The sequence below is a fragment of the Urocitellus parryii genome, chromosome 12 (genome assembly GCF_045843805.1).
Source record: "Urocitellus parryii isolate mUroPar1 chromosome 12, mUroPar1.hap1, whole genome shotgun sequence".
NCBI classification, from domain to species: Eukaryota; Metazoa; Chordata; class Mammalia; order Rodentia; family Sciuridae; genus Urocitellus; species Urocitellus parryii.
In genome coordinates, this window is record NC_135542.1 from 31,014,808 (window position 1) to 31,153,982 (window position 139,175).

The 139,175-nt window shown below is 48.6% G+C and overlaps 2 protein-coding genes across 2 annotated transcripts; one reads left to right on the forward strand and one right to left on the reverse strand.

Annotated features, from left to right (window-relative positions):
• The first annotated feature begins 29,828 nt into the window (after positions 1-29,828).
• Spmip9 (sperm microtubule inner protein 9) lies at positions 29,829-32,584 on the forward strand. The gene is made up of 3 exons (XM_026409494.2): positions 29,829-29,855; positions 30,496-30,588; positions 32,150-32,584. Exons 1-3 carry the CDS (start codon positions 29,829-29,831, stop codon positions 32,582-32,584), a joined length of 555 nt encoding a protein of 184 aa, XP_026265279.2.
• A 16,071-nt stretch (positions 32,585-48,655) lies between these two features.
• Positions 48,656-103,159, reverse strand: Eif2ak3 (eukaryotic translation initiation factor 2 alpha kinase 3). Its single transcript, XM_026409491.2, has 17 exons — positions 102,745-103,159; positions 90,927-91,056; positions 76,812-77,006; positions 75,897-76,030; positions 74,212-74,446; positions 73,854-74,016; positions 71,678-71,818; positions 70,784-70,906; positions 69,589-69,809; positions 67,253-67,365; positions 64,710-64,832; positions 62,529-62,678; positions 60,611-61,391; positions 57,395-57,562; positions 52,152-52,253; positions 50,905-50,967; positions 48,656-49,648 (listed from the first exon to the last, which is right to left on the reverse strand). The coding sequence occupies exons 1-17, from the start codon at positions 103,020-103,022 to the stop codon at positions 49,472-49,474; spliced, it is 3,297 nt and encodes a 1,098-aa protein (XP_026265276.1). The 5' UTR covers positions 103,023-103,159; the 3' UTR covers positions 48,656-49,471.
• Between the last annotated feature and the right edge of the window lie 36,016 nt (positions 103,160-139,175).

The following is a 139,175-nucleotide window of genomic DNA, read 5'->3' on the forward strand; positions in this document are numbered from 1 at the left end:
TTTTGATGTTATATTTTAATTTTCATTTAGTTCAAAACACTTCCCAATTTCCCTTTTGATTTCTTTAGACATACATTATTAAGTTTTCAAATATTTAGGAATTTTCTAGAGATATTTGCTTTTATTTCTAATTTAATTCCATGGAGATCAGAGAATGTGTTCGTATGATTTGAGACTTTTAAAATTTATGGAGATTCCTTTTATGGTCCAGAATGTGGTCTATGAGAATCGAAAAGAATGTATACCCTGCATTTGTTGAATAGAGTGGTCTACAGATGTCTGCTTGGTCAGGCGTCAATCCTGTTCCCAAGTCTTCCCCATCCTTGCTGGTTTCACTTGTTTTATTGAGTGGAGACAGAGGAATGCTGAGATACCTCTCTCTCTCTGTCTCTCTCTCTGCCAACTGAACCCCAGGCCTCCAGTGTGAGGATGAACCCTCCACCCAAGCTGCTCTCCTGACCGGAGTCTCCAGTCCTGACTGTAGGTTCGTCCGTTTCTTCCTGCAGTTCTCTCAGGTTTTGCTCCATGTATTTTGAAGTTTCAGTATTTGGTGCATAAATATTTAGTGTTGTTACTTCTCCCTGCTTTTGTGGTTATGAAGTGACCCTCTTCATCCCAGTGATGATCTTTCCTCTGAAACCTACTTTGATATTAATATAGCCATTCCAGCTTTTTTTAAAAGTTATCATGGTCTATTTATTTCTCCATATGCTTGCCCTAAATTTTTCGTATATTTGCAGCTAACGTGGGTCCTGGTAGATCTGTAGAGTTACTTCTTACTGACTCTGTTCATCTCTGAGATGTTTTCCATGTACTTACACATCAGACATTGAAGTAGCTTTCTTTCTTTTCCCTGAAAGAAAGACTACCAAGGTATATAAAGTAGAGGGTCTGAGACCATAGCAAATGCGATGTTTTCAAAAGCTGCATGTCCTTCCTGGTTTGTTATTTGTCTGCACTTGTTTCCAAACTTGAATGAGTATAGGTTTCAAACATTTAAGGTCCTGGCCCCAGCGTCAGAGAGTCTGGCTTCCTGGGTCTGCCCCGGGACCTGTCTTATGGCACCTCTCTGTTCCTCCACCTTCATTGGGAGCTTCTGCTGATACAGGGACCTCAGTTCACAGCTGGAGGACCACTAGATATTTCCCACCACCATTTAAAAAAAATTTTTTTAGGTTACCAACCCTAAAGAACAAGTATGTGGGGGTCTGCCTTTCTACTCTCAGCCGTGTGGACATGAGGCAATTCCATTAAGCCCAAGCCAAGATGCATTGGCAGAAGTGGGCCCTTTGAGGAGGCAAAATTATCTTTCAGAAACTTAGTGCGGCCCTAAGCAACTCAGTGAGACTCTGTCTAAAAATAAAAAATAAAAAGGTCTGGGATGTGGCTCAGTGGTCAAGCACCCCTGGATTCAATCCCCAGTACCAGGAAAAAAGAAGGAGGAGGAGGAGGAGGAGGAGGAGGAGGAGGAGGAGGAGGAGGAGGAGGAGGAGGAGATTCATGCACCTGCAACAATAAGAGCAAAGTAACTGTGGAAATGCTCTGTATTTGCCACTCATCTTAATTTTTTTCCCTTCTTTTTATGGTGGAGGAACTGGGGTGGTGGAAATTCAAGCAGAACAAAGTTCTTTTTCTTTCTTCCTTTTTGCTCACACTGGTTACTTCCTCGGAATGTCCCTGCTTTCTCCCTCTAGTGCTTCCCAGTTCCAGCCGTTCTTTGGGACCAGCCTAAATGCCCCCTGCCCCGAGCCTGCCGCTTCACACTTACTTCAGGAGCTGGAGGCAATGTACAGATGGTCATCTGTTGACTTGTGGGATGTGGGACCTTCCCACCGACCCCTTGGAAGCTGGAAGTCCAATGAGGAGCAGAAGTTATATCCTGAGCCCATCAAGGAAAAGCAATTCTCAAGTCTTGGTTCCCTGACTCCTAGGATGGATGGGAAACCAGACCTTCCAAAGTAGGCATGGGGGCTGCAGGATTGAGGAAAGGGCTCTACTCTTTGCAGAGACAATGAAGATTAGAAAAGAAAATGCTGGGGTTTGGCAAGGCTCCGTGTTAGCGCTATCCTAGCGTGAGCCCCTGGGTTCCATCGCAGCACTGCAGGACTGAAAATGGCAAGAGAAAATCCCCTGTGTTATTACTTATGTATGTAAATAATTCCAACAAATCTCATCCACCTTCTGGCAGCAAGGAACCGCTGGGCACCTCTCATGCCAGATGGTCTCTGAGTCGTCTCAGCCTGTTTGAGGAGGAGCAGGCACCAGACAGACTGGCAGTGAGAATCTGGGGCAACCAGGGGAGGCATCTGGAGGAGGTGGCATTGGAACTGGTGGCCACCATAGCATGATTTATTCAGATGATATCGGGTGCACTGAGGGTGGTATGGCCACAGAATCAAAGATTCGCTCAGACGAAAAGAACAGTATGGAGGTCCAAAGAGATGACAGTTGGGACAGGGAAAGACCTTTCGCAGAGAGAGAGAAAGAAATGGCTGCTGAGGCTGAAAGGTGGGAGGCTGGGAGAAGTCAGGTCCAACACTGGGAGGACATTGACTCATGGAGGTCTGACCAGAGCCGAGCAGGGATGAGGCTTGCTTTGCTGGACAGCTCAGACCAGGATTTGGTTGATCTTTCTGAAGCCTGTGGAGGCTTCTCAGCCTTTCCCCAAGGGCGGTGGTGATCCAGGGACAAATCAAGCAGCGTAAGGACAATGATCACCCCAAAGGGGCTATTCACCCCCAGCACTGGATGGCCGGCAGCAATGGAGGAGACCAGGTGAAATACAGGGAGGGGACAGTCACTGGTGATGCTCCTGGGCTCTGGCCCCATTGTTCTGTCTCTGCTCGTGTTTCTGCAGTTCTGTGACTGCTCTGCGTTCTGTGGGATGATACTAATCATGTGGGGGCATCTGTTTTGGCCGAGGTTTACACCCTACCAAGTATAACCCAGGCAGTTTTAAATCCAAGAAACACAGGGACAGAAAAACAGAGATATCAGAGCTTCTGATTTGGCCTCTGTGGAGGTCTGCCGGCTGTCAGGGGAAATCTCACCCAGGAGCCAGGGTGCGGTGGATGCTAGCCTGGCACACAAGAGGCTTTGGATTTGGTCCCCTCAAACCAAAACCCATGATGCTGTGCCCAAGTCCTTCTTTGTCCTCATAAACTCCAAACTTTACAAAGGGTATAGATATTGAATGTTCAGTGAAAACAGGCTTTTGGTGGGGCTGTTTGAATCTGTACCTGATGGGAAACCATACTCTTCACAGGAGCGTGAGTGCAAAGTTCCTGAACAATGGAGGCTTCATATTTTGTATATTTAACATTGACTGAGGTCATTGGTAAATTATTTCTTTTAAAATAAGACTTACAGGGCTGAGGGCTCTGACTCAGTGTGTTTAGTGAGTCTAATTCCCAGCATGAAAAAATGCTTATAAAATAATTGTGTTGTGCTGAGTATGATAGCCATGTCTGTGATCCCAGTAGCTCGGGAGGCCGAGGCAGGAGGATTGTGAGTTCAAAGTCAGCCTCAGAAATTTAGTGAGACCCTATGCAAATCAGTGAGATCCCATCTGTAAATAAAATACAAAAAAAGGGCTGGGGATGTGACTCAGTACCCAGTGCCCCTGAGTTCAATCCCTGGTACCAAAAACTAAACTAAACTAAATAAAGTGTTGTAAACTAGTGCCTCTGTCATATAGAAAGAATGTGTGCTATTTTATTCATTTTTGGTGATTTTCCTTCAGACTTTCTTTTTCCTACATTAGTTTTGAAATCTTTTTTTTTTTAAAGAGAGAGAGAGAGAGAGAGAGAGAGAGAGAGAGAAGAGAATTTTTAACTTTTTTTTATTTTTTAGTTTTCGGCAGACACAACATTTTGTTTGTATGTGGTGCTGAGGATCGAACCTGGGCCGCACGCATGCCAGGTGAGCGCACTACCGCTGAGCCACATCCCCAGCCCCTTGAAATCTTTTTTAAATAAGAAAAAAATAAATCCTGTCAAAATATGGGGAGCCCTGGAATCTCTGAGAATTACTTTCTTTTCTTTCCTTCCTTCCATCCTTCCTTCCATGTGTGGTGCAGGGGGTTCAACCCAGAGGGCTCCATGACAAAGTCACATCCCCAGCCTTTTAGTCTTTTTATTTTGAGACAGAATCTCACTAAGTTGCTTAGGGCCTTGCTAAATTGCTGAGGCTGGCCTCAAAATTTTAATACTTGCACCTCAGCCTCCTGAGATGCTGGGATTACAGGCATGCACCCAGCCTGAGAATTCCTCTTAAAATGACGGGAATGCCCCCCCTTCCCCAAATGCACGGAAACCCATGGGCCTGGCATCACCCAGCTTCTGGATGCTCCCGCGGGAGCACCTGACACCCAGGAGCCTGATTATGGAGACGAGTCCTGACTTCCTTCCTCAGCCTGCACTAAACCTCCCTCTGGGGTCTGCACAGTGCAGGCACAGGTCACTTAAAAGTCACCACCCGCTCTCGGTCACTGAATGTGAAAAGAAGTTTCCCTGAACTGAATGGTCAGTGCTAGAATCCCAGGAGTCCGTCAGTCAAAGCTACCAGTAGACAGAGACTTCGAGGGACAACAAGGTCTGTGCCTTTCGTGGAAGACCTACGGGAGCCATGGAGAGGAACAGCTGTTTTCTCAATTTCCAAAAAAGCATTGTGTGATTTCTGCTCCAAGATGTAACAGGGGACGCGTCATAGGGTGTTCAGCTTGTCCCAAGTGCCCCTGGGGTCAGCTCCCTCCAGCTTCCTGTGACAGTGAGCGTGGATGGTGGCCGCAGAGGCCCAGGGGGACCCCGATTTCCTCCTGAGGAATGTTGCCACCTTCCTCATTCCACATCTCCTGATGGGAACTGCTCATCTTCCTCTTTTTTTTTTTTTTTGTACCAGGGATTGAACTCAGGTGCTTTCAGCCACTGAGCTACATCCCCAGCTCCTTCCCCGCTTTTTAAAAAATATTTTTTTTAGTTGTAGGTGGACACATACCTTTACTTTATTTATGTCGTGCTGAGGATTGAACCCAGCGCCTCACACATGCTAGGTGAGCACTCTACTGCTGAGCCACAACCCCAGTGCCCCAGGCCTATTTTGCATTTTATTTAGAGTCAGGGCCTCACTAAGTTGCGGAGGCTGGCCTTGAACTTGGAAGCCTTCTTCCCCAGCCTCCTGAGCGGCTGGGATTACAGCCCTGTGCCATGGCCCTCAACCCTCCTTGCTTTAGTCGGTTAGATCTGAAAGGAACACTGACTGTGTGGATCAGCATCACCTTCAAACTGAAATGGCAGATGGCGTATTTCATGGTTGTGCAGCCGAGAAACCGAAGTCCTGCGTCCCAGAGAACTGAGGCTTCTGCATCTAGAAAGACCCTAGTGATGGGCTCTGCTAGGCTCCAGGATTTCTGATTCACTAGGGTAAAAGCGGAGTGAGCCAGAGTGGGCAGGGCTCATCTTTCTTCCACCTGATGGGCCTGGGGCCTTGCAGTTGGGGAAGCACAAAGAACACCCAGCTTGACTGCCCTGCTCAGGTACAGAGTCCTGGGAGGGACACAAAGGAAAGGACTGCCTCCTGGAAGTTGGCTCCCGGCAGAAGAGAAAAGCCCTCTTTCTGCAAGCATGTGATCCACAGGACCTTTTCCCCATTCTAGAGTAACAGACTTCCCGGACTCTTAATTAACACAGCCATGATTCTGGTGTTCAGAGGGTAGACAGAGCTGCTTGTATTCTGCACCAAAGACAACTTCGCTACCCCTGCTGGGTGTGGCTCAGTGGTCAGCACCGGCCTCACTGCGCCAGGCCCTGGGTTCCATCTCCAGCACCGCAAAAGCAAAATGAGACAAAACTACTGCATTAAAGAAAAAAAAGTCACAGGAGCCCAAGAAACCCAGGACGCACCCCAGAATCACAGCCTGCATGGTACTCAGCGCCTGAAGCCTCTCAGAAGCCAGGACTCGAGCTGAGATTCCTGAAGTCTGGGAAGCAGGCTGAGGAATGCTGGGGACCCTCATTAGGAAACAGAGGGTAGATTTTCACCAGAGAGGAAGCAAGACGAGAAGACGGAAACAAACACTTCTCACTCCTGGGTGCCCTGAAATTCCTCCCGCGCTGCCCCTCTTCTCCCATGACCCCAAGGTCCCCGCCGCACCTCAGCTGAGTGCAGATCAAAGGGAGAGGGGACTTCTGACAGCCCTGGTGTTTGATGGTCTGTGCGATGGCCTCCCTCTCTGCCTGTCTGTCAGTACAGGCGGGGCGTCCCCAGCAAGCCTTTGATTGTCCGCACAGGTCTCTGTTACCTACCAGAGCCAAATGGGCAACTCATACATACGTGCATCTAATCGTTCAGGTTGCAGTGACGCTTAGGGACAGAAACGTCCCAGCCCTATGGAATGTAGGCTAGCCAGTCTTGACTCAGAACCGGATGCTAACTGCATGCTCGGGTCTTACATTATTTTTTTCCTTTGCGTCTTTTAATAGCCAAATGCCTTCCCTCCGTATTCTAAAACAGATCACGTGGCCATGTTAGAAACGTCCGCTGAAACGCCCTCCACTGGTTTAGCGTGAGCGTCCTCTTTGTCAGCTTTGAGTTTAAAGGTCACAGTGAGTTGGCAAATGTGGCCCTGCTCAAGGGTGAAGTGAACTGCTCCACGGGCAGTGAGGACACTATAAATGCTGGCCTGAACCCAAATTGAGCCCAAGGCCAGGAAAGCAACACGATAGCTAAAAAAGTGTAGACTTCATAGCCAAACAAATCAGGAGCCTCTTCCTGGCTGTGTGACCTTGGGCAAGATAATGCGAGTCTCTGGTCCTTAGTTTCCTGTCTGTAAGACTGGTGTTCTGCCATTTGACAGAGGGCTGAGGATTATTGATAATGTTTGTGGAGTAAGCAGCACACAATTTTCATGAGGTGACTTGGGTGAAGCAGATTGATTCTGTACCTTGCTACCACTCACCCTTGAGCACCCTAGTCATGCCTGCAAGTCCAGTGAACTTAGGGATCAGGAGAAGTGTGCCTGCCCATCAACTGACCACAGACCAGTCCTAACACTGTACCTGAAGGGCATATCCAGCCTTTTAAATCCAAGTCCTCTGCCATTGGAGCCAGGAGAGGTGACTGTCCTATCAGCAGCATGTGTTTGTCCTAGGTGAACAAGTGGCTTCTGTAGCCAGGTGCAGCCTGTCCCACGGCACCCTTGTGTGGGCCTGGTGTGGCTCTGGGGCCACAGCAATGCTGAGAACATGCTGTGGGAAAGCCACCCCTCAGCTCAAAGCCAAGTTCGGGCTTGAAGATGAGAGGTCTGCACGCTCACTGCCCTGGCCGTGCCGCCAAAGGACGGAGCTGGATCGCTGCTTATGTTCTGCAAAAATGCGGGGTCTGTTGGTGAGATCTGTTTGAAACATGGGATGTAAGGGAAATGTGCCAGTGAGGGCAGTTCAGGGGAGGACTCACCTTGAAGTGCAGAGGAAGGGCAGAGAGAGTTATAAAATGCAAATCAGAGGAAGAATATTTCCTTCACAAAGGATCTCACCAATTGTAAATCCCTAGAACTTCTGACCACTGGGTCGATGGATGGGCCTCAGGGGCTGTGGGAATTCCTTCAGGGTGCAGGCATGATCACTTTTGTGAGTGTGTGCATACGCATAAATATTCGTGGTTTTATATGATTATATTTCTTTAGTGTGGGAGTGGGCAGTAAATTTTTCTTGAAATACTGGCATTTTTTGTGTGGTCCTGGAGATTGAGCCTAGGATCGTGCCCATGCTAGGCAAGAGCTCTACCACAGGAACGCACCCGTAATCCCAGCACCTCAAGGAGTTGAGGCAGGAGGATCACAAGTTGAAGGCCAGCCTGAGCCACTTAGCAAGACCCTTAGCAACTTAGGGAGATCTTGTCTCAAAATAAAAATAAAAAGGGATCATGCTTCTACCACGCGGCCTGCGCAGTGGTTTCATTAATGAGGTTCTAGGCATAAAGTTAGTTAGACGAGATCGAAATAAAAACACAAGACTCAATTACCTTAATTCTATTGCTAGGTCCGAGACGGCTCCCCTCTCTGGTTCGCTCCTCTAGCCGCCCAGCAGGGCAGCAAGGATTACTCAGGGCTAGCAGGAGAGAGAGAGCGAGCACGCCGGGGAGTAGCCTTTTATTAGGGAACCAGAGATTCAGGGGAGAATTCCATCCAATGAAGGTTGAGGGGGGGCTGCACTCCAAGGTCAGGGTCAGCGATTGGGTCCCCGGGGTCAGTGGTCAGGCACACCCCCACACGGATGGGCTCTCTCATCAGGAGAGGGACGGGAAAAACTTCGACATTTGCCAAAGTGCCTCAGACCCTCAACGGGAGGCACCCGATCACGTGTGAGAATGGCGTCCCACATATTCCCCCTTTTTTGTCTTAAAAATGAGGCGGCGGTTCATTCTCTGGAGTTCCTGGATTCTTGATTGGAAGACTCTCCATCCTATAGTTACAATACAAAAGATAATTAACAGCAAAGAGAATAATCCAATAATGTACCAAGCGGAGTGTTTAAGAATATTTCCAGGGTTGAATCCATTTAACTCCTTCAATATTTGGTTAGCCAAAGAAGAAGGATTTGAAAAATTAGCTTTATTATTTTGAATGTCTTGGATATGGTGATGAAGTTCCAGAATATCCAAGCTATTATTACTATTTTGCCAAATACCCAATAAATGGTTTTTAACCTTCTCCCAATCCCAGAGAGAAGCATTGTACTTGGCAGCTGTAACACATACATACTTATAATTAGCATGGCATTTAAGCCTTTCCTTAAATTTTAAGGTTGAAAGTTCATTACCTATGTCTATAACAGTCGCCTCTAAGGCATTTAATTTAGTTTCAATCCTTTTATCAATATTTACTTGATTACGCAGAGCCTTGGAAGTATTTTGAGCTAAATTATTAAGAAATTTTGCATGCTGAATATTTTGAGACAACGTTAGAGACGCAGAGACTGTTGAGGCAATAAATGAGACCAGTGCTAAGACACCAACAATTATGACTCCCATAGCACGTTTAGGTCTTGTTAGCTGAGCATGAATTTGCTGCAAGACTTGTAAACCAGCATCAGCATACCATGGCTCTGAAATATTAGCAGGTAATAAAACAAAAGAGGGCTGATGAAGTATCAGTACTTCTTTTCCTCCATTATACCTAGTAATACAGTTGGTTAGGTTGCACTTATTACAAGTAATAACATATCTGTCATCTATCTATTTAACTTTTACATTACCAATAATTAAAACATAAGGAGATTGGACACAAGCTCTTAAGCCATAGCAAGATCCCTCTTTACAGTTCTTGCCGACAAATTTTAGTAAAGGCTTATCTGTAAAATGTAAATACTCTGAGGCAGCAATTAAGCGCCAAATATCTTTTTTAATACCTCCTTCACTATAAGTCAAAATATTACTGACAAATCCTGCAGGTGTCATAGCAGAATTTCTTCGTAATTGTCTTTTATCAATCTTTGGAGACCAGTCTAAAATATACCCACTATCTTTATAGACACCTTATGTTGTACAGGAAAGGCATTTACATAATCCATCCATTTAGGAAAGGTGTCGATCTCAATTATAGAACTATTTGGATAGTGGGGTATCTGTGGAGGTTTTGCAGAAATGACTGGCTTGTTATGGGAAAGTCCCATTTTAATTACTGATCTAGTATTAGGTTTTAAGTCCCCATAAATAGAATTATTTGTCAATCTAGGTTTACCAATCGCTGTCTTTTCTTCAAATGATACTTTCAGACAGCCAGCATGTTTATCATATGACCAACACAAAGGTAATTGGGCACTGTAGCCAGAATAATTAAATCTAGTCACATGATTGGGAGTAATATGAGTATCTGTAAATCCTCCCATCATGAATGAGTCATTAGTAAATACTGGAATAGATTCTCCAGTCCACACAGCTGGGTGTACCAGGGGTGGATCTGGGAAATATGTCCAATAAGTGTCTATTTGATTCCCTTTTACCTGACAGCCCAGTAGGGTAATTACTGTCGCTACCATCAAGACTGGGGTCCTGTTCTTTCCTAGGCGTCGAAGTATTTGGGAAGCCTGGGTTGTTAGCTTCTTTATGTCTTTCCACGAAATCAGCTTTTCGACTGGTTCAATCTGGTCTTTCTTCATCCTTTTTCGAAATCTCCTCCTTCTGGGTAGGGACTCCTCTGGGTGGATCCTCAGTCTCTTGAATCTGGGTTCTATCTCCTCCATGTCTGATAGCACGTTTAGGCACCCAAATAGGATGGAAAGAGCCTTCTGGGAAGATACAAGCATGGCCTTTTCCCCACATTATTACCGGATCTGGACCCTTCCACTGACCAGTCTGTAAGTCTTTCCACAGAACTCTGTCTAAGGGGCCTGTTACTGAAGGAGACATTTGTCTCTCAGCAGCAGTGTGACCTTCTGTATCAGTTTAAAAAATTTAAAACAAACAAGGCATGATTAAGGCTATTTTGGGGAGTGACAATCCTATTCCCCCCTTTTAATTTTTGTAATTGAAGCTTAATAGATAAATGAGCTCGTTCCACAATGGTTTGACCTTGGGGGTTATAAGGAATTTTTGTTTTATGATTAATTTGAAACTCTTGGCAAAATTGTTGAAAAGAAGAGCTTACGTAAACTGGAGCATTATTTGTTTTAATTTGTATAGGGCACCCTAAAACGGAAAAAGCTGCTAAGCAATGAGAAATTACATGTTGAGCATTTTTCTTAGTATGTGTTGTGGCAAAAATAAATCTAGAATAAGTGTCCACTATGACATGTACATAACATTGCTTATCAAATTGAGGAATATGAGTTACATCTATCTGCCATATCTGATTTGGTTTTAATCCACGGGGATTTACCCCTGATGGTAGAGATGGAGTGTGAATAACACACTTTGGGCATTGGCTTACAATCTGACGAGCTTGTTTTCTGGTAATACTAAATTTTTTACGTAAGCTAGAAGCATTTTGATGGTGTAAGGAATGGGAAGCTAGTGCACAGTCATATGAAGACATCTGTTGACAAAAAGCTACTAACTTATCAATTTTGTCATTACCTGAAACTAGAGGTCCAGGAAGATTAGTATGGGCTCGAATGTGTCCTATGAAACATGGGTACTTTCGCATTAGCACTGTCTTTTGTAAATTATGAAATAATTTAAATAACTTTTGTGATGAAGTAAACCCAATCATTGAAGTCTTAATATTTTTGGTAACTCTGACTGTATATAAGTTGTCAGAATAAATATTAATAGGCTCATTTGAAAAGTAATCTAAGGCATAGATCAGAGCTTGAAGCTCTGCTCTTTGGGCAGAAGTATAAGAAGTTTGTATCACCTCTGTGTGAACATGACTGAAAAAACCTGCCTTACCGGAGTTAGAACCATCTGTGAACACCGATAAAGTTCCCTCTATTGGATGAGCTCGTATAATTTTTGGAAAAATGAGTGATGTTAATTGTGCAAATTGTACAATCTTATCACGAGGATAATGGCTATCTATTTGTCCAGGGAAATCAGCAAAAGCTATTTGTTAATAGTTAGAAGTTTGAAAAAGCCAGTTAGTTTGTTGAGCAGAAAATGGAATAATTATGATATCAGGCTCAGATCCAATTAATTGTGAAATCCTAGTTTTACCTTTAATTACTAATTGAGCTATAGAATTATGAAAAGGAATTAATGTTTTGAGGAGAGTGGGATAAATAAATCCACTCAATAACTCCTAATCTTTGTCATATGGTTCCTGTTGGGGTATGCTCAGTTGGAAATATTAATAAATACACTATTTCTTTAGGATTTATTTTAGTAAGCTGTGTATTTTTAATTGTAACTTTAACCTTTTTTAAGGCTGCCTTAGCTTCCAAAGTTAGCTGACGTGGAGAGGTTGGAGAAGGATTTCCTTGTAATATCTGAAATAAAGGACTTAACTCAGAAGTAGTTAGTTTTAAGGATGGCCTTAGCCAATTAATATCTCCCAATAATTTTTGAAAATCATTAAGGGTACGTAACTCCTTAACTCTTATCTGAAGATTTTGAGGACGGATTGTACGTCCTTGAATTATCTGGCCTAAATATTGAAAAGGAGACACCTTTTGAATTTTTTGAGGAGCTATACATAAACCCATTGTTGTAAGTGAAGCCTCTAACTGAGTAAAAATTTCTGAAAGTGTCTCTGGATTAGCATGAGCCAATAATATATCATCCATAAAATGAATAATATATGCATCAGGAAAGCTATTACTTATGGGATCTATTGCCTGATCAATGTATTTTTGACACAGTGTAGGACTATTATGCATTTCCTGAGGAAGAACCTTCCAGCAATATCTCTTAACAGGTTCCTTAAAATTAATTGCTGGGACAGTGAAAGCAAACCTTTCACAATCTTTAGGATGCAACCTTATAGAGAAAAAGCAGTCTTTTAAATCTATTACCATCAAGCTATAATCTAAGGGAATGGCTGTGGGGGAGGGAAGTCCTGGCTGTAATGATCCCATAGGCTGAATTGTATGATTTATTGCCCTTAAATCCTGTAGTAATCTCCAATTTCCTGACTTTTTTCTAATAACAAAAATAGGTGTGTTCCAAGGACTAAGCGTTGGTTCAATATGACCAGCCTGAAATTGTTCCTCAACTAATCTATGAATTATTTTAAGTTTTTCCCCTGAGATGGGCCACTGAGAAATCCATATAGGCTCCTCTGTGAGCCACGTGATTTTTTTAGCTGTCTTAGGGATTGGGGAAGTGCTTAGGGTCCCTAGTAAAAATTTTGGTTTGGAGCATTTACTAATCTTTGTCGTGGAGACTGGCTTGTAAACAGATACTCTTCCTGAAAGGTCTCCCTATCATCTCTAGGAAAATACCTCTGATTAACTTCCTCAACTGACCTTATAGAATTTGGAGTAACTAATAATAATCCCATTTTGGTTAAAATATCTCTTCCCCATAGGTTAGCTGGTAAAGACTCTAACACATAAGGCTTAAATACTCCACTGTTCCCATTAGAATCTTCCCAACGGAGATAGTTGGCACTTTGAGCAGGCTGTGAAACCTGTCCTATTCCCTCTAGGTTAGCTGGTGCTACATGCAAAGGCCAGTTTCTAGGCCAAAACCGACTAGACAATACCGAAATATCGGCTTTTGTGTCGATTATTCCTAGAAAATTTTTATTATTAATTCTAAGTTTTAATAAAGGGCGTTCTTGTCTTACTAACTGTGACCAATATACTCTGTCCGGCTGCTTAGAAACTGAATCTGCCGGCAGGTGCCTTTCAGAGACACAAGGCAATAATATTAATTGGGCAAAAGTATCCTTTGGGGTGAGTCTTAGGGGATAATTGGCTTTTACAGTAACATATAGCTGTTCTTTAAATCCTGAATCTATCACACCAGGTATTACCTTAATGGCTCCCTTCAAATTATTCCGTCCCAAAATTAAACCTACAGTATTATCAGGAAGCGGCCCGAAAATCCCAGTAGGAATTTGTTTTGGCCCCGTTTCAGGATTTAATTCAACTATCCTTGAAGGTCCTAAGAAAACTGTCTGTGATTTCTGTCCCTGTCCCGGTAAAAATTGCGGACTGCTCTGGTTGGCACCAGTGACGTCACACTGTGCGACCTTCCCCGGAATTCCCCATATTGTTGTTTGGCTCCCGCTAGGAGGAAAGGATGGCGGCGAGAAGGCGGGCTCATCCGCGCCATTTGAATCCTCCACATGGCGCTGCGAGTTTAAGTTCACATTTCTAACCTTTGGCTTGGCCCTTAGTGTCTTTGTTTTTAAATGGCTTAAGGGAAAGGGAATTAACTTAGCCTCAGGCTGATTCTCCATTTGAATAGACCTAACAGCTCCTTGAATGCCTTTTAAAAGGTCCTCAGGGGGCCACGAACTTTGGCCCATATATTCAAAAAGACAAACTTCTAGAGCTGTCCATGTTTTCTGTATATTTTCAATGCCTCCAGGTAATTCATTAGAAATACAAACTCTCTGTAACTTCCTTCCTAATTTCTCCCAAGTAAGTAAATTTGGAGATTCCTGTTCACAAAACCAAGGACAATATTCACCTACAATCTTTAAAAATTGTAATAACTGAGTTTTCTTTATCTGTTTCCCTTTCTGATTAATTATACTGTCTAAAATAGTCAGGTACATTTCCTTATCAGAAGAAGTTGAATTTCCCATTTTAATTAATTTAATGTTTCTTTCCTTCAATAACTCCAGGTACTTTTGTGACCCAATGTCACTTCTTCCTTTATCTTTATCTTTTTCCTTTATTTCTTTATTTCCTTTTTCCTTATCCTTATATCTTTTTTCCTTATCTTTATAGCGCGCTCCCACTCAATCTAACTAATCTAGAATGCCCCCTCGTGGGCGCCAAATCTACCACGCGGCCTGCGCAGTGGTTTCATTAATGAGGTTCTAGGCATAAAGTTAGTTAGACGAGATCGAAATAAAAACACAAGACTCAATTACCTTAATTCTATTGCTAGGTCCGAGACGGCTCCCCTCTCTGGTTCGCTCCTCTAGCCGCCCAGCAGGGCAGCAAGGATTACTCAGGGCTAGCAGGAGAGAGAGAGCGAGCACGCCGGGGAGTAGCCTTTTATTAGGGAACCAGAGATTCAGGGGAGAATTCCATCCAATGAAGGTTGAGGGGGGGCTGCACTCCAAGGTCAGGGTCAGCGATTGGGTCCCCGGGGTCAGTGGTCAGGCACACCCCCACACGGATGGGCTCTCTCATCAGGAGAGGGACGGGAAAAACTTCGACATTTGCCAAAGTACCTCAGACCCTCAACGGGAGGCACCCGATCACGTGTGAGAATGGCGTCCCACAATGCTAAGTGAAATAAGCCAGTCTCAGAAAACCAAAGGCTGAATGTTTTCTCTGATATGCAGATGCTGATTCATAATAAGAGGGGGCTAGGGAAAAACAGAGGTTCTTTGGATTAGGAAGAGGGGAGTGGAGGGAGGGGAGGGGCCTGGGGTACAAAGGACAGTAGTGGGTTGACATTACCACCCTGTGTGCATATGTGTCTACGAGAGCAGTGTGACTGTACATCACATGCAACCAGAAGCCTGGGAAGTCATGCTCATCCATGTATGATGTATCAGAGTGCCTTCTACTGTCGAGTGCAACTATGAGAACAAATTTTTAAGACTATTTAAATGGGCTTCTGTTACCTATCAGTGGGAAACGCTAAAGTCAGTCTTCATTACAGTTGTCCGGTAGCACCCTGATCTGGACTGGGAATCCGGTGAGTTCGGGGATCGTGAGAGTTGTGCCTTCAGGTCACGTTTCCATCCACCAGCTGCTACAGATTGCACTCACATCACTGCATGTGCAAAATGGACCCAGAGCAGTCTCAGGTCTGTCTGGCCTCTCCGCGTCAGGACACATAGCACTACCTGCATACGGTGTCCTGCACATGTCGTGGTTAACAGGCAGGAGAGAAGGTTCTTCAATTTGGGCATTTGGCTCTGGAGGGGCCTCTGGCCTCGGGCTCCTGCCTGCGGACGGAGTGTCGGGAAGGCTGGAGGCCACGGTGTAGTCTTAAGGAAGGAGTCCAGGTCACAGAGTGCCAGGAGCACACACAGGGCGCTTGGAGAGGCAGCTGGAGAGGAAGGACATGTTCCCCAGAAAGGTGGCCACGGGGCCAGACACGTGCTCTGCAGCCCCCTGATCTGCTCCTCCCAGAGGCTGAGGATTGCTGGAGGGGCCGTTTGAGAGGTTTCGCAGGAGGAGACTAAGATCTGCTGGACGTCCTGCATCCCCCTGCTGCCAGACCAGCTCTGCTTTTCCTCTCCAGCCCAGTCAGTGCCGTCTGAGTTAACAGTAGGGGACTTCACTTTTGTGACACCTCGAGCCCAAGGCCCCACGTCTGTAGATGTTGGTGGCAGTATGGTGCCTTCTCTAGGACAGTACTCCTTGGAGATGGAGGCCTTTGTTGGCAGCATGGACAGGCCTTGCCCCTCTAGGGAGACCAGAGCTGCCAGAGTTGGAGACTGCTCCTGCTCGGGCAGTGGGGGCAGGAGCCAAGCTGGGCCAGCTGTGCACACTGCTGTAGTCAGGGTGCCCAGGGGACCACCAATCTACCTGACTGTGATCAGAGTCAGACTTCAGGCACAGGATGCAGGGACGGGAATACCAAGGCAGCCGGGAAGCTTCCAGCAAGCCACAAGCCTGCCCCACAGGGCCCGCAATGGTGAGGTACAGGCAAGGCTGCCTCCTGTCCTCCTCTAGCCCGGAGGAGGCAGGGTCTGCAGGACCCCGGACGCCATGGCATCTGAACAAGGGAGGCCTGCAGCTCTGTGGAGCCAACACCCACCTGGACACCTCCTGGTGTCTCCTACTGAATGTGGCTCCCATACACCTCAGTGGTGGAACTAGAAAGAAAACCAAGGATGCAATCACCAAAAGTCAGGGCAGGGTTGGGGGAGCTCTGCAGGTGGGACGTTCGTGATGTAAGGAACCTTGGGGTGAGGAATCCCAGAGTTTTTTCTGAACCCGGGTAGAAGTTACACACATACAAAACCCTTCCTTCCTTCCTTCCTTCCTTCCTTCCTTCCTTCCTTCCTTCCTTCCTTCTTCTGGGGATTGAATGCAGGGGCGCTTTACCCCTGAGCCACATCCCAAGCCTATTTTATTTTTTATTTTGTGACGAGGTCTTGTTAAGTTGCTTAGGGCCTCACCAGTTGCCCAAGCTGACTTAGAACCTGTGATCTTCCTGCCTCGGGCTCTAGAGTCACTGGGATAACAGGTGTGCAACACTGTGCCCGGCAAGAAGTCCCAATTTATTAAGATTATGTGTAGCCAGGCACAGTGGCACCTGCTTATGATCCCAGCTGGGGAGGCTGGGGCAGGAGGCTTGTGAATTGCTGAATTCAGCCTCAGCAATTTAGCAAGGCCCTAGGCAACTTAGTGAAACCTTGTCTATAAATAAAATATTTAAAAAGAGTTGGGGATGTGGCTCAGAGGTCAAGCCCTTCATCTTTGGTGCCCCCCCCCAAAAAAATTTGTATATTTTGTCTTTTTTTTTAGATGGAGCTTTTCATAATGGACAACAATCGTGTCTGTGAGCCTCACCAGCCTGGCCCTGGCCTCCCCTTCCCCTCCTCCTCCGTGACCCACAGCGCTATTGTTGATCTGTTCTTCAGTGTTGGCGCCCTCCACCCGGAACCCCACCCCAGCCCCATCAGTCACTGAGATCTAGGCCTGGCTCCCGCCTGTCCCACCACCAGTCTGTCAGCGCCCTGAAGCCTCCATCCTTCCTGGCCTCCCTCCTGGCCTCCCGGCCCCTCTGGGGTTCCCTGTCCCCAGCTCCCACAGTCACTCTTTCACCCACAGACTGAACTTCTTAGAGAGTTTCTTGTTTCCAAAATGCGTCTAGATTCACAGGAAGCAGCAGGAACCATGCAGCGATCCCCCCTCCCGTCTACCCGCTCCCCACTGGGTGTCCAGGGACCCTCATGGTCAGTGGGGAAGTGGGCGCAGCACATCCTCGGGCCCATTCAGTCTCAGCCTACCTGCTCTCGTTCACACGTGGCGGTACGTGTGACTGCGATCTTGCCACAAGTGTGAGCCCACATGACCTCCAGTGCAGTGGAGAGGCAGAGCTGGCGACGGGCTCAGTGGCACACACCTGTGGTCCCAGGGGCGCGAGTCTGGGAAGGAGGATCACAAGTTTGAGGCCAGCCTCAGCAATTAGCAAGACTCTGACTCAAGGTGACAGCGGGCCAGGCATGGGGCTCAGAGGTAGATCCACTGCCCACCGACGTAAGGCCGTGAGGTCCATCTCTAGTACTGCACACACACACACCCACACACCGCACTGTGCCAACCCCAGACACTCTGTTTCTATGATTTGCCATTTAGAGAGCGAGGTATCAGCAGAAGTCTGCAGCCTGTGGCCTCTGGGTGGCCTTTCCTTCCTGACTTACTGCCACGTTGCTGTCCCTGCAGCGGCCCCTTCTCACTGTTGGGCGAGCTCCGTGATGTGACTGTAGAAGACACTTTCACATTCCGGGAAGTGGCTGTGCTGACTCTGCATCAGCCACGGTCCAGGTATAGCCAGAGACACCCCTTGCTCTCAGCCAGTCCGGTGGCCAGGGGAACACGGATTCTTGAGAGAAGGGCTTCTTTAGTGTGGAAACTTTGGCCCCCCCAAAGAGGACTTCCCTGGGAATATCTATTAAGATATCTGTGAACTTTAAAAATACTCTCAGTATAATCAATTTAACATTACCTGTGGCCTTTCGTCCACTCCTTGCCCGTGATGCGGAAAGGCATGTCCAGCACCTTCCATCAGTGGACTCTGTGGACCAGGACCATGTTTTTGGTGGCAAACAGCACAGTGCTGAATACAGCCGACCCATGGTGCGGTCCAACTGGGGCTGCGAGATGGGGATGGTGCTTGGGGAGATGACAAAAGGCGAGTGTCAGGGATGGCTTCCTAGAGGAAGAACCTGCTGCAGGAGAGTTCTTGGAGGAGTGAGGGGTCCCCCGGGAGGAGCAGGACCAGCCTGGGGCTCAAAGGAAGGCCCACCGGCTCCCTTCTCCAGCTGCTCACCTCCTCCGAGCTCTGCTGGGATCGGGCTGCAGGGGCCAGGGAGCCTCTGCCCACACCAGGTGCTGAGGGGGCAGGGAGCGTCCCCTCACCTCGGGGGTGAGGCCGGCTGCCACCTGGGTATCCGCTTCCAGAACTGCCAGTGGACACGAGTCCTGTTGCTCTAGGCCACGGGCCTGCAGGGGTCTGCCCCGGTAGCCAGAGGAAACTACAATGGAGCCCTCCTGCTCCAGGGCCTCCTTGCCGCTCTGGCCCTCCCAGCGTGCGGACAGTGACCAGGGTGTTGTGCTGAGGGTGCAGGGCCGCAGCACACGCCCAGCCACGGGGGTGGGGGGGTGGGGGGGAGATCAGGCAGCCCATCTTTCGAGAAAACCTTCAGTGGAAATCAGGTGCTAGAGTCTATTTTTTTGTTTGTTTGTTTTTGTTTTGTTACAGGGGATTGAATCCAGGGTGCTTGACCACTGAGCCCTTTTTATGTTTTATTTAGAGACAGGGCCTCAGTAAGTTGCTTAGGGCCTCACTAAGTTGCTGAGGCTGGCTTTGAACTCGTGATTCTCCTGCCCCAGCCTCCCGAGCTGCTGGGATTACAGGTGTGCACCACTGTGTCCAGCTACAACTGGAAGGGAATGCAGAGCATTTGCAAGCAGGTGACCTGAAAGGTGGCAGCTGGACCCATAAGGCCCCCTGTGGTGCCTGGGGCCTGAAACAAGCTGGCCATTTCAGCACAGGGGAGATGGGGGAGGGGAGCAGGACAGAGCCAGGCAAGCGGCAGAGCAGGCCAGTTCTGACTGCTCTTAGCCCCCTGTTAAGGCCACCCCTGGGTCTTGTGAGGGGAGACTGGATGTCCTTGACATAGAGCTATTGAGGATCTACTCTGAGCCAGCTCAGACCCAGCATGGACTATTGAGGGGGTAAATGTGGGCCTTACACTCACAGGAATGACTGGCATATTGGAATATTTTGGTTGCAAGTAACAGAAAATTCAACGTCAGCTGATCTAAACAATAAAAGAAGCGGTAACCTCAGTAACAACCATGGATCTGGGCTCCCCCTGTGAGCTAAGATTGGACTTCATTCTCTGTGACCTTCTCTTCTGAGTGTGGGCTCCACTGAGGCTGGCCTCTCCTTTGTTCCCACAGTGGCCACATCGGCCTGCTTCACGCTGGGGAGGGGGCATCCAGCAACCAGGATCTGGGAGCCCACCCCTGACTATGCATAAAGGAAAGGAACGAGAAGCCCTGTTTTGTCAAAGTACCGGCTCCAGTGCAGCACCTCTGGGAACTTTCTAGAAATGGGAGTTTTCACCCTGAGGGTGGGCTCAGCACTAGGCATCCAGGCAAGGTTGACGCCGCTCAGTTTACTCAGGGGCTGATCAGAGCCACCTGTGGAGCTGGTGTGGTGTTTCTGCTGCCCAGAGGCCTAACAGCCATGCCACAGCAGCAGGATGGACTGGATACTGGAGGGCCACCCTGATGGACACCACCTCAGTACTATCATGACAGACTGTGGCTATTCTGCACAGATCACTGTGCACTTTGGTGCCCTCACTTACTTGCTGGGGCTGACTTTGAACCTGCGACCCTCCTGCCTCGGCCTCCTCAGCACACGCGTTGTGTTTACACCACTGGTTTTCTCTGTCTTTTCCACAGGGGCATGCAGAGCTAAATGACCTGCATGGGAATCACACTGGTGAATGACAGAGCTCTGCCTTTAGACCTGTGTGGGGCTGGTGATGTGGTCCAAGGGTGGAGCACTTGCCTAGCACACGTGAGGCCCTGGGTTCAATCCCCAGCATGGCAGAACACAGAAGGAAAAACAACCTTAAGTCTGTCCCCAGGCCCCAGCCAACATTAGGAACAGCTATGGGTCACTATCTTCATGCATTACCTGTAGACCTTGATAGAGCTGCACTTATGTGATTGATTACCCAGATGCTCACACACACACACACACACACACACACACACACACACACACAGCCCATTAAACATCGTGGAGGTACAAGGAGTAGAAATATGTTTTTTGTTCACTTATGGGTGCATGGCATGTAGCAGTTGCTCAATAAACATTCATAGGAAGGAAGGAGTGGCGACAGCTCCCAGGTGCTGTCATACACGAGTAGTTAATAGGTTCTGATTAATGACAAAGCTACACTCAAGGTTCTAGGAAGAAGAATGGGGAATTTTTTTTTAACCTGTGTATATGACATGTCACAAATGAATTCAGATAGAGAGGACATCTCCAGGGACTGAAGACAGTTTTGTTTTGTTCTAGTTGTAGATGGACACAATACTTTCATTTTATTTTATTTTTATGTGGTGCTGAGGATAGAACCCAGTGCTTCACATGTGTGAGGCAAGCGCTCAACCTCTGAGCCACAACCCCAGCCCCTGAAGACAGGTGTTTATGAGAGCTATTTGATAAATGCTGTGAAACACAGGGATCAGTAAGGGCATATATTCACACAACTTATCTTGAGGTTTTCTTTTCTTTTTTTTTTTTTTCAAACATTATTGCTACTGCTTTTGGAGTTGTGTCACGGTTGCTGGAGTACACACAGAGGGACCCTTTTAAAATCAGCCTTTACCATTTCCAGTTGTTTTCTATGCCAGTGTAACAGAATAGAGGGCCTCTTGACAGCTTGTGACAATGCTCCACTCAGATAGAATCAGACAGGATGGGACCCCGAAAGACGATCGGGGGCAGGCTATCCCCAACCTTCCCTCAGTCGGGTCCAAACTTCAGGACACAGAAGACCTCATCAGCTCTTGTTTAAAATGCTGACTTCTGTCCCCACTGCTGCCTCCCAGTGAAATTCTGAGCTGGGAGATCTGGAGGGTACCTTGGATTCTCTTAGCTGTCACACCCAGAGGGACAAGGACAACACTTAGGACCCACCTACTCATCTTGAAAGTGCTGAGACCAGAAGAGTGGGTCCCTCAACCTTGCCCTGCCAGCTTGTGCCTGTGCATCACGGAGCCTACCCGCAATGACTGGCAGCCTGTCAGCTCGACCTGGTGGCAGGGTGCTGCCTGGGGGGAGATATGCTCACAGATTACACCTGCCGCATCAGTCAGGCAGGGTGAGGACTGGGAGGACTTACTGATGGCCAGGTGCTTTCAACATCCCGTGGCTGACCCAGCACTGACCCTGGACACAGGTCCCGAAAAGCATTTGAAAGAATTTAGGAAAGTTGACGGAGGGACAGCGAGACAGAATATGCTTGGCAGATGTTTCCGTAATTCTTAGGCAAAGAGGCTCTCTAACGGGCAACGGCCGGGATCCAGGTCTCTGGATCCATCTTCACTATCAGCAGTCGCGACCACAGCAGTGATTAGTAGTTAGTGAACACCCCCCCCCCCGGGGCTGGGGGAGGGGCACTAGATCTGCTTGGGAAAGAGCCCCCCCCCCTGCTGTGAGTCTCCCCTGCCTTTCCACACAGGACTGTAACCAGCCATCTCAGAGAACATCAGAGTTGTTTCGATGTTTTACATACGTACTTCTCCCGTACACGGGCACCTTTCAGTTCAGTTGGCCTGAAGAGCTATTTTCTCTAGAAATATTCTGCTGTTTCACAGTGTGCTTGCACTGTTTCTGCCGGTGTAGACGTAAGTTAATGCAAGTTTTTCCAATCTCAAGCCGTGTCTGTCCTTGGCACAGGGAGCGATCACGGTTGTGTGATCTAGAAAGGCAACCACAAGGTCAAAGGGATAGCACTGACCTCCTGGGGAAACCTCCAGTTGCCCTGAAAAGGCTGCTTGAGCTGGGCATTATCTTCTCCAATCCTTGGACACTGAGCTCCTGGTCCTCAGGTCTTCTGGGTCAGGCTGGAGGACACCTGACCTTTCTGCTTCTCCAGCTCACAGATGCAACTTGTAGGCGGCTCAGCCTCTATGATCATGTGAGCCAGTTTCTTTCCTTCTTTCTTTCTTTCTTTCTTTCTTTCTTTCTTTCTTTCTTTCTTTCTTTCTTTCTTTCTTTCTTTCTTTCTCTCTCTCTCTCTCTCTCTCTCTCTCTCTCTCTCTCTCTCTCTCTCTCTCTCTCTCTTTCTTTCTTTCTCTTTCCTCCCTCCTCCCTTTGTCCTTTTCTTTCTTTCTCTTTCTTTTTAGTACTGAGGATTGAACCGGACGCTTCACCCTGAGCCACATCCCCCAGCCCTTTTGATGTTTGATTTAGTGACAGGGTCTCAGTCAGTTGGTTAGGGCCTCACTAAGTTGCTGAGGCTGGCTCTGAACTCATGATCCTCCTGCCTCAGCCTCCTGAGGCGCTGGGATGACAGGTTGCCCCACTGCACCCAACGTATGGAGAGTAAATCTCTCCCCATCTCCTTTCTCTCCGCTCCTCTTCCTGTCCTCTACATCTCTGTCTCTACACACTACTGGCTCTGTTTCTCTGGGGAACTTTAGTATACTCATATTCTCTGTGCCTTGTTTTCCTGCTTACATAGTAGGCAGAATAAAAAGGACCTCTGCATGTGGTTAGGAGGAGGATTAAATGAAGTCTGTTCACATCCAGCTGTCAGAACCCTGCCCAGCATCAAGTCACCATCACACCGAGTCTCCGGCCAGTCATCAATGCACAGTGCTTGCAGGCACCTGGCCTCTGGCTGCTGTCCTTTCTCCTTCACTCTTTTCTTTCCTGGCTGTGCTGCTATCTTTCCCATACTGAAATTATTCACTTATTTATTTTTGTGCTGGGATTAAACCAAGGGTGCTCTACCCTGGCTCCATCCCCAGCCCTCTTTATTCTCTATTTCTTATTTTTTGCATTTTTTAAAAATGTGCGGTGCTAGGATTGAACCCAGGGCCTTGTGCATGCCAGGCAAGCACTCTACCAACTGAGCTACACCCCCAGCCCTATTCTCTATTTTTTTTTTAATTTTAGTTGTAGATGGACACAATATCTTTATTTTATTTATTTATCTTTATGTGGTGCTGAGGATCGAGCTCAGTTCCTCACACATGCCAGGCAAGTGCTGTCTACCACTGAGCCCCAGCCCCAGCCCATTTATTCTCTGTTTTGGGACAGGGTCTCCCTGAGTTGCCCAGGCTGGCCTGGAACTTGCGAGCCTCCTGCCTCAGTCTCCTGGTCACTGGGTCTACAGGTGTGTGCCACTGAGCCTGGTCCCACACTGATCTCTTAGAAGTCCCCATTTGTGCCGGGCAAGGTGGCACTCATCTGTAGGAGCAAATCAGGAGGCTGAGGCAGGAGGCAGCCTGGGCAATTTAGTGAGATTCTGTCTGAAAATAATAATAAAAGGGGGACTGGGGAGTACCTCAGTGGTAGAGCACTTGTTTAAGGCTCCCTTCACCCCAGGTGAATGAACTAGCGCACTCTAGTCTATCAAGCACGCACTACTGGCGGGAGTTGAGCTCAGGAGGACATTCCCAGGACCTTGCCCCATTCTCCTGCAAGGCTGACACTTTTATCTCCATTTTATCACTTCCAGTGGAAATGGAGAGGACAGCATGAGTCACTTACCCACTGACACACCGTGTATAAGCAGCAGCCCTGAGTTCTACTGCAAAACCAGCTTGCCCTAAAGCCTCCACTGTGATCATCCACATCCCCTGGGCCTGCACTGAATGTCCTTGGTGACCAGCCACAGCCTGACCTTTAAAAATCCCCAGCCACCAAAGACACAGTTACAGTTCTCATGGACAGGTCTAGTCTGGCAGGCTGGGCGGGAGCCAGGAGGGACCTTCCCTGGGGGGCAGGCAGCCAGAGTGGTTCTCTCCGTTGTCAAGAGTGCGCAGCCTGCAGGGTGGGCCAGATTTGAACAAGAGGACCGCAGCCTGGGGTCCTTGGGTCCTCGCTGTCCCTGCTCTAGCACCTGCCTCTGCCCTGCCCACCTGTGTCGCTCATGTCTCTCCCCAGCCTCTCCCAGCCTGCAAAGAGCTAGAGGCAGGATCTTGTGGTGGGCTCTTTAATCATCCCGGACACCACTCCCTGGGCAGCTAGCACCACCGTGCTCTCCCAGGGCCACTGAAGTCGATGCACTGCCCCTCCTTATGAGTGGTTACTTTCTCTGTGGTTGTGCAATCTGTAGGTCTTGAGGAACTTTTACTACAGTCCATGGAGTTACTGTTCAACAGTACATAGTATGTTCTTGTATTTTATTGCTAGTTATTGCCTTCAATCTCTTCCTGTGCCTAACTGTAAGTCACACTTGATCATAGATAATGTATGTCAGGGGAAATAGAGTCGGACATATTCTGCAGTGCCGGCAATCTGGGGGTCTTGGGCCTTGTCCCGGTGGATAAGGGGGCACCCCTGTACGTGTGTTGACCGAGGACGCTAACATCCCGAGGTCCTGTCTCTGCCTAATCACCTCGAAGGGTGCCCACCCTGCACACCCACCACCTGCTGGCGCTGATGGGCTGTCCGCCTCTGTCCCAGCCCTGGAAGGCTCTGTGTTACAGGGTGGGTCCCGGGATGAGAAGGTCCCCCAGGCCTTGGAGTGGAGGCCATTGAGTGGCCCAGGGGAGCCCAAATGAGTCTTCAGGCATGTCCACCTGAAAGCTAAGAGTGCCCAGCTGGCCTCCTGTCCTGCCTGCTGTGCGCTGGGGCTGCCCTTGGTTCGCCTGCCCTGGGCTCCCCTGGAGGCCGGTCCCTGCAGGCGGTGGCCCCTCAGGAGGGGGTGTTGCTTGGGCCTCCTGGGGCCTGGGCCTGAGGCCTACAGGGGTGGGGGCCGGGGCTCACCGCCCTCAGTGTCCAGCTGTGAGCAGCCAGAATCGGTGGCTGTAATTAAAGGCCCTAATCCTGGCCTGGGGCCTTCCATGGGCATTATTGGGTCAGGAAGGAAATGGATTGTAATCCCCTTATTAGGAGGCTGGAGGCTCCCGCTCAGAAGGCTTTCCTCCTGCGAGTTGAGTCCAACGTGAACCTGTTGGGTTTACACAGACAGGAGCTGGGGCAGGCACTCCTTCCAGGCTGCAGGGTGACATGGAAGTCACTCTGGGGGCATTCCCTAACAATCCTACAGCATACCAGGCCAGGAGCTAGGTAATCACAGGCTCCAGGGGCTCCTTCCAAAAGGCACCTCTCTGGGCCTCTCGTCCCTGCCACTTCCATTATAATCATGACTGAACCCTGGACCCTCTCCTTTCTAAACACCCCTCAACCAACCCACATCTCTCCAGGTCCGCCGGCACCTTGTCTCACCCCCCGGCCACCTTCATCACGCAGGGGCAGAGGATAAAGTCATGGACCCCCCTGTGCCCAGGGAGGGCAGCTCCCCGAGTTCCTCCACGGTCTGTGGAGCAGCAGGGCTTGGCCTGCCCAGGACTTTGCTGGTTCTGCAAGGCTAGCGGCCACGGGCTCTTCCACGTCGGGTCTCAGTGCTGGAAGAAATGACTGCATGCTTTGTCTGTCCCAGTGGACAGCCGCCACCTGCCTGGCACAGCTACCAGGCACAGATGAAAAGTAAATTAGCCACGCTAATGAGAATGGCCATCTGTGGATCCATCAAATCAGTCAGAAGCAGGCGGAATTGCAGACACATCAAATCCATGTTGGCAAACCAGGCCTGTGAGTTATGGAGCACACCAGACCACCAAGGATGCACCCCCAGACCTCCAAGAGGAGGGGCACCTGGCATAGAGCCCTTCAGGAACCTGAGCCACCTTGGCAGGACCAGCTGGGGTTCCCTCACAGACACGCGACACATGCACTTGACTCCCGCAACCTCTCCAGGTAGCTATGGCGTCTGTCCCTCAGATGGTCCAGCTGCCTTCTTCTGAACTTACACCATTGATCAGGGCAGCAGGACAGTAAGTATAGACTCACATTGTTTAGCAAAAAGGACCTGTTCTTAGAAGTTCACTGGGTATGGGGTGTGGTGGCCATGCCTGTGATTCCAGCAGCTTGGGAGCTGAGGAGCAAACTGACACCAGATTCACTCAGGCAGGGACCGAGTGAGGGGGCCTGGGCTGCTGCCCCTCGGGGGCCTTGGTTCTAAGCAGGAGCACACAGTGGCCCCGCAGCACAGCAGGTGTGGAGCCCACGTACTGTACACACTGCCCTGCTGTCCTGGACTGATGGGCGGCCTCTCCCTGGCACGCGGGGACGCACGCACTGCCACCTCGCTGTCCCAGACAATAGGAGTCTCAGCCCCCTAGGGTCTGCTGGGACTGTGTTCCAGGGTGCCTGCTGACTGCACTGCCATGAAGGGGCACCCACAGTGTCAGGATGAGGACAGGTTGCAAAGGCGAGTGGCCCATATTTCCCTGAAAAAGATTATGCTTGGGCCACAGAACCACTGGCCTCACCCGCCGTCCCCTGTGGACATTCCTGCTGTGCCCGCTCCCTGCTGTCTCTTTCAGCTTTATCGGATTCACAGGAACTTTTTCTTTTTTTTTTTTTCCTTTTCTTTTGTACCAGGGATTGAACCCTGGATCACTTAACCACAGAGCCACGTCCCTGGCCTTTTTAATTTTTATTTAGGGACAGGGTCTCACTAAGTTTCGGAGGCTGGATTTGAGCTTGCGATCCTCCTGTCTCAGCCTCCTGGGCTGCTGGGATAACAGGCGTGCGCTTGGGCCTGGCTGTGTACATACACACCACTTAACCGCTGCTCTTTGTTTGCTTTGTTTTTTCCTTTTGTGGCACCAGGGGCTGAATCAGGGCCTGTATGTGCGAGGCAAGCACTCTACCACTGCGAGAGGCCCTAGCTGTTTATTTTTTGAGACAATGTCTGGTTAATTTGCCCAAATTGACCTTGAACTTGTGATCCTCCAGCTCAGCCTCCTGACTAGCTGGGAATGCAGGTGTGCAGTGCTGTGCACCACTGTGTACACCATGCACCACTGTGTACACTGGGGACCGCCGTGCCCAGCTATTTTAGCCATTTTCAGTGACAGTTCATAGGCATTAAGCACAGCCACAGAGGTGAGCAGCCATCACCACTGCCTATCCCTGGCACCTCACCCTCTTCCCACCTCCATGTCCATTTAAACATCACTCTTCATTTTCTCTTCCCCCAGTCCCTGGAAGCTCTTCTCTTTTTCTGTGAATCTGGTTGGACTAGGCACCTGTATTAAGTGGAATCATACCTCGTTTATTTTTTCGTGATGCTCTTTTTTCCACTAAGTACAGTATCTTCTGTAAGGGTCTGGCGAAACGTCGGAGTAAGAGACCGCAAGAGACTGTCTTATGCAAAAGCAGAAGGGTGGGTTTATTTGGAGACCAGCATGCTAGGGCTCCCTCTATAGCAATTAGAGATAGAGCCCTGAGAACAACTTGAGCAGAGCTTATATACTTTCCCTGGAGAGGGCAGTGAGAGAAGTTACATTTTGTAGTTTGGCAGTTGGGGACAGCTCATTCTGGGAACAAGATTAGCAGACAGTCCACAGTTAGGGACAGCACATTCTGAGAACAAGATTAGCAAACAGTTCTTAAGATTTCAACAGTGTTTTGTTAAGCATATAGAGAAACGGAGTGACAAGTACCTATTTTATTAACCTTTCACTTCAAGTTTATGCATGTTTAGCATCAAGGCTGTGTAATACTCCACTATGTGTATGTACCACATTTGGATGATCCATTCATCTTCTGGTGGGTGTTGGGCATAGTGAGTCATGCTGCCTTAAACACCGGCATACGCATGATGTGTTTGAATCCCTGCTTGCAACTGTTTGATTTATGACAACTGAAATTGCTGGATTGTGTGGTGAGTCTGGGATTAACCTCTAGAGAAAGCACCAAACTATTTTCCGTAGCAGCTGCTGCCCCTGTGCATGATCACTAGCAATGAACAAAGGCTGGGATTTCTCAGTGCCCTCCACTACTGCTCTTATTTTCTGTGTTGTGTTGTTTTTCTGATTTTATTCATCCTAACGAATGCAAAAGAGGGTGGGATTTGGACACAGAGTGAGCGGCCCCCCAAGCAGCAAAGGCCTGGGGACTGTGGCATAAGGTAATTCAGCTGGATAGTCTGATGTCACAAACCACCTGGGCTTCTTCTGATCACCTGCTTCTCCACTTGCTGTGCAATGTCGACAGTGCCTGACCCTGGTGCCACTCCGTGCCACCAGGGTTCATGTTGGCCCCGGGGTGCAGACTGCTGAGGCTCTCTCTGAAGATGTGAGCCAGGCACGGGGCACTGCCATGCAGGATAGCTGACTCACCACCACATCACAATGGCCAGGCCTGTGACCACAACAGCCTCACGGCATGGGTCAGGCTATCTTAGGCACAGGTGTGGCATGGGACACCACGCCAGCTCTCCCTGCAGCAGGGGCACTTGGGCTACAAGGGCAGGAACACCGTGCATGCTGGCAGAAGGAGGGGTAGGCTCCGAGCATGGAAGAGGGTCCACAGTCCCTGGGAGAGCAGTTGTCTACACAGGAGGGACATGGGGCCAGCTGAGCTATGCCTGCGCCCCTCCTGCTGGCCACGGCTTGCTCAGAAGAGTGAATGGAGCCCTCATCAAGAGTGTCAGGTCATTGGGCACAGAGGCCCACACCTGTGATGTGGGCCTCGAGAGGCTGAGCTGGGGGATGGCAAGTTAAAGGCCAGCCTGGGCAGCTTGGCAAGACCCTGACTCAAAATAAAATAAAAAGGGCTGGGGATCTAGCTCAGTAGGAGAGCATCCCTGGGTTCAAGCCCCAGAGCTTGTGACCCCCAACACCCCCAAGGGTCCACACACATGCAGTGGAGTGAGCTCTCTGAGCTCACGGGTGCTGTGGCCGAGGGGCAGGCTGGATTTCGAGCTGCCGTCCTGAAACTCGAATGCAGAGCTGCTGACTCTTGGCCCAGAACATGCTTGCTCCTGAGTGGGGTGCCTGGGGCTGGGCCTGGGTCAGCCTCCCCCAGGCAGGCTGAGCCTCGGGCCCGTGGGAACCGGGTGCAGGGAGCTGGCTCCCTAGGGCCTGAGTGTGCACATCCTGCAGTCCAGTCTCAGTGACTTCCTAGGTGGAGTGTTTACACCATGGAATTGGCTGGAAGTATGGGCTCAGGGCTTACATTCCCTACACAGGTGGTGGTTTGACATTTCCCACAAACCACCTGCCCTCTGTCTGCCTCTCCTGTGGGAGAGGTAAACCTGATGTGTGAGAGGCCTTAGGTCCCCTGACCCAGGGCCCCTGTCCACCATCCATGGGTCTCTTGTGCCTCCAGCAACCCTGGGTGGGGGCTCTGTGCAGGGAGGTGTCCAGGAGGTCGGAGGCATAGACAGGAGGAGCAGGAACAGGTCTTGGTAGGCACGACTTTCGATGGTAGCTGCTGGCTAACCAATTTGTCCCTCTAGAGCCTTGGACATGGAACGTACGGTGTACCCAGGACAGGTGAGTGGTGTGGTCCTCTGTGACCATCTCAGCAAGGAGCCCCAGGAGAGGACGGGGCTCTTTGGAGGCTCCCTCTGCTCATCTGGAGCAAAGGCCTTTGTTTTTATGTTTTTGAAACAGGCATAGAGCAGCTAAGCGTTACAGCATTCTGGGGTCTATTTATTTATCCAGCATGCATTTATTAGGCACCCACAGTGTGCCAGGCACCTGTGCTGGGCTTGGGCTACAGAGATGCCTAAGACAAGGTTCTTTAAATCCTCACGGCACACCACAGGACCGCCCTGTAGGGGGTGAAACTGTTCTCCGAGCAGAAGGGAAAGGGTTTGATTCCGGCAAGGTGGAGAATGGAAGGTTGGGAGAGAGACTTTGGGGGAAGTGGCATTTGATCTGGGTCTTGAAGGATACCTAGGAGTTTGCTGGCGGGAGAAGAGGGAACCCTGTTTCCATCAGGAGACAGCAAGGTGCAGCCTGGGGACAAGTGGGAAGAGGAGCGGCTGGACATGCCGTGGTGGGGAGGTGGTGAAGGCAGGTGGACGCCAGGCCCCACAGCTGGCTCTCCTCCTGCAGCGAGAAGCCCTTGGATGGCTTAGAGGAAGGGTGACGAGACCGGGATCTTCTTTCCCACTCTCCCTGTGCTTAGGCCCCTGTGGATTTAGACATGTACCAGAGCTCCTACATGGTGCACTTCCAGCCCTACGGGAAGCACAGATACTCCAGGGCCATGCCGGGAGAGGTAGGACAGTGTCACCGCCTTGACACCCACTCAGCTCTCTACCTGAGCCGCCCTGCTCGCCCCCCACGAGTGCAGACCTTACACACTTACCAAAAACAACCCCAGTGCCAGGAGGTCTGGCTCAGAGGCCCTGTGTGCCTGCATGTGTGTCTGCATGTGTGCGCGCACATGTGTGTCTGCACCTGTGTGTCTGCATGTGTGTGTACATGTGTGTGTCTGCATGTGTGTGTCTGCACGTGTGTGGGCACTGGTTAAAATGCACATCATATAGAAATTATGCACACAGACAGGCGCGGTGGCGCACACCTGTAATTCCAGCATCTCAGGAGGCTGAGGCAGGAGGACTGCAAGTTCAAAGTCAGCCTCAGCAACACAAAGAGATCCTGTCTCAAAATAAAAAGTCAAAAGTGCTGGGGACGTGGCTCAGTGGTCAGGCCCCCCTGGGTTCAATCCCTCCTACTGCAAAACACAAACAAAAAAGCACCACGTAGGAAAGACTGTAAATAATACATGACACTGACAGAGGCAGCACCAAGTACCCACATCACCACCCAGGGCCCCTCACGCCTGCGCCTCCTGTGTAGCCCCAAGCCCTCCTTCCTGTGGGCCTCCTGTGCAGTGGTTTCTCCCTATGTGTGTCCCTTTGAACAAATGGCCTTTGAATGTTCTCCCGTGTTGGCCTGGGCCACTCATACCCTCCCCTGGCCTTCATGACCGAGTGCCCTGGGTGACCCAGCAGGGGACTTCCCCTTTCCTCTGGGCACTTGTCCCACTCAGCCACACCTGGCCACCTGGCCCGTGGCGTTCACTCACCCAGAGGTGGGATGGGGGTCTGGGGGAGGCTGAGCCCCTTCCTCTCCCCATGTGTGTCCCCCTAGTAGTGGACAGTCACTCCTGCCCCCTGCCCTCTGGCTGTCGTGGGCATTGCCAGGCCTTTGAGTGCTGTTCAGTGCATGCGGTCGTGGTTCCGGTCACCGACTGCAGATGGGCCGTCTCTTCCCCGGTGAGAGGTCGTGCCCTGTCGCAGGCGGTCCCCTGTCACAGGCCATTCCTTATCGCTGCCCAGCGGGCGCCAGGTGTGCTGCTGAACCTGCAGGGCGCTCAGATGCTCCAGGCTGGCAGCCTCCGTGGGCCGCGTGGCAGGAGTGGTCTTGGTCGCTGGTTTGTACTGGACATAACTGTCATGTGCACAGTGGTCAGAGTCACCATCATTCCTCTCCCAGGGCCTCTTTCCCCACCCAAAACAAGACCCAGACGGAGGGAGGTGTCAATCCACAGACGGGAACCCAGGGGGAGCAGAATGGCGGGCCACGCAGAGCCCAGCAGCTGGGGCAGATGCACACGCAGATGTTCCCACGTCCACGAAACATTCTAGAAAGGCACAGACCCCGGGGGCTTCCCTGGGGGAGCAAGCCTGAGTCCCGCCTAAGCCCTCTGTCCCCCAGCAGTCCCTCTGCCACTCACACCACCACGCAGAGTTTAGAACTTTTAAAAATAAAGAAAAGCGCTTTGTCTGGGGTGCCTGTCCTCCTCAGCCCTGGCCTGTGATCTGTCTCCACAGCAGGCCAAGCTCGATGCCCAGCTCTGCTACAAAGAGTTCTATAGGCCTGTGGCCAGCCCCAACCCCAAGCTGGAGGACGGGTTCCCTGCCTTCGAAAGACCCCTCATGACTGCCAGAGACCTGGGACTGCCCGGCTTCTTCCCTCCACAGGACTCTGGGGCCAGCGCGGAGTCGGAGTCAGGGTCGAGGTGCGTGCTGTCCAGCATCTGCCCCTGGGCGTACCCGGCTTCCCCCAACCTGTGCCTGGCCCAGGGCGACCCCAATAAGCTTCCCCAGATCACCCACTTCCCGTGCCTCCTGGAACCCTGGCACCAACCTGCTGCAGCGGAGGGCAAAGGCTACCTTCTGCTGCCTGGCTGTCCCTGTCCTCGTCACCAAACGCTCAAGGTCCCCATCTTGTATCGGTGGGGGCCTCTCCTGCCATTTTACCAGTAGGAGTAGCAAAGACACCTGCCAAGGGCTGTTCCCAGGGCACGTGGGAACCCTGTGCCCACTGCTTTGCCTTCGGGTACCCAGAGGGATATTGAAAATAAAAGGGACAGATTCCAATGAGACTGACCGTCCATGCATTCCACCTGCTGCCCCTGCCCCAGGGCACAGCCTCCTCCCTGCAGAGGGAGGAGGGCCAGGGTACGTGGAGAACTGAAATTGGCCATGTTTTGTTGTGGTTAGGAGTCCTGCTCCACAGCTCCCTCCTGCTGTAGGTGCCTCCTCCCACCAGGTGGGGATTTGGTCCCCAGGCTCGTGTTATTGGCTCGTGGTGGTAGGGCCTTTGGGGAGTCACAGGATTTGATGAGGTCATGGGGCTATGATGGCATCCATGGCCTTACAAGAGGACGAGACCTGAGCATGCACACTTGCTGTCTCACCACCTCGCCAGAAGCCAGGCACCATATTCATGGACTTCCCCGCCTCCAGAACGTCTCTTCTTTATAAGTTATCAGGCCTCTGGTATTTTCTTGTGGCATGAAGTGGGAGAAGGTGTGTTTCCCACGGTCACCCAGATATTGGGTGTGATTGTGAAACTGAGACGCTGTTGGAGAACTTTCCCCTCAACACTCCTGTGTTGTTTTCCCACCCTGCCCACCCTCGTAGTAATCCATGGAAACAGTTGAGAGGACACTGTTCTTACTGTCCTTCTTGCTCAGTGGGCTGTATGTAAAAACATATGTTTTGGGAAATAACTTGTTAGGCAAGTAGATAATTGCAAACATCGTGGAGTGTATGTGTTGTGCTGAAGCTGTGACATCACTCGGCAATACGATCTTCTGGGAGCACCATGTGGGAGGCCATTGTTGGAAACCTCACCATGCAGCATACCACACATTCATGAGTCAGCTCGGGAACAGCCAAGTCGCTGTAACACAGAGCCCAAGTACACTGGCTTGACCCACATGCTCGATTCTCTGGCCTCCAGGGCTGCATGTTCCTAAGGATGGCCTGCAACTTTGTCCACTGACTTCTATTTTCTACCGACTGACGCAGTCTTTGGGGAGGAAGCAGGATTGTGGGGACTCCACACTGGGTTTGAGTGGTGTCTGTCTGCCCTGTGCCTGCCTCATGCCAGCTCTGGCCTGGTTCAGTAACTGTCTCATGAGTAGATGTGGGAGGAGCCTGCTGTGGGCTGCACACCCTCTGAGTTCTCAGAACCATACTGTGCTCCTCGCCTGGGTTGCCACTGAGGCAGAGAAGGGCCAGGGATTCTTCTAGGATGTCCAGAGCCATCCTGGCACTGCTTGATTCCTCAGGCGAGCTTGAGCCTCAGACCCAAGGTCCCCCTGCTGCCATCTCAGCCAGGCTTCTTTCTCCCATGAAATCTCCCTGTGACCCTCCGTCTTCTCATGTGTGAAGTGAGGGTAACTAGGACTGGGGATGCTGCTCATGGGTACAGGGCTCACCAGGTGTGCACTGGGCGGGGGATGCACCCCAGCGCCGAAACCAAAACCGAACACAAAACACGGGAGTGAAGACAGTTCCACCCGCCCCCAGGTACCAACAGGAACAGGCAGGAACACACTCGGGAGCGGCCATGGTTAGTGACGCCTCCCTCTCCCCCACTGGCTCCCGCTTCCTGCACTTGATGGCAGACCCTCCTGCCCAGCTGCCCGCCCACTGTGCCCTGGCAGGCCACAGGAGGGGCTGGGGCTGGAAAGTGGGCTGACCCCTCCTGCTAGCCCATGTGCTCAGAGTTGACAGACCAGCCCCGGAGGGCATCCGCACCTCCTTTGTCTCTGGGACCTGGGAATTCTCATACCCACTTCAGAGGGGACACTCACCATGGAGTTGGGTGGGATTCACACTCTAGGTTTCTCTTGCAGGACACCCTCTGGTAGGTCCAGCGGCCCCTGTAGCTGGTGGGTCTCAGGGTGCCCTGGTAAAAGGCTGACCCCTCAGCTCCACTGGCCACTGGAGGTGGAGACAGGGAGAGGGAGCCACCCTGGGAACCCACAGTTATCCAGGTCAGTGGAGGCGGAGCTCCTGGGAGGCAGTGGTCAGTCCCACTGGAGATGAGCTTCCTACCAGGAGGGCTGGGTGCAGGGGCCTACAGGGTTTGAGCCCAAAGGAAGGAAACATCTCAACGCCGCCGTTCTTAATAAATAGCGGCCAGAATGTGTCCCCTATCCCCGAACATCAAAACAGAGATACGTTCCTCAAATTGGTGCCTGGACAGTAGCCCAACCCCTGGAGACAGGTAGAAACAGGGGGAGGCCGGAAGGAGACTTAGTGTTCAGAGGGAAAAGGTGTGTAAGCAGGGAGGCAGGGAGGTGGGGGGGGGACTGGAGAGACAGAGACAGAGAGATTGGGAGAGGGATGTGGAGACAGAGAGAGACAGGGGGTGGAGACAGGGAGGGAGATACAAGGGGATGGAGTGACAGAGAGGGAGAGACAGGGAGAAAAGAGAGGGAGGGAGAGAGGGAGAGAGAGGGAAGGAGAGAGACAGGGAGACGGAGAGACAGGAGAGGGAGAGACAGGGAGAGGGAGAGACAGGGAGAGGGAGAGACAGGGAAGGTGGGAGAGGGAGGGAGGGAGGGAGAAGGAGACAGGGAGGAAGAGACAGGGAGGGAGAGACAGGGGGGTGGAGAGACAGGGAGGTGGAGAGACAGGGAGGTGGAGACAGGGAGGGAGAGACAGGGAGGGGGGGGAAGACAGGGAAGTGGAGAGATAGGGGTGGAGAGACAGGGAGGGAGAGACAGGGTGGTGGAGAGAAGGGAGTTGGAGACGGGGAGGTAAGACAAGGGGAGAGAGACAGGGAGGTAGAGATACAGGGAGAGGGAGAGACAGGGAGAGGGAGACAGGGAGGTGGAGACAGGGAGGTGGAGACAGGGAGGTAGAGACAGGGAGAGGGATAGACTGAGAGGGGGAGAGACAGGGAGGGGAAGACAGGGAGGTGGAGACTGGGGAGGTGGAGAGACAGGGAGAGGGAGAGAGAGGGAGGTGGAGATAGGGAGAGGGAGACAGGGAGGGAGAGAGAGGGAGGTGGAAGCAGATGATGGAGAGACAGAGAGGGAGAGACAGGGAGAGGGAGACAGGGAGTGGAGAGACAGGGAGAGAGAGAGACAGGGAGAGGGAGAGACAGGGAGAAGGAGAGAAAGAGGGAGAGACAGGGAGAGGGAGACAGGGAGGGGGAGACAGGGAGGGAGAGAGGGAAAGAGGGAGGTGGACAGATGGGCGGTTGTGCAAAGTGTGAATGTGCTTAATGTCACTGAAGGGCACATATAAAATGGCAAATTTTATGTTCTATGTATATTTTAGCAGATATATATATATATATATATATATATATATACACACACACACACACATACATACACACAAAAGTTTTTTAATCTGTATAAAAATCCAGAAACCACAAATTAAAAATTAAATATTTTGCCTACCTAGTTATCAAAACTTCTGCATAGAAAAAAATACCTAAATAAAATCATAAAGCAAAAACTAGGAAGATATTTTCTACATTAATGCCAGAAACATCTGATTCCCTTCACACCACGAGAAAGACTGTTGGTTATGATGGTGCACACCTGTGATCAGCTACCTGGGAGGCTAAGGCAGGAGATTGCAAGTTCAAGACCAGCCTCGGCCACCTAGCGAGACCCTGTCTCAAAATAAATAAAAATATACACACTGAAGGGCTGTTGGCATTCCTCACACCCCTGAGCCCGGTTCTGGCGAGGAGCTGGGGGCTGCTCAGTGGTGGGGCACTGGCCTAGCACACAAGGCCTGGCTTCTATCTCCAGTACCACAAAGAGAAAAAAAGGCCACCATGCAGGAGCGTAAGTGACTATTTAACTCAACCCTCTGCTCATTTGGCAAATATTTATCTCATGTTTATTTGATAGCAAATTCTAAGTGTGGCTACCATGGCAACTTTAAAAATGGGAAAACAAGGAGATTCCATTCCATTTGGGGACAATGGCCATAAACGGCAGGAAAGCATGGCATGTTGGAAGGTCACAGTGAGCCTAAAGCTAGCAAGGGCAGGAGCTGTGGTAGAGGCCCGGATCCACCAGGCAGGTGTCATTCAGCAGGGGCCTCTGAGCCGAGCTGAGGTAGGGGAGGGACCTTCTCCAGGGACCAATGGCCAGGAGAGTGAAACCCGGGAGGGCCTGAGTGGGCGCAGGAGCAGAGGGCCCAGGCCCCTTGAGGCTCCCCAGGGACTGGTGAGCCACAGCAAAGCCTTCGACTCTGGGTAGATGGAGCCAGTGGAAGGCGGTGAGCAGAGGAGAGGCATGACCGGCTTCTGGTTTGGAAGAATCCATTGTCCCCTGGATGGAGAAAAGACCAGGGGAAAGGCAGCAGCAGGGCAGAGGACCAGCCAGTCCAGACTCAAGTGGCCGCAGTGTTGCCAGAGTGGGGAGAAAACAGACCTGGGGCCCGGAGTCGCCCCCCCCCCCCATCTGAACTTCTGCTTCCTTTGGTTTCAGTTATATGCAGCTGTGGTCGTGGGAAATTCCAGACATGAGCACGTCATGGACTTTAGATCTCGTACTTTCTGAGTAGTGTCAGGAAATCTCTGTCCTGGGAGGAATGCGAGTCGTCTTTTATCACCTCTGAATTGCCAGCACCACTATCTTTGCTCTTTAGAGTCCACATTAAGTAATGTAGGAGTCACCTGAACACAAGCATCAGGACACCTGACCATCTATCTGATAACTAGACAGCCACTTAGGTGACTGTCAGGGAGGCAGCATATACAGCATGGATACACTGACACAGGTGCGATGGAGTCAGACTGGGCAAAGAATTGGGAACATAAATGGAAACACGTGGCTTTCAGATATATAGAAAGGACAACTTCAAAATCCAGTACGTGTCACAATGAAGAGAAGTCATTTTACACTGTCAGATTAGAACAGATTTAAAAGTCAGCACAATAGTGCTGGGAAAGGCAGAGAAGCCAGCTCCCACCCACCATGGCCAGGACTTTAAATTCATACTGCCTTTCTGGATGGTGAATGCACTTACTCTCAGCCAGGTGTTCTCCTCCAAATCTGCTTGGGAGAAGACACACTTAACCCTGAATGCATATGTTCAGTGTTGTTATTTGAATTAGCCAAGGGCTGGCTGCAGTCCAGATGTCTGTGTGCTGGTCTCAGGGTGCAGCTGTGAGCAGAACACAGGCAGCCATGTGTGCAGATGTGGACTTACTACATGAACTAGAAGCAAGGACGCACAGCACAGAGCTGCCTGTATTGTTAGGAATGGGGACACCTACCCCCCACTCCCCATCTGAAAGAGGTACAGGACTGGCTGGGAAGGAGGGTGGGTTGAGTTGGGAGAGGCTCCTTTCGCACTGATTGACATTTTAACCGTGTTCATGGACTGTCCTAAGAATTAAGTCTAAAACACCAGTTTACACGGGGGTCATATCTGGCAGGGCCAGAGGGGACTTTGGGGTTCTCTAACCCAGTGGCACCCACTCCCCTCACCCCATCACTTGGTGGCATGTGAAGACACAGATTCCTGGTCCCAGAATTGTCGTGCAGAGCTGGCATCTGGTGGTCCCCTGGAGGACCTGGATTCCTTAGGCCACTCCCTGCCCAGTTAGAAGAAGGCAGCGCTCCCCATGACATAATGTGCTCTGGAGAAAGGGGGCCCTCCTCTGTGAGAGCAGAGCCACCAAGGTGGCCTTGTTAGAGGTAACTATGCTCTCAACAACCCTGAGAAGGCAGGTACTATTGTTCTTCCCTTTTTAAGATGAGAAGACTGAGGCACAGAATCGCCCTCCCACAGCTAGTGAAGGAAGAGCAGGATGGGAACCCCAGGTTCATATCTCTGAGGATCACAAGCAACTGGCTGGGGAGGCGCCCGGTGACAGCATGCCGTCAAGCATGCACACTGCCTTGGGCTCAATCCCCAATGCCACAGAGAAACCCTACCAGGGGGTGGGGGAAGATGCAGACACACAGGATGGGAGAGGTCTGTTGTCCCCTCTGGGGATGGTGCTCAGGGCAGACCTCTCTGAGAGGCAGTTAATCTGGGCAGGTGCTCCCCAGCGCAAAGCCATCCAATGCAGACTTGGACCGAGGTCCCCTGTGGTTGGCTATGAGAGCTGAGACCGGGCACTGACTCGTGGAGGCAGGGAGTACCTGACTGTAGTAGAGCGGCCAGTCATCTGGGAGATTGACTTCCAGGGGTGGAGCACATCGCAGCTTCCGTTCCATGACAGTTCTGTCCTTGAGGGAATTCTTTCTTGGACTGGGCCCCACTGGATTCTCCCCACTAAAGCCAGCAAGGGGTGGGAGCTGTGATACAGGTGTAGGGTGAAAGGTTTTTATGCAATTTTTCTTGTGCATTAACAGAATCCTTGTGTGGGTGGCACGACCTGTGGCACTGAAGTCATCTGGGAGCCTTAACAAACCCATGGGCCGGCGGTGCAGCCGAGCGGCAGAATGTGCTTCACATGCACAAGGCCGTGGCTCTTTTGTTTTGTACCAGGTATTGAACGAACCCAGGGCCATGGAACCACTGAGCCATATCCCCAGCCATTTTTTGTATTTTACTTAAAGACGGGATCTGGCTAAATTGCTGAGGGCCTTGCTAAGTTGCTGAGGCTGGCTTTGAATTTGTGATCCTCCTACCTCAGCTTCCCAAGCCACTGGAATTACAGGCATGTGCCACTGTGCCCAGCTAAGGCTGTGGGTTTGATGTCCAACACAAAATAATCAGTAATGAAGAAACTGATACCTGGGCTGTGCGGCCACAGGCTGAGATGTGTAGGCTGAAGTGAGGCCTGGAGATGGGCTCAGTACCGTATGTGGTGCTGGGGACTGACCACAGGACCTCACATGCGCTAGGCAAGCACCCTGCCACTGAGCCTCTGAGTCTGATGCCTTAAAGGTCTCAGTATCCTGATCAGGCACAGTGGTGCATGCCTGTAATCCCAGCGGCTGAGGAGGCTGAGCAGGAGGATCACAAGTTCAAAGCCAGCCTCAACAATGGTGAGGTGCTAAGCAACTCAGTGAGACCCTGTCTCCAAATAAAATACAAAATAGGGCTGGGGATGCAGCTCAGTGGACGAGGGCCCCTGTACCAAAAAAAAAAAAAAAAAAAAAAAAAGATCTAAGTATTCTAATGCACCGTCAGGTCTGAGAAGTGGTAAGTTAGAGTCACCTAGAAAACATCTTTAAAATGTCAGTTCTAAACTGGGCGCAATGGCACAGGCCTGTCATCCCAGCAATGCAGCAGGATGGCAAGTCCAAGACCAACCTGGGCAACACTCAGTCAGATCATGTCTCAAAATAAAAAGAAAAAAAAATGGGGGGCAGGGATCTGGGATGTAGCCTAGTGGTAGAGGGCCCTGGTTCACTGCCCAGCTCCTCTTCCACCACCAAAAAGTACGTTGGTTCTAGGACGATCCCCCTTAGAGCTTTTGGTTTCGATGTCTTAGAAGAGGCCCTGGAAGGCATGTGCATGCCTGGAGGTGCCATCTCAGGCAAAGGGGCACACACTTGGAAGAGGGGACGGCTCCTGAAGATGCAGTGTGGTCCCTGGAGTGCCAGGGCGAGCACATGGCTGGGCAGCCCCTTCACTTCCAGGTTCCTGTTTCCCAGCACCCAGGATGGGTGATGGAAACAAAGAAACCCACCAGCCCTTGGACGGGCCCTTTCCACTATGGACAACACTGGCCGCACCTGCAGGTTAAACAGTGGATCTCAAATGCAGAATTGCTGTGTCGAGGGAATTTTTCCAATTTCGACAGACACTGTTGAGAAAACCTCATAAAAATGCATTTCAGTTTGCAGTTCTAAGGAACAGAGGAGGGAATTCCTCCTCATACTTCCACTCACACAGGCAAAATCTTTTAAATTTTTTGCTGCTTTAAAGGTGGAAAAAATGGGACCCTACTAATGCCTTCCTTGTACTTCCCGAAGAGTAACCAGGGCGGAGTTCATTTTATTCTTAAAAAAATTAAAAACTATTAACAATTCAACGGAGATGTGCCTGATTATACCCACGTGGGTCATTCCTCGGGCTAGGCACACGTCAATGTCCTGCGATGCCGAGGGATCCCACGAGCCCCCGTGGACACACTCCTGGGTCAGGGGTGCGCCAGGTCCCGAGCCGCCCGCCTGCGTGCAGGTGCGCACTGACCGCCCGCGGCTCCCGCCTACACCATTGCGGTAGCGCCTAAGGGAAGCTGTCACCTGCAGCGGTCCTGGTCCAAGGCCCTGCAGGGGACGAGGGCACCTGTCGTCCCTGCACGGCTTTGCCCCCATCCCAGCGCGGAGGATGGGGGACATGGAGTTTTCTCTCTCCAGTCCCCACGGACCTCGCAGTTGGTTCGGGATTTCCTCCCTTCACTCCCCGAGGGGCCAACGGAGCAGCCCCAGGTTCTCAGCTTTGTGACCATATAGCACACGCTAGCCTGTCTCCTAACTCGTGGTCATGTCACCAAGTCCTCAGCATGACCTTCCATGGAATTCACCCAGGTCAGAGTGCAGGGAACCCCTCCTTATTGAATTCGTGCTATTCCCCATATTCTGTGCTCAGGTTGAAACGTTTCATTGTTTAATCTCCACACCATGCACCATGCGAGGCGAGCGGAGGAAGCAGACCAGAGCCAAAGGAAAATCAAGGTACCCTCAAGCTGCAGTCCAAAGCCTGAAGTTACCTTGTCACCTGCCACTCCTCTGAAACACCCTCCAGACTGTGGAAGGCAGATTAGTGGCACTGTCTGCAAGAAGGTGGTGGAAGGCTGAGTGGGTAGTTGAACTTCCTGTTGGCTTACTGTAGTTACTTTAATCAGTGCAAGCTGCTCCCTCACCGGTAAAACAGTGAGAAGGACCTGCTTCGCCAGGTTGTGGTAGAAGAAAGGAGACCATGTCAAGTTCTTTTGTCGGCAGAGGACAAACCCGAGAATATGAGAGCCACTGGGATACTGCACATGCTGCTTACTGGCACCTCTTTCCCTAATGTTTGAAAACAATATGGGGCTGGGATGTGGCTCGGTGTAGAGCTCAGCGTGCTCACCAGCAAAACTGCAACATTATTTTTTCACGTCACATGACTAAACCCATCAGGGTCACTCTAAGTGAGTTGGGGAATAAATAAGGACACAGACCCAAGAAGTATCTTTTCTTTGGATTCAGTGACTGCTCCTCAGCTGCAGCTCTCACAAGGGGGGCAAGGCAGGCAAGAACACTTGAGGAGCACCTGCTGAACCCTTTTACTGGGGAGAAGCCATTCAATTGATGAAAGGGGTCAGGTTTCAGGGGGTTGAGCCTGGCTTCCTGATGTCTGCTGTCAGTAGATTGACTGACAGCTAGGAAGGCCATGTCCATCTCATATGCCCTGTGGGGATCATGGCAGAAGAGGGAAAAGATCCTTATGTCGCTGGCCCAAACAGAGAGGCAATGTGAGTTCAGTCCACCCTGTGCGCTCAGTGCTCATAGTTCACACACAGCCCATGACTGGCTGGCCACATCTCCACACTCTCATCGCTCAAAGCTAAGGGACACTTGGTTCCTATGTGGCAGCTCCCAACATTATTTAGTCCCCAGCACCTCCAAAAATTATTAATTACACCCTTGGAAAGAAGTCAAACCCCACTGAGGTGTACATTAAAGTCAACATCTCCTCCCAGCTTCCCTGAGATGACCAGTGTAGCCTTTGGGTGTGGGTCCCTTAAAAACTTCATGCCCATTGACACAGGCAGCGGGGCTACCTGGCTTGGCCACAGTCCGACTATTCACATCTCTAAATTTGAATCTGCCACTTATCAAACTTGGTGTTACTAAGCAGTTTAGTGGTTCCACTTCTGCTGCCCACTCCTTTGCTTTCGCAGGTGCTTCACATCCAGAGAATGATCGGGAGGCCTCTCCACTGGAACACTTAGTTTATTCAGCTGTTCTGAGGTCGTTAGAAGAGCCCTTGGGTGTGGATGCGGGTGGTGCTGGGATTGGCAAGGCCTCCACCATGCAGCACGCCCAGCCCTCAGAAGACCCTCCTGGAGAGGGGACACCTTCTCCTTCATTACTTCTGATGTCAAGCTCTCCCCCCGCCCCCAGGTGGGGCTGTGACCTTGCTGGGCAGTGAGCGTACTCCCCAGCTCCTCCTGGGTGGCACCCGAATTCTGGGCTGGGAAGCTCTGCACATCCCCTGGTAAGTTCTACCACATTCCCCGGGGAGCACTAGAGAGGCACTGGGCCTGGGCGACTGTCACCTGTCATGAGGATGTTCTCTGGGCTATCATCATTCAGGAAGTTGGTGGGTTCTTCCTGACAGGAAGCCACCACCATAGCATCCCCATTAAGTCCCTCCAAACTCCACACCAAAAGCCACCACAGAGCGCCCCTCTGGGTGGTGGTGGGTGCCCATTGAGCTGTCTCTGGCTCATGCTGTGTGAAGGCCTGGCCTTCCACCTGGCCCCTGGCTCAGCTCCTCCCTCTGGGCAGCCCTCCTGCTCACTTGCCACAGTGACTTTAAAATGTGTCACCGTGTCCTTCCTCAGCTCAGGAGCTTTCTTTGGCTTTCCATTAAGACCCCAACTTTTACCACCGAATCCTGGGAAACCCACCATCCTCAAAAGGGGCACTAGCCAGCCTTCTGCCCCTAGCACCTCCTCCTGGGTTCCACAGAAGTTCCCGAAGGGAAGCTCAGGAGCCATCTTGCCCAACTACATTGGGCCAGTTGAGGTCCTGGCCTTCAGGCTTGCATTGGTCTACTGCTCACCCCCCTGTTCAGAGCTCTCCTACTCCCCGGGAGCCACTGTCCAGGCACTTCTCTCCTTCCCCCAACATTTCTGAGGCACCAGCAGGGGGGCTGGCTACTCCCACGCCCCAAAGAGGAGGTGCCTAGTAAGAGACTGGACTTTGAGGTCCTTGGAAGTGGTCAGTAGGTTAACTTCCTGTCTTCTGTTTTAAGTCATCGTCCCTGTGAGGAATTTAAAAGCAGTTTATGGCAAAAGTGCCAGGAAACTTTGTACGGTTGAGTCCTGCGTACACAGCTGGCACGCGGCTGGCTCAGGTCAGTCGCTGTAGGCGGGCTGGACGCAGGGGGTCAGGGCGCCGAGAGCCCACTGTCTGTGCGCTTCTTGAAGGAAAGGTGACCGTGAGCCACGTGGTGGCAGGCACGGCAGTTGCCTGGGTAGACTCGCAGGGGAGTCCTCCTTAAGGGATCTCAGGTGCTCCCGGGTGGCCTAGAGTCACAGCCTGGAGCCCCCTCCACTGAGAAGTGCTGGGGCCGGTGGTTCTGTCCACTCCCTCAGGGAAAATGGCCCCAAACTGCGCTTGTTGGATGCCTTCCCAGGAAGGGGTGGCTGGGAGGCCACCGAGCCATCGGCAGCTCACCGGGGTCTCGGGGGCCTGGCCAGGCAGTGCAGGATGTGGTCTGTGGGGTAGGTGAGTGCCCCCACCAGGGCGCCACTGCGCGCTGAGCCAGGCGGTGCCCACTGGGTCTGAGCCAGGTGTCCTTCCTGGAGAAGGTGTCTGGGATCTGAGGCTTTTATCTGCGTTTGGCATCGGGATTCTTCTTCCTTCCGCAGAGGATTGATCCCAGGCTGCGCTACCGCTGCGCTGTGCCCCAGGCCCTTTATTTTTTGAGACGGGGTCTCACTAGTAGCCCAGGCTGGCCTTTACCTAGTGATCCTCCTGCCTCAGCCTCCCAAGTAGCTGGGATTACAAGCTGCACCACTGCATCCAGCACGACATTCTTTTAAAAAACTTAATTACACAATGTTTTCTAGATTTTTTTTTGTTTAGCTCTTTATTTTTTCATTTTCTGATTAATGAAATTAGTGGAGTCACTGTGATATTTGCAATACACAAGCAGTTTCTGTGTAGATCACGTACATCCACCTTTCTATCTTGCCCTCTCCCCTTCCCAGTCCCTCATAATCACACTGTTCAATTTTCAGGTTGGCCTTTCTCCTTTCCCCTCTCCTTTCCTTTCCTTTCATGTTTTCACGTATGAAACTGAATGTACAGTACTTGTTTTTCTGTGTCTGGCTTATTATACATAATGACCTCCAGATCCACCTTTTTTCTTACAGCTAACAGGATTTCATTCTTCTTTAAGGCTGCATAATATTCCATTGTGTGTACCATATTTGCTATATCCATCATCTATGGACAGGTACCTGGGCTGATTTCATATCTTAGTTATTGCGAATCATGCGACAACCATAGCCACGCAGGTATCTCTTGTATTTCCTTCAGATAAATATCTGGGAGTGTACAGTTGGATCATATGTTAGTTCTGTCTTTGTTTTATGAGAAACCTCCATATTACCTTCCACAGAGGCTGCCCTGACATTCCCACCAGTGAATGTGAGTGTCTCTCTCTGCATCCTGGGCAGCACTGGCTTGTTTTTGTAATGTAATGGCCACTCTGAGGTGAGGTGGTATCACCTTGTAGTTTACATATTATTTATACATATGTAAATAGATATATAATTTTCTTCTCATTACTAGAGGTGGAACCCAGGGCCTCTAGAATACTAGGCAATCATTGTTTTGATTTGCTTTTCTCTGATGGCTAATGATATTGAGCATTTTTCCATATATTTATTGGCCATTTGTATTTTCTTCTTTTAAGAAATGTCTATTTAGATTATTTGCCCATTTTCCTTTTTAAAAAAAAAATTTTTTAGTTGTCAATAGACCTTTGGTTTTTTTAAATTTATATATGGTGCTGAGAATTAAACCAAGGACCTCACACATGCCAGGCAAGCGTTCTACCACAGAGCCCCAGACCCAGCTGCTTATTTGCCCATTTTAAAAACTGGACTACTTGTTCTTAAATTTTCAAAGTTCTTTACATATTCTGGATGGGAACCCTCATCAGGTGATTGGCAGCCACCTTCCGTGCTGCAGGCTCTCTCTTCACTGTGTCCATCGTTTCTTTTGTGTGCAGAAGCTTTACAGTTTGCTGTGGTCGGTTCGTTTGTCAATTCTTGCTTTATTTCCTGTGCTGTTGGAGCCCTACTCAGGCAGCCGTGGCCTGGGCCACTGTCTTGGAGTGTCCCCGTGTTCCCCTAGTAGTTTTCACAGTTCCAGGTCTTGCACTACGGTCTCTGTTCTGTTTTGGCCGACTTTTGTACAGGGCAAGAGACAGCGGTCAGGTTTGTTTTGCAGGTGGACACCCAGTGTTCCCCACACCATCTGTTAAAAGGCTGCAGTGCCTCACGTGTAGGTTTTTGGCACACTTGTTGAGACTTCATTGGTAAAGCTTTGTGGGTTTATTGCTGTCTTCTCTATTCTGTTCCATCACTTATGTGTTTGGGGTTTTTATTTTGTGGGGGGCAGTTTCTTTTTCTTTTCGGTACCAGCATTGAACCTAGAGGCACTCTACCACTGAGCCACATCCCCATCCCTTTTTTGTATTTTATTTAGAGACAGGGTCTCGCTGAATTGCTGAGGGCCTCACTAAGTTGCTGAGGCTGGCCTTGAACTCAGTCCTCCTGCCTCAGCCTCCTAAGCTGCTGGGATTACAGGTGTGTGCACCCCTGTGCCTGGCTTTTTCTCTTTTTGAGATATGATCAGGTTGGGCTCCGACTTGCAATTGTCCTACCTTAGCCTCCATAGTCGCTGGGATTGTGTGTACCTGTTCGACACCACGCCTGGCCTGTGTCTGCGTATGTCCATGCCATGCCGACTCTGTCATGTGGCTTCACTGTCAGGACATGGGGTACTGTAGTATCTCCAGCTTTGTTCTCTCCGCTCACTGTGGCCATTCTGCGTCTTTTATTCTTCCATATGAACTTCAGGGTCGCTTTCTCCAGTTCTTTGGAGAATGTCTTTAGTATTTTGATGGGGATTGTGTTGAATCTGCAAATTGCTTTAGACAGTGGACCTTTTAACTCTGAATTCTTCCAGTCCGTGAACACGGAAGGCTTCGATTTCTCTCCAGTTTTGTAGTTTTCACTGTAGAGAGATTTCACTTCCTCAGTTTATTCCCAGGTATTTTGTTTTATCTGTGGCTATTGTAAGTGGGATTGCTCTCTTGCTTCCTTCTCAGCAAGTTCATTGTTGGTATATGGAAGAGCTACTGGGTTCTGCATGTTGATTTTGGATCATGCTGCTTTATTGAATTTGTTTATCAGTTCCAAGGGTCTTTTGGTGGAATCTTTAGGGTTTTCCAGGTATCAGGTCGAATCATCTGCAAACAGGGATAGTTTGACTCCATCCTTTCCTGTGTGTCTGTCTTTATCTCTTTCTTTGCCTAACTGATCTGCCTAGGATTTCCAGTACTATATTAAGAGCAACAAGAGGGGACCGCTTGCCTTGTTCTTGATCCTGGAGGCAATGAATTCAGTTTTCCCCACCCTGTGATGTTGGCTACGGGTCACCCTTACTATGTTGAAGAATGAAACTAAAAATCAACAGCAACTTTAGAATTTACGCAAACATAGGGAAAGTGAACAGCACACAACAGCAAGTCACTGAGCAAACCAGAAGGGAAATTTAAAAACTCCTTGAAACAAATGAAAATGGAAACAGGACATGCCTGAGCCCAGGAGCCACAGCCCACCGTGCTTCACATCCCCTCCCGCGAGCACCTGTGGAGATGGTGGCCCAGCTCCAGCCCCAGCCTCTGGATACCCACACATAGCAACGTGTGCCCATATCAAAACAGTAAGTTCCAAATACACAAGCTGAGGGTGACTTTCAAGGTCTCAGAAAAGCAAAAGCAAACCAAACCCAGAACTAGTAGGAGGAAAGAGTAATAAAGATCAGAGCAAAAGCCAATGAAAGAAAGGCTAAAAGAACAATGTGAAGAGTCCATAAATCAGAGAATTGCTTCTGTGAAAAGGTGCTGAGAACTGAGAAACCTTTAGCTAGACTAACAGAAAAGAGAGATGGAAGAACATCGTAAATAAAATTGGAGATGAATCAGGGAACATCCCCACTGATACCACAGAAATTCAAAGAGCACCATTAAGGGTTATTTTGAAAACCTTTATGCTAACAAATTGGACAATCTAGAAGAAACAGGCAAAGTTTGGACACATGACATGCCAAAACTGAACTAAGAGCATATTAAAAAAAAATCCCGAAGAGCCCAATAACAAACAGGTAGTTGGACCAGTCATGAAGTCCACCAGAGATGAGCCCAGGACCCTGGGCTGCTGCTGCTGACCACCAGACCCTGGAAGAACACCACGCTCCTCGCTGCTCCCAGAGCTGAAGGGCAGACACCTCCAAATCCCTAGGGCCTCACTGCCCCATTGCCAACACCGGATAGGGACACAGCAAAACAGAGACTCCAGACAGAGATCCCCGATGAACAGAAGCAGAACTCCGCAAAACACCAGCAGCTGGGCTGGGGATGTGGCTCAAGCGGTAGTGCACTCGCCTGGCATGCATGCGGCCCGGTTCGATCCTTAGCACCACATAAGATGTTGTGTCCGCCGAAAACTAAAAAATAAAAATTCTCTCTCTCTCTTTAAAAACAAAACAAAACAAAACAAAACACCAGCAGCTGAACTCAACAGAACCTCAAAAAGATCAGACACCACGGTCACGTTAGTCACACCCCCAAGACACAGGCAATATCCCTTCAGGATAAAAAACCCTGCACAACCTGCAGATCCCAGCAGCTCAGGAGGCTGGGGAAGGAGTTCACAGCCAGCCTGGGCAACTGAGCGAAGCCCTGTCTCAAGAAACTGAAGGGCTGGGGACATGGCTCAGCAGAGCAGCATTCCTGGGTTCAATTCCTAGTACCAAAAACACCCATGAACAAGTTAGGCACAGAAGGGTCGCCACGGCCCTTCTCTGAGGCTCCCTCCAGAGCAGGGTCCTCTCCACACGTCCAGACACAGGTGGGCACTGCAGATGCTGCTTGGTCATGAACCCTGTGAACTGGGTGAGGACCTGCCACGTCTTTGGAAAATCGGGGAAAAGATGCCTTCTTTGATGGCAGGGCTGTGTATACCTACGGCCCCAACCTGCACATTAGGAAATCTGTCCCTGTGGCCTGACTCCCCAAATAAGAGCCAAGTGTAAGTAATTTAAAAATTTTTTATTAAATCATTTAGACTTGAAAGAAGTCACAATAGTTAACACACGTACGTGCGCTCTGTACACCACCAACCCAAATGGATTGATTTCAGAATTTTTATAAATAAAAAATAGACATTTACAGGGAAAATAAAAACATGTTAAAAGCAAGATGATTAAACTTACCTAAAATCAGGAAATGAACCTAAAGATTACATATGCGACATGATCAGGCTTAGTGCGTAGTGGAAGGAGGACATGGAATATATGATTCGTTTCTTACAGAGCTTTTCTCCTCCCCGAGCCAAATGACCAGCTTACATAAAAAGCTTCATTTTCCCTTTCTTGGAGGTAAAAATACAAAGACCTCTTAGACCTTCTCTAGAGCCATTTAAGGACACAGCTACAAACAGGACCACAAAGTCACAGACATACACTGCTATGCAATTTGTGCTACTCGACTCCCAACGTGTGGAACCCGCATTTACCCACAGGGACAGCAGTGGGGTCAGCTTTTTAGAAGTCAGTCTCAAAAATCACCCTATCCCTAGAAAGCATATTTCTAGAGCAATATAGTTACCACAAAGTGGGGAGGTTTTCTTCTTCTGTATTATAAAAATATTCCCATCTCAAAGCTCTCTGTCTCTGAGGGACTGCTTCCTCCTGGGATGGAGGCCGGGCCTGGGAGGCTCCGCTGGCCAGTTTCAGGAGGCCAGTGGGGAACAGGGAGCAACGCCTGCAGACAGTCCCTCCTCAGGTACTGCCAACACGGGTTGGGCTCGGCGTAGGTCCAGTCTGACTTGGAAAGAGCAGTCCAGAATAAAATGGAGTGAAGCACAAGTTGAGTCCGCCATCGCCATGTTGGAAGGGGTGGCTGGGGCTAACTGCTGGGCTGCCGCGGGGACTTGGGTCCCGAGGAACTCAGGGAGCGCGACCGCTGTCTGAGCACAGTCTTCCCTGGAAACTCCAAGTCCTCAAACACCGGGTCTTCAATGATGTCTGTGGCCTCGGGCCGTTCCACGGGGGTCGGAGAAAGCATGTCCCCAACCATCGCGTACTGAAATACAAAACTGCTGTGATACAACGCCAGGCATGGAAGCTGGATAGCCCCGATGGACAGCCGTGGGGGGAACTGGACCCAGAGCCTGCGCCCAGGAAGGTGCTGTGCCCAGCTGCACCCAGCCCACAGACAGTGCTTGGCCAGGCGCACACTCCTGCTGTGACGCTGTCCGTGTGAGAGACACTCGACTCCTGACACAATCACTCAGCCCTGCCCCAGGAACCCAGAAGCAACCTAGACAGCAAGTGAACTTTTCAGGGTAATTTTGAGTTTTCTAACATGAAATAAATGCGTTTTAAATCATTCTTCAAGACTGACATCATCGAATTTCTAAAATTAATTCATCTTTCAACTGCATGAGAATCTACAATGCCTCAATAAAAATTTCAATTAAAATGCCAAGAGTCAGAACACGTCACTGTCTCTCGAGTTTTTTTAAATTGCTGTCTTTGTTGTTGTACTGGGGACTAAGCCCTGAACCCTGTGCATGCTAGACAAGAGCTCTGTCCTGAGCCACACCCCACCCTACCCTGTTTTGAGACAGCCTCAAACTTGCAATTCTCCAGCCTCAGTTTCCCAGGTAGCTGGGATTCCAGGCGTGTGCCACCCTGCCTGGCTTAAATCCTTTAAAATGTACCATAGGTTCTTAGGAACATCCTGAGAATAGATTCATCAACTTTGCAAAATGTAAAATAACAAATTTTATGAAACGTTGAATTTTAAGTCAGCGTACCTAAGTGAATTATAAGGTTCACTTTTATGCAGTGCTTTGCCATTGGACTTATGATAATGTTCAGAGATAAAGTTTGATTTTTTCCTATTTGATAACACACACTGTTCAATTTACTTCAACTTATTATTTAAGAAAATTCAAGATTTACCAGTGTACAAATTTTTAAAATGATAGGCCAGCGGGCCAGACATTAGGAAAGGAAGGACACTTCTAAAGGCCATTCTGCAGAACCTGCCCAACAGGTCTGCCCTGGGGCTGTGGCTATACCCTGGCCCCCAGCACTGCCCAGCAGTCTCTCTCTTAAAGCTAGTTATGAGCTCTCTCACAGATCCACTAAAGCAGAACCAGCAGCCAGAGGAAAGGCCTCTGAGGAGACCGGTGGAGGAGGCTGGGCCCCACTCTTCTCCAGAGATCTGCCTCCCTCCTCCGTGAGGTGAAGAAACTGACAGCGACTGCTACCGAGGACCCTGCTAAGGTTCTAAATGTGATTAAGAAAATAAGGGATGAGAATCACACATACCTCCCGAGGATATTTTTGAGTAAACAGTGGTGGAAACTTGAGATTTCTTACTTCAGTTAAGGTCTAGAAAAAAAGAGAAGTATTAATTTATCTTAAAAAACCTTCTGATGCGGGTGCTGGGGTAGTGTCTCAGTGGTGGGGTGCTTGCCTAGCATGTGTGAGGCACTGGGTTCAATTCGCAGCACTACATGAATAAATAAAGGCCCATTGAAAACTAAAAATTGAAAAGAAAAAAAAAGTCTTCTGGAGTATGGAACCGTTTGGACAGGGTTTCCATGTGGCCCTGGGCCGGCCCTGGGCCTGGCGTGTACTGGGAGGCGCTTCCACCCTGACAGTGCTGATTACTTAGTTATTGGATTTTGAAAGCTAAGTATGAAAGCTGATTGAAGCGAAGCTCCCACTGTTGGGCGGGCCCTGAGGGGCGCCAGTGGAGGCTGCTGTCTGGGGTCACATGGATCTATTTCGGTCCCCAGCCCAGTTCTGGATAGGCGCACAGCGTCCATCTCCGACGCCCTGACGCGCCACACCTGTTTCAGTTCCTCTCTGGCACCTACAGGGCCTTCGTTTATGGAGCTGGGCAATGTTGTTATTTTTATTTCCTCTCCCTCCATGAACTGTATGGATGCTTGGACGGTCCTTTTGGGGAGTGGCGGGAGTCCTTCAGTTCTAAGTGAGAAGCACATCTCTTCCACCAAGGCCAGAAGCCAACAGGTGCAAAACTGACCATGAGGAAATGGTGACCAGAGCCTGCTTGGGAAATAGGGATGGTGGCTAACAGGAAGTGAGGAAGGGAGGTGGGACAGGCTGTCCTGGACCTTCACTACTCTGAAAAGCTGTGCTCGTGGTTTAGTCTAACAAGGAGAAAAAATAGAAAACCAAACACCCGTGTCGTTTTGCTGGTTCCTGTAAGTACAGTGTACAGTTTCCTGTCCTCTGCCAGTGTCCACCAAATTCCCTTTCCTTTGGAGTCCCTTGGGGGTCCTCTGGCGCGGCACTTCCCACAGAGGGACCCAGTGCAAGGTTCTGATGGGCTGTGAAGCACCGAGGCCCCAGCGTGAACAAGCCATCCAGGGGCCGTTGAAGGCCGAGCTTTACAGGGAGCAGACAGTGGAAAGTGCTTCCTGGGTCGCCCGCTTGACCTCCCCTGCCCCCTACTCCTCTGCTGGCAAGAAGACTAACTTCTTCTGTAACTTCCTGTAAACCCTTGTTTTCTTTTTCAACCTTTTTTTGGGGAGGGGGACACTCACCTGGACTCTCTCCATCTGAGTGCTGAATGGGTACAGCAGTTCAAACAGAATCAGGCCCAGAGAGAAGATGTCCACCTTATGGGAGTAGTTGTTCCCATGAATCTGAAATCCCACAAAAGAAGTCTCTAATTAGCAGAGGACAGGACTGCCACGATTTGATTGCAGATTCCCAGCATTTACTCCGCAGTGCAGGGTAGGAATGGGAGGAGGGCTAATCCCCTCCCCTCAGCTCACCAGGGGCACTCACAACACTCTGCACTACAGAGGGAAGCCCAGGCCCAGGAGATATGCATCAGCAAGGCCAGCAGAACCCTGGAGCCGGCTGCTGGACAGCAGCCCCAGGAGCCGTCCCACTGCCCCAGGTGAAGATTTTCAAAGCAAGTGCTATCTCAAGCCCATCTCCCATTTGCAATCATCTCTGTCCTCACCTATTTTTATGAAAAAACCTCCATTACTCCAAACCATTCATCGACTGTGGTCAGCCTTCATTAGGAGCTTAATTACCCAGAGCCACATTCTTGGCTGCATTTTTTCATGTGCATATTCCTTACTCTTCACAGCTAGGTGGTGAAGACCCAGGGGACGGCTGCTTCTGCATTCCCCTGCATTCAGCAGGCTGAGTACAAGGGGCCCTGCATAAGCAGCTCACAGGACCCATGAATCAACTGGCTGCTCCCCTGAAAGAGGCCTCATTCAAATGGAAAGTGACCTCCTTGACTCCAGAACCCTCAGACTTGTGGACATTTCTTTGGGCTGAAGGCTTGGTGTTTAGAAAGGGCCCTGAGAAGGGCAGGAAATGCTCCTGACCTTGCTCCTGGGGGCGGAGGAGGGTTAGGCTGGAGAGGGCTTCGCAGCTTCCCCTCCACACCACACTTGGTGTGGGGTTGGCCTCCCGAGCAGCCCACCTGCCTGCGCTCCAGAAGAGCAATGGACAGTCCCCAAGACATCACCAGCTGCACCTTCCTCCGGGCTTCCAGTGACTGTAGTGATGGGAACCCTCCCTGGACTTGGGAGCCTCACAGAGAATGTGTGGGATACAGGCCTGCAAGGGACACGGGGGACCCCACACATAGAATCTGGATAATGGGAACAGAATTCCCAAATTCTGGGAAGCAACTGGGCAATGAAAGCTCCTGGACAAGACAGGTCCCCAACTATCTGTCCACCAGGGCAGATGGAATTGAGCTGGATCTGGGTGCAACAGTTATCCAGGTGACAGTCCCAACCACAGAGATGTCCAACACGCGTTCAGCACACTCACCACGGTACTTCTTAAGAACGTTTCTTGATATAGGAGTGCTCGCATTCTAAATATATCCATAATTTTATGGAATAGAATCCCAATTTTGTCTTCCAGAATAAGGTATGAATCTATAAGATGCATACACACACACACACACACACACACACACACACACACACACGGAGGAACTAACTCTGCGGACTGGGACTTTCAGTGTGGCACGCTAGGCCAGCCTCTGCACTGAGCTACATCCCCAGCCCTTAGTGACTTACTGTTTCTTTATACGTTCCTGTTTCCACAGTCCTACATAAAGGACAGATTAATATAAAACATGAAGGAAAGCATTATTAATTTTAAATGCTATGAAATACATTTTTTAAAAAACCTAATAAATAATCTAAAAAACACCTAAAAAATTAGGAATTATCACGGTGCAGTGGCACACGCCTGTAATCTCAGCAATTCTGGAGGTTGAGGCAGGAGAATTGAAAGCTTAAGGCCAGCTGGGGAATTTACTGAGATCCCATTTCAAATAAAAAAATTAAAAGGGCTGGGTGTAGCTCAGAGGTAAGCAATCCTGGGTTCAATTCCCAGTACAAAAAACCTCCTAAATAATAATCACTTTTTAAAAATGCTATTAAAATCTCTGTAGTGTTAGTTGTGATGTGGGCTGATGAACTCCAAATGCAGAAGAGCCCAGAATAGGTGAAAGTTCGATCAAGGTCCCCAGTGACTGTGGGTAGCATATGTTTCATCCACTCTTTCCTCGGGCTGCAACGTGTGTCCACAGCACTCTGAGATCTTACAGTTCTTTCCACCAGGACAGGTCATTTACTTGGGCCAACAGACTTCTTTTTCTATTAAGTTGGATACTTTGCAAACAATCAAAATATGTTTAACAGGTTCTAATAAATTAAAATCTTGCTGTACCCTTTCTGATTTATTTGTTTTTCTTCCCGTTGCTTAGATTTGCTAAGGGGATTCCTTCTCACACACTGGGCTGGGGATGCTGTTCTAGGTTTCCCGCGGCTCCTCCCTTCCTCCTCCCGGCCTCCTGCCAGCCACAGCATGTTTGCCAAAGCCTCTCAACCCACTCCAAAAGAAACTGGGGAACCTGATGGATTTCAACATTTCTCACTTCTTTCATTAGTTTCTTAATATTTTGACGGTTTTTTCTGCATCATTGGCCTGGCACTTATGTAGGGTGGTTTGCCAACTAGCAAAAAACAGAAGCAAAAATAAATAAAAATAAGATAAATATATCAAAACAAACCACCATCACCTCTTCTCATTGCACGGTGATCAGAGAAAGCGGGTTTCTGTCTTCCAGCACAGACGTGTCCTGAAGCATGAAAGTGCCCTGTCTACTCATCACAGGGATGGTCCCTGCTCCTCCTTACACCAGCACAGCCCAGGCAGCCCTGCCCGCCGCACTGCCCCCTGCACTGCCCACCTGACCTTTCACCTCCTACCCAGCTAGAAATGCCTAACTCCCTGCACGTGAGCGAGCTCAGGACCCACCCGGGCTCCCAGGCCATAGACCCTTGGGGCTGCATGCTGCTGCACGTCTTCTAGGGCTGAGCGCTGCAGAAAACCAGCTCCCAGCCTCAGCCTGTTTTTCTGACCTAAATGCTTACTCCACTCTTCCTATCTTTGAAATCCGTCTATACTTCTGGTTCTTTAAAACACTTTTTCATTCAAAGTATTTAAAACACGAAAAATTAATATTTGAATAATGGGAATGAGTCGCATAGCGCGAGAGTGAGACAGAGTCCTGCTCCTCCAAGGCAGTTCCTATTCTGGGCCTCTGATATAAGCTAATCCACTGGTTCTCAAAGTGCGGGCCACCCCGCTGTGGAGGTCAGTAACACTCACACCTCTGCCTTTCACTGTGTGGACCCCCACCGACGGGTGGGAAACGGACCCTGGGAAAACAGGTGGCATTCAGAAAGTCCTCGCTGAGCGCTAAGAATGACTACGTGCACTACATCCTGACCCCATGGCCACCTGGACACTACTGAGAAAGTACTGCTGCTCTGCAGAAGGCATGTGGCATGTGGAGAGGGGCACTGGAGGCCATTGAGCAGACTCCCGCTGCTCTCCCAGGGGCTCTCCTCCAGGGGAGGCTGAGCCTTCAACTGAAACAGCTGCTCCCAGCTCTCAGAGCCTTCCTCTCAGGACTCCTGGTGACAGTAACCACAGTGGTTTTCTTACACTGTATGACAAACTGACAATCTGTGGAGAAGTGGCATAAGTTAGGGAACCGATCATCTCCAAAGGACAAAAGAGCACATACAAAAAATCATGTATGGGCAGAAACTCTGCTCAAGGCACACGATGGACCAAGGGGCAGTAAAGTAACTGTGAAAACCTGGCTTTGGATTCCACGGTGTAAATGACTTTTTCTTTTTGGAACTTGGGATTGAACCCAGGGCATTTACCACTGAGCCTCATCCCCAGCCCTTTTTATTTTATTTATTTATTTATTTATTTATTATTTATTTTTTTTAAGAGAGAGCGAGAGAGAGAGAGAGAGAGAGAGAGAGAATTTTTAATATTTATTTTTTTAGTTTTTGGCAGACACAACATCTTTGTTTGTATGTGGTGCTGAGGATCGAACCCGGGCCGCATGCATGTCAGGCGAGCGTGCTACCGCTTGAGCCTCATCCCCAGCCCTTTTTATTTTTTGAGACAGAGTCTCACCAAGTTGCCCAGGCTTCCTTGAACTTGTGATCCTCCTGCCTCAGTCTCCCAAGTTGCTGGGATCACACGTGTGTACCACCCACCATGCCTGGCTCATATGACTCTCAAGAAATTATCACTTGCACGCATGGTGGTGCACACCTGTAATCCCATGGGTCGAGAGGCTGAGACGGGAGAATCACGAGTTCAAAGCCAGCCTCGGCAACAGCAAGGCGCTAAGCAACTCAGTGAGACCCTGTCTCTAAATACAAGATAGGGCTGGGATGTGGCTCAGTGGTTGAGTGCCCCTGAGTTCAATCCCCAGTGCCAAACAAAACAAAAACAAAAACCCCCAAAACTACCACCTGCTGCTTTTGCATAATTGCCAGACATGAAATATTGTTTCCCTTCCAACTGCTCATCTGTGTGAGGCCAGGTTTTCTTCAGATAAAGAAGGAACCAAAAGCTACATGGCAATGGCTGAATGAAAGCAGACAGGACAATCCGGCCTTTCCTCCACAGGTTATTGTGCATCACGGTTATAGAATCCAGGGTTTGTAAGTCAGGTTTTAAAGAGATTTGCAAAAATTCAAACAAATCCCACACTTCTGATTTTTGTTCTGGAAAATACTTTTTCATGAGAGTATCTTAAGATGTGATGGGCTTTGTATAACTAATTAGAAAAATTAAAAAAACAAACAAATAAAGGAAAGAAAGGACTTGAGGGCTTAATATTCTGATGGAATGAATAAAGTTTATGAATTTCTCAGTTTTAATTTCTACTGTGGCAAACACTGATAGACTAAATTCTGTGAGAAAGAGGCACCGCTCTTAATCAATCACTCTGCTGGTGTGAACCGTGACTGAGACCAGAGGGGTGACACTGTGTGCCCACAGGAGCCTGGTGGTGGCTCCCTCTGTGGCTCCGAAGCTCCCCGGGGCCCTGCTACCACCACTCGGTCCCCTGGGCCACTGCCTGTCACCTGCCCTGGTGAATTCTGGAAGCTGCTATGAATCCCCAGAGGGCAGCTCGCTCATACAGCACCCCATCTCTGCAGAGCGCAGAGGGACCAGGGTGGGCAGGGTGGTGGTCACAGTCTCTCTGGGGTCTTGCTGCCCTCAGGCTCTTGTTCAGAGGGTGAGCACCTGTTTCTGGGGTGGTTACCTTGATCCACCCCAGTTCCTGGGGTGCTGGGCTGCCCGAGCACCCACCGGCTGTCCCCTTGGGTGTCAGACTTCAGTGGTGCACACTGCAGAGACAGGGGAGGAGGTCCGCGGGCATAGGACTTGCAGCCAGGCTATGAGCTGGGGGGCTCACCTGCTCTGGGCTCATGTAGAGCTTGGTCCCCACTTGTCCCGTGTGTGTGGCGTAGGATGGCATCGGGGTCAGAACCGTTGGCTCTTCCTCATCCTGGTCCATTGCAGTCACTAGCCCAAAGTCTCCCACCTTGACCACATCGTCCATGGTGAAGAATATGTTGGAGGGCTGGAAAACACAGCGGAGCACAGGCCGTGAGTGTGTGCGGGGAGGAGCCGAAGAAGCACAGAGAGGTTGTGTAAGAACCTGGGCGGGCTCTAGCACATGCCCCCTTTTTTGTTGGGGGTGGAATTGGGGACTGAACTCAGGGGCACTGGACCAATGAGCCACACCCCCAGCCCTATTTTGTATTTTATTCAGAGACAGGGTCTGAGTTGCTTGGCACCTCGCCTTTGATGAGGCTGACTTTGAATACGTGATCCTCCTGCCTCAGCCTCCTGAGTGCTGGGATTATAGGCATGTGCCACCATAGGATATGTCCCTTTAAAACTGGCTGCTATGAATACAGAAGGTTCTCTGGCTTCAGTGGCAGACAGCCCTGGGGTACGGGGAACTGGACTTAAGGAAAATCAATTCAAACCCTGAGGGAGCCACTCCAAGGGCTCCGTAGGCTCAGTCCTCAACCTCTGCACTCCACACTCACTCTGGCCACCAGGGCATGAGGATACCAACAGCAAGCAACAGGCGCCACGTACAGTGTCGCAGCCCCTGTCACAGAGCCCCACGGTTGAGGGTCCATCCCATTATGGAGGCCCGGAAGTTAACGCGGCCCCAGGCCACCCGGCTAGTGGTGGCAGTCCTCAGAGCCGTGCTTCCCTGCGATCACAGCATTTAGGGCCACGCTGGCTCAGTGGCAGTTAACCACTCTGATGAATCCTTTGGTTGGTGCCAGAGAGCAGGAAACAGGCAACCCCCTCACGGAGGGAAGCAGAGCCAGGCTGCTGTGCCCAACACTTCCGCGTGATGCCTGTTCTTTCTAAACTAGCCAGCATCCCGGGGCTCCTCCAACTCAAGGTGCCTTGCACCAAATCCATTGTTTCCTCCCTCGCAGGGAACTAACACAGCCCTTCAAATAAGAAAAAAGGGAGTCACTGAGCTCCTGAAATGGAGGCTCACCATGCTTCAAAGACAGCAGGAAGACAGCATTCTGTTCCCCAGGGGGCCTAACCTATCTTTGGAATCCCACTCCATGCCAGGAGATGGTTCAGGGATAGGTCTGTGCCCTGGGTGTACCAGCCGAGGGTGGGACAAAGATACTTTGCCCTCCCTCCTCCAAGACTTCAAAGAAAACAGGCAGCCAAGAGCGCAGCAGTCATTTGCTCTCCAGGGCTTGCATGCAGGGAGAGGCAGGAGTGGGAGGAGAGAGGCAGGTTCCAGCAGCAGGTTCCTGATCCTGCAAGCTCTCCCTGAATCCTGCTCCTGGTTTAATCAGTATAAATGCTTTTTGTTGCAAAAATAGAAAATCCAACTAAAACGTGTGCCTCTAGGACATATAAGGCACTGTGTGGAGGCTATAAGCAGACACACTGGTGCCACTGTGGAACCAGACACGATGTGGGTGTGATGACAGTGCACACAGACACAAGATGCACAGGGACACTGCCTCCGAGGAGCTGTGAGGCCAGGGACAGAGAGACTAGAGCAGGGCTGGAGAGGCAGGGGATATTAACTTCCTGGGTCTTTTTCTATTGTACATACAGAAAAAAATCTTTAAAACACCACTGTAGGGTTAAGCAATTATTCCCCAGCATCTTGTTGACAGTATAAAATCAGAAGAATGTTCACTATTTGTGAAAAATGTGACTGCCTTTCAATTTGCAGTGCATGTGTGGCAGCATTCAGGAGCATGAGGGCTGGGCTTGGTGGCCCACACCTGTGATCCCGGCGGCTGGGGAGGCTGAGGCAGGAGGATAGAAAGTTCAAGGGCAGCATCAGACACTTAGGGAGACCCTGTCTCTACATAAAATATTAAAAAGGGCTGGGATGGGGCTGGGATTGTGGCTCAGCGGTAGAGCGCTTGCCTAGTGCGAGCGGGACCCGGGTTCAATCCTCAGCACCACATAAAAATAAAGGCATTGTGTTGTGTCCATCTACACCTAAAAAATAAATACTTAAAAAAAAAAAAAGCCCTGGGTGGTTCAATCCCCAGTACCAAAAACAAAACAAAACAACAACAACAACAACAACAAAAAACCCCACATGTGTCTGTGAGTCAGCTGGCCGCTAGCCTGCTCTGATGCTCTGTGAGCTGCCTCCCTTCCCATGCTGCCCCTCCCTCCAGCATGGCTCTGCTCTGGACACACGACAGGGGCGACAGGGGCAGCGCCATTCCTGGCCACCATCTGGAGCAGCAAGTTGGTTAGATCACCACCAACCCACGACAGTACTGCAAGTGGGGATTCTTTCTAATTCTTATTCCTATTATTCCCAAAGTCTGAGAAATCATTTAGGAATTTTAAAAACCTACCGTGACTTCAGAAGGAAATAACTTGTCTGAACAGCAACTTTGGTGCTTAAAGCTAAAGTCTGTTACTTAAAAATTGAATCGATTAAGAATTTACACTATTTTATCAGAAAAACATTTACATTCCAGACATCTACTCTCTATTATTGACTGCCATGAGCACGTGGAACGTGGCAGAAATTAAGTGAAGCTTCTGGATCCTTCTAGAAACGCCAGGGAAGTGCTGTGCTTCAGGAAGGACTCTGCAAGTGTGCAGGCTGCCCTGCGCTACCACCGCTACCACCGCGACCGACAGCAAGGGCAGGCTGCAGACTCGGCCTGGCCACTGGCATCCTGCCCTTCTGTACCCAGCTGCCCCCGCATCCCGACGTCCAGGAACAGGCGCACAAGTGCAGACCCCTGCGGCCCCCCTCAGAGCCCGCTGGTGAACAGACTCCTCCCCCTTCCACGGGTTGCTCCATGACTACAGGGGCATGTTCAGGGCTGTCGCCCAAAGCACACGTGGGGCAGGCACAACTGTGTGTAGGCGAGGCTGCCCACGACCTCTCCATCACGACTGGGGGGACAAACGCTACAGCCAGCCACACTTCGCAGTCCAGGGCGTAGGGTGGTGCCTGAGGCGCTCTGCCCACCACCCGCTCACTGCCCTTGCACCCCTCCGCTCCTCCGTGCCAATCACAGGCACGTCCGCGGGTCCTGCCCAGGACCCCAGCATCAGAGAGAAGCCGCTGTGCTGTGCTGCAGACACCCACCTTGAGGTCCCTGTGCATGAGCCCCTTGCTGTGCAGGAACTCCACGGCCTCGGCGATCTGCAGGAAGATGTGCAGGCATGCGCTCCGCTCTCTCTGCTCCAAGCTGCAGCGGCGGCTCAGCCAGTCCTTGAGCGTCTCCTTCCGGCACAGCTGCATCTGGATGTACAGATACACCTTCGGGGAGCTGGGCTGCAGTTTCTCCGCCGTGTTCTTGGTGAGATCTAAGCTGAGCGAGGTCGGTCTGGGAGGAGAGATGGACAGCGTGGCTTCGGAAGACGACTTGCTGTTGGAGTACCTGAAGGCGGCCACTCGGTGCGCACAGAGGCTGCTGACGTGCAGGCGCTCGGCCCTGGGCTCCTCCCTGCTGGATGCGTTGTCACAGCCAGAGTCCTCGAACACGATGGAGGAGGAGGTCCTCTCCCTGGACCTCGTGTGGGTGGGCGTCGCAGAAGGACACAGCTCGAAGGAGTGCCTGCGGCCACTGCCCCCTGTGGTGCCACCCTCCACGCCACGGTCTGCGGGGCAGCGGTCCCCGAGGCTGCAGGCCGCGGCTCCCGATCCACTGGCGTTGCCGTGGTCCATGTCCGAGAACTCTAGTGGGGAAAACTGGCTCCTGGAGGAGCTTGTCTGGCCGCAGGAAATCCCCACCGAGAAAGATGCGCTTCTCCGGGGCGCAGGGGCGATGATCTCGATGTGCTCTTTGGAGGAGAAAGGATCCATTCTGCGGATCTTCACGGAGGGTGCGTCCAGCACGCTGGGCGAGCTGAGCGGCCAGTCCGTGCTGCAGGGGTAGAAAGGCGAAGGTGGGCACACGGCAGGGGAACTGGGCTGCCCAATGCAGAGGGCTTCGCCCGTTGGAAAGCCACGGCCACGGGACCACGGGCCTTCCGTGAGACTCGAAGGAATCCAAGGACAGGACTCTGGAGCGTCTAAGGCCCCTGCCCAAGCCCCCGCCACTCTCAGCACCGGGCCCTCCCCTGGGCTGGCTACTCCGAATCTCTGTCACTGTAACAGGGGCCTAGCAGGGGTGCAGGAGTGTTACCAGGTGTGCGGAGGCCACCTGCATGGGAATTTTTTTTTTTTTTTTTTTTTTTTGTACCAGGGATTGAAGATGGAACCAGTAGTACTTAACCACTTAGCTATATCCCCAGGCCTTTTTATTTTTTGAAAAAGGTCTTACTAGGTTCCCAGGCTGGCCTCAAACTTGCGATCCTCCTGCCTCTGCCTTCCTAGTTGCTGGGATTGCAGGTGTGGGCCACCTCGCCTGGCATCTCTGTGCCTCTAGAGTAGTTGTTGAGGGCCCTCCTCCTAGCACACCGCAGCTGCCATGGGAAGAATCTTCAGGCCACTGTGTTTATGTGGGCTTTTTTTTTTCCCCTACAAATAGTTTTAAACTATTTAAAAGGGAGTTATAAATTGTTAAGTGCTCAGAGAAAAACTAATTTTAAAAGCTTTCAATAAAAGAATGGAGAGAGGGGCTAGGGATGTGGCTCAAGCGGTAGCGCGCTCGCCTGGCATGCGTGCGGCCCGGGCTCGATCCTCAGCACCACATACCAACAAAGATGTTATGTCCGCCGAGAACTAAAAAATAAATATTAAAAAAAATTCTCTCTCTCTCTCTCTCTCTCCTCTCTCACTCTCTCTTTAAAAAAAAAAAAAAGAATGGAGAGAAACAGAAGCAGCTAGTGCCTCAGACAGAGAAGATTGCCATGAATCCCTGATCACAATGCAAAGGGAAGTACAGACCCAAAAGCTAACAAGAGAGATCTCATTCAACAGGGGTCAGAGAACTTTCCAGACACAGCACAGAACTACTGCTTTTCTCTTAAAAAACAGACAAACAAACCCCTGAACTTAAATAAATAAGCAAAACCTGGCCTAAAGGAGAACCCGAGTCCTCAGTTCGGGGCTACCGTACCTCTCGTCTTTGAGCCAGATGGCATCCATCTTTTCCTGCCACTCCTCCGGGGGGGCCTCCAGCCAGGCGTTGAAGTACCTGACGATGCCTGGGTGCTCTAGCTTGGCCAGGGCCTTCACCTCCCGCATCACCTTCTCTCTAGCCAGTTCCCTGAAACAGAGGGAAGACAGCACTGAGCGTCCTCTGCATCTGCTAAAATATTCAATTCCAATATGGAAACAAAATAATAAAGCAGAAGCCTCCTGGAGTCCAACATGAGGGACAGACAGGTCAGCCCAGGGTGAGTTTAAAGCTGTGTAGTAAATTCTGCTTTAAAAAACACTCACCTCTGTTTAGCATTTCTCTCCCTCCTGGGAATCAGCACCACCAACACAACTGCCACCTCACTCCAGTCAAGCCCTTCTGACTGGCTGAAAATGTTTCACTGCGGACGCTTAAATGTTTGCTCCCAGGAGGGAGGAGTGGGGATGGTGAGGACTTGCCTAGTTCAGTGAATGTTTGTACAGAAAGATATGGAAATGTAAATAGATGCCACACCTCAAAGAATGCAGATACCCACGGAAATATGCTGGTGTGTCAAACAAAGGAATCAGAAATGGACCACTCCCCCAGGCTTGCCTGACTGTCCTTCACGAAAGGCTGTTTAGGAAGATAATCTTGCTTACAGAGTAACTGAGAGTGTATACACACACACACACACACACACACGCATGCACCCAAAGTCACAGGCTTTTGTGAAGCTCCTACATGGTGCCTGGCACACACGTACATTTAAACTACTCAGAAGTTATTTAGCAAAAGAAGAGAACCAGTCCCACAGTACCCAAGCCATCCAATTCCTATGTCACTGACAGGTGTAAACCTGTCACCACCAGTAGAGTGTTGCACAGCAATCCAGAACCAACAAGAGCCGCCACAGAGGTGGATAGGGAGGTGTCACGGGAAGTCTGAAGCACACATGTTCAGAGCCAGGAAGCACTAGAGCATTAGGAGACGTAAAAAATGTACAGACTCAGCAAACCCACAGCACTTGTTCTAATAAAGACCACAGTTTGAATTCTATTCATTGCATTCTTAGTTCTTCTGTTTATGTAAATGAAGCAAACAAAACCTTATATATTTTCTAGGGAAAAAAGTTAAAAATAAAAAAGATGTGGCCAAATTTAGACATAAGACAAATATTGCAAAGCATTTTTTGAAATTATAAATTCCTTAACAATAACAAGACATGGCACTATGTACTAAAACATTGTACTATGACCAAGCCAGCCATACCTTAAACATATTTTAGCATTTAAATACGATACTCTTAATAACCTGGGAGTGCTGAAGATTTGACGGAGGAAGAAACAGAAAACTGTGTGTTGGTACTAAACAGAGACTGAGAGAAGCCAAAGGCAAGACTGAATGCTAGTGGTGGCCATTATGGGGGAGAGAATATAATACCAATAGTTTTTTTGGTTTTTTTTTTAAAGAGAGAGTGAGAGGAGAGAGAGAGTGAGAGAGAGAGAGAGAGAGAGAGAGAGAGAGAGAGAATTTTTTAATATTTATTTTCTAGTTCTCGGCGGACACAACATCTTTGTTGGTATGTGGTGCTGAGGATCGAACCCGGGCCGCGCGCATGCCAGGCGAGCGCGCTACCGCTTGAGCCACATCCCCAGCCCAATAATACCAATAGTTTTAATTCTTTCCCTGATTAGTATTGTTTTGTTTTTTGGTGGTGCTGGGGATCGAACCCAGGGTCCTACACATGCTAGGTGAGTGTTCTACCACTGAGCTACACCCCCGCCCCTTATTTACTATAATAGTCAGAGGTGTTTTAAATGCTGCAGTCTGGGGCTGGGGCTGAGGCTCAGTGGCAGCGCTCGCCTACCATGTGTGAGGCACTGGGTTCAATCCTCAGCACCACATAAAAGTAAATAAAGGTTCATTGACAACTAAAAATATTTTTAAAAAATAGAAAACAAATGCTACAGTCTGTTCAAGTCTACTGCCACCACCTGTCCTCGTGGGGAAGTCCGAGAGCGTGCTTCCCAAGCAGATGCAAAGCCCACGGCACAGGTATGGCCTGCAGCTGGCTACCCAGCAGCACTGGCCGAGATGTGGGCAGCCAGGACGGCTGTTCTCCCCAAAGGCCTGGAGCACAGGAGGGACATTCTGCAGGACTCGGGTGTCCACTACCTGTTGGGGAGCCGGATCCTCTTGATGGCGTAGTCGCAGTCATCCACTTTGTTCCTAGCTTCAAAGACAACTCCAAAGCCCCCACGGCCCAGGCACTGCACCGGCTCAAAATCCGTTAGATAGCTGAAGAAACAAAAGGTTGAGTTTTAAGAAGTCGGGAGTTGCTTAGAAGTCTGTAGTAAGGTCAGCCTCAGTCCAACCTGATGACATGTAGAGTGCATGAGCCCAGCCAACATGCAGAACTTGTTTTAAAGAGCATAGACAGAATTCTATTAATTGCATCTGAACTTTTCTCTTCATGTAAATGAAGCAAACAAAACCTTATATATGTTCTAGTGAAAAATAAAAAAGCTGTGTTTAATAGGGAAGCCCTTGTTAATCACTCATTCCTATGGAGAACGCATTTCTGATGAGTCCTACCCCATACTTTCTGTCATCTACCAAAACATCATATTCTTAGTTCTGTAACCTTCTATGTCCTTCATTTTATGCTCAATTTAAATTCATTTTAATCTTGTTTCATTACACGTAAATTGTAAGGAAAAAATATAGTCATCCTATTCAAGTAGTTTTTGTTTTGGGGTACTGGGCAGTGAACCCAGGGGTGCTCATCACTGAGCCACATCCCCAGCCCTCAGGGCCTCACTGAGTTGCTTAGGGCCTTGTTAAGTTCCTGGGCTGGCTTGGAACTCACAGTCTCTTGCCTTGGCTTCCTGAGCTGCTGGGATTACAGGCTGCACCCCATGCCCAGCTTTAAGTACTTTTTTGGCCAGAAATCTTTTCAGGAACCAAAGCTGTGGCAGGCAATGTGCCCAGCCCAGGGTATTCCTCAGCCCTCTTCCATGCAGCCTGGTCTCCTGCTGTCACTCACTGCCTGCCGTCAGTGCTGCTGCCCTCTGCTATGCCTGGTGGCTGCCTCGTTTGTCCTCTCCTCTTCAGCTCCCTCCGCTGGTCGGCTCTCCAGGACCTGCCTGTGTTCCCACGGCTCTGTGAACATGGAGCCCTGAACTAGCCCGACCCAACCTCCATACGCATAGTTATCTCACCGCTTGTCCTCCCGCCACAGCTCAGGAGTGCAGGAAAGCGCTCCTGTTTCTTTCCAGAAGTCAGGGTCTAATAACTGTGAATGCTGTGTGCACAGTAAATGGTCACACCTGTGGAGAGCGCTCCTGTCACCTGGGAGCGTGGCCTCGGATGCTCCACGGTCCCTGACCTGGCGAGCACCTGGCGAGTGTCATATTCCATAGCTTCACAACTGTGCTCCATGCTAATTTAGCAGCTGCCTCAGCTGGATATGGCATGTTGAGGAGGAGACACTGCAGGTCCCAACCCTCCCTGGGCCAATTACCTTCCAGAAAACAAGGAGTGATAATCTGCACTCCTAAAAATAGCCAGTTGAGGTACTTGGTACACCCCGCTCCCTGGACGCCAAGGCCCATGAGCTCCTGTCCTGCTCCTGGGGCCACTGAGCCACCCTTCTGGACTGCCCCCCTCAGACGGTCGGCAGACCTTTCGAGTATTGTCCTGCCTAAGGTCCCAGATGATGAATGAGAGGCCGGGATCTGAGACCAGAGCCCAGAGCTTGCTCTCTCAACAGAGCCCGGGACCTTGCAGCACCAGGAAACCTCAGGTTCATCACTTTCATGGCTGCCCTATTGAGCCATCACCACACCCCTCACAGTGGTGGAGGGAGATTCCATTTTCGTGTGCACTGCTGACATGGAGCTCTCCCCACCCCGGCTCTAAAGCCCTGCACTTTCTGAGTCTATCCAGACGAGATTCCCGTGGTGATGCCCTCTCACCCACCACAGTCAGCCCCAGCCCAAGTTCATGGCTTCCCCCAAGTGTTCACGTTGTGCCTTGAGGGATGTCCCCATGGACTCTGCCCTTCTCCAGGGCAGCTTGTCACCCTGGCAAGGGCTCTGCAGCCCAGTCTGTCCACACTGTCCACCACACAGCCCTGCCAGCTTCAGTGTGCAGTGTGAGGGGTTCTGTTCTGCCTCTCACCGTGCAGGCACTGACAGCCACCGACCTGCACTGGCATCTGCACTAGCAAGGGCACAGAAGTGGCTCTTGCCAACTGTGTGTCACTGGGTCAGCTGTATGCATGGAATTTGGTGGTCTCACCCCGCCCCTTAGCTAGCCACCTCTCTTCTGCTTTTACAAGCACCTGTTCCATTAGTGTCCCCCCCCCCCCCCGCCTCCTACCAGAGTGAAAGAGGAAATAAGCAGCTGAGTTCAAGGAGCATCTGGAGACCTCCATCATATTCCAAAGCATCTGATAATCACCACGGGGCACCATCCAGGCCGACCCAGGTCATGGGGGACCAAACGAGAATAAGGTGCTGAGGATATAGCTTAATTGGTAGAGTGCTTGCCTCGAATGCACAAGGCCCTGGGTTCAATCCCCAGCACCACAAAAAAAAAAAAGAAAAGAGAATAAGGTGCCGGCTGAGATCCACACTGCTTCACGCTTGCACACGACCTTGGAGGTCTGTCCACCATCAGAAGCTGCATTGAAGCCCATGCCCTCAGACTCTTACCGTGATACATATCCCGAGCTCTTTGTGTCACTCCGGCTATTGGCACTGGCCCCGTCACTTGTGGAATCATATTTGTTTTCAGTTTGACACTGAGTTTCAGATTCTTTCCTTTGCTGATAAGGTAAAAAACAGAATCACTATTAGTACAAACCTGAACTCAGTCGGCTACGATCTCAGATTATAAACAAAATCACTGTTAATACAAATCTGAACTCAAGCTGGTTACGATCTCAGGTTATAAACAGCATCGAAAAATAAGCAGCTGGGGCTGGGGATGTGGCTCAGGCGGTAGCGCGCTTGCCTGGCATGCGTGCGGCCCGGGTTCGATCCTCAGCACCACATACCAAAGATGTTGTGTCCGCCGAGAACTAAAAAATAAATATTAAAAATTCTCTCTCTCTCTCTCTCTCTCTCTCTCCCCCCCCCACTCTCTCTTAAAAAAAAAAAAAAAAGAAAAATAAGCAGCTGAGAAAAATAAAGTCAATATAAAAGCACCACATACAGCATTTCTCTTTATCAGGATTAAAAAAAAATAAGCTCATCTTCCAGCTGCCATGCATCTAGTCTGTTTCTACCATGTCGGCATGTCACCTGTGCGTTTAACAAGCAAGCAGGCGTAAAGAGAAGGGGCACACATGGGTATGGACCGGACTCCAGGAGGCGAGGCTCACTTCTTCCCTGACCAATTTTGTGGAGGCTTTTTAAAAAGTGCCTCCAGCAACAGCAAGTTGAGCCTGGCACTGTCTTCACCCACCTCCTGCCAAGACCCATGGTCAAGAGGATGACTGTGACTTGTCAGCGTAGCCACCAAGCCCTCCAGCAAGTCTGTGCTGAGCTCTGTCACGCTGGCCACTGCAGGAGGACTGGGAGGATGGGGCTGGGGGTGAGCCCTCGAGGAGGCAGTCAGGCATCACCTAACACCCTCTACTGGAGGAGGGCAGTGTGTGTCCCAGAGGCAGGAGCTGACTCAGGACCCCAGAACCCCCTTCTAGCTTAGGGACATGTAGGTGTTAGCCTCCCGGGAGGGGAGAACAGGAGGCAAGATCCTCAGGAGGGTTAGAAAGAAACTGGGCAAGTAGCAGAGCAGGGGGAGGGGGAAGGGGGGAGGGAGAAAAACGGAGGGGTACTGGTAAAGACAGCGGGGAACAGGTGGTGCACAGTGAAATGGATGAAGGTTGGTCTTTTCCCCAGCAGCCATGAGGGGTCCATAATCAGGGTTTGTTGTTGTTTTAGTTGTAGATGGACATAACACCGTTATTTCAGATATTAATGTTTATGCAGTGCTGAGGATCAGACCCAGGGCCTCACCACTCAGCCCAGCCCTGCACCAGGGTTTTGAAGCAGCCAAGGCAGCAAGAGCTAGGTGTAGCCAGGAGGGACCAGGGCCGAGTAGGTCAGTGTGAGCAACTTCAGTGTGAGTGTCTGCTTCAGGGAATCAGATACTAGGAGACGGAGAAGACCACAAGTTTTAAGATATTTAGGAGGAAGAGGATTGGGGACTGATGAGAGTGCAACTCTGGCCCTGGTGACTATGGCTGAGCATTTCGTGAGGGAAGAGTGCCCACAGCACCAGGTGCTGGGAGCAGTGTGAATCAGGCCGCCTGGGGTCCGTGCTGGGGGCTCCAGGGCTCCTACTGGGAGTTGCTCTGGAGGGAGCAGGGATCTAGGGTCATGTTCATAAGGTGCTTGGAGCACCAGGTGGGGCTCAGGGCTGGAGGTCTCCTCCCAAGCTACAGGTGGAACCCAAGGCCCCAGGAAAGAAAAGACTGTAACTTGAAAGTTATTTCACAGTCTACTGTGACTGTAGACTGTGAAATACAGAGAGGAGGTACAGGAAGGTGACCAAAAGAGGCAGAGGACAACCTGAGGACCCACACATGACCAAGCAGGGGAAAGCAGTGCCAAGGGACTCAGGCAGGGGAGGTGGCAGGAAGGTGTTCAAAGTGTCAAGAGAAGGATGGGAAATGCTCACCCACTACATTTAAAAAGATTTTTCCAGAGCCCAGGCGAGAGCAGCCACAGAGGCATGGGAGCAGCCAGATTGCAGCGGGCTGAGCAGGGAGAGGGGGTGCTGGAACCCACGGCACCAGTGTCAGGAGCACAGGACAGTGTCCCATGGTCATAATGGCACTGCCAAGTCCTTACTGTCATGTCTTCCACTTCCAGTGCACAAGCACCATGTGGAACTGGGTACAGCATCAAGCTGGCTGCCGCAGCCTGGGAGCTGCAGGTGCCTCGGAGCCCAGTGCGCAGGCGCCAGAGCACAAGGCCCCGCAGCGCCCTCTCGCGGCCAGGTGACGCGACCAGCCCTAGAGCAGCCAGCTCCGCCCGCTCACCCGGTGTGGCTGAGGGTGGAAGAGCCTGCGCACGATGAAAGTGGTGGCCACAATGCAGAACAGGATCGTCCCCACGATTTCCTTCCACCAGTGCAGGAGGAGCACCGGGTCCTTCCTGCGGACATTCTTGGGGTAGCTGGGGCTGTCCAGGAACCTGACGGTGATCTGCGTGCTCCGCCTGCTCCGCTCCCTCTTGTAGTAGGGCAGGTAATACCCGTTGTCTTTAAAGCAAGCATTGAAGGGCTTTTAGAATTTAAGATGAACCCAACAAGCCGTCTTTCTCAGACTATCCATTGTCCACAACACCAGTTCCTTTAAAAATTCATCTCTCCTCTGGTCAAACATCTTCCTTTGCCTTACTTTGTCTTTCTTTGCGGTGCTAGCCTTATGCATGGCAGGCAAGCGCTCTACCACTAAGTGCATACCCTACCCTTCTTTCTCCTTAAATACGGGCATTTTCCTTTATAACACAAGCATCTTTTTTTTTCTTTTTTTCTTTTTATTGGTTGTTCACAACATTATAAAGCTCTTGACATATCATATTTCATACATTAGATTGAAGTGGGTTATGAACTCCCAATTTTTTTTGTCATTTTTTAAAATTTAATTAATTTTTTTAATTCGCTACACATGAATGAACTCCCAATTTTTACCCCAAATGCAGATTGCAGAATCATGTAGGTTACACATCCACAATTTTACATAATGCCCTATTAGTAACTGTTGTATTCTGCTACCTTTCCTATCCCCTACTATCCCCCCTCCCCTTATAACACAAGCATCTTAAGCTTTCTTTATAATAAACAACATTAGAAAAAAAAATTTAATTGGTGACCTCATTACTAATTCAATCCTTTAAATGCAAGAATTAGTGCTCAATCTTCCCTCAAGATTTCTTTTTCTTGGAGGTGAGGGTACTAGGATTGAAAACAGGCATTCTACCACTGAGCTTCATCCCCAGTCCTTTTTATTTTATTTTGAGGTAGGATCTCACTAAGCTGTCCAGGCTGACCTTAAACTTTTGATCCTCCTGCCTCAGCCTCCCAAGTAGCTGGGATTATAGGTGCATACCATTGTGCTGGCCCAAAATATGCCCAGCTCCAATCAACCTACTTTCTTTTTAATTCTATTAATTAATTTCAAGTCATAAAACATATAAAATAGGTATTTTCAACTCAGGAGTAATCACACCTACCATATGGATACTGCAAGATTGAAAGGGCACCATTGCTGTACTCTTCGTGAGAAAACTTGTCATTACTAAGGCATTTGTCAAATTCATCAGAGCCCACCAGGACAGGGGTTCTGGAAGGGGAATCTGAAAGAAAACGAGAAGACATTAACTGTTATGCCACTAATGAAAACGCATGTGCCATCCATTGGGTAAGCCGATGTTCAGGTCAGACACATGTCAAACACCCGGCCCAGGGTTCCTGCCCCCCAAAAGCAGTGTCTCACATAGAGCATGAGCCATCTGGAGAAGCAATGAAAAGACACAGAGAGATGGCTCATCGCTTGAGCCCAGCTCATTACAGGCCTCATGGTGTGATCACCAGGTGACCTTTTATGCAAATATTCTTAATATGTTAGCCACGCTTGGTGGCCCATGCCTATAATCCCAGTGGCTCAGGAGGCTGGGCCAGGAGATTTGTGAGTTAAAAGCCAGCCTCAGCAATAGTGAGGCCTTAAGCAACTCAGTGAGACCCTGTCTCTAAATGAAATACAAATAGGGCTGGGGGTGTGGCTCAGTGGTCAAGTGCCCCTGAGTTCAGTCCCTAGTACCAAATTATGTTTATATATGTGTATATGTGTGTGTGTGTGTGTGTGTGTGTGTTAAGAGCTTAACATTAGTTTGGCATAGTCAGTGAATAAGAGTTTTTCTTAGAGAAATAGTTCATTAATATTTACTTCTACAGAAACAATTGCTGTTTCCAAGAAGAAATGCTCTAAGTGATAATTAAATATCTGAAATGCCTTCCCAATTTGTTGGTAAAATATAAAGTAAGCAATAATTCTTATCTCTGCAATATTCAAAATTAGGGCAAAGACAGGGTTAGGTCTCAATACATAAAGTGGGTAATTCACTTACGGATTAAGGGTTTCCATTTGATTGTTGGCAAAGGAATAATCTCATTTCCACTACTGACAGACTCCAAGGCCTTGGGATTTGCAGGAAACTTTTCTGAGATTCTCACTGATGACTGCAGGTACAGCTGGCCTCTGTACATTCCTGAACCAACAGAACACTGTCAATCAGGCAAAGATGTTTTTAAAAGGTTCACTTTGATTAATAAAATTAGATCAATTCTAGTCGTCTGCATGCTACATAGCAATCTTCAAAGAAGAAAGATAGATGGCTGAAGCTTCAAATTCGACTCAGTGATTCTTAGCAGCAGGCTCAGGCCCGCACCGTGCTTCTCGCCCACTCAGCACATTGCAGAAATCACAGGAGAGCTGCTGCCATGGTAAGTCCAGACGCAGGACATCCCTGCATGCGCACCAGACAGCTCCCCCCAGTTCAGCAGAAACCCGTGGACACTCAGCCAGGTACTCTCATAACACATGACACGTTCTCTCCAGATCCTTGCCTTCCACCCTGAATGAGGGTGGGGCGCACTGGCAGCACTCATAGGATCCCAAGTGTTCAATGAGCCACACTACTTCAAGTGATCGGATTCAAGAGTTTTAAAAAATTATTATATTAAAACCTCTTTTTCTTTTTTTTTCCAAAACAGACAAATAACTCTTCTTTTATCATTGGTTCTTTTTAATTGTACATAACATCAGGATTCATTGTGACATAATTATAGATGCATGGAACATAAGGAGCTCTCAGTCCCCAGTACTTCCCCTTTCCCTCCCTTCTCCTTCCCCACCACCTTCCCTCGACTCCACGTGGTTTTGTTGTTATACACACAAGCCGGTAGTGTGTTGGACATACCACACATACATGGAGCACAGCGTCCCCTCTTGTGCTTGCCCATGATGTACAGCTACCTGATTGTATATTCGTATGTGGACGTAGGAAAGTGATGTCCGATTCATTCTATTATCTTTCCTTCCCCCATCCCCCCTACTTTATTCCCTTTGTCTAATCCAATGAACGTCTATTCTTCCCCACCCCCATATTGTGAGTTAGCATCCACAAATCGGAGAGAACATTCAGTTTTTGGTTTTTTGGGTTTGGCTTATTTCACTTAGCATGTCAGTCTCTAGTTCCGTCCATTTACTGGGAAATGCCCTGACTTCATTCCTTTTTGGGTTATATTCCATTGTGTATACATACCACATTTTCCTTATGCATTCACCTTTCGAGGGGCATAGGTTGGTTCCATAGATTAGCCATTGTGAACTGAGCTGCTACAAACATTGATGTGGCTGTGTTGCTGTAAGTAGGCTCATCTGATATTAAGTCCTTAAAGGCTCTTCCTTCCTTCCTTCTTTTTTTTGGTACTAGGGATTGAACCCAGGGGCACTCTACCACTGAGCCACAACCCCAGCCCTTTTTGTATTTTATTTAGAGTCAGGGTCTCACTGAGTTGCTTAGAGCCTCACTAAGTTGCTGAAGCTGACTTTGAACTTTGATCCTCCTACCTCAGTCTCCAGAGCTACTGGGATTAGAGATGTGTGCCACCGTGCCCAGCACTCTTAAAGGTTTTTTCAATTGCTGAGAGGCACCCCAGATTTTTTTTTCAGATTAATTACATGTATGCATTGAAGAAAAAAAAATCCTAATGTTTAACAGAGAATTGAACCCAAGGGGTACTTCACCACTGAGCCAGATCCCCTTTTAAATATTCTATTTAGAGACAGGGCCTCACTAAGATGCTGAGGCTGGCTTTGAACTCGAAACCTTCCTGCCTCAGCCTCCCACCTCACTGGGATCACACACATGTTCCACGATGCCCAGCTAAAAATCCTAATTTTTCAGGGGAGAACAGACTGATACAGAGGTGAACACAGACACAGTGGCAGATGGGAGTAAATTCTAAGGCTGTGTGAGGAACTTTATACCATGCCACACAAGAAGAATATCTGTAAGCCTTTCTAATACAGGTCTTGGATGAAAAGAATGTTACTGGGGTAATTAAAGTTTTCAGAAATGGACAAATGGAGAACAGCTGGAATGGAAATCAAGGTACACGTCTACCGGTGATGTGCTCCCTGGATTGTGCTCAGGTTGGACCATGACAGGCCGTTCACTATATGTGGGAAGACACTCTCGTGGTCCCTGAAGGCCCCGCCAGGTGAGGGAAGGCACTCACCCAGGTACACGCTGCTCTCCGTGGCTCCTCGTGCAGCTTCCACGATGTCCTCCTCATCCTCTAAAACCTCTTCTGTAGACGTGTAACTCGTGTCGTCAAAGAGACTGATTGGAATGACTTTGCCATCTCTGACCAACCAGGCAGAGGCGATCGGAGTACAAAACTAAGCAGAAACAGAGAAGAGACACCAAGGATTCAGACAGCACTAGAAGTTTCACCTCAGAAAACATCACTGAGAGTCCCCGCATCTTAACGCACAGAGTGTCAGCTGAGAGTTGGAGGGGGCGTCTGTTCCCTCCCAGTTGGTGTGGTCGCCCAAGCGGGGAGAGACAGTCACAAGCTCAGGGGCTTTGGGTACCTGGTACTCCCACTCCAGGTGTCCTCCCTTCTTACTGAATGCGACGACCTTCCAGTCGGCTACCGAAACCTTTATCACCGTGTCCAGCATGGCAGCTTCCTGTTCTTCCACATCTGAAATAATCTTAGACTCTTCCTTGTCCCCACTGGGTCTAAAGCTGCTTTCAATAAATCCGGCTCTAGTTTCCATGTCTGGAATATACCGAAGTTCAAAGTGGCCAACACTGAAATTCCACCTTAAATTCACAAAGGTGTGTTTTAGAAATTCACACTTTAAATACAGGGACCAAACAATACAGAACTCTCCTAAAAACAAAGAAGCAAATGCTACGAATTTTGTGAAGAGGAGAATAAGACGTTAAAACACTCTACTGTCATATACATCTAAAAAGAATACATCAAAAATAAGCCTGAGAGACACCACCCTAATTAGATGATCAAAGTTAGTATTAACTAAAAAAACCCAAACAAAAAACCAGAAATGACTCTAGAAAGGTGTGCTCTGCCGCTCCCTGCCAGAAGAGGGCCCAGGAGAGCATCCTAACGCGGCAGAGACTGGTTCTGGGGAGCCAAGGACAGGCTGTGCCAGTCTCTCAAAGATGGACAGATCTTTACATTCATGAGCCACCTTAAAAAGAGGTGGCATGCAGTCTGCTTATCAGTCATCAGGGCGCATTTCATCCATGGGCAGAGAAATTGACACCCCAGTGGTGTGCCAGTGAGTGGAGCTCAAGCAAGAGGCCACACAAATGGGTCTTCTAGGAGACAGACCCAAGGCCATGTCCCCCAGCGCCAGTGTCCCCCTCGGACGGGCCATGGCAAGTCCTTTACCCTTTCCAAGTTCAGGCCCCTGCCCACACAGGGGCATTGACATTTCCTCGTGATTAGTAAGTAACAAACCCACCCTTTAAGGAGTGTGGACCTCGGGCCCGCCCTTCCCTTTCCTGGTCACTGGGAGCTCTGCTAAGATGTCTGCTTCTGGGGGCTGAGCTCATCCCACCCGGATACAGGACACCAGGCCATGGGCAGATGCACAGCCCACAAAAGGGAGAGAGGATGAATGGGATCTTCACTGAACTGAACTGCATCAGACTGGACAAAACTGGCTCCCTCTCAAACGATGAAGATGGGATCTAAAGAACTGAATATCAGGTTTGGGAAACCTGGCACGGGATACAAGATCAGCATTTCTTATTTCTTATTCACATATCTAAACATAGGAATTGCATAAGGGGTTCATTATTTGAAGATGGAAACAAAAGGAATCCAATCAAGTGAATGATTTTAATATTTTGAGTAAAATGATCACTCTAAAGCTGGAAGAGAGACCAGCTATGAAAACCCTACTAGCAGAACTACAGCGGTGAAGAGGCCCAGGCCTAGAGAAGCATGTTGACTTTGTCTTAAGAGCTTTCTTCATTCAGAACTCCTGCCACTGAGGCTCTGCCAAAAATGTCTGGACCTAAGATCACCCTCATTTGCAGCCACCCCGGGGCCCTGGCCACCCCATCCGGAAGCACACAGTGAGGTCAGACCAGCCCCTGCAAGTAACCAGGAGGCCCACGTCTCAGAAGCGAGGAGCCGCTTCCAGGGCAATAGGGGGTCCCAGGACCCCCATGGAGGAGACTCGAGAGTGCTGCTCTGGGTGCTTCCAAAGGGCCCACGAGCGACAGCCCCGACACCCACTTCTCATTGCCACTGCGGGGTCCGACAGCCCTCACGGTCTTCTGGGTGCGCTGCAGAAGTAGGATGTCCTCTTCTTCCTCCAGCTCATCGCTGTCCCACCGGCGACAACCCAGGGCAGAACAGATGTACCTCACCTACAGAGACAAGGCCAGCGAAGGGGATGGTCATGGAGGGCAGAGATGTGACAAGTCTCCACAACTTTAAAAAGTAAAGGAAATCAAAGAAATGTGTGAGGAGGTGTCCAAGACATGAGAGCATCTGTTGGATCACTGGTTCCTCACTGAGGGAATGGGTGGCTATCCACAGGGTCAAGTTAGGTAAACACGGCAGCCACTGGTCCCATCATCACATCCTCACTGCCCTGGGAGGACTCTCAGCTGTTGAGGTGGGAATAGAAACAGGTGGCCCCAGGAACGCTGCCCAGGTCTCCAACTGTCAAGATAACGTCTGCAAAGCAGGGGACACAGAGGCGTGGCTACTGACCTTTCCTCCCCATCTCAGCGTGGTTGAGTTTCCCTTTCCTACTTCAAAGTTCTCCTTTTAAAACAAATGCTGTCCTCAGGGGAAAATCTCAACCCACCTCCACTAGGGACACTGTGATTAGGGTTGGGAAACCTGGCACGGGATACAAGATCAGCATTTCTTATTTCTTATTCACATATCTAAACATAGGAATTGCATAAGGGGTTCATTATTTGAAGATGGAAACAAAAGGAATCCAATCAAGTGAATGATTTTAATATTTTGAGTAAAATGATCACTCTAAAGCTGGAAGAGAGACCAGCTATGAAACCCCTACTAGCAGAACTACAGCGGTGAAGAGGCCCAGGCCTAGAGAAGCATGTTGACTTTGTGTCCCCAGAACACATGGCCACTCACTTTCCCTCAGTGTCCCCAGAACACGTGGCCACTCACCTTCCCACTGTAGGCACTGAGGCCATATGTCGTGAGCGATTTTCCTCCAACCAAAACAACATCGTCTCCAAATTTATAAGAAGCTTCAAGGAGAGACTCGACCGTGAAGGGAACCGTCTCCATGCTCTCCCGGTCCCGGTCCCACTGGAAGAGGTCCCCGTCCAGGGAAGGGATGATCACCTTATTCCCAAACACCTAAAACAGAAGCTGGCTTTTAAAAAGGTCGTCGACTTTTATTTTTTATCTTTTCCAGTGCTGGGGAGAACTCAGGGCCCACCAGGCAAGTGCTCTACCACTGAGTCACACCCTCAGCCCCTTTCACTAGGAGGCAGGGCCTTGCTAAGTTGCCCGAGTTGGCCTCTAACTTGCCATCCTCCTGCCTCAGCCTGCCAAGGTGCTAGGATTACAGTGTGCCCACCTGCCCAGCAGGCTTTAACTTGAAGGAAGAGCAGCACCCAAGCTCCTGAGCAGCACAGGGAGCAGCCAGCCCATCAGCTCAGGGTGACTGTGAAGACCTGCCAAGCACTCCAAGGGTGCGCACACCACAGCCCTCAGGACTGGCCTTTCTCAGACCTTCTGTGGTGAGGAATAGCCAAGCAAGCCTGGGGAGCCCTGAGGCTCAGGGCCACATGGCAGAGGGCAGCGCCGTTGCCTACGTGGGTGACAGGCAGTACTTTCCAGGCCTGCTTTACCCAGGCCAGCTGCTGTCACAGACTCAGTGCAGGGAACACAGGTCTGACCCATGGCCACCCTACTGACTTCCTTGAGTCTGCCCGGCCAGGGCGTGGTCCCCAAGCATCCTGACTGAAGCGCTCCTTGCTCAGGGGTCCTTCCCCTTCAGACAGGTGCATGGAGGCCCCACGCACAGGGCAGTCTGGAGGTCAGGAGGGACAAGCAGGCCAGACCAGCAGCCCATCCTTCAGAGAAGCCAAAGGGACTCCCATTGGGAGACAACTGCCCAGTAGGTAAGCAGATCACCGCGTGGGGGAATGCAGCGCCATGGGCAAAAGGGGCCTGGATGACGTGGGGGGCCATCCACAGAGTGCTTGGGGTCCATGGTGCTGAGGTGGCGGCAACTGGCAGAGAGTGGGGGGAGGGTTGCCGTCTGACCACCATGCTGGACCTGGAAGGGCTTCCCAAGGTCTTGAGGCGGCCAACCCGTCATGAATAGCTGGGTGGGACAGAGGCAGAGCAGGCCAAGGCCAGGTGGGGAGGGTGGTCACCTGGGCCAAGCAGGGGATGTCCTGCTGGGTTCCGGGAGCCCAGGGCAGCTCTGTGGGCATTGAGCCTCCTGAGCAAGAGCTCTGGTACCTGCCTAGGCCACCCAGCCTGGCTGAGCAGAGTTGTCTGCTTTCCTTCAACCAACAGCACAGCTGCTTCCTCCTCATCCAGGCCCCAAACTTTGGAAAAAGGCAATGTGAGGTGGTATGCAGACCCCAACACCCCCTCCCAACCCACACTGGGCGGCACCACCCTTGCAACAGCTCCTCTGCCCGCTAGCCCTCTCGGTCGGTCGGTGAGCAGCAGGCACTCCCCACCTTCCCTCAGGGGCTCCACTCTCCCTCCTAGTCTCCAGTCCCCACCCTGGGCTCTGGAAGAAGCTGCCTGATTCTCACTCCCTCCCTCACCCCTAGCCTCAAACTTGTGATCCTCCTGCCTCAGCCTCTGGAGCAGCTGGGATCACAGGCGTGCAGTTGGCACCACGGTGTATGTTTGACTTCTCTCAAATGTCGTGCATAAGGGAGAGATCCAAAGAGAGAGTGAGAGCACAGTGCCCTTGCATCAGTGAAAAAGCAAACCACCGGGGTTGGGTAGGTATAGATCTGGGTGCTTAGGGTTCTCTGTGCTGCCACTTTCATTTCTGCAGCTTTCTGTAGTTTGAACCATTTCCAAGATGTGAGGTTACACATAAAGGTGGTCAAGAGGCTTGTGGGAGCTCCATAATTAAATGCAGAGACCATAAACTGAAGGTTCACCACAATTCTGGGAACTTAATTTTTTCATCTATTACTCTTCAAATGGGGCCAGGCGTTAGTGGTCAGCAGCAGAGAGATGGCTCTCCTGCACAGCAGCAGCTGGTCCTAAGGGAACATGGGGCTTGTAGGTGCAAAGCACAAGTCACACAAACATGATCTGTGCACTCCAAAAGAAAACTCAGATTTGATTTTTTTTTTATATTTTTATTTTATTTATTTATTTTTATATGGTGCTGAGGATCGAACTCAGGGTCTCGCATGGGTGAGGCGAGCGCTCTGCCGCTGAGCCACAGCCCCAGCCCTCAGCTTTGATTAAGAGTGTGGTTTAAGTTGGGTGCAGTGGTGCACGCCTGTAATCCCAGTGGCTGGGGAGGCTGAGGCAAAAGGATCACAGGTTCAAAGCCAGCCTCAGCAACTGAGCAAGGCCCTCTCTCAAAACAAACAGAAAAGGGCTGGGCATGTGGCTCAGTGGTTAAGTGCTCCCAGGTTTAATTCCTGGGCCCCCCAAAAATGTGGTTTAAACAAACAAGGAAGTTCAATATGATTGACCATGTTGAGAAAATTGCTTTATTTTAGGAGTTCAATCCTCAACAGCATTAACTAAGTGAAAAACATAAAACGACAGAAAAGGAGGATGACTCAATCCTGAGTCGTCATGTCACATTTCTGGGCTGTGACTGCAAGGGCCATTTTGAAGGCGCTGCTCGGCACCAATTGGCTGCTGATGAGTCACTGGGCTGCTGACCTCGCCCTGGCCCTCTGCAGGCCTTGGGCTGCACATGAGGAAGCAGATGGTGTTTTTCCTTGAGAGCCTGAGAGGGCTTGTGTCCAAATGCTGCTCAGGTAGGGATGACATCATCCTCACAGTGGCATTATCTCACCACCAGGCAAAGGGATGAGTCACCCTCTTGGGCTGCAGGAGCGTTTCCTCCCCCTCCCCAGCCCTCCTTCCCCTGCACAGACCTGTCCCTGTGAGCTGCTATGGGTTCTCATTCGCTGCTCTGCATCTCAAGCTCATTATGGATTTGCTGTTTGAAAAGGATAAATGCTTGTTGTTTTGTGTTTGTTTTCTCTGTTTGTTTTTCCCTGTCCATAATTTTAGAGTAAAAGGTCTGGCACCTGCAGCACAGCAACCGGGAATCTTTTCAGCCACCAAGCAGTTCAATAAGACTATTCAATTCTGCTCCTGAGGAACGCAGGTGGCCTAAGGAGCACCAGGCACAACCACGGCAGGCCCTGCTGCTCTCGCTGCTGCTCACTGAGCTCAGGCGCAGAACCAGAGCTGGGATTTTCAAGTGGAAGAAGGAATCCCAATTAAGAAACAAAGAGGTCCGACTGCTAACGCAACCACCAGGAGCAGTGAGAGCCCACATTCCTCAGCTCTGCGACCACGTCACCTCCACCTGTTATATCCGACTCCCCAGGCCCCCACAGGCACACCTTCACCCCACTTCTACAGGCATCCGTATGTTGAGATGCCAGATCGTCTGTCCTAGAGAAATGTCCCACAGTCAGGTTTTTGCATGCCATTTAACTTGTTCCTTTATTCCCCGTATTTCCCAAAAAGTGTGATGAGACTGGGAACTTGGGCCTGATGTAAGTTCAACGTTTTGTTCGAGAACACTTCACAGCTGCTGTTGTGTACTTCCTGTTACACTAGAAGTTCGCAGCTGCAGCCCACGGGCCAGGTCCAGCCCGGTCACTATTTGGGAAAGGAAAGTTTTATTGGCACAAACCAGACAATCGTGTGCATATCATCTACAAGTATGTTTGAAGCAGAGTTCATTAATTGCAATAGAGACCATGTGACCAGTAATCTTTCTGTTGCTGTGACCAAAATACCTAACAGTGTAGAGCTTATTCTGCCCTACAGTTTCTAGGGGTCGGTCCTTGACCAGCTGACTCTTGCTCTGGGCCTGAGGCAGACCATCATGCTAAGGGTGTGGGGGAAGGCGGCTGCCCAGATCAGGGCAGCCAAGAGGCAGAGAGAAAGAGGGGAGGTAAGCACCCTCCAGGACACGCCCGTGACCCCCCCTGCAGCCACATGCCCCTGCCTCCAGTCAGCACCTCCTTGCCCCACACAAACTGGCCCCACAGGAGACGTCTGGTGACCCTGTTGTGTCACGCTGTGAGGTACAGCATTTGGTGGCCTGGCTTCCACTGATGTACTATCAATCCATAGGCTCAAGGGGTCAGCCCCATCCCTTCCTTTAAAAAGTCTCCCACCTTAATAGTTACTGATGAACAAGTGAGTAGATAAAATGCTATCTCCAACTCTGTCATTCTTTCTGCATTTATTAGCTCTAATGTCCCTATGAGGAACTTCCCCTTCTGCTCTGGAAGCCAGCTGTGTGTACACAAGCACATCGTCACTGTGGAATAGCTGCACCACTGTGGAATCCCAATGTGGGCAACCCGTGGCACAGAGCCTGGGAACGCTGGTGAGGCCAGCAAAGAGCAAAGGGACATGCTGGCTGGTCCCGACGCCACAGAAGCCAAGTTCACAGACAAGCCAAGAAGCCCCGAGAGTCAAAAGAAGAATGGAGGAAACGTGGCAAGACACGGCATCACCGGGGTTGATGTGAAGGCAGAAGGAACAGACGGAGGACACCACTACGGCTGCTCCAGGGCACACTCCCCTGCCCGCTTGGAATCCAGGGAGCCCCCACTGGCCACCACAGGAATGGATGCCACCAGGATGACCCCAGGAACCAAGAACACCAGGCCTCACCAATGCTGGGAGGTGCAAGGGGCATCCCCGAGCTCTAGGGACGTGCAACCTCTGCCTCCTGTCATCTGGAAACTCCCCTTACCAGGACGGTACCTCTGGAGCCACAGGATGCTCTGCACAGAAGCTGAGGACATTGGCCACACAGGAAACCAAGACCTACCGCAGGTGCGCAGCACACCTTGCTGGCTCGACGGCAGTTCTGCTGGCCAACACAGTTGCTCACACTACTTCACTGGCCCCATGATCCTCCTCCATGAATATTTTAAAAGGTATGCCTTCTGGACCCCCAGATTGCTGACTGAGGGTCTCACCGCTTAGGTGTCCACAGGCCTCCTGACCCTTCCTGGTTTTTCCTGTGCTCCCAATTCTGCCACAATGAAAATGAAAGGAATTCATTCTCTTCTGCTGTGGACCTTCGGTGACACTCAGATGAATCAAGGGCTGACTCCAGGAGCCTTGTGCCTGTTCTAAACCATTTAGCCATCGCTAGCCATAGAAATATTTATAGTTAAAAATACCTTTCAAGTACTCACACCAAGTAACAGGAAAAACTGAAGGAAGGTGAGAAAGTCCATAAAATCCCACCAGAGCCACCCAGCCCTGGAGACCCTCAGCCCCACCAGAACCACCCAGCTCAGGGCACCTACAGCCCCAACAGAACCCACCCAGCCCTGGAGACCCTCAGCCCCACCAGAACCACCCAGCCCTGAGCACCTGCAACCCCAATAGAACTCACCCAGCCCTGGGTACCCGCAGCCCCAACAGAACCCACAGAGCCCTGGGCACCCACAGCCCCACCAGAACCCACCCAGTCCTGGGCACTCACAGCCCCACCAGAACCCACCCAGCCCTGGAGACCCTCAGCCCCAGGAAAACCACCCAGCCCTGGGCACCCACAGCCCCACCAGACCCACCCAGCCCAGGGCACCCTCAGCCCCACAGAACCACCCAGCCCTGGGAACCCTCAGCCCCACCAGAACCCACACAGCCCTGAAGCGCTCATCCGTGATCACCACCCTCTCTAGATGCTGCATTTGGTGGCCCTCATTGTTCCCGTCTCCTCCTTCCAGGGGAGGACGTTCTCAGTTCCCATGACACTAGCTCTTCTGTGTGCAGCCCCCAACACCCCGCCCACGACCCCAGCCCCCGCGGCCACACCCTGGGGCGACGCTCGGCACAAGCCGTCCTTCCTCCGCAGCCCTCTTCTTAGCTCACCACTCGGTTTTCCTTCATTTTTTAGTTCCCACCCTGTGGGCTGGACTGAGTGGCTTCTCAGAGCAGATGAGAAGGGGCTGCGGGCACCAGCAGGTGGAGGCTGAGGCCGTCCCACAGGTGGGCAGCCGCTCTGCCACGGGCACTGGCCACCCTCGGGCCCATCATGGGCGCCGTTGCTGGTGCTCCTCTCTAGCAGTGGCACAGGTGCCCCACGAGGGATGAACAGGTTCAGGGTGTGCCGGGCGTGGTCTGGGGCCACCCACTGGGGCTGTCTACACGAAGGTGCGGCTCAGGGTACGCGCGCGTGTACACACACACACACACACACACACACACACACACACACGACATGTCTAATAAAGCCCGTGCAGAATCACAACTACTAGTGCAGCAAATGCCAATCGGGAGCTCAGGTGTTTGAAAGTGTGAACTGTCGGGAGGAGGGAGGTGGAGGCCGGGGCCAGTCTTGGCCTTCCATCTCAAACCACCACTGGGCTACTGTGAGCCCCAACTGTCTTATCTGAAAAGTGGGGGTTAACAGGACCATGGACTTCATGAGGCCTGTGAGTGGTCAAGAGCAGATGTGGGGTCACTTTGCAAGCCAGCATGCTCTACAGGGTTCACAGAGTAGCTGTCTGCGGCTGCTTTTCTGATTCCTAAGGTAATCTGTACACAAGATCAGGCACGTGTATGCGCCTGTGATAAAAAAGTTAATAGAAAAATCTTAATCTGGAAACATCTGACTGCCTATAATTTATCACAGGGCTTCATTTTATTCTCTATTAGGATACTACAGAAAAAAGCTGTGGCTCATTAACACAAAGTCTCAAAAATAATTAGAGTTTTTTATTATTCAAAGAGCTGCTCCAAGGGCTGAGGTTATGGCTCAGCAGTAGAGCACTTGCCTAGCACATCGAGGCCCTGGATTCGATCCTCAGCACTACATAAAAACAAATAAACAAAATAAAGATATTGTGTACAACTAAAAAAAAAATAAGTATTAAAAAAATTCTGAATAGCGGTTTGTCTAAATAAAAAATATATGATAAAAAAAAAAGAGCTGCTCCAAAGGCAAATTTAAGGCAGAAGAGGCAGAAAGCTTCATCAGGTCAGTCAGCCCTTTCCTAACTGTGGATTCACAACATAAAAACAAAGCCCCATCTTGGGAGGCAGATGCCAGTGGGTGGCGAAATTGAGGACAGCCTGGGCAACACAGCAAGACCCTGTCTCAAAAACAGAAAAAAAAAAAAAAAAAAAAAAAAAAAAAACCTCAAAAACCAACAAAGATTAATCCAAGTAGAATCAGACGTATCAAATGGATACCAGTTTCTGATTTATCAGAAATCTCTTATCAGCCCTAAAACTCCTCTTTGATATTAGCACAGAAGCTCTGACAGATGGTGAAGGACTTCATCGATCACTAAAGAAAACGAACACCAAATAGAAGGTACAGGTGCATTTCTGCATATTTCAGTTCTTCAAAATGATCCACTGTATCAGACATAACTCAGTAATTCTTAAACTCAATGAGCCAGCTACACACACAGACAGCAAGACGGCTGATGCCCCAAAACTGTTGCACTGTGGAGACACTGTTTCTGTTTCCCTGGAAACAGGAGAATTACTCTGACAGGGAAAATACCAGGAAGACTGCTGAAAGTCAGGGTCCCTGGGAGCCATACCCCAGACCCAGGGAAGGAGCATCAGGGATGACCACTAGGAGGAGTGCCTGAGAGCAGGGGCCCAGAGATTGCACAGCTGGTCCCCAGAACACACCTCAAGAGACAGCTAACTGCAACCACAGAAGGAAAAGCCCAGAATGATGTAGCCCTTGTTATCTTCAAAGGCTGTGAATCAATAATCGAGAACAATCAGCAAGCAAGGAGGTGAGAAGGGTTAAATTCTCTTTCCTTGTCTTAGTCAACCCACAGAAGATCTCAAAGGAGACTCCCAAGCTGGCTTTTCAAGCAAACCTCGCACACCTACAGCGAGAGTACACGGATTTTAACAGTGGTCTCTGCCTTCGCCTGGATGAACACGCATTTGTGAAGTCAGATAAAGGACGAGCAACAAGACTGTGATCCAAAACAGGGGGGTCAAATCAATTTCTCATCTGGTAACGTGCATGCTGGAATAAGTTGGTTTAGGTCACAGCACTGCTCTCAGCCCTGCTAAGGGATTCATAAAACAAAATTAAATCAAAGCACTGTTTCATGTCTATAATTAAAAGAAAAGCAATTAACCCAAGCAATTATTTAAATATCAGCTTGCTACATAATTGACATTCTTCAAATAAACCACCATCTCAGACAACACAGCCAGACACAAAATGCACTGTTAATACGCAAATGGAGAAACGCAGAATGACTTGGACAACTTCAGCAGGAGATACAGAATCTTTAAAAGTGACCGCAGGGCCTTTCAGTAAAGCAGCCCAAGGGTCTGCCAACGGACCCCTACTGGGAGTCAGCAACCACAAAGGTGCCCCCTTCAGAGCCACCCTGCTCTAAGGCCTGGGAGGTACAGCAGGGTGGGAGAGAGAATGGCACCACCCTCAAGCTCGCCTGCCTTTCTCCGCACCTGCCTGAAACAGAAAGGCAAGGCCCCAGAGAGAAGCATGCCCAAAATAAAACAAAGCCCCAAACTAAGTATAGGCTCACAGTAGAGCTGTTTGTTCTTTTAGGGAGGAAAGAGGGGCATAAAAAACAGGAACAAAGGTGGTGTCTCTAAATGATGAGATGCTAAAGGTCTTTGTTTAGTATGAGTTATATACACAGATGCAATTACAATATTCTTTACAAAGCATTCTAAACAGAGGAAAGAAGGTCTTTGTATTTATATGCATGTTGCAAGACATAAGGAAGTAGACAGTTCAGATTTAAAGTGTGATCTAAAGGACACCCAGAGACCTCCCAAAGGAAGACTGTTAGGCTAATACTGTGTAAAACAAAATTCTAAGACAATCGGAGAATCCACAGCCAAGGATGCCCCAAAACTGTGGTTTTGCACATGTGCATGTGCAACATAAAGCATTTCACCTTAGCAGGTCTTCTGAAAACTAAACACAAAATGCTGAGCTGCTATTAACGTCAGAAGAGACCAGGCTTAGTAGCCAGGGCACATCTGTCAGCCTGCAAGGATGAACCGCGGGGCCGTCATCCACCCTGACACATGTGCCTGTGAGAGCTCCTCCTGTACCGATAATCCCCTGAGGAAGTCTGTAGACACCCAGTCAACAGCAGAGAGCGGCCATCCAGAGCTGTGCCCCCAGGCAACCCCCTTCCTAACATAAGGTAAAACACCTGCTCTTAACAGAACTGTCACTCCCCTCCCCAGGGACTTTCACAGACATGACTAAAACACCACTAAAGCAGCAGAATGCAACTTTCATACGCCTTCTGGGTCAGACAAAGTGAAGGATGGAGTCAGCAAGCCAGGGCCAAGGACACACACCCTAAGGTCATGCTTCATTCATTTATTTTAAAATTCCTGAAATGTATGAAATGACTAAGTGCACAATTCCCCTGGGACATGTATTTCGGTGTTTCCTGTTCTTGGCTCTACTGAGTCCTGAAGTCAGAGCAGCCTCTGGAGAGTTAGTCCAACCCGTTGCTTTAGGGAGGAGAAAACTGAAGCTGTCCCACAGCTCACAGAGCCTTCGGTGGAGGAATCCAGACTAGGACAGAAGCTTCCAAATCAGAGAAGGCACACAGAGTAGAGAGCTCCCGTGCAGCCTTTAACTTTTCCAGCAGACATACAAGTGATCCATAATCAAGTCCTCAATCAAAAACCACGTAAGCATTACCCAGCAGACCAGACTCGAGACCAGACTCCTCACCGTTCAGCTTCTCTCTAGACTGATAAGGAGCACCTCTCCTGCTGAAAGCAACAAGAAGCTGACCTGTGAATACAGGCGTCTGAGGTCTCTGTGGTCACCTGGGAGGCACCTGCTGTGTCTCCCACACACATGCAGGTCCTTCTTCCCACAGCTGCAACGAGCCTCCTCCCTGCATGATCCTTTCCCTCCAAACCACAGGGTACAGTCAGGAGAACCCACCCTCAGGGAGGTCAGCACCCTTCGTAAACTACGGCTCTCGAAGTGTTTAGAGATGTGTTCTTTCTCCATGCTCCCAGCTCAGGGCACTTCAGGTGGCAGATCCCTCCTAGCTCAGGGCACTTCCGGTGGCAGACTTTGATCCTGCTTCGTGGTCTTGTCCCAGCTTGTGTGCGTGACTTCTGGCTGTGGTGCAGAACGCATATCACTGAACAGCAGACAGCTCACGCTCATGACACACTGTCCTCTCCTGCTGGTACGTACAATCCCACAGATGTTCTCAAGGCGTTTCCATCACATGCTGGATCAGCAATTCTCAAAGTGTGGTCCTCCTCGAGGGGCACACAGCTTCATGAGATGCCCCTGTTCCTTATGCTGTGGCTGTCTACACTGACGGTAAGGCAGTGCTGGCTGTCCCTGCTGGTGCCTGAGCACAGACTGGGTCAGGGCTGGGGCTGCACTGGGCAGGGTTGGGCAGGGCTGGGCAGGGCTGGGCAGGGCTGTGCTGGGCTGGGACTGGGACTGGGCTGAGGCTGGGTCAGGGCTGGGACTGAGACTGGGACTGGGACTGGGCTGAGGCTGGGTCAGGGCTGGGGCTAGGTCAGGGCTGGGGCTGTGCTGGGCAGGGCTGGGCAGGGCTGGGCTGGGCTGGGGCTGGAACAGGGTAGGGCTGGGGTTGGCTGGGGCAAGGGCTCACAGGGACTGGGCTGGGACTGGGCTGGGCCAGAGGCTGGGGCTGTGCTGGACAGTATTGGGGCTGGGTTGGGCAATACTGGGGCTGTGCTGGGCAGGGCAGGGCAGGGCTGGGGCTGGAGCTGGGCAGGGGCTGGGGCAAGGGCTCACAGGGACTGGGCTGGGGCTGAACAGGGCAGGGCAGGGGCTGGGGCAAGGGCTCACAGGCTCTGGGCAGGGGCTGGACAGGGCAGGGCAAGGGCTGGACAGGAGCTCCACTTGTACTCAACAGGCAACTGAGGTAACTGTGGTTATGCGAGGGGTATATATATATGGCAGACACTTTCTCAGAAATGAATTAAGTAGACTCTCAGTTTAAAGAATTTTCAAGATTTTAAGTGAAAACTTGAGGACTGGAAAGTGTGTATCTGCCGGTGTCCAGCTGAGAGCTTCCAGTCCTCCAGGCTTCTCGGAGGCTGGGTGCGCAGCACAGCGACAAACGCTTGTTTAGCATGCAAGAGGCCTGGGCTCAATCCCCAGCACTATGGCAATAATAATAATAATAATAATATTATAATATTTTTCTGATGAAATCAGCAGTAATAATAATACTGAGTTTTTTTTGGATGTCCTGTAGGGAAACAGAGTCAACATTTGTAAGATCTAATGTAATTCAGTGAATATGTATTTTCTAAATGTTAGAAAATCATGCATGAGTAAAAGTCAAGACAGATGAAGGATGTTAATGTAACAGAGCATGAAATGTTCACTGCCATGGTTTCAGATTCACAGTAGAACTAACCCTTAAAGAAGCTCCCACTAGTTGCAGGATAGTGTCTGAAAAAAACCTGTACTCCTATTTGACAGACTACTGGAATGCTTCTCTCTTCTCCAGCCACGTCACACACATAGGGCTGAGTTTCCCCTGCACGTAATTCCCGCAGAACAACAATGCAACATAACTAACAGAGGCAGATATAAAAGTCTGGGCTTCTGTTACACCAGAAATTAAAGAGATTTACAAAAATTTAAAACAATCCCATTTTTCTCATTAAATTGTTTTTGTACTAGAAAATAGTTATTCTTAATAAAAATGTTATTTATGTTATCATGCAACAGGTTTGTTATTTATTTAACAATTTAGTAAACCTTCTGGAGATTCGTTTTAATTTTTAATCTTGTAAACAGAGATAGATATAATCCGTGGAGAAAAACGCTCTTGGGAGCCCTTGATAAATTTTAAGAGTGTAAAAGGGTCCAGAAGGCAGAGCATGGGCCTCGCTGGGCTGCGCGGCCTGAGCTCCTGACGGGGCTGCAGAACAGGCTCCTGACGGGCTGCAGAACAGGCCAGTACTATGCAGCCTGGTGAGTCCAAGGCCATTCCTGACAGCACCGTAGGCCTGTGGCTTCGAGCAGATAATCTTGGAGCCTCAGCTTTCTGTTTTTACAAAATGGGAGCAACACCCAACCTAAAGACTTCGAGGGAACTGCAGTGTGGGGACCCACACACAGGGCAGGAGGCCAGAGCCGCCAGCAGGTCTGCAAACGGGACACGTGCCCTGGAGAAACACTCCCAGGACCACACAAAGTCCAGCAGACCCACTGGGCTCTCACAGGTGGTCAACGCCTCCAGGGTTTCTATTTTATTTTTCCTATAACATAGAAAATTTAAACCTGGATAATGCAAAGTGCTCTCAGGATTCTGGTGTGAAGAGTGGCTGTTGAGCGTTTCACTCAGCACTGTCAAGGTGCCAGCACAACTCGTAAGGCACACCTCAGTCCTCAGAGCACTCTACCCATGGAGTGGTGGCTGGGGATGGGAGGGACTGAGGACGCTGACAACAGGAGAACCACGATAAACTGCAGAAATCGGTAAGCTTTAGGGATGGCTGGGGAGTTGGATGTAGTTCAAACACGGCTGGCTCATTTGCCGTTTGTAAGAAAGCCTTTGGACACAACTGGCTGCTTATGATTCACACTCAGCAGCACTTGAGTTATCACAACACTCACATCCTGCTTTGCCAGACCATGCAGCTTATCTGTGTTCATGTTTCTCAATCTGCAGGCACACATGCTTTGCACAACCGCAACACACTAACATCACCTCAGCTGTAAGCAGCTTACAATCTTCTCCTTCTGCTGACCATCCTTTATGTCTAGTTTAAAAACAAAGCAGAACACGCATACTCAAGCACAGTCCCAGCAGAATGCAAGAAGAGAAAAGTTCGGCTGGAGCAGCACCTTGTTTGAATACCATTCAAAAAAGTCTGAATATCAACTAACAGTTTAAGTGATTCATAACCACACTCCTATGTGCACTGTGATCCACAAAACCAAGGAAGCTCGCTGCTCTCAGAAGACACCTCAGTGCGCTGTCTGGCAAGCAGCAGGCACTTTGAGGCCTGGGCTCAGCACACAGCCAGCGTGGAAATGTGACAGTGCTGCTGTCCTGAGTTCCTGCCCAGCCCCGGGCAGCAGAGGAGAGTCTGGATGGTTTTCTGGGAGTGGAGGGAGGCCTGTTGTGACAGAGGGCTGACTGGTGACAGCCTCCATCAGAAAGTTCCATGAGCACCACTCAGGTCAGGTTCAGGCTCCTCTTGGCCTCTCCCAAGCTCACTGCTGGTGGGCGCTGTCCTGCAGCCTCCAGTGGCTGAGGATGGAGGACACTTTGAAACAGGCAAGTGCCGCCATGTAGCAGTCACAACCCAAAGGCTGGGTTTACCTTAAGTGACTTAGACAGTGGGGACGCAGTTCCTAGAAAAATGAGTTCACCCTCCACAAAGAACACTCCCCTTGCCTCTCCATCAAGGCAGGCAGTGTCCCCAGCACTGACAAGGACACCTAGCTGGGGGGCTTGGCCACTCGACCGAGTGTCAGAGCTTGTGCCAGAGCAGCTGTGGGGCAAGGTGTCTTTGGATCTGTGCTCCATCTTGCACCACTGTGGAGCTCAGAACTATTAAGTACAAACTTTCTGCAAGAAATCAACTTTGTCCTGAATTTCAAGAAAATTCCATATGAATTATGTTCACAATCAGGACATATGCTTAAGGGAAGATGTATAGAATAGTAATTATGGTATTTTGCAGCGTGGATTTCTAACTTATCAAATCCGAGCTTTTTACATATTTGCCTTATTATTCCTAGGGCTCTATAGCCAAGAAGTCGGGCTGCACAGTCACTCAGATGGCGTGCGACACTGATGGGCAGGTAGTGTTCCTCAGGCACCCTGGGACCTACTCGCTCAAGGCCCAAATCACCCTCAGAACCAGGTGCTATGATTCACCCTCCCTCGCAAGAGGGGAACTGAAGAAAGGAAAACTAAGTGACTGCCCCCAGGGTACCGCAAGCCCCAGACTAGCCTCAGACCCAGGCAGCTGGGCCCAGAGCCCAAGCTTTATAGGCAAAGATGTCTGCAACTTCTCCTCACCACCAAGGCTTCTAGTTGACATTTAAAGGAAGTGTCCTACCTCAGGCTTACTCAGGCTGGATGAGACCAGGGAGCCGGATCCCACGTCCAAATCCCACTGCTTTTTACCATGATTCTCGGCATCCAAAGCGGCAATCCGTCCATCTAGAGTACTGATGATCACTAATGACCTGTGGATTCAAATGAAGAGGACAAAATCAGAAAACTGTCCAAGAGGCTGTGCACTTACTCCCTGCACCTGAAGGAACCCTGGCCCCCCCAGGGCCCCATTAGGGAGAGGAAAGAGGGGAGCCCACCTCCCGCTTCCCTATCCTGCCACCACCATTGACACTACACTCCCTTCAGCTGTTTATATCAGGCATGAAAAGCCCCGATGCCTAGGTCACCGTCCTTCTACACCAAGTCCCATGGGGAACTCACTACCTCCTGCTGTCCTCTCCTCCCACCTCCTCCACCTCCCCAAAGCGCTTCCCCTGAACTATCCTCCCAAATGTTCGCTCATCTTGCTCACATAGAAACCAGGCGTTCCCTAAGGACACCGCTACCCTAGAGGAGCAGAGCATGCTGTTCTCCACGGCCCCTGACCCTGAGTCCCGATGGGTAGGTGGTTGTGCTGCTCTGCCTCCATGTTGTGGTCCCCCTCTCTCCTCTGGAGCCCTTGGGCTCAGACTGTTCCAGCATCACCTCTCCCAGGAGTCACAGAAGGGCCCAACATCACCAGCCGACTCCTGCAGGGCCCCGGGGCACCAGCCAGTTCATGTAGGGGCCTAGGGGTCACCAGCAGACTCCTGCAGGGCCCCAGGGGTCACCAGCCTGCTCCTGCAGGGCCCCAGAGTCACCAAATGACTCCTGCAGGGCTCTGGGTCACCAGCTGACTCCTGTAGGATGTCTGTCAGCTGCCGGGTTCCGGCATGGCCTCACCTGCCTCTGTGGGTTCTCACCCCTCCATCCACCTCTCTCAGCCACTACGGTGGTCAGACCTGGACCAGGGCATTACCAGCATCAACCTCCCTGCCCTCTGAGATCTCAAGCATCCGCCCAGTACCAACGCCTCTGTCCAGCTCACTCCCTGCCCCTGGCCCCACCTGCCACTGGTCTATGGCCCTCACCCCATCGTGCCGTTCCCCTGGAGCAGCCCCTGCACACGGCCCTTACTGCCTCTCCCAGACCCAGCTGCGGCCAGCTCCCTCAGCTTGCCCTGCACCGCACAGACCTGTGGCAGGTGGAAAAGCTGGCGTGCTGACGGCTCACCTTCACTCACGACCACCACTCTGGAAAAGGGCTGGTGACACTGTACAACCCGACATCCTTTCCACGTCCCTCACCACCCCAGGAAGGAGCTTAAGGCGACCTCCCTTCCCCAGACTTCAGCCCCCAGCTCCTCTGAGCTCGCCAGTCTGCCCAAGGAAGGAAAGGCAGCACCCGGAGCACGCCTCCCTCCACGGGACCTGTTCACCAGTACCAGACTGGACTCCAGCTTCCCTCCCGCGTGCAGGTGAGCTGCAGGGTCCACTCCATCAGCCCCCCACTTCACCATAGCACTGGCCCTCCTGCAAAAGCGAGGACACCTCCAGCATCAAACCTGCCAATACTTCCTCTTGCTGAAAAATGAAACCAGAGACCTGTGAGGTGGCCAAACCTGTGATCCCAGCAGCTCAGGAGGCTGAGGCAGGAGGATTGCTAATTCAAAGCCAGCCTCAGCAACGGGAGGTACTTAGCAGTTCAATGAGACCCTGTCTCTAAATAAAATATAAAATAGGGCTGGGGATGTGGCTCAGTGCTTGAGTGCCCCTGAGTTAAATCCCTGGTACTCCCCCCTAAAAAAAAAAAAAAAAGAAACCAGAACAAACAAAACTCTCTTCTGCTCTGGCTCCCACCCCATTTCTTGCTCTTTGCATCAAAACTCTTGGAAGAGCATTCCATACTGTCTCCACATCCTCCCTCCGTTTTGAACCAGATCTCTGCCTGACCGCCCTGTCCAGCAGTTCCTGGAGTAATCCCCAGGAGTCCTGTAGACAGCACCTGGGGCCAGGCTCGGGTCTCAGCTCACCGTCCAGCAAGGTGGACCAGCTCCCCACCCCTCCACGAAGCACACTCCTTGGTGGCTTCCAGCTCCTAATTTTTTTTTTTTTTAACACTCAATTCTATGCTATTCTTTCTTGGTTTCATTTTGGAGTTCCTTTTCATCTTTTTTCTCATAAAACACTCTCTACCTATGTGTATATTTTTTGGTGCTCTGATCCAGTCCGTGGTATTAAACATCTTGTACGCTGGCAGCACCTGGCTCTCTCTCTGGCTCCAGGCCTCTCCCTGGGCTCTGGACATGCCTGTCTAACCACCTGCCCCTCCAAGTGCCCAACAAGCTTCTGCAGGGAGACTCCCAGAGTTCCTCCACCACAGCAGGCATAGTTTTCCCTCAGGCCTTCGCATCACTGTGGTTCTGCCCGGAACACACCCCGTCCAGGGCAGGCCCTCCATCAACCTCTGTTGAGTCACAGGACAGTGCTGCAGGGATTCTAGACCTGCTGGCACATGTCTGCTCTAAAGAACATGCAAATCCCAAGCACATGGCCCTGCTGCTGGTGGGACCACAGAGACCACCCCCTCCCTTCCACTGACCAGGAGCACAGACAGACAGATCTGGAGTGTAAACCCACCTGAGATCTTTCAAAGCACAGTCTACCAAATGAAGCCACGAAATTATTCATTTCCAAACTATACACTCATTCTCATTTTGAAATTTCCTAATGGTAACTCTTGGTCTAGTTTGCAAAAATAAAGGCTTTGCCCAGCTACAAATCTTATACTTCCAGATGACAGGCAGGAGAGAGCCAGCTTCCCTCCCACCAGCAACCCAGCAGCAGCTGGAGGAGGCTTCCAGGAAGGTCCATACTCGAGGACAGAATCTGATCAAGCGATAGACCACAGGGTGATAGCCCAGCTGGCTCTTTCCCAGTCCCACTTTGGACACGTCCAGTTTTCTGTTCAAGATCTCTAACTGCCAATAAATGGCCCAACAACAGTAACAAAAATCTTCAACTGAAACAGAACTGATGTGCAGGCAGCAGCAACCCGTGAAAACCTACGGAGGGTGCTGGCACTTGAATGCGACTGTGTTAAGATTGAGAACCCACATGTGGACGGACCACCTGGGGTACTCCACTTACACAGCCCGCACTGGTCTTTGAGTGTTGCTAACTCTACCTTCACCTTCAGAACAAAGAAACTAAACAATAAAATTTGCCCAGACACATGTCATATGTATATAAAAACACATTTTAACAAAAACTTGGTTTAATGTGTTAACTATTCTTTCACTGAAAAACTATCACAGGGTATACTGAACTGAGTCAAATGTTGTGCTTTTTGGCCAATCCATTCTGCTTTTTAAAGTAGATGAGGTATTTTAATAAACTAGTATGTTTAAATGATATGAGAATAACAATATTGCAAACTTGAGCAATATTTCAAAATACAAACACAGGCAGGAACAACTGAGTGTATCACTGACCTAACTGCTATTAGTTCCTGGATTTGCATGGGCACCTTTCATTATTTCAACCCCTCTTCATGTGAGTAATAGCAACCCCCTAGCTAGCTGTCAGGTTCCACCAACACACACACACACACACACACACGCCCCCTTCACCCTCTCTCACGGCCCGAGCCTGAGTGCATTATAAGCTAGCTCCTTCGTACTGCAGGTGCCCTGAGGGGGATTCCCTTTAACTGCAGCTGATGCAGCAGCACAGGACAGTACAGACCGGCCACTATTGAGACCACCTAACCACCATCCAAAAGGGGGATGCTCACCGGCATAGACTGAGAAAAGCATTAAATAGACATTGCTTTAAAATAAAAAAATACTTAGAGGCCAGGCACAGTGGCACATGCCTATAATCCCTGCAGCTTGGGAGGCTGAGGCAGGAGGATAACAAGTTCAAAGCCAGCCTCAGCAACGGCAAGGCATTAAGCAACTGAGGCAGACCCTGTCTCTAAATAAAAAAATACAAAATAGTGCTGGGGATGTGGCTCAGTGGTTGAGTTCAATCCCTAGTACCAAAAAAAAAAAAAAAGTACTTAGGTTGAATGCAGGGTGAAAGATCAGTAATAAGATATGGCATCAGAACAAATGTAAAGATGAAAAGCAGGGAGAACCCAGGCCATTCATCTCCCCATGATCACCTTATAAAGAAGATGAAAAGCGCTCACTCATTCAAGAATTGAAGGGGGGGCTGGGGATGTGGCTCAAGCGGCAGTGCGCTCACCTGGCATGCGTGCGGCCCGGGTTCGATCCTCAGCACCACATACAAACTAAGATGTTGTGTCCGCCAAATACTAAAAAATAAATATTAAAATTCTCTCTCTCTCTCCCACTCTCTCCCTCTCCCTCACTCTTTCTTTTAAAAAAAAAAAAAAAAAGAATTGAAGGGACTGCCGGGCACTACTGGAGGAGAGGACACAGCCTGCAGTCAGACCTGGGCACACGCCACAGCTTTGCCCACGTTCTCCAGGCAAAACTCGGCTACGTCCCCTGTCCCAGTCTAACTCACACCTGCGGACCTTACCAACAATCTGCAGTGTTGATTCAAAACTATTAAGGTCACAGGTCCCATCCCACAAAAGGGTTTGGAGGACAGTGGGTTTAAAGAGAAGGCTAGCGGTGCAGGCTCTGACTGGCCTGGAGAGCCATTTCCTTGAAAAAGAAAGAAGTCATTTATGGCCTGGAACACGTCCGCCAGTAACTGCTTTGAAATGTCTGTTCCTCACACCTTGCTTGGTTTGCAAAGGCTTTGCTTGGATGGTTCCACAGTGATACTGTTCTGGGTCCTCCAAGCTCCCCCCAGGAGAGGCCTTCAATACGCTGCTCTCTGCCACACCTACCCCCTCATCACATCTGTGCGCCCAGAAGCCATGAAGCAGTGGCAGGCCAGCGCCTCACCATGGACAGCCTTCGGCAGACTATCTGCACCTTCCTGCATCTTCTGACCTTCTGTCCTTTAACACCTTCTGTCCTGCATCCTCTTCCTCCAGGTCCACGCCCACAGCCTCCTCTCCAAACCCACAGAGTCCCAAGCACCTTCTCCTCCACCTGCTTCTCCACCAGGACCTCCTCCCCCTACACAGCAGAGCACCTGTCTCCCAGCACTGAACAAGATGTCCACTGGGCCTGCGCCCTCTACCCCACACTGACACACCAGCCGTGTGCTCATGATCCACTTACAAAGCTGCTCTGAAACCTCTTCTTTTTTTTTTTTTTTTTAATTTATTTATTTATTTTTAGTTCTTGGCGGACACAACATCTCTGTTGGTATGTGGTGCTGAGGATCGAACCCGGGCCGCACGCATGCCAGGCGAGCGTGCTACCGCTTGAGCCACATCCCCAGCCCCTGAAACCTCTTCTTGCCTCAGGCCACCACCCCGAGCTAGAAAGCGGCTCCATGACCACAGCACCCCAAGGGGCTCCAACACCTTCCTGCCACAGCTCTTCCCCTCAGCTATGTTCTACAGCTGAGATTTGATAACCTGCTGCTTACCCAAGGGAGGCCACACTGCCTCGCCTGTCCAGGAGCCCCAGCCTGGCACCAGTGCACTTCCTAATGTCCCTTGTGCCTCTTCTGCCCATGCAACCTCCTTTCCTGTACCTCTCAAATGAGCAGCACCTTCAGGGGCTCTACCTCTCCCTGCCCCCCTCTCCTGCAGCACCCCAGGGATCTACCTGTCCCTGCCCCCCTCTCCTGCAGCACCCCAGGGGTTCTTCCTCTTCAACAAAGTTCCTTTGCTCATTTATGTTTTGACCTGTGTCTTCAAATATTTCATTTGCCAAATGAATACTGTCTCTCATGAATTACTCCATCTCTAAAGGAAATACTTAAGAGTCAATCTAATTATTCAGGATTTCTGGAAAGAAATAAACATAATTATTATCTAAGGTTTTATATAATTCTAGCTCAAAGCAAAGAAACTTGAGTTTTAAATTCACTTCCTCCTTATTAAATGTCCAGTTTCCATTGGGTGATTTTCCAACACTGAGGAACTTATAGATCTCCAAGCAGACCCCTGGGGTCTGGGAGCATTGCCGCAGGCTCACCATACCACTCCCTACTGGGCCCCTACTCACAGGGTCCTGTGGCCCACACTGTCCTTGGCCGTCCCTTGTCACTGGAGGACTCTATCCTCTTCACTCTCCACTACTGCAGGACTCTCGTTGCCATTGTAACAAGTCCATTAAACACAATCATCCCCCTGTCAAGGAAGAGATGTTTATGCACTCTAGGACGGAGCAGTGTCTCGTCCTGGTGAGAGGCAACAGTGTCTGCTGAGCAACCCGGGAGGGCAGACCCGTTGCCCACATCAAACAAGACAGAGGCCAGGTAGGGTCCTGCGCCATGTCTGCAAGAAGAGGGGATCCCGGACACTAACCCTACTGCCCTGCCACCCTAAGTCTGCCTAAGTGGCTACTGCTGAATCCCACCACAGACACAGTGCTCCTCCTGCCAGGGGTCTCACCAGAAGTCATTTATCCTGTAACTGCTCTGTGTGTGCACTCAATTTAGCAGAAAAGACCAGAAGGAATACGCAATCTTTTTTAAAGAATTAGTCACTCAGAACATCTGCCTACTTACAGTCAAGCTGGGTTCTGATAAGCAGGTGCTAAAGTCCTTCATAAAGCAATTTCAAAGGAGCCATCAGGAGCCAGGTTCCTGTAGAAATTTCCCATGGGAAAGAAGGGAAGCAGGTGACAGGACAGTGTCTCATGGACTGAGCCATTTCTACACTGGCAACTGCTCTTCTTTCTTTCTTTTCCTGGGGGACAACTCTTCACAGAGGTGAAAATGGGATCTGGTTGAATCTGGTGTTTTTTTTTTTTTTTCCCCTGAATCCTCTGCCCCGTAAGCTCTCACATTCTTATTCCAAAACAAACAGACTGCTTGGGCTTTACTTTCCTTGCCTACAAAGGGAACCTTCAGATCAACTCCTTTATGTCAACATCCCTCAAGCGAGCTGCGCCCCAAATCAAAACAAGTACAATATGAGAAATCACCAACTGTTCTCCACCGCCTCGACACGTCAGCTGCATCCTGAAGAAACAACCTGATTTTTTATGTTACAGGTGATGTAAGAGTGACAGGTGTCTCTTCCTGTTAGACCAAAACATTATGGAAGCACTTCTGCTTTACTCCGTGGAACATTTTTCATAAAATGGTTATTCACGATGGTTAGAAAAACACGTTTAGCCTCCTGTGTTCACTCAGGTCTGTGACTCACACGTCCTCCCCAGGGCTTGTGGTTACTAGAGCTGGGGACTGATCCAGGGATTCTCCCACTTGAAGTGGGCGCTCACCCCTGAGCCAAAGCCTTCCTCTGCGTGCTTTAAACATGCTGGTAACAGGCACATACGAGCTCCTCTCTTACAGAAAAAGGAGAGAAGCAGATGGAGTTCCCAGAGACCGAAGAGCCACACGGCAACTACCACTCAGAGCAAGATCAAGAGGGTCCCTCTGCAGATGCCTCACAGCACAGGGAGCCCAGTTGAAATGAATAGTGGCCCCCCACTCCTGTCATGTGACACCAGAGTGGCAGCTAAGGACAACTGCAGACAGGAAGGACAGTCCATCACTTGTCCAGAGTAGGTTTATTCTGACTTATAAACTGCTTTCAAAGTTATGTGTAAATTCTTTAAATGTGATTTTTAGGTAACCTGGAGAGTCTCAAGTCAGAAGAATGAGCATTGTTGGGACTGGATGACTGAGCTCCCTTTCAACCTTGAATTCTGAGATGCTAAGGAGTCAATGGTCCTGGTAGTTAACAAACAGACAAAACCATGACTATGGCCAGGTATGGTGGTGCACATTTGCCATCCCAGCAACCTGGGAGACCAAGGCAGGAGGATCCCGAGTTCCAAGCCAGCCTGGGCAACTCAGTGATACCCTGTCTCAAAATAAAAAGAGCCAGGCGCAGTGGCGCATGCTTATAATCCCAGCAGCTTGGGAGGCTGAGGCAGGAGGATTGGAGAGTTCAAAGCCAACTTCAGCAAAAGCAAGGCACTAAACAACTCAGTGAGACCCTGTCTCTAAATAAAATATAAACTAGGGCTGGGGATGTGGCTCAGTGGTTGAGGGCCCTTAAGTTCAACACTCGGGACCCCTCAAAAAATAAATAAATAAAAAGGCTGGGGATGAAGCTCAGTGGTAGAGCACCTCTGGGTCCTATCCCCAGTACCACACCAAAAAAAAAAAAAAAAAAAAAAAATCATGAATCTAAAAATCAGGAGGAAGACTAGATTTCTGTCCTGTGGTTTCACATCATGTCAGCTTGTGAAAAAGGATGAAGAGGAAAGACAAAGAGAAATTAAGGAAATAAATCATCTCACATTTGCGAAGTCTTTTCATGTTATCTCTTAATCCCCCAAATTCTGCTTACAGGCGCAAATTGAGGCAGCGCCAGGGAGTGACTGCAAGCAGTTAGAGGCTGACTAGAAAGAAAACAGACTTCCGAGCTGGTGTGACAGGCTAAAAGGGCTCTTCCCAGTGTCTTCAGGATGCCTTCCTGTAAAGATGCCCAGCCCTCTGCAGGAACCACAAGGAACAAGCTCCAATCTGTACGTCAGAGGTGGAGTCCAAAACCGTGGCATAAGAAATACTGACATCCACAAAACTTAAGAGTGAGGCAAGGTTAAGGCTTTCTTCTAGACATCTGCAGCCACCAAACCATTCAAATTTCAACATAATGTTTAGCAGAGGAAACACTCACAAGACTGCTACCACAAAAATAAGCTCATTTTAGCTACTTTAAAAGAAAAAAAGAAAAACAGTTCATTCACATGCTTGAGATGCAGAGTAAGCATCCTGAATGAAACCAGTGAAGAGCAAAGAATCCTTTTAAGAGAAAAAAAGCACTAAGCAGGTGAGCCTCATCTTGCTTCTTGAGCATCAAAACACAACATGCAAAAATAAAGATCTCAATTCCCCTCCTCCACACCAGCTCCGGTCAGTGAGTTTTGCAAGAACTGTGGTTCTTCACAGCTGTTTGTAATAAATGGTTGGTTAATTCAAATCTGTTCCTCTAACCTTCCTCCCTGAAACAAACAGGATATTGGTCTATTATTATGAAGCTGATAGTCTATGTTTTTCTTTTCCAGTTGAAGAGCATTTAGAAAAAACTTCTATGAATTTTGCATGTCTATGTTTTTCTTTTCCAGTTGAAGAGCACTTAGAAAAAACTTCTATGAACTTTGCATATTTATCTTCTATTGACTATCAAATTCTGTTCCACACTGTCTTAACTTTACACCACCAGACACCCCTAAACCAGGACCATCTCCTCTCAGCCAACTCTATGTGCCAGACATCACTTGCTTTTCCAGGCAAAATTCCTCTTATGTTTAGTCTTGTATTTGAGCAAAACTGATCCTTCTACCTGCCAACTAGATCCTGCCCAACTCCCTTCACCTCTTTGTCTACTCTTTTCATTTCTAACCTGTTTATACAGGCTCCCTCCTTGAAGTCTGTAAATGAGATCAGAGGTCCCTTGTCCCAAAAGATGCCTATTATCAGTGAGGCCAGGAGGCAGTGGGGCAGAAAGGGAGGGATCAAAGAGCTCTTGCAATCTGCACTTGGGTATGCTTTACATTGTCCATGTGCTCACTCCCAGCCTCTCCTCTCCACGTCCTAGATCTGTTGTTCCAACCTAGCCAACCGCACTTCTGCCTTCCCAAGGAGGGGGAATTTCCTGAGGTTTCCATGGGTGCTGCCTTTTTTTCACAACTTCAGCTCTCTGCCCTGAACGCTGTTCAGGCCCAAACCCTCATTTCCACCTGTCTCCCTCGGCCTGTCCTGCCTGTGCCTTTTGGCATCCTTACCTCCAGTTCCACACACACCATAGCTAGAGAAATACCCTGTAAGCATATGTCAACATATGCTACATAACATTTCTCAAACTAATGTGTGTGAATCACATGGTCCAGTGGGTCTGAGGGGGTACCTGATTATGGAGTTCTGCTGCACTCCAAGGGGATGGTACTATTAGCATTAGGAGACACAGGGACAGTCAGACAGATGGATGGACGGATACACACACAATAACCCCAACCTAGCTTCATCTTCTACTTGTCTAGCCTCATCTTCTACTACTCCTCCCTGCCCAGCACACATCTGAATCTCTGTGACACAGCTTACATACACCATAGATGTACATGGAACAAAACATTTCTAAATGTAATTTCCTGCCTTTGTGTCTCTTGCCGATTTCTCAACTCCAATGTCTATCAGAATTCTACCCACTTAGAACCACAGCCTCTGGGACAGGAGTCCCCTGTGTTTCTCCTTTGCTAGGAAAGCAATAATCCTCCTTTTTCCTTTTTTCTAAAAAAAAAAAAAAAAAAAAAAAAAAAAAAAAAAAATTTACCCACTTTTCAAGAACTCACTCATCCTGCTACAACATGCCTCACCCAATGAACACCACGAAAATCCTGGGACACCTATGACACTAATCTGCACTGCTCCTGCTCTGTACTGTCAACAGTGGTCTCCTTATTTCACTCTCATGCTGGACTGCACCCTCCTAGGAGGGCAGGGGCTGCCTGCTCAGCATCTGTAACCCCAGGGCATCTCCAGCTCTGGTCAGTGACAGTACTTGTATTCTAGAAAAACAAAATATCCTACTCCATATAATTTGCTGAGCAGCTGCTTCAGAAGCTTCTTTAGGAAAAGCTCTTCAGAAGAGCTGATTCATTAGCAAGTCTATGACAATTTTGTGACATATGTTACTTAAAGTATCAAATATAAACATTCAAATGGTACCTAAAGAAAGTTACCACTTATGCTATTTATTGTACTCTCCAGGTATACAGATCAAGGTTCTGATACTTGACTGAAAATTAAATCTAACTTGTTATGATCTAGTAATTACTATATTGTAAGTTTAAGATACTATGTGATCCTAATTCTTGCCCTCCTGGCTTAATGTACCTAATGCTCCTTTTATCCTTCCATCATTCCATTTGTTAAAGAGCACACCACATTCTTCCACGTTTGCTAGGACTGGACGGCTGCAGAAGATTTTATTTACCATTATCATGTCTTGGGTTTGCATTAAGTCTTTGAAAAGTGCTTTAAAACACGTACCTCAAAGCAATATGTTTAAGGCGGCTAAGAAATCCTACAAGTTCCGTATATTAGCTGTTAATACAGCAGCCCCTTACCCCCACCCCCCCGCTTGTCTGCCTGTTATATTAGCTGTTAATACAGCAGCGCCTTACCCCCACCCCCGGCTTGTCTTCCCAAGACCTGAAGACTTCGCTCACGCTGGGCAAGCGCTCGAACCACAAAACTACATCTCCAAACCCAGTAAAGCCTTCGGTATCAAGGAGCGGCCAGTATTCAAGAACCTAACATGCATGGCTCCTAAACTTTTAGAGCGTTCAGGAACTGTCTGCGGCGCTCATTAAAAAAGCAGATCTAGCTCCTGCCCAGCAGAAGCCCCATTCAGCAGCAGCGGGGTGGAGCCTAGAAAACTACACTTAACCCACATCCCAGGTGGTTTTGATGCAGGTGCTCCGCAGACCTCAATTAGAGGAATACTGATCGCAGACCGCGTCGGGGACACCGCGGAGCCGTGTCTGAAGGAAAACGTAGACTTCCCTTCCGCAGCCTGTTCTCAAAACAGCTGTCACCGCAGCGCAGGCACCGGGTGATTCCCGCAAGGCAAAGAGGAAGGGGACGGAAAAGGAGGCTTGGAGGACGAAGAAAGCCCGGAAACGAGGACAACCCGCGAGCGAGGCTTCTTTCCAGCCCGCCCGCGCCCGCCCGGGCTGCAAGGACGCCTCCCCGCCCGCGGCCAGCGGCGCGCACCCTCACCTGCCGCGCGGCCGCAGCTCGGCGGCGTCGGGATCCGGCGCCCGCGGATCCTGCTCCCCCGAAGCGGCGGGCAGCGCCTCGGCGTCCTCCACCGTCACCTCGGCCGCCCCGGGCCCCGCCGCAGACGTCGAGGTGGGGGCGGCCGCGGCGCCCAAGCCAAGCGCCGGCGCGGGGATGCGCGCGCGTCCCGCAGCTCCGGGCCGCGTCAATCCCAGCAGCAGCGGCAGCAGCGGCAGCAGCAGCAGCGCCCGCGGCCCCGGGCGGCCGGCGCGTGCCATCAGCGGCCCGACCCGCGAGCGCGCATGGAGGTGCCGCCGCGCGCCGCTCCGAGCCCCAACCAGCGCAAGACGTTCCAGAGACCAGCAGTTGTCCAGACGGTCCCAGCAGCCCGCCGCGCTCCGGCCACGTCTCAGCCCGGCAGCGGGAACCGCCTCCTGAGTGACAGCCGCCCGCTGGCAGCGCCCCGGAGCGACGTCGGCTGTGTGCTCTATGATTGGCTGCAGGCCTTGCCACTCTGCGAAGGGCGGGCTATTCTTGATGGGCCACATCACACCTACCAATCAAATCGTGTTTCCATTCCTCGAAGCCTGGCTCTTTTCCGGACGGCGTTACCAATGAGAAATGACCAGTCCCGAGTGCTCCTCTCTGATTGGCGAGCTCGGCATTCCCGGAACACCTTTTCTGAAGCAGATTGGCCATCCTGGTGTCTGGCCTCGCCTCCCAGGGGGAGGGCTGCTGAGGACGTGACTGTCGACGGTGGAAGTGGATGCCCTTCAAAGGGCTGAGCTAACCCCTTCTTGATTGGTTGGAAGCTGCACTTACTACGTGGCGGATTCTGACTGTGAAGGGGACCGACCCCCTGGAAAGGAGGAGTCGGGGCTAAGTCCCTGGTGGCCGGGAGGCTCCGAGAGTAAAGAGGTTTTGGCTGCCTGTCTGTTTGGAAAGGCAAAAGCGAGTCAGAAGAAAAAAAATAATAAAGCTACTGCAGAGCGGTATGATCTGGAGATGCCTGCAGGGGATGGGGCGGTGCAGGGGACAGCCCTGTGGCCTGGACGCTAGTTAGGGATTCAGGGACCTGAACATAACCCCGTCCGCTCCTTACCGACTGCTAGGGCCTGGCCGGTGCACTCACGTCATTGTCCAAGGTCACAGAGCAAGTTACAGAATTGGACTTCAGAGTTATCTGACTCTGGTGTGGCAGGCTTTGTACCTCCCGCCAGGAGGTAACCATCAAGATGAGACGCAGAGCCCGAAGTGGAGATGCGAATGGCCAACCAAGGCTTGCGAACTTCTGCAGCAGTTAAGAACGCCCGGGAGATTTTTGAGCAGATGAGAGGAACGATTAGTTGCACCCTTCATCTGTGTGTTCAGAAGAGTGGAGGTGAAGATGACACCTCTTGGAAACCCCAAGAAGAGATCTTAGGAGGCTGGCAATTTGTATATATACTTACGTGATTCCCCATGCACGTATAAGCATGCTCTGTTTACTCCCGTCCCAAACAAAGCAAAACCTGGTCTCCCCCTCCAGCTCTTACCACGTAAGAGCTGCACAGCAAAACTCTAGACTCCTGTCTTCATTTTCTTTCTCCCATTCTCAGGCTCACTACAGTCAGGACTTCCATCCTCAACTTCACCAGAATCGTTCTGGCAGTTGCTAGCAAAGAGCCGCTCTTCCGGGCCACATTTGACTCAGCGACTCAGTCCTTGCCGTGTGAAATACTTTCCCACTGGTTTTCCTGCTTCCCCATAAGGCAGTCACACCCTGGGACAGTGTCCCAGTCACTCAGAACGGGAGCCAGGCCTCACGTAGACCACAGGGTGCCCCAGGATCTGAGTCCCATGCCTCTTATTTCCTACTATGTGTTCTGTACTCTGTACTGACCCTGTGGCCACCTTGCTGTGATAAAGCCAGGTCCCACCTAGGGGTCTTCCTATGGGCTTTGCCTGCCTGGTACACTTCCCTGTGAATTAGTGTATGGAGGTTGCCATGTCCAGCACCACAGACTGAGAGGGTTAAATAATGGGAGTTTAATTTTTCACAGCTCTGGAAGCTGGAGTCCAAGATCAAGGTGCCACAGGATAGGGTTCTTCTGAGCCCTCCTTGGGCTGTAGGTGGCCACCCTCTTTACTTGGTCAGGCACCCTTGCTGGCCCTCTCTTCTTATAAGGGCATGTCAGTCATATTGGCCTCATTTTAACTTAGTCATGGCCTTAAAGATCTTATTTCCAATTACAGTTAATTCTGAGGGTGGGAGTTGGGATTTCAACAATATGAAATACAGATTTAGGGGGGATAGAACACAACTCCATAACACCCAGATAGCCACAAGGTGTGTTCCCTTAGTCGAAGTTTTATTACCTTACCATCAAAGCACCTCCTGCACACCTTATTTAAAACTGAACTGCACCCCTTTGCTTCCTGCATGCCTTCCCTGCTTTATTTCTCTCCTTAAAAACTAATTGCCATATTTGTTTTGTTTACTGTCTGTCTCCCTCCACACACTGATGTTCTGTGATGATTTGCTCATTGATGCACTCCAAGAGCCCTCACACAGGGCAAGGTGGCAATAAGCTTGAGTAGATGTTTGTTGAATGGATGCATAAATGCCTGGAGATGGGGGAAAGGACAGGTGGAAGGGAGTGTGGTAGTTGCTGCAGGCAGAGGATGATAGGCAAGCAAGATCCCAGAGTACATTGAGGAAACAGGATAGCAGCAGCCCTCATGTTGAAAGTGAGACTAGGAGGTTCCCCTAGAGAATACTTGATTTTAACATGAAGAGAAAATAGATAAGAGACCGCAGACTATTACCTACACATCAAAACAGGAAGATCTCCTAAGCAAGGGATTATAATAGATGACATAAAGAAAATGTTAGACAATTAACACAGGGTAAAAATTATTGCTAATGGCCTATAATGGCCTGTGCATGTGTTTTGGAGGACCTGGTCTTCATGGTTTTGTAATTTTTTTTTCCAAAAAATAAACATGGCATGAGCAAGGCTATTAATCCGAGCTAATGAGTTAGGAGTGTGCTGCCACCTGTTTACACTGGGAAAGTTTTTCATTTATTCATCAGACATTCAGGGAATGCCACATGGTCACCTGCAAGTAATGGGAATAAAAATGTGCCCAAAACAGCCCTGGCCCTGCCCCTCTGATCCTTGACACCCAGCTGTCCAGGAGGCAGACATCACTTCAACAACCAGAGATACAAAAACAGAGATACATGCTGAGATGGACAAGGTGCAGGCAGAAAGCCATGGTAATGGAAGGGCCATAAGGAGCCTTTCTCTCAGGAAGAAACAAGCAAATGTTTCCATTTTGAAAAAAAAAAATTAAAGTCCTTAGTCTAGGTCAGTTGACTGGGACAATAACTTGAAGGAGGGTCTCTCTTGAAAATCTCTGGCCAGGTTTAGGTGGGATGGAGTCCTGGTGACTAGGGGGGAGCTCTGGGAGCTGAGCCTTAGGGAACAGTAAGAAGTGGGGCCCAGAGTGACAGCTGGTCAATGTATCTGAACCAGGAGAAGCTGGCACTTAGCCACCCTGAACCAGGGATGCCAGAACAGTGAGCTTGGACCAGGAGGTCAGCAAAACAGGGCTGATATTTAGGAATTGAAAGTGCAATCCATTAACAGTTGAGGATGGGTTTGGTTGTAAATATCAGAAACGTTCACCAGCTGCTGAGAGGCATGCAGGGTTTATTTTTCTCCAGCAGCCCCACAGTGATTTAGACTTATGCTCTATTCTTCTATACTTCAGGTATGTCCCTCGTTCCTCCTGGTGGTCATCTCAACTCCAGCATCACTCTCTACAGGAAGAGAAAGGGAAGCACAAGAGCGTGTAACACTGGATCTGTCCTATCAAAGGGCTCTCCAAGCTTCTGTTTGCGTCTCACAGATCAGCCTGTTTCAAACAGCCACCCAAGTACAAGGGAAGCTAGTGCCAATGCGGGAGGAAGGGGTACTTGTAACCAGCCTTACTGAAGTCTGACCCATGTCCCCCATGCTGCACCTTCTGGGAGGATACCTGTGGACGAGTTTCAATAAATGCATACACGGCAGTCGAGATACAGAACGTCCCCATTTCTGTCCTTGGGCCCTTTTTAAGCAGTCAATCCCTCCTCCCATCTTGGCCCCAGATAATCACTGATCTGTTTTCTGTCACAATAAATTAGTCTACCTTTTTTGTAATCTTTAATGCAATCAAATAGTATAAACTTTGTCTGGCTTCCGATGTTTCTGCCATTTCCATAAAAAAACTTTGCTCTGGCTAGATCAGTAAGCTTTGGGTGAAGAATGTGAGACTATAAATTTTTGTTGTTTTAAGTCACTGAATTTTGTCAATAGATAACTAATACAGCACAGCAGATTAGTGTGGTAAATTCTGCTGGAGGCCTACCAATAAAAATTCTTCCCCTTATGAATACTTCGAACACCAGATGACTCAAATCAAGAGCCACAATAAACATATTGTTACATCCACACTATGGTGTGCTCCCCAGCAATGAGGAGGGACCGTGTTGATCCCCTACAACCTGGGTGCATTCAAAGCCCTTTGCCAGGAGAGAGAAGGCAGATCCCAAGGCTGAACTGTCAGAGGCCTCCTACATCCTGGAAAAGGCAAAAACTGGAGTGACCAAAGGAAGGGTCACAGAGGGACACAAGACCTCTTTAGGGTGGCTGAAATAGTCCCAATCTTGGTTGTGGTGGTGTGTGTGTGCAAGTATATAAGTGTGTAAAAACTAAGAAGTAGACACCTGAAAAGGGAGGGTTTACTATGCCGTCACACCTGGGTGACCATGGAATGAAGACCATGACTGGAGCGAGTTCTCATGGCAGTCAAGAAACGCAAAAGGCCTGCCCACCACACACGTGGGTGTCAAACCTCGGCTGTCCTGGTGGCTGAAGTTCCTAGATGTTGGGTCGACCTCCCTCTCCCCTTCCATGGTGGCTGTGGGAAGGGACTTTCCACGGGCTGAGGAGACCTGAAATGGCCAATCAGGAGCTGACGTGGCAGGACCCCAATCACCAGGGTTCTGGCTGAAGCAATCGCCCTGTCAACTCAGCCACTAAGAAGGTAGAGGCAGCAGGATGGCAAGTCTGAGGCCAGCCTGGGCCACTTAGCAAGACCCTGTCTCAAAATGAAAAACAAGCACTGGGGATACAGCTCAGTGGCACAGCATGCTGGTTTCAGTCCCTAGTCCAAAATAAATAGAAATAAATAAAAAATAAAAGAACTGGAATGCAGCTCAGTGGTACAATGGGTTCAATCCCCGTATGTAAAAAAAAAAAAAAAAAAACTGCCACCAACAACAAAGTCCAGAGAACTTTACAATACTATACTCATGGAAAATATCTTTCAAAAATGAAAACTAAAAGCTGGATGTGGTGTGCAGTGCCCCACACCTTTAACCCCCATGGCTCAGGAGGCTGAGGCAGAAGGATCATGAGTTCAAAGCCAGCCTCAGCAAAAGTGAGGCCCTAAGCAATTCAGTGAGTCCCTGTCTCTAAGTAAAATACAAAATAGGGCTGGGAATGTGGCTCAGTGGTGGAGTGCCCCTGGCACTGTCTGCTATGCCCCCCCCCCACATACAAAAAAAGAATGAAGGGCAGGAGAACTGAAGATAATTATTGGAAAAAAGTAAATTTGAGGATGAATATCAATGAGAATGTATTGTTGTCTAGACCAACACTGATGTCTCTGGGGTTCTGAATACATGTACTGTTGAAGGCATGTAATATTAACATACATGAGACCACATAGGTGGGAATAGCCAGATGCAAATAAAGTGGTCAAAGATCTTTACATTGTTTGGAAAAATAAAGGCGTGATTTTTGTCATACTGCACTGGGTCAAGGATACATGCTGTGATCCTAGGTTGAGATCTGGGGGAATAATAGAAGTCGTATGTACAGCTATCAAGCTGATGGAGGATATTGAATAACAAAACTTGGTCCACACTACACTGGGATTTATCCAAAGTCAGCAAGAAAGGAGAGAAACAAAGAACAGGCGGAACAAGTAGACAAGGAAGACGGAACTGTAGATTCAAACCACGAAATATCCGTGATTCCATGAAACATGCACAGGATCAGAGCCTCTCTCAAGAGCCAGTTTAACAGGCTGAGTAGAAGATCAAAGACAAACCTTCAAGGGAAGACCTGTTGCCAAAGGATGGTCCTGCAAACCACCATGAAAGGAGAGCTGCTGTGATGGAGAAACTTTTTTATTTTTACTTTTTGGCAGCAGGATTAAATCCAGTGGTGCTTAACCACTGAGCTACATCCCAAGCTCTTTTTAGTTTTAAATTTTTTTATCTTGAGACAGGGTCTTGCTAAGTTGCTTGGGGCCTCACTAAGTTGCTGAGGTTGGTCTTGAACTTGTGATCCTCCTGCCTCAGCCTCCTGAATCACTGGAATTATAGGCATGTGCTGCCGTGCCCAGCTAATAACTATTTTTCAATAGATATTTTTCTTTTTCCTTTTTCCTGCCTCCTCCCAGTACTCAGGGATTCACATATGCTAATTGCTCTATTTTTAGAGCAAGTTTAAGCTTACAGCAAAGGTATGCTTCCAATACAAAAATTCCCCACTATGGTATAACGAACCCAAACTGACACATGATTATTACACAGTCTGCAGTTCACAATAGTGTCCCTGCTGGTGGTGTACCTTCTGGTGGGTTTGGACAAATGTGTAATGCCATGTCTCCACATGGTATCATCACAGAATAATTTCACTGTCCTAAAAATCATCTGTGCTCCACCTATTCATGCATCCTCCTTAATTCTTCATCTTATCTACCCTACCTACCTGTCTATCTACCTTATCCATTCATCCATTCAACTAAATCTCCCGAAGAAAGATAAGAGTTACCTTTGGGAAAACAAGGGTTGCTAAGGGACAGGTTGTGGAGGGCAGAAGGGAGGCATTTTCCTTCCTTAGCAGGTTTATTAGGATATAATTCACATACTATATGATTCTCCTATGTAAGGTGTAGAGTTCAATAGTTTTTAATATGTTGACAAATTGTGCAGTCAGGACAGAGATTTTTTCCATATTTTTACTGGTGTTTTGCAGTTGTACGTAAAGATGGAATTTGTTGTTACATTTGTACATGCAAATGATGTAACAATATAATTTGGCAATTTCCCCTTTCCCTCTCCTCCTCACCAGGAGGGAGATTTTTAAGCATGCATCTCCTTTGATTTAATAACCAAGATCCCCATCAACTGCTGCCATTTAAATAGATAAGTGAACAAGACCAACAGTCCATTTTCCCCTGCCCTTGGCCTGTCATGGGTGGGCAGTCCTGGGAACCCCACAGTTTTCTGTTGATCCCATCGCTTCACTTCCACTGATGGGTTAAATGCCACCCTGAGGCTGGCCTGCTAGGAACTGGGTCCAGCCTCGGTCTCCCCCCAGGACACCCCATGTTCTTCCTGCCAACTCGGTGACTCCTTGGAGGAGGGCCTCTTGTGTTTCTGTCCCACTCTGAGTCCCTCTAGTCATGGGGACCCCACTTGGTGCTTATGAGGAAGTTTGCTGAAAATAAAATATGCCTCGGCACACCCCAAACAGAGATCCCTCCAGGCCTGCAGGGGTGGGCAGTCAGGGGTAGAGAGGTGCCCCGGGGGCCTGAGGTCCAGGGGTCCCCACTTGCCTGCCCAAGCTCTTCACAGGGCCCGGATTTCACTCTAGTGCTCTGTGGGTTCTTTCAGGCGCTTGTCACCGAGCACGGCTTCCAGGGTAGGATCGCATAGAGGGACAGTTGCACTTTGGTCTCTCAATTCCGCGCCTGGCATGTGTGAGGACATTTTTATAGGCATCCGGTTTGTGTCCGGTGTCTCTTCCTCACTCACTCCAGTGTTTGGCGATGAACCTATTGACAGTTTACCTGGCCTGTGTATCTAAAGACAAAGCACAGCCCAGTGATGCCTCCTCCAGGAAGCCTTCCTGTCCTGCCAGCCTCCCACCACAGCTCTGCTCTCCTCGCCATCTGCTCCCCTCTAGCAGAGCGCTTCATTCACCTGCCTCACGACCTGCCTCCTCCTGGACTGTCATGTGCTCGTGGCAAGTGCTTTCACAGTGGGTCCCTAGGGTCTCCAGCGGCCAAGGGTGCAGCGGGAGTCCTGGTCTTTCCATCTTCCCTAAGCTTGCTGCCTTAACATCCAACTCGGTCAACAGGTGACCCCGCAACACCGGTCCTCGGAGAACCCGGAGAAGGCTTCTTCCCCGCAACCAACATCAGGCCTCCCTAACCCTGAGCAGGCTCCGTGCTGGACTTGACTGCGCATGCGTTCCAGGACTGCTGTGCGTCTGCAGAGAGGTAAAGAGGGTTGGGTGGGAGATTAGGACTGGGACCAAACCAAAACCCGCGAGGGGCAAGTATCGTCTCTGCTCTGGAAGACAGATAGACTGGGGGACAGAGCATCACACAGCACGCCCCCCACCCCCCGCAGCTAGAGACACTGGGAAGAAAGGAGGGGAGGAAAGAAGCAAATCTGGGAGGGGCGGAGGAAGGACACTTAGAGAAACCACATGGAAATAACAGGGTTCTGTTTCAACCAAAGTGCAGGTAAGTCTCCCAGGCTCCTACCCAGCCTCCCCATGAGCTTGAGGAAGGACGAGAAGATCTCTTTTCCGTCTTGCAGGGTGGGTTCAGCCTCAACTGCTCAGCTTGGGGTGGGGTGGTGGTGGTAACAATGCAGAAACCTGGCCCCCACCCCCGGGAGTCTGGGTGAAGAATCCTGCAGAGGCCTGGCCGGGCCTGGGCGGCTGGAAGCCCCCTTGGGCCGCTCTTCAGCTAGGCTGAGCAGATCAGCAGTGGACTTGGTTGCTAGTCACTGCTCCGAGGGGGACTTCGTACTGTGCCCAGTGTGATTCTAAATGCTCAAAGATACATATTTGTCGCTCAAAATGACCCCACACTTTGCCTGCACCTTCACTGGTATTCCCCTGCTGAAACAGGTCAACTGTTGGGAGCACATTGGGCCTCTGAGGAGCTTCAACGCTTCTGTGCTGTTCTCTGTGGCATTTAGGAATTCAGAGGTGATTTTTACTGTCCATCACTCCTTCCTCTTACTCCCAAGAAGGTTTGTTAATTTCTTGTGAATTCTTCCAGGGCTTCTTTATGCAAATTCAGCTAATGCAAACACATGTTACTTTTCCCACTTTTTTTTTTTGCATAATGTTAACCTTATATTCTATTATGTACTTTTTTAAAAAAAAATTAAGAATATTTAGGCATCCTAGAACCCACTTTGAAAATACTAAATGCCAACTTTCACTTAAAGTAATCTCTTAAAGAAATTACTCATTCTAGATTTGAACAGGAAATATACAAGATGATCCCAGAATAACTTGTCTTAAGGGAAAGAAAGAAAACTGGCAAAGACCAGTGGAATCTTGTTAAAGGACCGGGGCTCACCCTGGGCAATAGTGGGGCCATGTGACACAGAGAGACCGAGGAAGTCACAGATGTTTAAATCCATAATTTTGCAATTATATCCCCCAAAATGTCACCTTTGAGGAGTCTAAAGATTTCACTAGTTTTATTTATTTTTCTGTTTTTTAATTGGTCTGTTATAATTTAATTTCATTGGCTTTAAAATTGGAAGAAAAAAAAGCAAGTGAATCAAGCATTTCTACTGAGTAACACAGTATCATGAAGAAAGTTTCTGTTTCTGGAAAAACTGTAGCTAAGGGGGATGGTAGATACAATGTTGCCATTCTGAACCTCTCAGGAATCAGTGGATGGAGAACTTGGAACTGAAACAGGGCCACCACAGTAGAGAGGGAGCCTGAAAAAATAAAACTCTCAAATTAGTGCAGATGCTACTAATGAGTCATCTTGGTACCAAGAAGAAGGAGGAGATGGAGAAAGGATGACTGGGAGAAGGATAGTCCCCACTGGATTGCATTGTAGGTATAACTGCCAGCTCCTGGGAAGGACAGGGAACAGAGGAGTATTTCAAATGACTCTGTGCGGATGCACAAGCAGAATTCCAATGTAAATAACTTAAATGATAACAGAGGGATGAGAGATGAGGAGGAATTCTAAAGACTAAAAGAGGTGGAGGAGATTTCAACCAGTCACAGTGTATTCACCTGCAAAGGAAAGGGTCTATGGGGCAGGCCTGGGGCTGTCCTTGGGATGCCTCCTTAAACAGTGGGCTCTGGGCTGGCATCTGGAACTTGGACCCAGGAAGGCTCCCGTCATTCCCTCAGTGACGAGCATGGCTCACTGTGCCTCTGCTGTTGCACGGAGGGGTTGACAGTGAGCACCCGCTTTCCTCCTGGGAGTCTGGGTTTGTATGTGTTTGAAATTTTCCCTAATGGAAAAGTTAAGAGAATGTATCTTGGAGACTTTTGCATCACGCCTCATAGAAAGCTCCCTTGTTGTCCTTCCAGGGCTGCATGGTGTCCATTGTGGAAGGCATGGCTTTGCTCTGCTCCTGTCCTTGGAGCCTCACCTCATGCCACATGCAGCTCCAGCTGGATCTGCCCCTTGGACAGGTCCTGCAGGGTGGTCCCAGACAGCGAGCTGGGGTCCTGGCCACCCCAGTCCAGGTGGAAAGGGGATTCCTAAGGGCAATCCTGCCTGAGGCAAATGAGTTGGACACATGGAGGGACAGGGGGTGCTGCTGCCAGACTGGAGACCAGGGATCAGAGTCACTCAGAGCAAGGTCTTCAGTCAGCAGCACTTCCAGGGCCAGGTGGGGAACCGGAGGTGAACTGCACACAGGGAACAGGGCCCTCATTCAGTGCCCAGGTCTGTATCTAGTGGCACTTGTGCTATTTTAGGATGATTGACTCTAGGCCTTCAGGGAATGTTAGTTTGGACTCTTCTGTGGCTAACCCCAGAAACCAACTTAAACCATTGTAAGGGAAACGTTTAAAACCTAAGAAGTTGTGGCTAGAGGAATGGGGCTGGTGCACAGAACTAGCTGAGAAGTACTCTGGCTGGGCTGTGGCCATCCTGGGGTTCACGTGCTCAGGTTCATCCTAAGCACTGTGGTACTGAAGTGGTGGGGTCTTCCAGAAGTAGGACCTGGGGGAGGTCCTTGAGCCACTGGCACTTCCTTTGGGAGGGGTAATAGCTCTCCCCCGGGAGTTCTGGAGAGAGTGAGTTGGTATGAAAGGCTGAGCTGACACACGAGTGGAGACCTGGCTTCTTGTAGATCTGTCTTCCACAGCCTCTGGCCATTGTGGGGCTATCCTCCATAAGGCCTCCCCCAGAGCCCAGCAGACACTGGGGCTGTGCCCTTGAGCCTAGGAACTGGGAGCTAAATAAATCTTTTCTTTGCAAATTAGCCAGCCACAGGTATTTTATTATAGTAACAGAAATCAGACAAACAATGAAAGCTGCACAACCAAGCAGCTGAAAGTACAAGAATCAGAGCAGCTCTGGGGGAGTCCAGGAGCAGGACCCAGGGGACAATCTCCTCAGAGATATGTCTTCAGGACCCACCCCTTCAATTACTTTCTTTCCAGAGTCACTCTGTCACAGTTCACATTCCCCAGAGAGAGGCGGCGTGACCTCACCTGGATTATGGTCCACTCCCAGATGGGGCACAGGACTCATGTTCACTAAACAGGGTGGGGAGGGGACGGCTTCTTCAGGGAAACCCAGGTTCCTTTGGCGCCTAGATGGGGGATGGGCACTGGGCAGGCAAAACCAGCAGATGTCCACTTCAGAGGAGAGGAAGCCTCTGGGTGTGGCCTTAACATGGCCAGCTGCAGTTTCAGGAAGGCCGGACAGACTCTACAAGGTGGTGTGGGTCCCTATTTCCTGTCAGTTGGTTAGGCTGAAAAACAAGGGCCATGCTACAGAAGGAGGACATTGTGGTCCTGTTTGTCCTTCTCAATAGAGCTTCTAGAAGCCCCAGGCATTTAAGAAACATTTTAATTAAAAAACAACATGAAAGGTCTGGATAGAGGAGGTTCAGAGGCTCCTAGTGGCTCCGGGGCTCAGGGCAGAAGCTCTGCCACCTTCCTTCTCCCTACAAAGAAGGCTCCATCCATTGTCCTGGCTATGAGGGCTGTGGGGTGTGTCCTGACCAGGTCACCTGCACCACCAACTGTGTGGCCTCCTATGGAGAGTCCTACTGAGACGCTGAATTGAGAGCACAGGTTAGGACCTCCTGCTCAGACACCAGGGTGGGCAGACCTAGGTGACCCATGGAGCTCACAGGCACGGCAGTGACCTACCTGGGCTATCCCTAAATACACAGGGAAAGACGTTTCTACTTCAAGGTTGCTTTGCAGGGCGCCTCACCCCTAAAGCTTTTTACTTTTTAAGCGCCACAGTGTAAAAGCCGTTTTCTGATTATCACCCTGATGCCACTTTGGGGACATGGCGTGCTTTCGCCGTTTGCAGCTGGGTTGCAGAGATTTGGAAATGAGCTATTCTTACTCCTCGGGTTCGGGTGGCCTCGGCCTGCACGGCGGGCCTGAGGAGCCGGGGGACAGCGTTATTGACCCCGTGTTGCTTCTTCGCCGTCATGCAAGTCGCTCTGGAAACCCTGGCTCCGTCCTGCGTCCCCAGGCTCCCTCCTCTTTCTCATCTCCTCTTCCTCTTCGTGTCTGCCTTTGTCTTAACCAGATCATTATCGTTTAGCGCGCTCAACACGCAGCACGGGAAGGTGGGCAGGCCGGTGGGCAGGCTGACCAGGGCCTGCGAGAACCGCGGAAGCAGTGCGCCCGGGCGCGGGAGACCCAGCGCCGCTCTGCGGGCGGGATGCGCGACCTGGGCCTGGAGTAGCGAGCCGAGTGCTGACCCTCCACGCACGGCTCCTCCGGCTTCGCTCCAGGTATCCCGGAGCACCGCGGCCTCGGCTGTCCCCAGACAAGCAGGGCCACACTGTTACTGGAAGATGAGGGGCAGGTGACGTGGAGGTTCCGAGCTCCGTGCACCCGGGGCACAAGCAGTCTCAGTAAATATTTGACGATATAAAAGAGCAATAAATGAACCGACGACCAGCATGCAGGATGTTCGCCTGGACTGGTTCTGGGACCAAGGCTGCGTGGCCTCCGCCCTCTCTAACGCTGTGTTTGGAGGACCTCCCTGGGACATTGGTCCACTTCACCCCTTGAAGATAGCCCTCGGTGCTTATTTTAAAGGGACCGTTTTCTCGTCTCTCCGCCTCCCTAACCAGGGGCTGTTACCTGTCCTTGAGCAGGCGTCCTAGAACCTGACCACCTTCCAATTAACTAGTGAGCTTTAACACACCCTCAGGGTGCACCTGGACTGCAGCCTCTGCTCTCCCTGGTGGGCAGAACCACAGGAGCCCCCTAGCAAAGCCCTGTTTCCCTTTTTCTCAAAAAACATTCCCCTGTTATTAAATTGGCATGGATTGGCATTGGGGTCAAGGACTAGCTTTTGGTAACAGATGACAGTCATCACATCCCCCAGACCACTTTTTTTTTTCAAAATCTTTAGCATATTATATTTCATAAAAGACAATAATAAAAAAGTACAAACATTTCCATGAGAAGCAAAAAAAAAAAAAGATATAAGAAATTAATAGCATTTATTTCAGTGCATTTGAGTAGAACCTTTCATATCTTAATAAATAAAATATTTTTAAGTATACTTCCTCTTTCTGATAAATACCACAGCCACTTGTCCTCTTAGTTGGCATACTCGAAAATCCAAGGCAGTAAGTCTGGAGTATTATTTATTTGAAAAGTCTGTAAAGGAATCTAACAGAGACAAGCAAAAGCCAATAAATAATGTAAAATCTGCTTTCACTTGTAGGGAGCCTCCGAAAGGAAAATATTACATTGGGTATTTTCCCATTTTGTTTTAAAGTGGATATCAATATTTTGGCTGGGAAACAAGTGAAAGTTTTTAGCACACAAATTTTGTATTTACATACATCAATAATAAGGTTTTCTTAGTGAACATCTTTTCACAAAATACAAACAAAAATTTAAATTTAGACTTTAAAAAACACTTTTTATACCCTAATTTTGGCAAAGAATTAAACAACTCTCCTCACTGTGGATTAGCCATAACATCACCACTGTGTACACTTTTCCCTTTTCTCTTCTACTGAAAGGACTATTAAATATGACTCCTTCTCTACTTAAAGGCACTATAGAATTTGACCACTAGTGCCATGGGACCTCTTAATATCTCTATGTCCACATATATAGGAAATACAACAGATAAGTTATCAGACGATGTCTTCTTGATTTCAGAAAGGTTTCAATTTGCTTGACTTGTTTAGAAATGACGTAATACTTTCAAACCGACATACCTAGCTTTGCACCTCCTGCAGAGCAGGCAATCAGTAAGCCATCAGTCCACAAGCCTACCAGATAGAAGAATGTGTGCATTTGCCATGTATTTGTTAATCTTTAGGAAGAAAATTCATTGTCACACAGTGAAGACCACTGGGCAAAGCTCTCTCATTCTTATGGAAAGCATATATAAAGGTCACTGTTTATAGCCAAAAATAATTTTAGGTCTGTACTTAATATTTACATCCCACTCCTAAACAAATATTAATGTCACAAGAAAATAAGGCAGGTAGTAGTAGTACTGAGTTCTCTGGAAACTGTAAGATATACATCAGAATGAAAAGATGTGGGTAGTCACATTGAAATGAGAAAACTATTTCCTGAATAAGACTCAGAAATTCTTTCAATTTTGCCCACCACTAAAATGTTTAAGTATCCCTGGGTTATTTTTGCTCTGTGTCCCTACTGTCTTGCTAGTGGTCAACAAACATTGGTAATCATTGCCATTCTGCTTTAATTCCATCCAATTAAAAAACTATGTTGGCTTGTGGGAAGCGAAATGACCAGATGCACAAATTAAATACAGATATCTTAATTTTCACAAGGTTTGACTTTCACTATTTGAGTACAACAAAAAATTAAAAGATAAATTTCTTGAAAATATTTCTAAGAAATAAATATGGGGAAATTCCCTTTGGAATCATACTAGGACATCAGTTTTATCAAAGTATAAGAATTTTGATTATTTTATGATTTGGTTTGTGATCATTTGTATTACAAAACTGCCACAGAAAATGATACTTAAAAATTAAACCTGCAACCCGGGATAAATAACCATATTTCAGTTTTAGATGAAGAACCCCAAAGCAAATACGATCCAAACATTTCTCCTGTGTAGAATTCTATTATTCTTCATTGTTCTTGAAGATTCACTTTATAGGTTTCCAACTTTTTGTTTTAAATTTGGGAAAAATAGCCAGGCCTGGTGGCACATGTCTGTAATCTGGGAAACTCTGAGGCTGAGACAGAGGATCCAAAGTTGAGGTCAGCCTTAGCAACTTAGTGAGATTCAGTCTCAAAATAAAAAATAAATAAATAAAAAGGACAAGGGATGTAATTCAGTGGTAAACCATGTCTGGGTTCAATATCTGTACCCACCTCCCAATTTTTCCCCCAAATACTGTAGGATATTTTAAAGAACCTACACAATTGATAGTTTTCAAAGTAAAAATATTGTTTGATTTTTGCCATGGAAAACTTTCCCCAATTTTAAGATAAATATACCTAGTAACAGGTAGTTTGACCTATCTTTAGAAGGGTCAAGTTACAATATCAGCACATTTAAGGAACTGATAATGCACTTTAAGATAATTCTATTAAATTATATTTTTAGCAAGAAAATTTTAGTAATTAACACCTGATTTCTTGAAAATAAAAATTGTTTGAAGTTGACATTAAAAGAGTCCTTTTCAAAAGTGAAACTCTATAAGTCTGAAAATTAAAATTTGTTTTTATCGGCTAAGCATTTATCTTGGTACCACTGAGCTACACCCCAGCCCTTATTTTTATCTTCAGACAGGGTCTCACTGAATTGCCTGCTGGCATCAAACTTTCGATCCTCCAGCCTCAGCCTCCCAGGTGTCTGGGATTCCAGGCTTGCACCACTGCACCTGGTTCACACTCTTAAAATAACTGGGGTGCTGCCAAGCAAGCGCTGTGGTGAAAGGACCCCTATGATGTGAGGGACCGCCTCATGTTAAGTGTCTTTCATGTACCTCTGGAATGTTAGGGATTTTGTGCCTCAAAAAATGTTTCCAAGGTTGTTTATACACTGTATTTTTTTAATTCATAGTGAATAGCAGTTTTATTATTTCTAGTTGAGAAGAACCCCCACCTAAAAAAAACTCCAGTATCTTCATTTTTAAAAAATTAGTTTTCTTTTTAAAGAATGAGTTACAGAAAACCCAGAGGTACTTATACAAATGAATTGTACTATTAGATAAGAAATTAAATGTTCTATTTTTATGAAGATAAATGTGTCTCTCTTCTCTCCTTATTCTGTGTGCCCCGGGGGTAAACTAGCATGGGCACCAGGTGACAATCTTTGGGGGAACCTGGGCCCACACCATGGACTGGGTCCTCAGGCTGCAAAAGCTGAGCTGCTTCTTAGCTGGAAAGCGGGGTGTGGAAACATGAAGAAGAGTCTGTTTGGGAACTCTTCTTGGTGGCCCCGAGAGGCTTCCCTCCTAAGCACCGTATGCTGCACTCTCAGGTGTGGTGTGGGGTCCTTGCATCTGGACCAGGAGCCTGATTCAGGCAGCAGAGCCTCCTGGTGGTGACTGTGCCTCCACCTGCGCTCCATGTCAGCTGCCCATGGCAGCCAGGGTGATAGTCTCACAGCATAGATTGCACCATGTCCTTCTGCCTCTCCTGTGGCTTCGCTTTACCAAGAACAAAACCCGAGCTCCTTACCCCTTGGTAAGAGATCACGCAGAGCTGCGGACTCCTCTCCCCCTGACAGCGCAGAGCCCTCCTCTCCTCTCCCCTCCTCCCTGTTCCAGCCACTTGGCACATTTGTTTTGGAATGTCCTTTTACTTCATGACCTTAGCATCTGCTGCTCCCCTTTCAATCCCTTCTCCCCAGAACTTCGGATATCTGCCTGCTTTTCTCTTTAGGGCTCAGCTCAAATGCTCCTTCCCCAAGGTGGCTTCTGACCCCCAAACTAAAGCCCCTCCCTCCTTCCCTAAAGAATTATTCTCCGTCCCACTATTGGGGTTTTCCCAGGTTTCTGCAATCCAGATTTGCTTATGGATATTGTCCCAGGACTCCAAGGGCAGCTTTAGGTCCACCGGATAGCAAGATGTAGTGTCCTGGTTGGCTGTCCTCATGACAAGCAGGCTTAGTGACTAGACCCTCCAGAAATGACCCCTTCTCTTATACTGATACCCCCTTGGACTGGGAGGAAGAAGAGATGGGCTCCCGGTAGGGCACCCAACAACTGTTCCCACGGTTTCATGGTATATGGTGTTTTCATATATAAACAGAAACTTTTAAGGAAAATTGGGACGAGTGCTCACATAGGACCAGAGATCTTGGGGATGCTCAACAGGTGGTTTGAAATGCAACAGAACCATCTTTGGCCATTAGATTTTCTTTCTAGCTTTGCTCAGGTTGTGGAAGTCAGGTACCAGAAATGAATCATTCTGTGACATACAATGACATATAGGTGGATTCAGTAGGACACCCTGAAACACACACACACACACACACACACACACATACACATACACACACTCCTCACAACCTGCACATCTCACACAGCACCAGCCCCAGGTCCTCCATATACAGTACCCAGCATATGATAGAAATAGTTGACAGCCCACAGAACCGAGTTTAAAAGAGTATATCATTTCAAAACCTCCGAGCCAGAACATTTTAAGAAACTGCACTGTTCCAGAAATTCTTCACAGCAAGAAACAGAACAACTTCATAATCTTAATATAGCCAGTTACCACATCCCCTGGAGGCCCAATTGGTCAGTCACTAGAGAGGATGGTCTGCCACCTGGTGGCGACTCTTAGCACTGCCCTTGGTGAATCACACCTCCCAGGGTGTTTCTCCTGCACAGGATAGGAACATAGAAGAGCTAGGAAAGTCCTTAGCTATATTTCTAGCAACGAAAAATAGCACAAGTTACCTATGAAAATTCTTTTTGTTACCGGAGATTGAACCCAGGGTGCTTAACCACTAAGCCACATCCCCAGCTCAGTTTTGTTGTTGTTGTTTTTGAGTTAGGGTCTTGCTAAGTTGCTTAGGGCCTCGCCAAGTTGCTGAGGTTGGCTTTGAACTTGTAATCCTCCTGCCTCAGCCTCCCAAGTGGCTGGGGATCACAGGTATGCACCACCACATTGGGCTACATGTTTAGTTTTTAAAAGTAACTCCTGAGGGGCTGGGGTTATGGCTCAGCGGTAGAGCGCTCACCTCGCACGTGCAAGGCCCTGGGTTCGATCCTCAGCACCACATATAAGTAAATAAAATTAAAAAAAAGTTAAAAAAAAAAAGTAACTCCTGAACAGCTTTCCAGAGTGGCTGTACTGTTTTGCACTCCCACCAGCAATGAGGGAGAGACACTTTCTCCAATCTTGGCCAGCATTTGGCCTCATCACCATTAAGTTTTAGTTGGAGGTGGGGAGTGCTATCTAACTTCCTTTGCATTTCCCCAAGGGCTGGTGATGTTGAAAATCTTTTCTCTTGCTTTTTGGCCGTTAGGGTCTCCTCTTCAGTGATGCCTTTTTTTATTTTTGCACATTTCCTAGTTGGCTGTTTGGTTTGGACATCTGGTTTCATTATTACTGTTTTCACTGTTGAGTTTGGAACGATCTTAGGTGTTTTAGATACACGCCTTCTTCAGATTTGTGGTCTTTTCTTTTTTTTTTTTAAAGATAGAGAATTTATTTATTTTTTTAAAAGAGAGAGTGAGAGAGAGAGAGGGAGAGAAGAGAGAGAATTTTTTTAATATTTATTTTTTAGTTATCGGCGAACACAACATCTTGCATGCCAGGCGAGCGCGCTACCGCTTGAGCCACATCCCCAGCCCCTTTTATTTTCTCTTGTCTGTAGCTTGTCTTCATGCTTTTCACCCTTTAGATTTTAGATTTTAATAAAGTTTTGATTTTTTGTTTGTTTGGGGTACCAGGGATTGATCTCAGGGGCACTGAACCACTGAGTCACATCCCCAGCCCTCTTTTGTATTTTTTTATTTAGAGACAGGGTCTCACTAAGTTACTTAATACCTGCAATACCATTGCTGAGGCTGGCTTTGAACTCACCATTCGCCTGCGTCAGGTCCTGAGCCACTAGGATTACAGACCTGCGCCACTGTGCCCCGCCCTTAGTAAAGTTTTAAATTTAAAAAATTTAAATTTAAATTCTGATGAAGTTCAATACATCAATTTTTAAAAAAAATGGATCATGCATTGTGTCTAAGATCCCTTCCTCATGCCCTGCCTAGATCGTGTGCCGCAGTCTGACTGGGCACAATTCAGGAGCCACTTGTCAAAAGAAACAAACTTTATTTTTAAAACTACAAACGCCAAGCAAAACAGCTCCTCAGGAAAAACCCTCAGAGCCCAACTGCCACCACCGGTTTCCACAAGCCTCTCCCACACACCAACCACCACCTCCCACAATCCTCCTGCTCTTGAGGCCGATTGGCTAGGTCGCGTGGGCGGAGCCAAAGAAGTCCCCCAATGAGCAGTTCCGTAGTCTGAAGGGCAGGGAAACAGCCCAATGAACATGACCGCAGAGGAGCCAATCAGCTAGATGTTGCTGGGGCCGCTGTGAGCCAATCATCAGCTGGCAGTCTGAAGGGCAGGGAAACAGCCCAATGAACATCACCACAGAGGAGCCAATCAGCTAGATGTTGCTGGGGCCACTGTGAGCCAATCATCAGCTGGCAGCTGGGAGTTTGCTGGCAGCTGGAAGTTTTCTGGGGCCCCTTTGGCTGTGGCTCTCAACATCTCCCCCTCTCTGTTTAAACAACAAGCATGTGGCTTAGGGACCGTGCCTGCCTTAGGTTGTCCAATACTACATATGGTCCTTACCCGTCTTCGGATGAGCTGACCTCAGGGCGTCAGCCTCCTGTCTTAGGTTGGAACCATTGTAATTGGATCTTACCCGTCATTGACTACCGGTCCAGTATACAGCCACACCTGTGGAGAGGTACCAGCGGGGGGGTGAGGTTCTTTGCCTCACCTCTGTTGGCCCCCAAATAGCTGAACGATCATGACAAGCAGAAGAGAGGAAGATATACCAAGCCAATTGACAGCTCTTGTTGGAAAAATTGTACCACCGATGACATCATCAGCAAAAATACTCCAACACTACCACAAGTCGCTGCACCAACAGATAGTTCACAATGCATACAAGTGAGTTCACAATGCATACATGTGACACATAGTTTAGGCAAGTTCTGTAAGCGGTTCAGTGATGGCTATTGCAGAGATTGTAGATTAGTTTTATCTTTGTCTTCACCGGCACAGGGATGAAGATAGGAATTCTGGCAATAATGGCTAAAGAAAAAATTATATAACATTCTAGAAGGTACTAAAAGAAAACAATTTTCTTAACAATTTACATTGTCTTCACTGGCACTGGGATGAAGATAGAAATTCTGGCAATAATAGCTAAAGAAAACATTGTGTAACATTCCAGAAGGCACTAAAAGAAAACAATTTTCTTAACAATTTACATTATCTTCACTGGCACTGGGATGAAGATAGGAATTTTGGCAATAATGGTTAATATTAATAATTGTGTAACATTCTAGAAGGCACTAAAAGAAAACAATTTTCTTAACAATTTACATTATTTTGAAAAGAATTATTAAATATAATAAAAAGAATAGGTGAAAGTAAACAAACAGATCTGTTAACCTTCTTAACAGTTATTTACCCAATTTAAATTAAACCATTTAAATCACGTGAATAAAAAAAAAATTTTGGATCCATTTTTTTTTTATGAGCGCTCAATCATATATGATATATGGACATATGTACATTCAAACATATAACACAAAACACAAGTGTGCACACATAATATAATACATACAACACATAACATAATAGTAAAGGCCTTATAACTTTTTACAGGTGAAATCTCCATTGCAATGTTTAAAAACTCTATAGTAAAAAAAAAAATATATATATATATATATAGAACTGATCAGCAAAACATTAACCTAGGTCTATATGAGCTCAAAAAACAAAATAGAATAAAATAGATATTGAAAAAAGCATCCTGGTTCTGTTGCAGATGTAAGGATAGCCAAATTGGAGTTTTGGATATCAGCTGTTATGGATTTGAGCCAAATCATCTTCTTTTTGGTCTGTAGAAATTGCTTTAATTAATCTCTCTGGAATCCAAATCGGCTGCTGTTCTCCCTGTGGAAACACAAAAACAGGCCCCCGACTCCAGACAATCACTGGGTCAGGACTTTAGTTAATCTCTCCGGAATCCAAATCGGCTGCTGTTCTTCCTGTGGAAACACACAAACAGACCCCGGACTCCAGACAATTACTGGGTCAGGACCTTTCCATTGTCCTGTTAGAATATCTTTCCAAAGTACCTTGGGCTTATGTACATTTTTTGGACACATATGCCTTTCTGCAGCACTAAGTCCTGATGAATCTAAATTTAAAAAGTTTAGAGTAAAAAGGGTTATTTTAAGTTTATCTTTGGGGAATATATACCCCTTCCCAATTCCGTCTTTTTGCTTTAATAAGTACATTTTAATAGTTTGATGAGCTCTTTCAACTATGCCTTGTCCCTGTGGATTGTATGGGATTCCTGTTATATGAGTAATGCCAAATGATGAGCAAAATTGTTTAAAAGAAGTAGACGTATAACCAGGGGCATTATCTGTTTTTAACTGTTTTGGAATGCCCACAGTGGCAAAATTTTGTAAGCAATGAGCTATAACATCTTTAGTTTTTTCTCCGGCATGAAGGGAGCCCATCAAAAATCCAGAAGAAGTATCAACTGTAACATGCAAATATTTTAATTTTCCAAATTCTGGCAAGTGTGTGACGTCCATCTGCCAAATATGGTTAGGTATCAATCCTCTAGGATTGACTCCAAGATTAACTTGTGGTAAAAAGGTCACACAATTTTGACATTGTTTTATTATTTGTCTAGCTTGTTCCTTAGTTATTTTAAAACGCTTTTGTAAAGTATTAGCATTGACATGGAACCTTTTATGAAAATTTATAGCTTCTTCTAGTATAGAGAAAATATGTACGTCATGTGTAGTTTTATCTGCTAAATCATTGCCCAAACTAAGGGCTCCAGGCAATCCTGTATGTGCCCTGATATGTCCTATAAAGAATGGATCTTTTCTGTCCCAGATTAAACTTTGTATAGTGGAAAACAAAGAGAAAACAGTAGAAGAAGGGGAAATCCTACCAGCATCTTCAAGGGATACTATAGCATTAACTATATACTGACTATCAGAAAATAAATTAAATATAGAATCTTTAAACATCACAAAAGTTTGTAATACTGCATTAAGCTCTACCTTTTGAGCTGATTGTTTGGGTACTAAAAATGTAAAAGTTCGATCAGGGGTAACTATTGCTGCTGTACCATTATTTGACCCATCAGTGAATATATTTGGAGCATTCATGATAGGTGTTTTTCTTGTCATTTTTGGAAAAATTACAGGATGCAATGACCAAAAAGACAATAAAGGATTAGATGGTAAGTGGTTATCAAATGAAACATTAGATTTGCACATGATTATTGCCCAAGTATTTAACTCATTAGCTAATTCATCAATTTGATTCATAGTATATGGAGTAATAATTTTATTAGGAGAAATTCCAAACACTGCCTTTGCTGTTCTTATTCCTTTGAGTATTAATTGTCCTACAGCCTCAGGATACCTAGTAAGAATATTGTTAGGAGAATAAGATAAATGTATCCATAATAATGGACCTTCTTGCCAAAATACTCCTGTAGGAATATTTTTTTGTTGATAGTACAATAAATAATAAAGGCAAACTTATATCAATTCTATCCAAATGCATATTTTCCATATATGTTTCAATGATTTTTAATGCCTTTCTTGCTTCAGGCGTTAACATTCGGGGTGAATTTGGATCTGATGGACCTTTTAGGATATCAAATAAAGGTCCCAATTCTCCTGTTGGAATACCTAGATAAGGCCTTATCCAATTTATGTCTCCTAATAACTTTTGAAAGTCATTAAGTGATTTGAGTTGATCTACTCGTATTTGAATTTTTGGTGGACGGACCATGGTTGAGGATAATAGAACTCCCAAATAATTAATTGGAAAATTTAATTGTACTTTATCTATTGCTATCTCTAGATTATAATTTTTTAATAAGTTTGTAAGTGTGGCATAACATTCTAGCAATGTGTTTTTAGCTCTGTGTGCTAATAATATGTCATCCATATAGTGAAATATTTGTAGCTCAGGATTTTGATTTCTAAGTGGCTGGATTACTTTGTTAACATAAATTTGACACATAGTTGGGCTGTTAGCCATCCCTTGAGGGAGTACTTTCCATTCATATCTCTGATCAGGACCTTCATGATTCAGTGCAGGGATAGTAAATGCAAAACGTGGACTATCCTCAGGATGAATTGGAATTGAAAAAAAACAATCTTTAATATCTATAACTAAAACATACCAAGTTTTTGGCAAAGCAGACAACTGAGGAATCCCCGATTGAGCAGGTCCCATAATGACCATTTCATTATTAATGGCTCTTAAATCTTGCAATAATCTCCATTTACCAGATTTCTTTTTGATGACAAAAATGGGAGTATTATGGGGAGATACAGAAGGTTGTATATGTCCTTCCACTAATTGTTGTTTGACCAGATCATGGGCTACTTGTATCTTTTCTTTAGTCAAGGGCCACTGAGGGACCCATACTGGTCTTTCTGATTTCCAGGTAATTTTTATTGTCTCAGTGGCCCTTTGTGAAAATCCAACCCATGTCTGTCTGTTCCTTGATTTATTTGTATTGGTGCTGCTATACCTTGTTCTTGTTTTTCTAATCTTTTTCCTTTCCTAAAACCTTGTCTAGCCATAATAGTGGGTGCATTTTGATTGATATTATTTGTTAATGTCAAACCTAATTGATCTAAGACATCTCGTCCCCATAAATTTACAGGAAGATGATCCAATACATATGGCTGTATAGTTCCTTCACATCCTTCAGGATCCTTCCAATCTAATACCATTGCACTTTTATCGGGATTATTCGCCACTCCTAGGCCTCGAAGCGTTTGAGTGGCTTGTTGTAATGGCCAATGTTTTGGCCATTCTTGACGAGAGATAATGCTAAGGTCTGCACCTGTATCCAGTAGCCCATTAAATTCATGTCCTTGAATATTTAGTTTTAGCATGGGGCGAGAATCTAAATTTAAAGAAAGCATAGCCCAATCTACACCTGTGGAGCCTAATCCCTTGGAACCTCTTTCTACAACATGACTGGAAAATTTATCATGTAGGCTTGGTATTATTAGTAATTGTGCTATTCTATCTCCTGGTGAAATTACTGATATACCCTTTGGAGAACTGGCTATAATTTTTATTTCACCTTCATAATCGGGATCAATTACCCCAGGACTTATCAAAAGTCCTTTTAGAGTAGAAGAGCTGCGTCCCAATAATAAGCCTACTGTTCCTTTGGGAAGAGGTCCTTTCACCCCTGTGGGAATGATTTGAACTCCCATCTCTGGAGTTAGTACTGCTCTGGCAGAGGCGCAGATGTCCAACCCTGCGCTCCCTCTGGTTTGTCTGATGAGGGATCTGATGCCCTGGGCACTACCCTGATGGGGTTGCTGGGGTTGCTGGGTTCCTCCAGAGCTCCGTATATTTGTGGTTTGGGGCCCCGGAGCATTGGGGCCCCCTGTCCGTTTTTTGGCAACGGAACCCGATGCCTTTGTCCACGATATTGTGGATAAAAACCTTGTCCTTGTTCGTTTTTTGATAATGGAGTACCCTCTATGGTGGTTTGAGAACGGCATTCATTAGCCCAATGTCTCCCTCTACGGCATCGTGGGCAAATACCCGGTATTCTATTCCTTTGATACCTAGTATTGTTAAACCCTCCTCCTATGGGGCAATTCCTTTTAAAATGTCCTGCTTGTTGACAATTGTAGCATGTTCTTAGCCCGGCATCTAAAGCCTGTTTTACTGCAGCTGCCACAATTTGCCCTTGTTCATTAATGTCTCTGGCATCTAAAGCCTGTTTTACTGCAGCTGCCACAATTTGCCCTTGTTCATTAATGTCTCTGGCATCTAAAGCCTGTTTTACTGCAGCTGCCATGACTTGCTCTTGTTCATTAATGTCTCTACACAATTTAATATATTTGTTTAAATCTTCCTGTTTCCATGGTCTAATGATATCTCTGCACCAACGATTTGCTTGGTCATAAGCCAGTTGTTTTATTAATGGCATTGCTTGTTCTGTATTCCCAAAAACTCTGGTAGCTGTTTGAATAAGCCTATCTACAAATTCAGCATAAGGTTCATTAGCTCCTTGTATTATCTTAGATAATTGACCTTGTAAACCTCCATGTCCTTGTAAAGTCTTCCATGCCTTAAGTGCATCTATAGCAATTTGTGCGTATACACCAGGATCATATGCAAGTTGTTGCTGCCGATCCTCATAAGGTCCCTTTCCTAACAACATATCTAGATTTCTCTGAGGATAACCAGCTGCTGCATTTCCCATAGCTGTCTCCTTGCAAAATTCCTCATTAGCAACCTTCCATAACAGGTATTGTCCTCCAGTTAGCACAGCTTTACACATATTAGCCCAATCTGCTGGCGTCATGTTTAAGTTGGTAATGGATTCGATCAAGCTTACAGTGAAGGGTGCTTGAGGACCATAGGTTGTTACAGCCTCTTTTAGCTCCTTCACTGTTTTGTAAAATAAACCCTGGTGAATTCGCTGCCCTCCTACCTCAAATACAGGGCATACTTGAGATCCTGTCTCAGGATCCCAACTATCAACTGCGGGGGTTGGGAGTCTCTTAGCATATGGAGGTGGTGCTGTTGATTGGACACTTATGCCCTCTGGTGATAGAATGCTGTTAGTAGCAGTCTCCTGTAGAGGTGGTGCTGTTGGTTGGAGACTTTCGCTCTCCGATAGAAAGGTGTTATTAGCAGTCTCCTGTTGTAACTTTTCCCCTGATGGCTTTTTCTGCTCTAAACTTCCTTCCTCTGTCTCACTAGCTTGAAAGACCTTCTCTTGTACTTGAATCTTTTCCTCATTCTGACTAACTTGAGAGACCTCTTTTACTTGAATCAATATGTCTTCTCCTTCCTCTACCTTTGTCTGATCTGAAGGCTTTGGACTAAGCAAACCAGATACGTTTGCCCACAATGTCAATGTGCCAACTGGCAGAGTCCCTGGGTTGTACTTTTCTATTCTTTTTAAATCTTCACCATGATGGTTCCATTGTGATATATCTAACAACTCCTCCTTAAAAAGCCATGGGCTATATTTTTGTATTGTATCAACGTATGCCCTGAGTATTCTTGATTTTACTGAGATGCCTCCTTCGTCTAACAATTTACTTAACACTCTTTCGGTTTGTTTTTTACTAATTGCTGATCCCGTATTTCTACTATAATACAACCCAGCAAGATAACACCAAACCAAACCGAGACAGAATCCAATAAAAATGGAACAACAAAATTTCATTATAGCCTTTCTATCCTCCTGACATGTGCATCCGTCCTTTCTCCCTATCTGTTCCTCAGACGCAAATAGTTTTTCCTCAGTTGTGAGCGGTTTTTCTTCCGTCTCACTCATCTCCAGGGACTGAAATGTCCATCCGACCTTTCTCCCTATCTGTTCCTCAAACGCAAATAGTTTTTCCTCAAATGTGAGCGGTTTTTCTTCCGTCTCACTCATCTCCAGGGATAGGCAACTTAAAACAAAAATGAAGCAAAACAAAAGAGTAAACTTAGAATGGCTACCCATCCTCTCGCCCTGCCCTCAGGGGCGAGCAGTTTACTTACCCTCAGTCGCTCCCCGTGCGAGCCACCAAATGCCGCAGTCTGACTGGGCACAATTCAGGAGCCACTTGTCAAAAGAAACAAACTTTATTTTTAAAACTACAAACGCCAAGCAAAACAGCTCCTCAGGAAAAACCCTCAGAGCCCAACTGCCACCACCGGCTTCCACAAGCCTCTCCCACACACCAACCACCACCTCCCACAATCCTCCTGCTCTTGAGGCCGATTGGCTAGGTCGCGTGGGCGGAGCCAAAGAAGTCCCCCAATGAGCAGTTCCGTAGTCTGAAGGGCAGGGAAACAGCCCAATGAACATCACCACAGAGGAGCCAATCAGCTAGATGTTGCTGGGGCCACTGTGAGCCAATCATCAGCCGGCAGCTGGGAGTTTGCTGGCAGCTGGAAGTTTTCTGGGGCCCCTTTGGCTGTGGCTCTCAACAATCGTGAACATCTTGTGAAGTGTAGGATTAGTTTTGTTTGCCTGTAGTCCTGCTCAGTAGGTCAGACAGTGCTCCTTCTCCCAGCCCTACCAGAGATCTGGAACCTCTGAATGACATCAGTGGGGCAAAGGGGTTTGTCACATGGTGTTGCATAAAGCTTCTCTAGGTGAGCACATCCTGGGTTATCTACATGGGCTGGGTGTCATCACCCTTGTAAGAGGAAGCAGGAAATCATCGTGAGTGATGGATGTCACCAGAGGACCAAGACGTTGGAAGGTGGGGCCAAGAAGTGCAGCAGCCTCCACCAGTTTTTGATTAGGATGGGCCTGAAAATTCATTCTTGTAACTCAGTTTCCATTCTTCCTTTATCCTTTCCAGGAAGCCACATATATTAATTCATATTTTGATAAGCTGTAAGCAATTCTACAATTCCTGGGTTGCGTGACTTCTAATAGGCTGATTCGATGCACTAGTCGCCCATCTCTCACCGGTCCAATAACTATGCTTGGAGCGCTCACGCGCCGGGTGGGAGGCCCTCAGGACCGCCCTGAGAGGCGCAGGCTTCAGGCTCGGACCCCCAGGAACTTGCCCTCTAGTGGGCGAAATAGGAATAGGTGTGTCTACGAAAATAAAGACCGGCGAGAGTGTGCGCACGGTGCCGGGCGGTACTAGGAGAGGAGAGCAGGGCCGCGGAGAGTGCATTCAGTGCTAGGCCTGGCTGGGTCTGGGGCAGCGACAGGCGTTGGCCAAGGAGGATGGAGGCGGCAGGGCAGACGTTCTGGGCTGAGGCACCAGGTCCTACCGAGGCGTGGAGACCCAGCAGAACGCGGGGCTCTAGGAAACGCTGGGCTCGCGAGGCGAGAAGCTGCGGGGAGAGGAACGTGAAAGGAAGAGCTCCTGGGTGCTTTGTTAAGAAGTCTGGACTTGACCCCGAAATGAGGTGCAACATAAGATTTGAGCAGGGACGGACGGCATGGTCCTATTCGGCTTTTTGATACCGCTCTGATGGCTGTAGACGAGAGCTGACCCCGGGGCAAGGCTGATGCGGTCACCGGGAATAGGTAACCCTGTGCCAAGCAGCAGGGGTAGGGAGAAGGGCGGGCTCCGAGGGTGGAGGAGGCCGACCCTGCAGGCAGGATGGGATCAGCGGGACAAAGGGACACAGGACTGCTTGGGGACGCTGGCTTGGAAACCCTGCTTGCCGTGCTCTTGCTGGTTGTTGGGATCTGTCCTCCGCAGAGAGCAGATGCTGGCAGGTCGTGGTGTTTGACTGGACTAGCATTGTAAACCAATTTTGTTGTTTGTTTGTTTGTTTTGGTGCAAAATGCCCAGAATAAGAATCATCTATATGAACATTTTAATTCCAGCTATTTTTTCCCTTTGCTGTGTGGCTCACTCAAGGATCATGTCCCAGACACTAGCAGATGGGGCTGAGTAGACAAGAGATGCCAACCACTAGCATATTTTATTGATTGTTTAATATTCTTAAAGCTCCATCTAGTTCCAAAAAAGAATCTGGAGCCACCTACTATGAAAACATAAACGCAATAAAGCTGAACATAACAGACACAAACGAAAGACGAATATCTGGGTCCCTTTGTGCACATTGGCCACAGGCCATTGCTTACTCCCTAGCCTCAGGGTCTTCCTTCCTCTCCCCAGAAACAGTGCTCTGACTTATCCTTAGTCTCCTCTCCACACTCTGTGGGCTTCCGAGGAAGATGGCTCTAGCTTCTAAAGAATTAGAATTGGACTTCAAGCTCAGGAAACCCACCACCCTGATTGGTTCTGAGGGGGCATATTTCCTAAGCAGGTCTAATTAAAGGAAAGTCTTTGCTCAGTGGATGAGAGACACACAGCGGAGGTTTATGGCAGCTCTCCTGGGGCCATAAAGGGAGGTCCACTGAGGCTGGAGCCAACCTAGAGGAAGCTGAGATGAAATACAGATTCATAACCTTTGAAATCCAGATCATGTGGAGCTCCGAACTACTTGGTTTGGAGAACCAATTGGTTCCTGGGTCAGTTTGGGCTGGATTTTCTGTCACCTAGAAGGGAAATATTTGTAACTTGAAGACATTCCTGGAAGGGGCCTCCTGCCCTGGAAAAGTCAAGGCCAGTAAGAAGTGAAATGGAGCCCAGAGGAAAAGGGGTTCAAAATGGTTCACTTGGCTGGGCAGAAGGGACCTTCTTCAGACAGCACACCCACCTCTTACTCCTTCAGGGAGACAGAAGGCACAAAGGCCTTCAGGAGGGGGAGACTCAGGCCAGGAGCTCTGCTCTCCTCAACAGAAGTTCTCCCTGGAGCTTGCGCCATAAATATGCATTGGCCCCCACAGATTCAGGGATTGAACTGGGATGTTCTGAAATGGGATCTCAGCAGACGGAGGGTCTTGTAGGGACCCCAGGTGTTCAGAAGTCACTGCAAAGGGAGCAGTCTCCTGATGGAGCCTCTGTAGCACCTGAGAAGGCTGCAGGGCTCCTTCCTCCTGCCCCACTCTCTGCTGTTTAATAAGTGAATGTCACTGAACAGATCTTCCCTCAATGTGCCATGACCTGCACAACCCTTGATTCAGAAAACTGGACAAGGGGCGAAGGGGGACTAGAAAAAACAAATAGGACACAACGAGAGAAAAAACTGGGCCCCAGTGGATATTGCACTCTGGTGGAGTTCAGTGACCGCAGGCCAGCTCAGCACGTGTATTATATGAGTTTTATCATTAAAAGGGTCACCGTGGGAAAGTCTCTTCAAAGCAAGTAGAGCCAAGGGCACGAGGAGGAGCAGCCTGATTATGACTATCAGCTTGGACCCTAACTTTCTACCTCCAGCAACTGGCGTCTGAAACTCAAGGTTAAGAACTGAGTAGCCCTGTGACTGGCACAGAACCTCCTATGGAACAGGGTGTCACTATAGCAACTGGGCCATCGAGGTCAGTGCCTTGGCACTGAGAGCTCTCTAGAGGTGCATGGCCTCTGTCCCATCATCAAAACCTATGATTCAGTTGCCACTCACAACATCCAGGGATCTCCCCCCTTCTCTGATGCTGCATTATAGACACCCTAAAGTTGTGTATTTCAGACCGCTGGTCTCCACCTACTAGGGCTCATGAAATATATTTTGTAGGTATCGTCATCTGTTTTGTGCTACTATCATAAAAATATCCCAGATAGACTGGGAAATTTACAAAGGATGGAAATTTACTTGTTCAAAGTTCTGGGGGCTGAGAAGCTCAAGATCAAGGTCTCAGTTTTGGGGGAGGGCCTTCCGGCTCATCATGCATGGCAAAGGCAGAAGGGCAAGAGAAAGTGGGAGGAGCCAGACTCACCCTTTATAGTGGCACCAATCCCACCCCAAAGCAGAGCCCTCTTGAAAGTTCCACCTCTTAATACTATTGCAAAGGTGATTAAATTTCAGTACAGTCTGGGAGAAGACAAACATTGAAACCATAGCAGTATGTCTCAACAAACATTTGGGCGAAAAAGAAACAAAAATCTGAGTATTACCTATAATAAGAGTAAGTGCCCTCTTGTCTGTGTTTTTCAGAGGTACTGTGTGGCAGGTGTTCCTTCCTCTGGGGTCTAGGTCAAAGGTTGTGTTGAGATTCTTCCCAGAGGACCTGGAGTGGAAGACAAGGGTCGGGTAGAGGGAGGAAGAGGGGCTAAGGGAGGAGGAGGTTGGAAGTAATTGCCTCCTGGTTACAGCTACTCTTGTGTTGGGTTCTGTGGGCTGGGGGAGAGGCAGGCACGTGATGAGGCTGGGGTTCTGAAAGCACTAAGCAAATACTGGGTCCTAGGACTGCATTGCTGGCTTCCTGTGACTGTGTCCGGGAAGGAGTGCCAAATGAGAAGGTTCTGGAGCAGGAGAACAGAAAGTCATTATTCTAGGATTATTTATGTCTCTTAAGGTTGTGGCTGGGTGGTGCTGAAGCATTCACGAGTTCTTAGCAGATCTTGACCAGGGAAAGGATTGCCCACGGGATGTGGGCGCCACTGTCTGGAGAGAGGTCTAGTCATCACAACTGAGTGGCATGGGGTGCTACTGCCTATTAGTGGATGAGGACAGCGTTGCTGCAGTGCCCTTAATAAGAAAATCTCCGGCTCAAAACAAGAAGGGTACAGAGTAGAGTCAGATAGAAAGGGTGAGTGGGAGCCTGGCTGTGGCATTGCAGGGAATATCTTGTGATTTGGTGGGGAGTTTTGCGTTGTTGAGATGGTACAGGACACACCTCCAGGTTGTCTGAGTTTACGACAGAGATTTAGCATCTGAAGATATATATAGAGATTCATCTAAAGAATAACCTCTAGATTCAACCCCAGAATCATTTGTAACATCTCCAGTTTGTACTTTGGGGGTTGAACTGAGATGTTCTGAAACAGGAACTCATCTGATGGAGGGCACAGGGATTAACTCCTCTGATCAGTAGAGGATACATGGTTCTACCTCTCTCCCAGGTGGAGGGCAAAAACATTTACTCTCTTCTTAGGGCAAAGGTCACGTGGACCGACTCTTACCACAGAACCTACTGTTACCGCTGTTTACCGGTAAGGAGTCCTTGCTTCCCCAATACTGAAGTATAACACCAGAGAAGCATGCAAGTTTAGTGTGGAAAGTAGAAGCTTTATTAAAGGACAGCAGAAAAGACTTCTCCCCAGAGGAAGAAGGGGACCCAAGAGGTGGAATCCATGGAAGGGGGGAGGTCTTCCCTCTTTTATAGCTAAAGTCTTCTTTTAGCTTTCTCGCATTTCTGTCAACCTTCCTGTCCTTTGTTCTGTTATTTTGCAGTGATAGAATGTAGGTGGGGAGACCCAAAAGGTGAGGGGCAGATGGATCTAAGGAGTAATCTTGGGCAGGAAGGGCCTGGGACTGCTTCTGATTAGCACCTCCCTGTTTGCTGGGAGCTGTTCCATTAACATTTCTTTAGAATGGGCTCTGGGCCTTGGGAATATTAGCATTTCAATTTCCCAAGTGCTGCTCTGTTTTCCCAGACTCCATTCTCATAATGGCCTTCATTTTCGATTTTACTCGATATTAGACCCAGGATTTACCTAACTACACTAACTACCTATCTTTAAATCTGGCTTCACTACTCTTCTAAAAGGGCATACAGATTTACTCTGTCTAGCAGAGAGTGTGGTAATCCATTACCCATTACTGAATGGGATGTAATTCTCAGATATATCCATATACAAATTAAGATATTTATACATACTCATAAATATTCACATCACATTGAAGCCAGATTTAAAGATAGGTAGTCAGTGTAGTAGTTAGGTAAATCAGGTCTAATATAAAATCCAAAATGAAGGCCATGTTGAGAATGAAATCTGAGAAAAGCAGAACAACTCTTGGAATGTTAATGTCCCCAAGGCCCAGAGCCCATCCCAAAGAAATGTTAACCCAAAAGTCTTTCCTGCCCAGATTACTCCTCAGTCCCACCTTTTCCCCAACCCTTGGGGCCTCCCACTTATATTCCATCACTGAAAGATAACAGAACAAAGGACAGGAAGAGGGGGACAGATGAAGACTTTAGCTATAAAAAGGGGAAGACATTGCCCTTCCACAGATTCCACCTCTTGGGTCCCCTTCTTCCTCTGGGAGAAGTCTTTTCTGCTGTCCTTTACTAAAGCCTCTACTTTCCACTCTAAACCTGCCTTGTCGTGCTTCTCTGGTGTTATACTTCAACATTGGGGAAGCAAGAACTCCTCACTGGTAAACAACAGTAACAACATTATTATGCACACTCATGTAGATAGTTATACCCATATGCATACCTGTTCAAATTCATAGGAGTATTCATACTCCTGTTCTTGTACACATCATATTCATCTTTCACATATTTATGCATATATATAAGCACATAATCATAATATTCATATATATATTCATGCACATATCATATACAGATTCATGTACATATTAACATAAATATGCATGTATATGTTCATATTCATATAAACAAATTATTTTCCATATGCAAGCTCATGTTCATATTTGTACAGACAGAATCCAAGGCCAGGATTCCCGCCTGTGGACTATGTGTAACGCAGCTGCAGCTCGGGGAGTGGAAAGCCACACAGAGGGGCTGAGGGGTCCAGGAGAGGCTGCCGGCCCCTTTGGATCTGGGGTTCTCAGGGGACATTCCCAGGAACACCCATGGCTGGCCACTTGTCTGGAGATGACTTGGGCAGCGGCCCCAGTTTGGGTGAGTGTGTGGCCCTGGCGTTCCAGTGGAGACACTATCGGGATGGGCAAATTGCTGGTTTGCAACCCCACTTGGGACAGCCCTGCAGGCCACAGGACGGTGGGGCACAAACTGCCATGGACACGCGGCTTGGCGCTGGGTCGCACATCCCCTGGTGCTAAGCCATGGAGTTCCTCCCTGGATGCCCCATGGGGCAGCAGCAAATGGCGCAGGGCTCCCAGCGAGTTCCCAGGGCACGGACCGCAGTGTGCCCTGTCCCCTGGGCACAAGCCCTGCCCCAGGAGGAGGAACGCAGGCAGGAAAAACAGCCAAACGCCCACAGGAACCAGAAGTACGCGGCCAGGCTGGGGCAGACACTCAAAGGGGGCCTTTCTTGCCTGCACCAACGTGATACTCCAGGCTTCCCAGGTGACTAAGGCAAGCACTGGGAGGGGGACAGTGTGAACAATGCAAGGCTGGGGCCCCTGCTGCCCAGCGGCAGAATACAAGCAGGACTTCTAGGGTCAGAACAAACAAGGCCATAAACATCCCCAAATGCCAGGCAAACCCTGGGCCAAAGAGAACCCAGAACTCCAGCCACAGGGAGGGAGCAATGTGGCTGGTAAGTCCCGCTTCCCACGGGCTTCCCATTGGTCCTTTCTTTGTCACTGGAACAGGGCTCTTTGGTCCCGCCTTCGGGCTACTAACCTGCACTTCCTGTTCCTCACAGACCTGCTGCTGGGGCTACACAGAGCATGCGTTTTCAAGGATGCCCACCTATAGGACGTCTTTTTCAGACAAAAAACATGATCCTAACGTGTTCTCAAAGCTAAATAATCTGATTTTTATCCCTCCACAGTTTTCTTTAGAAAGCCTTTATAGTTGTATTATTAAGAAAATTTACAAAGGTAATGTTACATTTATGAGTGATGCATATGTTTGCTTGTATTTTATTTTTTAAAATTTTGAAAGTACCTTTGATCATCACGAGAAAGTAAAAAGGCCAGCAATTTGAGATAATTTTCTCACAGTCTCTCATGAGGAGCAAATCACATAATTCTTCTTGGTTTCTAACTATGTAAATATAAAATGTAAACAGATATGTGCACAGAAATTTTGTGGTGTCACATAAGGGTGTGTGCACCCCTAGTTAAAAATAAGTTAAAATGGATCCAAACATAATAAAAAACAAAAAGGGTTTCATAAGGTTTACATAATTATAAGCTATACCTTTATTTTTAAAAAATATTTATTTAGTTGTAGATGAACACACAGTATCTTTATGCATTTTTATGTGGTGCTGAGGATTGAACCCAGTGACTCACACATGCAAGGCAAGCACTTTACCACTTATACATGCAAGGCAAGCACTTTACCACTGAGCTACAGCATCGGCCCCTACCTTAATTCTTTTTTTTAAGTTGTTTATTTATTTATTTATTTATATGTGGTACTGAGGATCGAACCCAGTGCCTCACACATGCCAGGCAGGCGCTGTACCACTGAGCCACAACCCCAGTCCCCTACCTTTATTCTTAATGTATATTTTCCCAGATATCTGGATAATCTATAGTCCTTAATTCATAGAATAATTAAAATGTCTGTTTGTTTAATTATTATGTGTTTGTTTGCTTCTGATCATTTTCCTTCAACAGAAAACACATAATTTATATATTTCTTATACATGCATTTACTTATACTCTGCCTTTTAGATACAGATATTTGAGATAAATGTATTTTACTATAAAATTTTTTTCTTTCAAGAGATAATACAACCATCAAGTAATTTCTAATTCTCAAATTATGGTACAAACTTTTTTAAGATGATAAACAAGTATGATTCTGTCTACAGAAATATCCAAGGGCTTTAACTATATTTTCATTGAGCTATTTCTTCTTATTAAGGTACAATTATTTATATTCTAAGATTTACTGGAATTATTCCAAATATAGCCCAGGAAAAATTCTAGAAGGAGAACAACATGCTTCAACAGACAGGAAACACATTGGAGGTCCTAAGAAGAAGAAGAAATCATCTTTGAGTACAACAAGGTCTTTATATTTTAGATTTTAATGATAAAAATTTCCTAAATAAAAAAATCCTTATGTCATTATCTACACACATAATATAGAAAGTTAAAAAAATTGAGAGACAGATTTATGTATAACTGGACTGACTGTAAATATAGACTAATCAATTCTAGGATATTTCAGGCTATTACCCTGATCTTATTATGCTGATGTGAACTAAGATTTTGTCCATATTTTGACTCAATAAAGACCTATATAATGTTAAGTTTATTGTCTAATGATTCTTAATGTTTAAGACAAGGATTAATTTTAGTGAATAAATTCACATCCTTAATTAAATAATAAACATTTTAGATGCTGACTCAAATTCCAATTTTGACATTTCTTCTTGGAGACTAAATTTGATTCTTGCATATTACTTCTGTTTGTTGGATAGTTGTAAGATTTGGAAAAACATTTTATTAGGACTGATCTTCTCCAAATTAGTTAGTTTGGAGCAATAAAATTTGCAAACTTTTTTGGAAATTCATTGGTATTATATAAGTTCTCTGACTCGGATATGGATACTCTCTGACTTAGTATCCATAAAAAATATAGTAATATTTATATACTACTCCCTACACTGGGAAGTAACCTTATCATATTTTCTAAAAGACAATTAAGAGACACCTATTTAAAGGATGATATTCTGAGATATAGAGATATTTTGAGATATGATATCTTCTCTCAGAAAGAGATTGAGGGTTCTTTTCAAATTATTAAGATGGATCAACTAGTCTATATACTAGAAAATTACAATAATCAATAAAAAGTATTGTTAGACCAGGAAGCAAGAAAAGACCACTGACTCCAATTAAAATCAAATTAAAGCAAGCTTATTATTTCGACTGGCTGGGTTGCCTCTCCCTCCCCAAACCGGGGAAACAAGACAGCAGCAGCAGCTTTCCTGCAGTCCAGCTTTATAGTCCAGA

What these genes read in the sequence shown, in the direction of transcription:
- Spmip9 (XM_026409494.2), top strand. Translation starts at nt 29,829, where the DNA reads ATGGAACGTACGGTGTACCCAGGACAG. An exon ending in GTACGGTGTACCCAGGACAG is followed by an intron (nt 29,856 to 30,495) that starts GTGAGTGGTGTG and finishes CCCTGTGCTTAG; the next exon opens with GCCCCTGTGGATTTAGACAT. An exon ending in CCAGGGCCATGCCGGGAGAG is followed by an intron (nt 30,589 to 32,149) that starts GTAGGACAGTGT and finishes CTGTCTCCACAG; the next exon opens with CAGGCCAAGCTCGATGCCCA.
- Eif2ak3 (XM_026409491.2), bottom strand. Translation starts at nt 103,022, where the DNA reads ATGGCACGCGCCGGCCGCCCGGGGCCGCGGGCGCTGCTGCTGCTGCCG. An exon ending in CCAGCCTGAGTAAGCCTGAG is followed by an intron (nt 77,007 to 90,926) that starts GTAGGACACTTC and finishes CTTCTGTTTTAG; the next exon opens with GTGTTTGGGAATAAGGTGAT. An exon ending in AGGATCCGGCTCCCCAACAG is followed by an intron (nt 62,679 to 64,709) that starts GTAGTGGACACC and finishes CCTCTGTTTCAG; the next exon opens with GGAACTGGCTAGAGAGAAGG.